The 144,179-nt window shown below is 32.2% G+C and overlaps 7 protein-coding genes and 1 long non-coding RNA gene across 23 annotated transcripts in view; 4 read left to right on the top strand and 4 right to left on the bottom strand.

Annotated features, from left to right (window-relative positions):
* LOC148604088 (prolactin-releasing peptide receptor-like) overlaps positions 1–2,146 on the bottom strand; it is a 2,494-nt gene extending 348 nt beyond the window's left edge. Inside the window, exon 1 of the mRNA XM_088548475.1 lies at positions 1–2,146. This exon is cut by the window's left edge and continues 348 nt beyond it. Within this exon, the coding sequence (XP_088404601.1) occupies positions 666–1,682 (1,017 nt within the window). The 5' untranslated portion in view covers positions 1,683–2,146 and the 3' untranslated portion in view covers positions 1–665.
* A 3,950-nt stretch (positions 2,147–6,096) lies between these two features.
* Positions 6,097–7,981, bottom strand: LOC148604087 (uncharacterized). The gene is made up of 2 exons (XR_015915866.1): positions 7,912–7,981; positions 6,097–6,697 (listed from the first exon to the last, which is right to left on the bottom strand). It is a non-coding gene; the product is annotated as an uncharacterized LOC148604087 (long non-coding RNA).
* Positions 7,980–11,025, top strand: LOC148604086 (RYamide receptor-like). The gene has a single exon (XM_088548474.1). The coding sequence runs from the start codon at positions 8,305–8,307 to the stop codon at positions 9,334–9,336; it is 1,032 nt and encodes a 343-aa protein (XP_088404600.1). The 5' UTR covers positions 7,980–8,304; the 3' UTR covers positions 9,337–11,025.
* Positions 11,026–26,540: 15,515 nt separating this feature from the next.
* On the top strand, positions 26,541–68,664 carry LOC148604085 (protocadherin-11 X-linked-like). Of its 12 annotated transcripts, XM_088547761.1 has the most exons (14): positions 26,541–26,853; positions 27,800–27,984; positions 30,859–30,948; positions 31,462–31,543; positions 31,932–32,013; positions 39,045–39,145; positions 45,900–46,784; positions 47,203–47,259; positions 49,007–49,064; positions 58,466–58,571; positions 63,267–65,993; positions 66,638–66,700; positions 67,549–67,657; positions 68,288–68,664. In XM_088547761.1, the coding sequence occupies exons 11-14, from the start codon at positions 63,300–63,302 to the stop codon at positions 68,482–68,484; spliced, it is 3,063 nt and encodes a 1,020-aa protein (XP_088403887.1). In that variant the 5' UTR covers positions 26,541–26,853; positions 27,800–27,984; positions 30,859–30,948; positions 31,462–31,543; positions 31,932–32,013; positions 39,045–39,145; positions 45,900–46,784; positions 47,203–47,259; positions 49,007–49,064; positions 58,466–58,571; positions 63,267–63,299; the 3' UTR covers positions 68,485–68,664. The 12 variants fall into 12 exon arrangements, with proteins under 12 accessions (XP_088403887.1, XP_088403895.1, XP_088403889.1 ...); XM_088547769.1 differs by lacking the exon at positions 27,800–27,984 and having other exon boundaries at positions 26,541–26,668; XM_088547763.1 differs by lacking the exon at positions 27,800–27,984.
* A 1,402-nt stretch (positions 68,665–70,066) lies between these two features.
* Positions 70,067–104,696, top strand: LOC148604084 (protocadherin-11 X-linked-like). Of its 5 annotated transcripts, XM_088547774.1 has the most exons (8): positions 70,067–70,220; positions 81,645–81,734; positions 97,257–97,333; positions 98,723–101,434; positions 102,461–102,523; positions 103,430–103,538; positions 103,812–104,198; positions 104,522–104,696. In XM_088547774.1, exons 4-7 carry the CDS (start codon positions 98,777–98,779, stop codon positions 104,003–104,005), a joined length of 3,024 nt encoding a protein of 1,007 aa, XP_088403900.1. In that variant the 5' UTR covers positions 70,067–70,220; positions 81,645–81,734; positions 97,257–97,333; positions 98,723–98,776; the 3' UTR covers positions 104,006–104,198; positions 104,522–104,696. The 5 variants fall into 5 exon arrangements, with proteins under 5 accessions (XP_088403900.1, XP_088403901.1, XP_088403899.1 ...); XM_088547775.1 differs by lacking the exon at positions 70,067–70,220 and having other exon boundaries at positions 81,383–81,734; XM_088547773.1 differs by lacking the exons at positions 70,067–70,220; positions 81,645–81,734 and adding an exon at positions 89,558–89,695.
* A 13,988-nt stretch (positions 104,697–118,684) lies between these two features.
* On the bottom strand, positions 118,685–122,337 carry LOC148604083 (protocadherin-9-like). The gene is made up of 3 exons (XM_088550048.1): positions 119,827–122,337; positions 119,329–119,515; positions 118,685–119,005 (listed from the first exon to the last, which is right to left on the bottom strand). Exons 1-3 carry the CDS (start codon positions 122,335–122,337, stop codon positions 118,746–118,748), a joined length of 2,958 nt encoding a protein of 985 aa, XP_088406174.1. The 3' UTR covers positions 118,685–118,745.
* Positions 122,338–135,723: 13,386 nt separating this feature from the next.
* Positions 135,724–139,818, bottom strand: LOC148604082 (galactosylceramide sulfotransferase-like). The gene is made up of 2 exons (XM_088548990.1): positions 139,761–139,818; positions 135,724–139,293 (listed from the first exon to the last, which is right to left on the bottom strand). The coding sequence occupies exons 1-2, from the start codon at positions 139,799–139,801 to the stop codon at positions 138,081–138,083; spliced, it is 1,254 nt and encodes a 417-aa protein (XP_088405116.1). The 5' UTR covers positions 139,802–139,818; the 3' UTR covers positions 135,724–138,080.
* Positions 139,819–142,821: 3,003 nt separating this feature from the next.
* Positions 142,822–144,179, top strand: part of LOC148604081 (uncharacterized) — a 1,500-nt gene continuing 142 nt past the window's right edge. Inside the window, exon 1 of the mRNA XM_088550046.1 lies at positions 142,822–144,179. This exon is cut by the window's right edge and continues 142 nt beyond it. Within this exon, the coding sequence (XP_088406172.1) occupies positions 142,822–144,179 (1,358 nt within the window).

Here is a 144,179-nt window from a genome sequence, read left to right as displayed (position 1 = left end):
AGTTTACAGTAAAAACAATAATTAAATAATTAAATAATTGATGGTAGTCTTAGGCTTCAGTTTTGGATATGTGGATTAACTTCCCTCGTTTGTCTACACCGGACTTGAATTTTTATGACCAACTCGGCGGATGTTTCTAGAAAAGCAGAGGACGCTTACCCTACCGGTGCACCTGGTCCATGTTCCCAGTTTTTAGTGGAGTCCGAGTTGTTTCTCGTTTACTTTTGTTACTTTGTATGTATTACTTTAGTTACTTTATGAACTTTGTTGTGTTTGTCTGTTTTCCATGACCCCATGACTGATCTTTATCCATGGATTACTTTATTTTGGTTCCCTTGATTACTCTTCACAACGTTTTGGAGTGCAAGACATGTTCTAATCACTGCTCATGATAAACATATATTGACAACAACAGCAACACACAGCATAATTAGCTATAGAAATAAACTCCCTCAAATTACTTACTAAATTACAGTAAATTCATGGTATACTTAGCCATGTGAGCATCTAGTTCATTTCTTCGCTAAATTTAGATATTAATTCTCCGTAAAACGCCCTGTGTGCAACTGGAATCACTATACTTCCGGATGCTATTTCATCGTAGGACATTTTATAAGCCCGGAAGATTACGTTTCAGACACAGTTAAATCTAAAAAGTACCTTTGCTAAATAGTGTTCAGTGAACTTTCAACTGTTCCTTCTCTACTAACGGAACGTTCATCACGGGTGGAGGAGTCTCCAATAGTCCTCAAACTCATTGGATGTGTTAATAGACTCCTTAGGTGATGCCTAAATCGTTGGTCAAAGAATGCGTAAATGAATGGATTGGCCACATGATTAATGGCATATGATCGCTCAAAAATTTTCAAGACTGAAAACGCTGCTGTGTCGAGACTTTCAGGATCAATATCATCAACAAAAAGCTTTAGCAAATACAGAGGAAGGTAGCTGAATGCAAACACAACACTGACTGTTATTGCTATTTTTGTTATTCTGCTTGAAAGTTCATCATCACTAGTTCTGTTGCTAAGCCTTGCTCTCCGTTGTATGTACATCTTTCGACCAATTATCAAATACAATACCAATAGAGTCAGAGCGTAGGCTCCAAACAAGAATATTGAGAATCCATTGTAAAGCTCAGCAGGAAGGGAGTTTGTAAACGAAACAGCACACACAGACCCTGTTATATTGTCACGTAAGGTCACTGTGTCCAAGGGTTGTAATATGAACTCTGGAATGTCAAAAAAAACGGCAAGTATAAATCCTCCAATAATCCAATATCTGATATTCGACGTATTGATTTGGGATTTTAGCGGCATACACACCTGTCGAAATCTATGGATGGAGAGAATAAGTAAAAGATGCGATGAAAAGAGAACGAAAAAAATTATAAGTGTTGTAAAACATTTACATACCCATAAATTAAAGAATGTATAGTACCTGATAATTCTGCCTATATTAAATGGTAATGTCAAGGTACAAAATAAAAAATCGGTCATAGCCAAAGTCCAAATTATTGTCCTATACACAGACTTGGTATATCTCCTCCAGTAAATTAGAAGCACTGTGAAATTGCCAGGAACTCCGACGATCATTAGAATGGATAGATACACTAATGGTGCTGTTAACTGCTGTACTTTTTCGTTGTTAATTTCTTCTAATGTTATGTTGTGTTGACCCATAATGAAGTCGTTGGAAATATTCAGTTACCAAAGAATCGAATGATGAGTTCTGAACAGTATAGACAAAGTACCAGTATTTAATTGTTAACTCATTGAATGATGATTGGTTGTTGAAAACGTCGTTACAAACAACTGTTTTTTAAAAAACAAAAATTCTCAGATGCTGATAATCCAATATCTTTTACAGAAGGTGACGACCTCTCTGGTGTTATCAATAGCGAGATAACATTGAATTATTAGGTCGAAAATTCTGCAGGAAGAATTTATCTGCAATGGGTTGATAGAGAAATATCAGTTAAAAAATTCAACTTGAAAGTTTAAAATAACACGCATATTTTGTAATTATATATAAATTATCACCGGAAAGTAAACTGAGACAGGGATCGGATACAAGTATCTCATTAACATCCTTATTGTCTGTCACCTCACCAATCATCTGCTCTCAAGTTTCATTACGTCAATCATTACGTGATTGAATTCACAAGTAGTCGTCAAAGGATGACGTCGACTGAAAACAGGAATAATACTAACAATTTTCAGAGGAATAAACATGCCATGCCTTCACATACAATTGTATTAAGAGCCAAGTGGAGTCTGATTGGTACATTTAAGCTACTAAAACGTGTTTCCTTCCTTTTCTTGAAAATGCTATAATCATTATTGGATATAGTTTGTGCTCTTTTCCTTTGTATTTGATGTTATTTGTTTTATGTTGATATCAACTATACAAATTGTGCCTTGATATTTATGTGAACCAAAGGCCTGTGTTATGACAGTCGTCATTGAGTATAACAGTTCATTATAGAAGTTATTTTCCATGTAAAGCCATAATCTATCTTGAAAATTCGTGACAGAGAGACACAAGTACACACTTAATAAATAAAAATGCTTTATCAATGCTATACTAGTGGTCCATATACTGAAGTATTTTTAATGTTACTTGTTACGAAATTACATGTATCATATACCGATTTGTTTATAGTTTTCCATTCCTCTTTCGTCTACCTGGACCTTGACTTTTTAAGAGCAGCTCGGTGGGTGTTTATAGAAAACCTAGCGGTGCACCTGGTCCATCTCTCAGTTTTTAGTGGAGTTCGAGTTGCTCATTTACTTTTGTTGTTTTGTTCGTATTACTTTGGTTATTTTATGTTCGTTGTTGCGTTTGACTGTTTCCCTGTCTGGTCTTTGTCTCTGGAGTACATTCTTTTGAATTCAGCTTGAATCTTGGTTCCCTTTATTTTTCTTAATATCTTACCGATGCACTTGCATCATGCTCCCAGTTTGTAGTAGATTTCGGGTTGCTTATGTACCTTTGTTTCTTTAAATCTGTTATTTTGTCCGTGTCCTTTTTGTGCGTGTCTAGTCCTTATCCTCGCAATATATTAATTTTTTAGTTACCATCGAAGCTTGGTTGCCATGATTACCCTTTTCTCATTGATGAAGAGTAATATGCCATTAAAGACTCAAATAAATATCATTTCATATTATTAGATAATTGTAAGTAAATATATATATATATATATATACATACATACATATAAATCAATTATAAATCACATTGCTTCTTGTGAGGGCGTTGCAAGTACATACAGACACATTTTAAAATCTTCGAGTAAATTTTGGCTAAATATTATTTCTTATCGCATTCATTATTGCTATGTAATATCAAGTTCAAGACCAAATCCAATTATACTCACTTGCAATATGACGAGTGCGCGGGAATGTCTACCCGTCCGGTGCACCAGATGTTACTCCCGGTTTATTTGTGGAAGTTCATATTCCTAGTGCTTTATTTTTTTGTGTGATGTCGTTATTCTTATCTTAAGTTTTTATGTGTAATTTATTTTCTCTGTTTCCTGTTTTTCGCGTTCAAGTCATGTTTTTTTTTATTTTGACGTATTTGAATTTTCCAACTAATAACCCTTCACTATTTTTTTCGATATTTCGATGTATATCATTATAGATGGTATTCGTCTTGTCTAAACGGAACTCCTTTTGGACATTGAAATTGGTTCGGTTGAGACATGTGTTTGGTTTACCAAGGTTCAAAATACATTGTAATTGTATTTGAAAAAATTAAAAAGTTTCTGGTTATAACAGATTGTTTTTGGATTATTCAGGGTTCGGTTAGACAGGTTTTGTCTACAATTTTTCAGTTTGCAGATTACTATTCGGTATCTGTTAGATCTATGGTGTTCCTTTATGACTTTGTAGTTTGAGACTTTAATACATGACATTTGTACGTCATCAGGAGGCATTGTTCTGAGTTTTCATTAAACGAACCATGGCTCTTCTTTTTACGAGTTCCTTATAAATCTTCAAAATATAACTAACTATGAGTCAATTTTAATTAAAAAGGAACTATATAGTAATTACAAAGTTCAAACACGGTAGCTTCTAGTCCTGTAAACTATTTTTAAATGTTTCTTCCCTTTTGCTAATAAGGATATTACTATGGATAAAATGTGTTTTATGTCTTCAGAAAATCTCAATCCATGATATTTAAATCAATGTTTTCTATCCCATAAGTAAACAGATAAGATCTTGGTCAAGGTTTCCAAAGATTGTTCTTCTGTCTAAAGATAAAATCCATCTTAATTTCCTTGTTTTCTGTCTTTGTGTCTTTCTGTTTCCACGCCTCATTTGCAAGGTTCCAACGATTTTCTTCTTCGATATACTCCTGTACTATAGTGTACAAAGATAGTTCGTTCATCTCTATATCCTTTAGTCTGTCTGTCTGTTTACACGTTTCACTTTAAGATTCATTAATCTGCTCTTGATATTAATGTGCTTTTATCTTGTTTGATGATCTCTCACCAATGGCTGCCTATTGAAGTAGTTTTGTGAATCTATAGATGTTGGGATGTTTGCGCTTGGCATACTTCACTGTGCCATCCTTCGAGGTGATTTGCTGTTCTTGATTCCTGCGTACTGAAGCGATTCTGTACACAGGAATAGAGCATTTGCTTTCATTTTAAATTTTATGTTTCGGGACTGCTATAGAAACATACTTTTGTACATATTTAATGTTGAAAAAAGTAAAACATTTCTAAAATATTGGTTTAATTATAAAATGTGGTTTTGCCCAAAAGTTAAAATTAAAACAGTAATTAATTGATCATTTATAGGTAACTTATCTGTGCCGATTAATAGGGTTCTTTCCGAATACTATGCACTTATGTTTGCTCAACAATTTGATTAGAAGTTATACGTCATTATTGTAATAACTATAAGTTCATTTTTATCATAATTTAAGTATGTTCTATCCTTTTCTTTTATAAGTAAAAATAACTCTCTATACTCAGTCGTAATTTTTAATAGTATTTTTTTTCATTGAATTGAAATCAAAAGTATGTCAGATAATTTCTTTATTGTAGCAAGTTATGATTTCTCAACTAATTTGATTTAACAGCGTGATCTATTTTGTCATTTAAGGATTTAAGTCAATCAGACAGGTGGTGATTAATGCATGTCAAAATCCACCGAATACAGTTTCATTTTTTGTTTAGAAACAGTTACTGGTCATTTAACCAGTCTTAGTTGTTCAATTGGTTGTTGCACTTTGAGATAAAAAATATTATAGATCGTACATGAAATAGGTTCTTTGCAAGAGTTATCGTTCCTGATTTATTTGATTTGGTTGATTTTAGTGGGAGATACATGTATGATTTTCTCAAAAGTGCAGATCCAGATCTGAATATAGAAATAATTATTGCTATGTAAAAATATAACATAAGTATGTAGACTTGAAAACCATCGTTTGTTTAGTGGGTTTCTCAATACCATGAATCACTTTACCAATGGCAGTGTCTGAATTTTATGAGTACAGAAACAATAAGTTTATTCAAAATTATTGGCAAACATTTATATCAGCTATACCAGCACTATAAAATATTTGATGCTTTAGACATGTTTTAACTAAAGTTGGGTCCCATTGTTGATTTATTTTACAATGTCATTAATGATTTACTGTTTACACGTTCTTCGGTATGATCCTTTATAAAAATAGTAACTGCATAGTTACAATGGAATTGGCATTCCAATATAACAGGTTGTCACTTTCTTGTTCTGACTAGGTGTAGGAAGTTAAATGACCGAATTAAAAGACAATTAATAATAGAGTATGTGTTTGCATTGGTCAAGTTTGAACAGTCAAAGATTTAATAAAACATTTAGACATGTCGCCAGCTATGATATTAATACTTAATGGGATTTAAAGGACTGCAGTAATGTCAATATAAATTGAAAACACTCAGAGTTTTTTGATGCATTTTTGCATAGCGGTACTTGTGTATCAATTATGTTTGGATAATTATTTACTTTAAAAGATTTTTTATCATTTTTCTCAACAACAAAAAAACTAAGAATGTAATCGTATTGGTTAATTCACAATGACACAATAATACAACCAACATTGATATTGTATATTTTTATTAATTCCTTTAATTTAAATGTCCCATGATTTAGAACTTCGTCTAGATAAGTGTAATAAATAAAGAACTTTTGTTCAATTACAACACAAGAATCAAAAGAAAGAAAGAATATAAAAAATACAATGAATCCACAAAACCAACAAATATTAATTATTTCATATTTTGCTGAGTCACTGTAACTTTATCATTCGGTAATTCTGGTCTTATATTGTTGGAGTCTGCTGTTTATCCGTGTACTTTCGGGGTTTGGCTGCTCTAACACCCCGGCATGGTAAGGTACTGGACCATGGTAATTTCATTGGAAGCTCGCTCTGAATTCTTTCAGGTTATCTAGTGTGGTGTAGAAGATACAGTTATTGTACTGTATTGTCTTCTTGAAGCCGTTGTGCCTGGTAGTTTCTGACCCTGCAGTTTGGTAGTAACACAACAGTTGTCGGTTTGTACCAACAGAGTGGGTGGATACGTTCTCATCAGCGAGTGGCTTTGAGTATTGGCTATTGACTCGGAGTCTTCAGGGTCGTCTGGAGCAAGAAACTTTACATTGACTGCTGATAATTGTGGGATTAATAGAACTGCTTCTCCCTTGAGAATGATAAGTGTATGTTAGATTCTTCTTTGTATAGTTGTTTACGATTCCTGTTCTTTGTACCTTACGATATAAATGTAGTGGAAAAATACAACACTTAACTATGATACCTGAAATGCTGTTCTGACAGTTTTTGTACGGCAGGTTCGAGGTCAATTGAATGACTTCTAATACATTTCAAAGTGTTTGAATCCTACTTTTAATGTTAAACTTGTTTAAAAAAATCAATTACTTTTATGTTTTTGTATTGTTCGTTCGTTTGATAAAAAATGAAACAATACAATAATTAATTCGCCTATCTAGCAGGTTTCTGCCCTGAACTTTTTCTGGGGGATAATCAGAACTATGATGACGATAATGCAGGAATAATGGAGTTACACGAACAGCGAAACGTCCAAAAAGAGTAATCAAGGGAACCAAGGTTATAGTGGTAATCAAAAGAATGTAATCCAGGGACAAAGACCAGACAAGGAAAACAGACATACACAACAAAGAACATAAAGTAACTATAATCATACATACAAAGTAACAAAAGGAAATGAGCAACTGTTACATTAGGCGTAAACGGATCCTCCAGGGGAAAGGATTTTATTGAGAGAAGTGATAACGATATTAAAATGCTGTAGAAAAAAAAAACATCATAACTTCAGGATTTTGATGATATTCATTTAATATCTGTTCTTTTTTAAACTGGTCCGTTTGTATTGTATTAAATCAAAAATTAACTGCAACAGTTTTTTTTTTTTTTTTGTAGTGAGATGGCCTTTCGTTCTAAAAGTCAAAATTTTATAACCTCTAATTTTTTCCTACTTATTATGATTGCTGAAACTTAAGGTTGTATTAAAAAACGGCTGTTTTCCTGCAATGCAATAGGTGTGTAATATGTGATCTCAAGTTTTAATGCTAAAACCGTTTTCAGATATTTCTTATGTACTAATTTATTTTTTGTTTGTGACGTCATAGACTCTCTAATTATGACGATCTAAGACGAGATTTTTGGAATCATTAAAGTTACTGTCTAACATTGATTCAGGCTTTTTGCATAATAGAATGCATATTTCCTATGTACAGAGGTATTAACGGTCTACCGATAGTGACATTTTGGGTTATGATAATAGTAAAATAGAATGTCGAATTAAACTTTGTAATGAAAAAAATCAACTTCACCTTCAAAGGTAGCCTGGTAGGAAGAAATAGTACAAAAACTTACCATTAGACTCTTACAAAATTATTTTGAAGATAAATGTGCAGTGTTTTATCTCTGGAATGGAATTTTAAAACTTCCTTATGAAAGGGTTTGATAACATGTTGGGTTTTATTACCTGTCTACCCTATAACATAAAACGCTAAATAATGATTCCGATATCATATCTTATGTGTGCATGCCGTCGATCAAATTGTTTTACAGTCAAAGGCCATACTTGATGTGATCATTACTGAATTCTACAAGGAAATATATGGACATATAAGCAGAGTTAAATTGTTAACCTCTGGAAACCTACGAATCGATTTTATTTTACTGTATCGAAGAAGTCTTCAAGAAGTAATATTGTAAAATACTAAGATTCTGAATGAAAGGAGAAAACGCCGTCGCCGAGTTACTATGGTTGATACAAGTAGAACGGTGACGTTAGAAGACTTTTATACTAGATCAATGGACAAACTTCTGGCACCAATTATTTATCTCACCATTCTCATGATCTTAGGAATTCCGGGTAATCTTTTTGCACTCATCATATACCGACATAAGTATTCTAGGACTGTTTACAGAACAATAATATGGAATCTGGCTTTAGTTGATTTTGCATTCTCTACTTTAACTTTTCCGTTTAACATTGGCCGACTTGTTCGCTATTACACGTTCTATGAAGTGTGGGTGTGTAAGACTTTCACTACAATCATCATCTTCTTTGTGCTTTATTCATCCCATCTTCTGATTGTACTGGCTATTCATAGGTACAGGCAGGTATGTCATCCTCATAAGACACAAATAAACAATACCAACGTCCGGTACTGGATTATTGGGGGCTTCTTTTTGGCGGTTGTCTTGGATATACCTGAAGCTATATTTCAACCTATCGATCATATTAATTTAGAGGATAATATAACTGGATATGTATGCCCAGTTACTTTTAATACTAACATATATGGAGAAATATATAATTGGTTCTTGACTGTACTCTACATAATTTATGCATTAATTCTTTTTGTTTTATATATTCTCATTGGACGGCGGATGTATACGCAACGACAAAGACAACAGCAATCAGTGTCATCCCCTGGACAAACAGACAATGATGACCTCGCCACCAAACTCACCAAGATAGCTATAACTGTTAGTTTTGTTTTTGCATTGAGTTACCTGCCCCTCTTTGTGCTTAAAGCAATAAGATCAAAGTTTAAAATTGATGAAGAATGCTTAAGTGATCCTATTTTTGCTGTATTGAAGATATTCGAACGTTCATATTCTTTTAACCATGTAGCAAACCCATTTATTTACGCTTACTTTGACAATCGGTTTCGGGAACAGATTAGAGTCTTAATAACTAAAATGCTCTGTAGTACGAGGTTTCGTTCCCCGGATGTAAACGATAGAACAGAAGCTATGATGAGAAACACTCGGGGTACTTTATAAATTTTATTAGTAAAATATACATTCTCTAGAAGAAGACAAATGCCTTGGTAACTGCATTATTCTAGAACAACACTAATGCCATGGTTACATTATGGCATGACTGACCTAAGTGCAATGATTGCTTATGTTGTAGTCAAGTAAAATAAACGGTCAAATCAATGACAAGGAAAACAAAAAGTCAATTAAACAAGGATAATCAAGGTCAGCTCTGTTAAAGACCAGAACAAACGAAGAAAATGAAATCAATATAAAAACAAATGAAAAAGTACACACAATAAAAAACAAATAAAATGAATGAGGAGACCAGACTTCATCCGTACATTATTAATTGGAAGTATGAAGTAGAAAATCAAATCATTGTTAGGGATTAGGAGAAAATTGGGTTAATCTTCAATGTTACAGTTTTGGTCTTATTTTGGAACTGAAGGAGCCATATAAAACGATTTCCCATATTTTATGCGTTTTTACAACTCCTTCCTTCCCGAGATTGATATTACTGGGAAGTATATTTTATTATATAAAAACAAGTTAATATTTGCTTGAAATTTTGAGAAAGATTATATCTATGCAAACAACGTTGTCGAAGTAAATTACAAGATAAACACAGATAAAAAGGAAGACTTTTTACTAAGGGTCATCATTTAGTAGAAGTTCTACATAGATAACCTCATCCTTCTTATATTGTATTACACATTAAAGATTTCTTAGTTGTGTAGCTCAATTAAGGAATGCACCGTTGCCGGAAAATAGCAGAGTTCAATGTCACTTATCCATCCCTCTTTTCACCGAATCATACTTTTACATACACAGAGAAAATTGCAACATATGTTTAGGACTAATATGGTAAAAATCATACCCTTTTCATATATGAAATCCTATTGAAGACATATTAATACCTATGATTTTTTTTTAAGTATTTCATGAATAAATTTGTTAGTGAAAAACATATGTTTTTTTTATGGTGGTCCTAAACATATGAAAATATATGATAAACATATGTTATTCAAGTGTTTTCAAAACTTATGAAACACATAGGATGCAACTTTTCCTATGAACTTGTCTTTATTTACGCCAAAGTATACCGCCCATAGTATCTATCTGCTATATTCATCGATCAGTATTCTTTACTAATATAACAAACATCGTGACAAGTTAGACAACAGGCACAAACTAAGTGAATCTAACGTTCAAAGAGGGTATCTGTATAGAGATATTTATAATGGACTATGAGAGGACTTCGTCGTAATTAGATATTAGAGAGAGAAAAGGACTTCATCATGATTAGATATTAGAAAGAGAAAATTCGAGCAAATCCAGCTTTCGTTAGTAATAAAAATTTCCTCCTTTGACTCAGTCTCTGGGGTGTTTCTGTTACATATTATTTTGAGTTTTGGAAGATAGTATAATTGTTATTTCATGGCTAACTGGCACAACCACACAGGTTCGACTAATTCTAAAAGATTTGTGTCATCTAACTGGGTGTAGTAACGTATTCTGTTGTTCATTGTGACTGTATGCTGTGTCTGTATGAATCTAATTATGATACAACTTTGATCATTAATAAAACGTCCGCAATAGTATTTATAAAGTAACCATCATTGTCTCTTCTCACATGACATGAGCTCATCGGCAAAGTGTTCACTTTGTCATGTGAACCTGTTCAGTCTTACCATTTGTTGTTTTGGTTTTATTTTTTTTTTTTTCATTATTATTATTGTTGTTGTTGATGATTCAGTCTTACCATTTGTTGTTTTGGTTTTATTTTTTTTTTTTTCATTATTATTATTGTTGTTGTTGATGATTCAGTCTTACCATTTGTTGTTTTGGTTTTATTTTTTTTTTTTTTCATTATTATTATTGTTGTTGTTGATGATGATGGTGATGTTGTGGTTCTGTTTTGTTTTGTTTTTTACCAAATTACTTTTTAGTCTTTCAGCTTCTGTATCTGTTTCCAATGCCCCATTGTCCAGATACATGTACTTTTATTTCTGACTAATGAGTAGTGAATAAAGTTCGTGTCGTTGTTTCCACTTTTTATCATAAAGCAAAATATGTTGAAACAAGAAAAAATTACTTGAAATCACGGTTAAAGTAAGTCGTTTTAAAAGATATACAAACATGCCAAATGTTCTACATGACGAACTGAATACTATGATTGCCAAGATTGTTGTACAGCGAGAGGGTTTCTCGGTACAAGAAAATGTCATAAAAATTAAAGAAAATTGATAGATGCGAGGCAGAGGATGAAGTTACTTGATAACGTTGATGTACAATTCTATGGTGTATTTATTTGTTCTTTGTACCAGTTTAACGTTTTGTACTGTTTTGAGTGTTATTTCATTCCAGAAATAAAAAAGAATGAATTGCAACTATTCCAAACAAGCTTAACATGAGGAAATTAACCCTGATTAAAATTAAATTGTCATGATTGATATACGGGAACCGGATGTATGAAATTAACCCTGATTAAAATTAAATTGTCATGATTGGTATACGGGAACCGGATGTATATCATCTGTCGGCAAACCAACTGCAACTACCAAATATAAATTCAAAGGAAAACAAAACATGCAAAAGAATTTAATATAAGCCACTCGAACTCAGTTGATAATGCATTGTTATTACATAAACGAATGACTGATCAAATACATTTTTGTAAATTAGGAATTTATATTAGATGCAACCCTTGTAAATGAAAAGCTGTTCAACTAAGGACCAAAATACTAATTTAAATTTCACCCAAGGCCATGCTATTGCCCAACAGCACGGGAATGTTTAAAAACCTCTTCAATAAATGAGTCCAAGATAAGTGCATCAGATATGTCATATTGTAAAGGTGCGAGCCCCTGTAATTGGGTCAGTAGGACATGTAGACAGGAACATACGGAGTAATATTCCGACTTTCAATGTTTCCAAATTCTTTGACTATTTACAGTTTTCCATACTGTTATTCAGACAAAAGATAGTCGACATGAAATATGTGTAGTGCCAACTCATTATGTTTGTTTAGAATGTCAATCAGTGAAGGCTTGTCAGTACGCAAGCCCACTGAGCTTATTTTCGTTTATATATATATATATGTATACGCAACGACAAAGACAACAGCAATCAGTGTCATCCCCTGGACAAACAGACAATGATGACCTCGCCACCAAACTCACCAAGATAGCTATAACTGTTAGTTTTGTTTTTGCATTGAGTTACCTGCCCCTCTTTGTGCTTAAAGCAATAAGATCAAAGTTTAAAATTGATGAAGAATGCTTAAGTGATCCTATTTTTGCTGTATTGAAGATATTCGAACGTTCATATTCTTTTAACCATGTAGCAAACCCATTTATTTACGCTTACTTTGACAATCGGTTTCGGGAACAGATTAGAGTCTTAATAACTAAAATGCTCTGTAGTACGAGGTTTCGTTCCCCGGATGTAAACGATAGAACAGAAGCTATGATGAGAAACACTCGGGGTACTTTATAAATTTTATTAGTAAAATATACATTCTCTAGAAGAAGACAAATGCCTTGGTAACTGCATTATTCTAGAACAACACTAATGCCATGGTTACATTATGGCATGACTGACCTAAGTGCAATGATTGCTTATGTTGTAGTCAAGTAAAATAAACGGTCAAATCAATGACAAGGAAAACAAAAAGTCAATTAAACAAGGATAATCAAGGTCAGCTCTGTTAAAGACCAGAACAAACGAAGAAAATGAAATCAATATAAAAACAAATGAAAAAGTACACACAATAAAAAACAAATAAAATGAATGAGGAGACCAGACTTCATCCGTACATTATTAATTGGAAGTATGAAGTAGAAAATCAAATCATTGTTAGGGATTAGGAGAAAATTGGGTTAATCTTCAATGTTACAGTTTTGGTCTTATTTTGGAACTGAAGGAGCCATATAAAACGATTTCCCATATTTTATGCGTTTTTACAACTCCTTCCTTCCCGAGATTGATATTACTGGGAAGTATATTTTATTATATAAAAACAAGTTAATATTTGCTTGAAATTTTGAGAAAGATTATATCTATGCAAACAACGTTGTCGAAGTAAATTACAAGATAAACACAGATAAAAAGGAAGACTTTTTACTAAGGGTCATCATTTAGTAGAAGTTCTACATAGATAACCTCATCCTTCTTATATTGTATTACACATTAAAGATTTCTTAGTTGTGTAGCTCAATTAAGGAATGCACCGTTGCCGGAAAATAGCAGAGTTCAATGTCACTTATCCATCCCTCTTTTCACCGAATCATACTTTTACATACACAGAGAAAATTGCAACATATGTTTAGGACTAATATGGTAAAAATCATACCCTTTTCATATATGAAATCCTATTGAAGACATATTAATACCTATGATTTTTTTTTAAGTATTTCATGAATAAATTTGTTAGTGAAAAACATATGTTTTTTTTATGGTGGTCCTAAACATATGAAAATATATGATAAACATATGTTATTCAAGTGTTTTCAAAACTTATGAAACACATAGGATGCAACTTTTCCTATGAACTTGTCTTTATTTACGCCAAAGTATACCGCCCATAGTATCTATCTGCTATATTCATCGATCAGTATTCTTTACTAATATAACAAACATCGTGACAAGTTAGACAACAGGCACAAACTAAGTGAATCTAACGTTCAAAGAGGGTATCTGTATAGAGATATTTATAATGGACTATGAGAGGACTTCGTCGTAATTAGATATTAGAGAGAGAAAAGGACTTCATCATGATTAGATATTAGAAAGAGAAAATTCGAGCAAATCCAGCTTTCGTTAGTAATAAAAATTTCCTCCTTTGACTCAGTCTCTGGGGTGTTTCTGTTACATATTATTTTGAGTTTTGGAAGATAGTATAATTGTTATTTCATGGCTAACTGGCACAACCACACAGGTTCGACTAATTCTAAAAGATTTGTGTCATCTAACTGGGTGTAGTAACGTATTCTGTTGTTCATTGTGACTGTATGCTGTGTCTGTATGAATCTAATTATGATACAACTTTGATCATTAATAAAACGTCCGCAATAGTATTTATAAAGTAACCATCATTGTCTCTTCTCACATGACATGAGCTCATCGGCAAAGTGTTCACTTTGTCATGTGAACCTGTTCAGTCTTACCATTTGTTGTTTTGGTTTTATTTTTTTTTTTTTTCATTATTATTATTGTTGTTGTTGATGATTCAGTCTTACCATTTGTTGTTTTGGTTTTATTTTTTTTTTTTTCATTATTATTATTGTTGTTGTTGATGATGATGGTGATGTTGTGGTTCTGTTTTGTTTTGTTTTTTACCAAATTACTTTTTAGTCTTTCAGCTTCTGTATCTGTTTCCAATGCCCCATTGTCCAGATACATGTACTTTTATTTCTGACTAATGAGTAGTGAATAAAGTTCGTGTCGTTGTTTCCACTTTTTATCATAAAGCAAAATATGTTGAAACAAGAAAAAATTACTTGAAATCACGGTTAAAGTAAGTCGTTTTAAAAGATATACAAACATGCCAAATGTTCTACATGACGAACTGAATACTATGATTGCCAAGATTGTTGTACAGCGAGAGGGTTTCTCGGTACAAGAAAATGTCATAAAAATTAAAGAAAATTGATAGATGCGAGGCAGAGGATGAAGTTACTTGATAACGTTGATGTACAATTCTATGGTGTATTTATTTGTTCTTTGTACCAGTTTAACGTTTTGTACTGTTTTGAGTGTTATTTCATTCCAGAAATAAAAAAGAATGAATTGCAACTATTCCAAACAAGCTTAACATGAGGAAATTAACCCTGATTAAAATTAAATTGTCATGATTGATATACGGGAACCGGATGTATGAAATTAACCCTGATTAAAATTAAATTGTCATGATTGGTATACGGGAACCGGATGTATATCATCTGTCGGCAAACCAACTGCAACTACCAAATATAAATTCAAAGGAAAACAAAACATGCAAAAGAATTTAATATAAGCCACTCGAACTCAGTTGATAATGCATTGTTATTACATAAACGAATGACTGATCAAATACATTTTTGTAAATTAGGAATTTATATTAGATGCAACCCTTGTAAATGAAAAGCTGTTCAACTAAGGACCAAAATACTAATTTAAATTTCACCCAAGGCCATGCTATTGCCCAACAGCACGGGAATGTTTAAAAACCTCTTCAATAAATGAGTCCAAGATAAGTGCATCAGATATGTCATATTGTAAAGGTGCGAGCCCCTGTAATTGGGTCAGTAGGACATGTAGACAGGAACATACGGAGTAATATTCCGACTTTCAATGTTTCCAAATTCTTTGACTATTTACAGTTTTCCATACTGTTATTCAGACAAAAGATAGTCGACATGAAATATGTGTAGTGCCAACTCATTATGTTTGTTTAGAATGTCAATCAGTGAAGGCTTGTCAGTACGCAAGCCCACTGAGCTTATTTTCGTTTATATATATATATATGTATACGCAACGACAAAGACAACAGCAATCAGTGTCATCCCCTGGACAAACAGACAATGATGACCTCGCCACCAAACTCACCAAGATAGCTATAACTGTTAGTTTTGTTTTTGCATTGAGTTACCTGCCCCTCTTTGTGCTTAAAGCAATAAGATCAAAGTTTAAAATTGATGAAGAATGCTTAAGTGATCCTATTTTTGCTGTATTGAAGATATTCGAACGTTCATATTCTTTTAACCATGTAGCAAACCCATTTATTTACGCTTACTTTGACAATCGGTTTCGGGAACAGATTAGAGTCTTAATAACTAAAATGCTCTGTAGTACGAGGTTTCGTTCCCCGGATGTAAACGATAGAACAGAAGCTATGATGAGAAACACTCGGGGTACTTTATAAATTTTATTAGTAAAATATACATTCTCTAGAAGAAGACAAATGCCTTGGTAACTGCATTATTCTAGAACAACACTAATGCCATGGTTACATTATGGCATGACTGACCTAAGTGCAATGATTGCTTATGTTGTAGTCAAGTAAAATAAACGGTCAAATCAATGACAAGGAAAACAAAAAGTCAATTAAACAAGGATAATCAAGGTCAGCTCTGTTAAAGACCAGAACAAACGAAGAAAATGAAATCAATATAAAAACAAATGAAAAAGTACACACAATAAAAAACAAATAAAATGAATGAGGAGACCAGACTTCATCCGTACATTATTAATTGGAAGTATGAAGTAGAAAATCAAATCATTGTTAGGGATTAGGAGAAAATTGGGTTAATCTTCAATGTTACAGTTTTGGTCTTATTTTGGAACTGAAGGAGCCATATAAAACGATTTCCCATATTTTATGCGTTTTTACAACTCCTTCCTTCCCGAGATTGATATTACTGGGAAGTATATTTTATTATATAAAAACAAGTTAATATTTGCTTGAAATTTTGAGAAAGATTATATCTATGCAAACAACGTTGTCGAAGTAAATTACAAGATAAACACAGATAAAAAGGAAGACTTTTTACTAAGGGTCATCATTTAGTAGAAGTTCTACATAGATAACCTCATCCTTCTTATATTGTATTACACATTAAAGATTTCTTAGTTGTGTAGCTCAATTAAGGAATGCACCGTTGCCGGAAAATAGCAGAGTTCAATGTCACTTATCCATCCCTCTTTTCACCGAATCATACTTTTACATACACAGAGAAAATTGCAACATATGTTTAGGACTAATATGGTAAAAATCATACCCTTTTCATATATGAAATCCTATTGAAGACATATTAATACCTATGATTTTTTTTTAAGTATTTCATGAATAAATTTGTTAGTGAAAAACATATGTTTTTTTTATGGTGGTCCTAAACATATGAAAATATATGATAAACATATGTTATTCAAGTGTTTTCAAAACTTATGAAACACATAGGATGCAACTTTTCCTATGAACTTGTCTTTATTTACGCCAAAGTATACCGCCCATAGTATCTATCTGCTATATTCATCGATCAGTATTCTTTACTAATATAACAAACATCGTGACAAGTTAGACAACAGGCACAAACTAAGTGAATCTAACGTTCAAAGAGGGTATCTGTATAGAGATATTTATAATGGACTATGAGAGGACTTCGTCGTAATTAGATATTAGAGAGAGAAAAGGACTTCATCATGATTAGATATTAGAAAGAGAAAATTCGAGCAAATCCAGCTTTCGTTAGTAATAAAAATTTCCTCCTTTGACTCAGTCTCTGGGGTGTTTCTGTTACATATTATTTTGAGTTTTGGAAGATAGTATAATTGTTATTTCATGGCTAACTGGCACAACCACACAGGTTCGACTAATTCTAAAAGATTTGTGTCATCTAACTGGGTGTAGTAACGTATTCTGTTGTTCATTGTGACTGTATGCTGTGTCTGTATGAATCTAATTATGATACAACTTTGATCATTAATAAAACGTCCGCAATAGTATTTATAAAGTAACCATCATTGTCTCTTCTCACATGACATGAGCTCATCGGCAAAGTGTTCACTTTGTCATGTGAACCTGTTCAGTCTTACCATTTGTTGTTTTGGTTTTATTTTTTTTTTTTTCATTATTATTATTGTTGTTGTTGATGATTCAGTCTTACCATTTGTTGTTTTGGTTTTATTTTTTTTTTTTTCATTATTATTATTGTTGTTGTTGATGATGATGGTGATGTTGTGGTTCTGTTTTGTTTTGTTTTTTACCAAATTACTTTTTAGTCTTTCAGCTTCTGTATCTGTTTCCAATGCCCCATTGTCCAGATACATGTACTTTTATTTCTGACTAATGAGTAGTGAATAAAGTTCGTGTCGTTGTTTCCACTTTTTATCATAAAGCAAAATATGTTGAAACAAGAAAAAATTACTTGAAATCACGGTTAAAGTAAGTCGTTTTAAAAGATATACAAACATGCCAAATGTTCTACATGACGAACTGAATACTATGATTGCCAAGATTGTTGTACAGCGAGAGGGTTTCTCGGTACAAGAAAATGTCATAAAAATTAAAGAAAATTGATAGATGCGAGGCAGAGGATGAAGTTACTTGATAACGTTGATGTACAATTCTATGGTGTATTTATTTGTTCTTTGTACCAGTTTAACGTTTTGTACTGTTTTGAGTGTTATTTCATTCCAGAAATAAAAAAGAATGAATTGCAACTATTCCAAACAAGCTTAACATGAGGAAATTAACCCTGATTAAAATTAAATTGTCATGATTGATATACGGGAACCGGATGTATGAAATTAACCCTGATTAAAATTAAATTGTCATGATTGGTATACGGGAACCGGATGTATATCATCTGTCGGCAAACCAACTGCAACTACCAAATATAAATTCAAAGGAAAACAAAACATGCAAAAGAATTTAATATAAGCCACTCGAACTCAGTTGATAATGCATTGTTATTACATAAACGAATGACTGATCAAATACATTTTTGTAAATTAGGAATTTATATTAGATGCAACCCTTGTAAATGAAAAGCTGTTCAACTAAGGACCAAAATACTAATTTAAATTTCACCCAAGGCCATGCTATTGCCCAACAGCACGGGAATGTTTAAAAACCTCTTCAATAAATGAGTCCAAGATAAGTGCATCAGATATGTCATATTGTAAAGGTGCGAGCCCCTGTAATTGGGTCAGTAGGACATGTAGACAGGAACATACGGAGTAATATTCCGACTTTCAATGTTTCCAAATTCTTTGACTATTTACAGTTTTCCATACTGTTATTCAGACAAAAGATAGTCGACATGAAATATGTGTAGTGCCAACTCATTATGTTTGTTTAGAATGTCAATCAGTGAAGGCTTGTCAGTACGCAAGCCCACTGAGCTTATTTTCGTTTATACATATATATATATATATATATATATATATATATATATATATATATATATATATATATATATATTAATGAAAACATGCCAAACTATTCATGATTAAAAGACTTGGGCAAAAATGGATGAAGAATCAGATCAAGATTTTTTTCTTTTTTTGTCATGTTTTTTTATTTTGCTACAAGATTGAAGTCATCACTACAGAAGTTTTATGGTCGTCATCATGAACTCGTGGGTCGTTATGGTGTATCCATCAGCACCATGAAAACTGATTTATTCAACGGGTCATAGTTTTCCTTTCCTCGTTTGTCTACCCCGGACTTGACTTTTTATGAGCAACTCGGCGGGTGTTTCTAGAAAAGCAGAGGACCGGTGCACCTGGTCCATGATCCCAGTTTTTAGTGGAGTCCGAGTTGCTCATTTACTTTTGTTACTTTGTATGTATGATTTTAGTTATTTTATGTTCTTTGTTGTGTATGTCTGTTTTCCATGTCTGGTCTTTGTCCCTGGATTACATTCTTTTGATTACCGCTGTAACTTTGGTTCCCTTGATTACTCTTTCACAAGTGTCTATTTTCAGTTGAACTATACAAGTAGCAGTGGGTTTTCTCGCTGTCAGGGTGGTCATACACAAACTTGTCCATGATAAATAAAAGCATTTTGAATCGATAACAAGCAAGAACCTGTCTAGCGACCGCCATTTACTTTCATCAAAGCTTCATGGTGATGGCTATATAATCATAAGGTTGCCGCAAGGTTTATTTTCGCGATAGTTTCACATGAATTCAAACGTACAGAATTTTTTTAGTCTTCGAAAATAAGCTCAATGGGCTTTTGTATACTTGATCTTTTATTTTGTTTTGTTTTTGTTGTTGTTGTTGTTTTTGTTTTTTGTTGGTTTTTTTTTGTTTTTTGTTTTTGTTTTTGTTTGTTTTTGTTTTTGTTTTTGTTTTTTTTTTTTTGGTTCAAGAACTGAAATGATATCGAAGCAACCAGGAAAAAATTAAGCAGAGTCTGTATCTATAACATTTCATGTGCTTATTAGATGCCAAGAGCATGTAACTATAGCCCGGATCGAGGAATTATTAGACCATACAATGTAGGTAATGGCGGGGGAAATGGGAATTAGGTTTATTGACAGGAGCGAGAAGCTATTGTAGATATTGGCGCGGGGTTGGGCAATTAGGTTTATTGTCAAGAGCAACGTATGGGAGCTATGGTCCCCATACACAACAGATATTGGGGATTGGCAATGAAGTTAGATGCCAGGAGCAAGGAGCTTTAATCTAATTTATTCTAGATATTCGCTCGGGGATAGACAATTAAGTTTGCTGCCAGAAACAAGGAGCTATAACCCCGTATAATATAGAAAATGGTGCAGGATAAGACAATTGTTGTTAAAATGAGCAAAAAGCTATAACCACCTTACACTATAGATATTGGCCAAGGGATACGCGATTACATTTGATACCAGGGGGAGGGCTATATATAGAGTATCCTTCAGTCTCGAGTGGATTACAAGATTTGTTCACTTTCGCGAGTGAGTTAAATCTAAAATCTAACTATCTCGAGTGTGTAGAAATCTTGTAACCTCCCATGAAATTTGTAGAAAAATCGGATATATATATATATATATGTGTGTGTGTGTGTGTGTGTGTGTGTGTGTGTGTAAAATGGCGGGAAAACTATCGCAGAAATTATAATATGGCGTGCTTTAAAGCTCTTTAGACCACAGCTATCCATGGTAAAAAGGCGATCAACACATGACCAACATTTCGTGCAACTCATAGACTGCGTCAATTAAAAAATATGAAGAAACTAGTCCTATTAGAATCGAAATAAATCACGAAAACTGCATTTTACCACTGTTTTGTGCCAGCCCGTGGTAAAACAATGATAAAATGAAGTTTCTGTGATTTATTTTTTAATCTAATTACCGCCCGTGATTAAAAATGTCACGTGCATTTTTAATCACCGGTTTAGAATGGGAAAAAATCCCATACTCCATAGATAATGGCGCAGGAAAAGGAAATTAAATTTATAGTCGGGAGCAAGGAGCTATAATTCTTTACTACAGACATTTGCTCGGGGATGGGTTATTAAGTTTATTGCCAGGAACAAGAAGCTATAGGCACACACACTACAGATATTGGCGACAATTACATGCATGTTTGTTTCTTTATTTTGTGATTCACGCATGTGCCACAACCTTCTGGTAATGCTATACTCCAGCAGTCTTTTTTAGTTTAAGTCTATTAAGGTCTAAATGATAGGGGGTTTGTTTTTTTTTCCAAAAGCACGTTTGTATCTAATATACAAAGTTTCAATATTCATTAGTTGTTAATATACTTAGCATTCGGCTTCTGTATACCCAGTTTAATATCCTCTAATTTTAAAGACTTAGTCTTAGTTATAAACTGATCCAAAAGATCGAATTTTACTTTATCTTATTTTGAATGTCTTTGTTTCCACAACAAACCAGTCTATAGCACAGTTTGGTGGTCCGATTTTCTTAATATTAAATTTAATTTAAAAACAGATTTTCTCTGATTCCTGCAGAGTAAACTGTCTATATCGATCAACCCAGTGACCGATTTTAAAAAAAATATTTTTTGAAGTGTTCCATATCTTTTGTTTATCTAGTGACTCTTACCGTTGACAAGGAAAATTTTGGAAAATATAAAAATAGGAATTTGGTCAAGGTTTTAACTGTGATTTTCCAGAAAATGTAATCCGTCCTGTTTTGACAAAGCACATGCATCAATTTTCGGTCTGGTAGTGAAGATATTCAGATCCAGGAATTCTTTAACAGCATGCGATATCTGGGATAACATAAGCCGCCTGTGTACAGTAATCACAAAAGTTAAATGATATTTTAGTACCCAAAATAAAACCAAATCATTTCAAATGGAAAGTTTGCCGAAGTCTACGTCTTCAACAGCCGGATCCAGGACAAAGGAGCTCTCTGACTGACATAAGGAGGTCGCTCCTGAATAATTACCAGTGGTTTTCTATATAAAAATCCAATTATCCTAACACGTACATATTTTCGATTCGTTCACAAGTGGTTTTGTCGTTCCACGCCATAGAATTTGAGTAATGAGAATTGGGTTTTTAGCAGAAAAAAATTTCTTTTTTTTTTAAGGTATAACAGTGAAAATTAAAGTTTCTAGCACTAGTATATGGAACAATTAAGTACTATCGAAGTCTATAGTTCGTGACTAGATATGATAAGCGAAGCTAAGGGGTTCTTTCTCAGGGGTTGTCAGTGAATTCAAGTAAGTTAAAACAGAACTAGAAAACGGCAGGAATTTCGTGTGTTTTTACTCTCTTTTCCCCAAAATATATGTCATAACCTGCAACTGCGGTGGTGGTCTCGGTTAAAATAATAAACCTTCACTTTTTGTTATGATAGTTTGTTTTGCGTGAAATTTTTGTTTCATTTTGGTTGTTCTCTAACTCTTTGTTTCCGAACTTCCGTTGGTAAAAGAATTAAAAAAAAACCGTATTTAAAAACAATATTTTGAAACCACTTTGGACAATTATTAATTTTCGTGACTGGTTTTAATATAGCATATGACGTTTATCTAATATCCCGATTATACAAACCTTGTAAACTTTCTCTATCGCTTCCTCGTTTGTTCGGGGACTATTTTGAGTGGACAGATAAGGTAATAAATATTTTTGACGCCTACCCTTGAACTAATAAAAACAAAAACAACAAAGTCCAAAAAAAAAACGTTTGTTTTGTATATTTTTCTTTCCGGTTGTATATGTTTGTTTTTCCATGTCGCAGATTTCCTCTTCCCGTACTATATTTGAAATGATGCACAGAAAGGAACACAGAATGTAATAATGGTCTTGCTTTACTCAACGTTATGTATAAACAAAAAAAAACTACTTTCAAAATTGTCCAACTAAAATCCACTTGGTACTGAGAAAATTCTACTATAAAAGTTCTTGTTCAGATGATATTCAGAAAAGTCTAAAAAAAAAAAAAGCGTATATCGACAATGGGCTATAGAGAAAGTGGGCAATCAACAAGGAGTTACTGTGATGGCAAATTACGATCCTATCTTAGGTTTAAAACTAACGTAGGTATTCTTTGTCACCTCGGAGTTAGTCATTTGACAAGATTGAAGATGTTCACTTTGTCTTTAACTGTTCCATAAGACAACGTAGAGACTATTGTTCTAACAGGACAGGATCATGTTCTATTTGGAAAATTCACGAGGTTTTAAACCGCGTCAAAGACATTAATGATGAACTAATTACTGGGTTATTCGTCGCAACACCTTCACATGTGTAGGCTTCAGCGGCGAATCCAGAAATCTAAAAGAGAGATCGAAACCTATCAAAGGCTTAAAAATCTTGTTCTGATCAAGAAATGTGTGGAAAGGATTTCAAGGCTGTCAATCTATGTATGTATAGAAAAGGAACAGATATGGTAAAACGCAACAAATGCACCATCGTATAACCTTTAAAAATGTTAGATACTTGCGGAAATCACCAAAAGGTCTTAAGCTAAAGGACTTAACTAGGCAGTCTGTAGGGGAGGGGGGGAGTCCAAAATATATCGTGAGTCCCAAGCTTCTCTTCAAGCTTCTATACCGTCATCGTGTGGGATAGTATTATAGAGTGAAGTGAATCAAGGGAGACCAGTAGGGTTTCAGGAGGTAGATGATTCACATATCCTATTTCTCTCAAATAATCTGTGGTATTTTCTAAATATGACGGGAGGTTTTGAACAAGGGTTCTAAGATAGTAATCAACAAATTCAGATTTTTTTCGGTCGGATCACTATTAGCAGAAACTATAGGCTGTCCAGGAATATATTTTTCTGTGAATTTTAAATCAAATCAAATCAAATCAAATAGTTTTATTTCCTAATCAAAGGGCCCGCCGAGGTCTTGCAAAATTAGCATTAAATCCTATTACAAAGTACATATGCATGTACTCACTCTCTCACAGTCTCACTAGCATACTGATTGGTACATAATTGTTAATAATTGTGTTTAAAAAAGAAGGGTATAATTATCATCTATATATAGTAAAGAACAGAGCAGGTTATCTATAAAAGATATACAACTCATACATCATTTGAGGGTTTTACATCTGATTATAAGGCATTCAGGTATATATCCTGCAAGTGATTTTTATAAAAATAGGGTCTCATTTGTCATAATCCAAATAAATAGCTGTAATAAACATAAATTTGATAGATAAGAATACTATTTGACCTGTTCTGGAAATATCTTCCTTTGAGTCATATAAAGGGGACATTCTAGGAAAAAATGAACTTCATTCTCTATCTTGTTTGTAGAACAGTTTTGACAGAGTCTCTCACATCTGGACAATATAACATTTTTTCCAGAGCTATCAGTTTTACATTCATATCTCCCTGATTCTATTTAGAGACTATGATTACTTAACCAGAATTTAGAGAGAATTCTGACTTTTCATAGTCTGATGTTTCTAAATATATTTCGAATTTTTTAGTTTGAAATAGGTGTATAATTTGCCTATTTCTTCAGAGTATTTTCTTCGAATATCATTCCAGTGTTCTAAAAAGTTATTCTGTAGATTTAAAGGCTTTTGAATCTATTAACACCTAATTTTATGCAGATAGGGAGGTCAATATTTAGTTTTTCACAAAACAAAAGAAGATTTAAATATCAAGAGTTCTTCATCTGATTTATCTCATTTTCTCTTGATTTATAATCATTATATGCTCTGCTAAGTAAATCAGATGGTAAATTCTCTAGTCTGTGCCAATACATAAATATTTGTTTCGATAAATCTGTATGAAAGGGATATCTTCTAAATTCAGTTATAACGACCCCTACACTGTATGTTCTATTTTAAGTAACGGATGCAATGTTTTTTGACGGATAAAAAAATCCCCACATCAGTTATATGCAGGATACCCCAAGGGGCATTCATACCAAGTTTGGTTTCAATTGGTCAAGTAGTGTCAGAGGAGAAGATTTTTGAAAGAAATAACATTAAAAATAGCAAAAATCGTTGAAAAAGGGCAATAACTCCAATATGGGTTAACGGATTAAAACCGAAATTTGACCAGAGATAGATCTTATCATGCTGAACACTTTTTACCCTATGTAAGAATTTAGTTAAACCTAACGGTTTTGGAGATATATGTGAAAAACTACTGTCTGACCCCTATGTTCTATTTTTAGTAACGGTGGCCATGTTTTTCGATGAATCAAAAATCCCCACATCAGTTCTATACAGGATATCCCAAGGAACATTTATACCAAGTTTGGTTCTGATCAGTGAAGTAGTTTCAGTGGAGAAGACTTTTGTATAATTGTTAACGACGACGATGGACGACGGCGACGGACGACGACGACGGATGACGACGACGGACTCCAAGTGATGGCAATAGCTCACGTGGCTTTTGGCCAGGTGAGCTAAGAAGGTTTCTTTCCCCTGTATTTTGCTTCCCTATATTACTTGGTTTTGAGGGCAGGTCTTTTGGGCTTTATCTGAATTAAACACGACCACAAAGTAATAATAGCAGTTATATTAGGATGATTTTTTGTAAGGATTGGAATAAAACTAAGGGGAAAATAGAACAATTGGACTGGACATTGGGAGTTGTAGTCCGAGCTAGGTTGCTCTGACGTCCAGCGGTAATCCCTTTTGGCACCGTCAAAACAAAAAATATCTCCAGCGCCGAATCCCAAAAGGGATTAGTCCAGCGGGTATCACCAGGGCTAATTCAGATGTCAGAGCGCACTATAGTATAGCTATCTGTTGTTGCGTGTGCATGAACAAAACGTTTTTTTCCACACTATATAAGTAAGTTTTATTGAAATAAAGACCAGACATTGATCTACCATCAATTAACAAAGAAACAAATATACATACATACATACATGCATACATACATACATACATACGTACGTACATGAACAAGTATAGGTACAATCAATATCAATGCAAATATAAAATATGTGTTGTAATATCAATGTAATATAAAATATGTGTTGTAATATCCCAGCTGATTGATTGAGTTATCTATCATGGACCATTTTTAGCACTATTATAATAAACTCTAAACAAAAAAATCATGCAATATAGAATGGTTAAATGTTTTGTTTATATTCTTGATTGACATACACTATATGAAATTTGCAGAGTGCTTAGTTTTACAAAATTTCACAATATTTGACTCTGTGATCTTGAAACTTCATAAACTTCAAGATCACATTATTTTGTTGATTTTTTTTTAATTTCCATTCTAAAAAACACCAACAAACCCTTTGTTTTTGGTAAGTTGATGAGCATGCTCAATATAGACTTCCGCGAAGAAGGGCTTGGTTAGAACAAAAGAAGTTTCCTCGCGGAAATGAAAATTGAGCATGCTTTGCGTATGCTTATTGGTTATTCCACAGCACAAAAGGGTCAATTACTGCAAAAAAAAGCATATACATAATTTGGTTAATAGTATAAACTTTAGTTTCATACCCAGTTTTAACTTTTCTAGACCCATTGAAGTAAAAAAACTTTAGTTTTTCAGCCGCGCTCCAAAATTGGCACCATTTTTGTTTTAATTGAATTTCAATAGCAAAGGCCGGGAATAATGATAGTCTTGTTTCCTGTCAACAGCAAGAAATAAAAATGGGTAGGCAGGTGGTAAAATTATTTTATGTTTCAAAAACATTTTACATTGAGTTATTGGGAAACCAATCTAGACTTAAACAGTGCTTTAGCCAAAATGGCCATAAAATCTTTAGGGTAAGGGTAAAAAAAATTGGGTAGGTAGGGTAGCAGGTAAGAGACATTATCATTTTTGGGGGCATAAGTAGCTATTTTACATCATGTTTAATTTACATGTTGGTCAAGAAAAAAATATATCTGTTAAAGATTAGTTACATTGGAAGTAGTGTAGGTAAGTACTAATTTTTCTTTAGAAACTTTTATATAGATACAAATGGAGGATTTCTTGACTTTAATAGTGTTTAAGTAAACATGATACTTCAGCAGCATTTCATAAAAAAAATTCAATAAAATGTGCTAGGGTAGGCAGAAAAACATAGAGTAACCCTAAACAGACATATTTTTTTTCTTGGCCTTATCTGATTTTAGTTCACCTTGTCCTTGTGAGCTATTGTCATAATTTAGGGTTGTTATCATCTGTTTTCCTGCTTTAGAAATGTTTTTTTTTTTTAAAGTCGTATCTTCTGAAACCACTAAAGCCTAACATAAAATTACCTTCTGCTAAACCCTACTGACCCTAATTGTTTTTGCTTTCCCTTAATATTTTTTGCCATTTTTTGACAAGCATTATAAAGAACTAAAAGTGTTTCCAAAACAAACCAGTCAAAAATCTGAAAAACTATGAGTGATAGACAAAAGTAAAGTCAACTCTACTGCACAAATGTTAACTTAAAATGCTATAAAAGTCTCCATTGAGTTGAAGTTGTAAGATAACTCCCTACTAGAGATATGCCTTTCAAAGGTGAAAATGAGACACCGGTATTAGTGTTTTTCAGTTTTTGTGGAATATCTTGAGTACCATAAGTTAATTAATGAAATTAAAGCCTATACAATTCTGCTTTTGTTTGAAGTTGGACAACTCCTCATTAGATTAATTGCCCTTGGAAGGAGGAAGTGATGTTTGTAGTTAAAGTCTGGGATTTCTTGGAAACTATAATGGATAGTTCTGAAGTTGTTCTGCAAGAGAGAAATCATAACAAAATAAACCTGAAAAAGAACAGTTTCCTTTTAATTTCATTATACAACAGCATAAAAGGTATTTAGAGTTGAAGGCAATGTACATTACCATATGGTATTTAGCATGTAAAGTCTTGAATAATTATAGTATGAATAAAAAGTAATATTTCACTGGACAGTTGCTATTCATGAATATTAACTGTTAAAATTTCAAGTCTGCAATTCGTGTAACATTCTATTTTGAAATCTTCAAACTATATGTCACGGGAAGGTCCATTTAGCTTTCCATATTTTTGGTTTTATTTAATTAAAACTATTGATTTTGATAAAATATGATATACATTTTATCCAAGTCATTTCATTTATTAATCATTCATTACATCATCAGTTCATATTAAATGACGGACCAAATTTAAAAGTCAAACGCACCTTAATTTGAATGCACTCTTGCAATAAGAAATTAATGGCAATTTGTTTTTGAGAATGATTTTATCACAGTTTGCATGTCAGACATGTAAGACTGCCAGGACGAACCTGATGTTTACAATGAAGTCTCAGTAAAAAACAAAATGCCATTTATTCCTATCATTGGTAACTTATCAATGATATATCTGGTTATCCATTTTGTTTCAAAGTGTAAATACCTTATAAACCTTACAAAGGAAATAATGTGAGTCATTAACTAATTGTTGTAGCCTACAACTTGTAGGGCAGTTTATTTAGGACCCAGTCCCACAAGCTAATTGTGAATTTAATTATTATGCAAGTAAATTTCTAGTGTTAATGTCATGTGGCTTCTGCGTGGGGGGGGGGAGGGAGGGAGGGAGTGTACTGATTTTGTCGTGTGGCTTCTCTGTTGGAGAATGGAGTGGGCTGATTTTGTTGTGTGGCTACTCTGTGGGCTCATTAACCACGTGTAACACTTCCATTACAATTAAAACAGTAAAATTTCAAAGTTTCACTGTGAATTCCGAGGACAAATGACATCATAAAGTTACATACCATTGTAAAGCCTGAAAAATAATTATGCTAATGGTACAATGATCGTAGAAACCCTTCACAAAATTGAATTGATAATACCGAAAATCCACATTCTTACCTTTTTTGCTAACTGACAGCATGGAGGTAAAGTACTCACGCATGTAAACAATACTTATACACTTCTGTAGTAAATCACAAATATGATTCAGAAGTTCACATTCTCAGCTTTATTTTGACGTAACTTTTGATCAGAATACACACAAATTATGCACTTACAATGCATAGATCTCAGGTAAGTGTGCTTTTGGTACTACATAGGAGGTGGCCATTTGACCCTGAAGTGGTGAGACCTGTAGGAGAAGGGAGTGTACTGATTTTGTCATGTCATGTGTGTCTCCTTCATGGGAGAAGGGAGTCTACTGATTTTGGCGTGTGTCTCCATCGTGGGAGAAGGGATTGTACTGATTTTGGCGTGTGTCTCCTTCGTGGGAGAAGTGAGTTTTCTGATATTGCTGTGTGGCTCCTCTGTGGGAACAGGGTGTACTGATTTTGCTGTGTGGTTCCGCTGTGGGAGCAGGGCGTACTGATTTTGTTGTGTGGCTCCTCTGTGGGAGCAGGGTGTATACTGATTTTGACGTGTCATGTGTGTCTCCTCTTTGGGATGATAGAATGTACTGATTTTGTATTGTGGTTTTCCATTTGTCAGTTCCTTCTTTGTTGTGTTTGTACCATAAGGGGGTTATAAAAAAATTGCCTGGTTGTTTAGTGATCAGTAGTTAAAAATATGGGAGGATTTATTTCAGTGGCACTTATAAAAACAGTTTTGACTAATTTCATTACTTTCCTAACCTAATGTACAACTATGATTGGTATTTTTATCATAATTGTCATTTTCTGAAAGATTTTAGAAAAATGTTTAAATGTGTTTCTTGTTTAGAAATGGATTATTTCTCTTACCCCATAGACAAAAACAATTTATACTGCCCAATGAATTACGGTAGTTTATTTAATGATATTCTGGACTTCCTGAAAAAAATGCAGGTTGTCAGCTTAACTTCTGGTTATTGTACATGTAGATAAAATATCTGAAAAACTGAAAAACTGAATATCTGAAGTACATGTAAACAGGACCATCATTTATGATCATTTTTCAATTAAGATGGATACTTGTGACAACAAAGGTGATAAAAATAGCTTCAGGTAATGTTTCAATGGAAAAAAAACAAGGTTTTATGTTAAAGTGATAAAATTATGTTTTACAGTGCAAGGAAGAACATGTTTATCCCCTAGAGATATGTTGTGACTATAATGTTAACTTATAAAGAAAGGGGTGATGATACTGATAGGTATCAGAAAATCAGTAATACACCTCCCTGCTAAAAATATTTCAGTCTTGTTCAAAGATATCTGTTGTAAAGGTACAATCATATATACTGAGTTCTAATCATACTGTCTTTTGGTTTTTACAGACTCTTATTAACATCTGCTCTATCAAGACATTTTATACTCTTCCTTAATTTTTTGGTGCTACTTTTTTCCAAAAGGAAGTTCCTTCCATGAAGATCCATATTGTATCCGAAATTCATTTAAATCCTTAAAAAGCTATTTCAAATTATAGTACAAAATACACACAGACAGACAGACAGACAGATTGAAGCTATATGATTTCAGTTTTATATACTACTCAAGATTGACATTTGTCCAATAAGCCTTTAAGATAATAATTATCTAAGGTTCTGTTAATTTCACTATATATCTGTAGATATTTTACAGATGTGCATTCATTTTGAATGACACTTAAACAGACAATGTTAAATTTTAACTCAGTTTTTTGTAAAATGCTTCCTGATATAACATAAAAATTATTACTTCAAAAAAAAATATTTCAGCAATACTGAAATATACGATACTGTCTGATCTGCTGCCTTCAAAAACTTCTTTTTTTTTTTTTTTTTTTTTTAAATATTTCCAGATTGTTAGTGATTGACATAAACACAGCGCTATCAAGTGTCTTGGCAAAAATGAAAGAGAATGAATGGAAGAAAAAGGAATATGAAGAATGGTATGAGATACAGGCAGACTGATGGGGATGATTGAATATGACTGGTCAATAAATGAACAGAATGCATTTTGTACATTTTTTCCAAGATAAAAGTTAAAATGAAGGAAACTATCGTGTCAGTGAAATAAATAAATTGAAAGTTCATGGATAAAACAAAGAAAGAAACAATAAAAATAACATACAAATTAGGAGTAGAAACAATGAAGGTAGAAACAAGGGGAAAGACAAAGCTGGGATGATAAATAGGGCTTTAGATTCAAAAGAAGTTGTACAATACAAATGAACTAAAAAGTATTCACAGAGAGAACAAAACAGTTGTCATGGTAAAGTTCTTTACTTTTACAATGTTTTGAAATATTTTGTAATGCTTTATGAAAGACAGTAGAAGCATCAATGTCTCGACAGATATTGGCTAGATAAATTACAATGTATACATTATGTAATTATATGTAGTAAACTTCTGTAACAGTTATTTGTTAGTTCTTGAATTAGAATTTGATTGTTTTCAAACAGGGGCCATAACTGCAAATTGACAATTAAGTGATAATGCTGATTACAAAGATCAAAGAGAAGTGGACACAGGTAAACACACCAGGTAAGTATAAAACTTTATATGATACTGACCAGCCACCCAGGGGCACTTGTCTGGATTTCTATTGGTAAATGACTGTAATTTGTACCAATATAGATAATACTAAACAGGGGGCATAACTCACACAGGTAAGACTGCCTCAGGTGTTTAAGGTCTTTATCTATTTGACTTTTGATCTTTACCTCTGTCCATTGTTGTGATCTGTTTAAAGTACCCATAAAATCAAATTACTTTATGCAACATTAGTAAATTTAATGATACCTTAGTAAATTTATTGTATTACATGTTGTCAAAATATTTATTGTGGATGGTATGGCCCACAAGTTGAGGGACTCCTATCAGCTTCAATTTTCTTTAATATCAGTCTCTAGAAAAAAGGTCTGTTTTTTAGATTTCTGATGAGTTTTGGACAGGAAAAGTGAACTGTTTTTTACTGAGGATGTTGCAGGCCAAAGAAATGGTTGATCAGTATAGTAAGTAGATTTTATACCTCAAATGATACAGAAACAGAGTTTTATACATATCATCTACATTTACATCTTGGTCTCAATTATCTACTTTGTTCTTCTTTCTGTTTTTTTTAAGTTCTAATAAGTTATTTGGGTTTTTTGGGTAGTGTTTTTGTTTTGGTTATTTTCTCTTCATTTTTGAATAATTTGATATCAGAAGTAGCACACTTTCTGATGAAAATTTGTGTCTGTCATTTCCTAGACCAAATTTTGTAATGTGACTTTTTTTTTAGATAATCTACTTATGAAATTTTGACACTGAAAATGTTGTTTCTGTCAATTTAAAATAATTAAATACCTGTAGTGCACACTGTAGTGAAACAGAAATTATAATAATGTCATTTGATTTCAGTACTAACCCATAAACACACCCAGTTAGGGTCAAGATTGGTTAATAATGAGATTTACAGTGTAGTCCACAATACAGTATAGACCACTATTGCTACTGAAATGTAACTCACTTGTTCGAATCCTTCAATGAATTAGTTAAATTCTTTTTTGAAGTGACTTTTATTTGATTCTGTGTTTGTGAATGTGATTTTTTATTGTTATATTGTGAATCTTCGACATTTAGTTAAAGATTTACAATAAATGGAGTTCTGTATCTTTTCTGGTGGTAACAATAGATGACTAAAGACATTAATGTTATTCTATATTCATACTGTTAGTAGTAACAGTATATTAACTATAAAACAGTTGGAATCTGCCAGTTAAATTCTTAATCTATTTATGCAGATAGGACATCCATAATATAACTGGTATATTATGTAATTATAGTAACATTGTGGTTATCTAACCTTTTAGAAAAAACATTTGAAAGTTTTATCACAACTTTATGTTCAGTAGTCAGGGTTGGACCCAGGATTTCAGGTTGAGGATGGCATTAATAGAATTCAGGCTTAGTGAATCGAGTGAAGAAAAATTTTCAAGGAAAAGGATTTCTGAAAAAAATTAAGATTTCATGCAATAAACCTCCCTTCCCCTTCCAATTTTAGGGGGCATACACCCAGCATGTCTTTGCTTGAATCTGCACATGAAAACTCACACTATAAAGCATTCTGTAAAAGACCACAAAATAAATGACGTGAAACTATTCATGAATGACGAAAATTGACCAAATCTATAGAAGAAACATAAAACGAATAACAATGTTAACTTCATGACAAAAAACATTGGTTAGAACAAATGATTATTGAGGAAGGTTTATATTCATCTGAGGCTCCTTATCTTCCATAGAATAAGAACAAAATATGGATGTCTTATAAATCTTTAAATGAAAATGACTATCTTCATGCTTCTACATAGCTTTAAATAGATAATTGAAACGTGATTAAAAAACTTAATTCTTAACGTGTTTTGCAGATTCAACCATTTTTATTATATTTTTGTTTGGAGTGAGAATTTTGAAAAAAGTTAAACACAAAAAGATCACATACTTTTAATTTTTCAATTTGCCTTTGAATTTTACTTTTGTCATCAAAAACATAGAATCTATAAAATTCAGGTTGAATATTATTTTATGAAATCACTTAGTTGTCACATGAAGCATCATGGGAAGTAATATAAAATGTATCATTGTTTCCATTGTCTTGTCTCTTCACATGAGAAGTTTGAAGCCTCATTTGTTCAGAAAAATGAAGTGACAAAGAATATTGCTAATGATTACATTGAAACATATTTCTGATTAATTCAAACTCATGTTTCCTTTGTAAAAATCTCTCTATAATATTATTGAACTAACCCTCACCAACTCCAGCATAAAATGTAACATGTTGTTCTATAAACAAATCTATGTAGAAAAGATCTATATGTGTTCAGTTGTAAAACATGCCATTATTTTACACTACATTTAAGATTGAAAGACATTTTAAAATCTCATTTATCCAGAAAATGATTAGAAAAACAAGTTCAAGGGTCAAATGGGTTCTCTTTTGAAATTGAAATTTTTATGATCAAAATGTTTTTAAGTGTTGAATTACATTTCCATTGAAATGTTTTGATGATGATAGAAATGGTGGTTTGTAAAATAAGGGTCAAATTATATCAGATAAAAAGGGAACTCTTGTGGTCTTTTTACAACAGTTAAAATATGAAGGACTCATTGTTATTTTTATTTTTTTATTCTTTTTTAATATCAAATTTTTGGTCTTAAATGTAGTATTATTTTATCTGGAATTGGTTACATGTATTCAGTAAGATGATATTTACTGCTTCAGTATGCAGCTGGCAACACATATTTTTATTTTTTTCTTATTCAGTTCTTTGATGAAATTCTTTGCTGTTTATCATTTATTATTATTAGATCATTATAGTTTTGTATATAAAACAGCTGGTTGCATAAAAATTTCTTAAGTCATTAAAATACCACATTTCATTTATCTGACATGGTATCCAGAGACTGTAATACTACACTAAGACTGAATCATGACATTGAAATAATTTTGGAATATTCTTTATTCCTTAAATATATTTTTAAAGCATTATTTTAAAGCTACAGCTTTCCCTTCTCTCCCCCCCCAAAAAAAAAATAGGTTTGGAAAGAGGAAAGTTATATGAAAATAAAAGGCTTTGTAAGGAAATTTCATGAGATTTGGTTTGCACATTTTAAAAATAGAATTTGACTTTTTCAAAACTTGATACATGTAGTCTAGAAAAGTTAGAGATACTTGTAGTCTTTTAGAAAAGCTCAGATACATGTAGTCTTTTAGGAAGTACCTTACTAAAAGGACCGATCAATTCCATATAGCAGGTGGTTTTATATTAATTTTATTCATTGATACTCATTTCTTGCTGTGCAGAAAATAATTAATACATTTTATTTTATTTTATCCCATTTTTAGAAACTTTCAATTTATAAATTTTTGGTCTCTTAAATGATATTCTGTTTTTTCTGCAAATAAAGTTAAATTGATATAATTTGTTGAGCCAGGATTGCATACAAACAGCCAGAGGCTGGATATTATTTGTCATATTTACCCAACAAATATGGTTTGTTTACCCTCATTGGTCAAATACAGGTCACCATTTTGTCTGATTATTCTACTTTTAGTCTTTGGTATTGTTCACTTCCATTGATGTGTCCAAAACTATTCAATCTATTGAGGAAGATGAATTTACAAAAATGTCATGTCTGTACCGACAAGGCTGATGGTCACTGTGACAACAAGTCTTATTTCATTAATGTTAACAAACATCTTCTCAGTTTGACTCTATGTTTTAGTGATATATGTATAAATGCACAATTTAAAATTCAGAAAACAGCAGTTTGCTAACAAATTATATTTGGAAGCATTTTTTTGTCCAATCCAAGTAATGAAAGATAGGGGTCTTCTAAGACAGTTGAGTTACACTGGCAATAACACCATACAATAAAATTTTCTTAAATAAAACTGTTTTATAGTTCTGTCGAAAGAGTCCACTTGTAAGCTGAAAGAGTCTGCTAGTAAGCTTAAGGAGTCAGCTAGTACACTGAAAGAGTCAGCTAGTACACTGAAACGGAAAAAAAAGCAGAAACAATATTGCTTCATTGGTAATAATTCAATATCTTGATCAGCATGACACTGGTGCCCCATCCCATACTTTATGGTTTTCTCGAAATATTTGAAAATGGTGTCATATAAAGCCAACATATAGTACTTAAACAATTGAAGGTATTTATCTCTAATGTATATGTCTTGTTCAGTGTTATAGTTCTACATCTAGTTCCATTAACAAATTTCCAGAGATATCAGAGAGTCCCCTACTGGTGTCCATTGTTGGCCTCACTTTAGATACAAACACTCAAGTACTCTTGACTAAGACTGAGTAGTAAGGATGTATAACATACCAGAGTGAACTCTGTTGAATCATTATAAGGTGTCAAGGATTATATTAATTAGGCAGGTGATTATAAAGTGTTAAAAGTGCCTGTCCTTTTGTCTGTAGACAGATATTTTCTCCATTACGTTATTAGGAGACTAGACACAATAAAACAAATCAATGTATTTATTATGTAACTTTAATCTAGAGCCAAATATTAATAGTATAGACAGTTTGAGACTTTAGATTGAATAATATTCATTATTCTGAAATTTCCTCTCTAGATAAGACAGACTGTAGAATGCCATGATATTAAATTCCTAGTGTCAAACTGAGCTTCACTTTTATACTGCAAGTGAAGTTAATTGTTGATATGATTTTGGACTATGCCTATGATGGGCGGAGCTCAGTGTCATATTGAAAAGACAAATCAGCCCTCTGCACTTGTGCAATCATCTACTTCCTTGTCGACAAATTTTGTCTCTTCTGTCAGAATATTTTTTAGTCATTCATAGTTCTAGTCTTACATTCTACATATATAGGATATTTACAGAAGAACCCAGAGGGGCCCTTTATTTTTTCCTCAAGGAAAAGACAATTAAATTCACTTGTCTCACTACATGTTTGCATACTAAATAACAAATATCGTTGATTACTTATAGCATTGAATTATATTCCTTTTTAGCATTTTTCATGATGTATGTTTTTTTTCTTTAATTTGCAATTTCATAAGGTGGGATAAACCAGTAATGCATCTGCTTTGTATATAAATCTGATTATAACCAGAATATTCTTTTAATGCTTGTACTAGCTGTCATATTATTCAGGGTTTTTTTTGACAAAATATCATTTAGAAGTAACTCTTCAGTTCCTTGATAGTTGATTTTTTTCTGCTTTTTTAAAACAGGCAGCTTTTCATTTTTATTTAGAATATTGCATATCATAAATGGCCATCCTCAGATTAGAGATCGTTCTATTTATTATGTCATCACTATGTCATCACAATTGTTTTGCAACATTCAAATTTGTTAAAATAGGATTCTAATTATCCTTGTTTGTACTTCACATGTTTATTTATGGTTTTACTGTTTTTTTTTGTTGTTTTTTTTTAACAAATGAATTGGTACATTAAAGTACAAAAACAAATTCTAGATGATGTTAAAACTAGTTTTATTCCTTGAAGATACATCCCAGCTGCGATTCATAACACTCAAGCTGTCAGCTGTGAATGATAGTTGGTCAAACTACAGACTGAGGGTCCAAGTTTTGTCATTGTAAAACTCCTGAATAATAGCCAAGTATCTAGCAAGCCTCATTTGTTAGCTGACATAAAGGCCTTATGGCTAAGGAAGTCTTGCCATTCTAATTACTTTTTTTCCACTAAATTTCTCAGCTTGTATTGTGTTGAACTAGATGTTACCTTAGCCATTGGGGAGGTTTGTTTGTTTTAACATGTAGCAGGATTCTTCTGAAATTTGATGATATGCTGTTACAAAATGACAAAATTTTAATGCAAAAATTTAGATAAGTAAAGCATTTTATTTCTGGTGCTTATGAATGGTTGTACAAGGCAGGTTGAAAATTTATGTATGATTAGCAAATGCATCCTAAACACTATAATGATATTAAGGAGGTCAAAATTGTATTCAGACCCCCTAAAATTACTGTATTACAGATATGTTTGGTGTCTGTCAAATCTTGTAAGTACTCTCATTCTTTCAATTTTTTAGGAGATATGTCAGACAATTTGTAAGCTAGCCCTGTAGTATTATTCTAATTGTTGAAAGTTAGATCAATATTTCTGCTAGTCTTATGCAAAAATTGTCAACTCAAAAATTATGGTTCATTCATTGGCAAAGAAAAACCTCCTTCAGTTATGTTAGAGATATTTTTGTTAACATTGTCATTCATACCGGTACATGTATATGATTTATTACAATAATTGTTTAAATTGAAATTGTAAATGTTTTCTAACATAAGCAGTATAGTTTCGTTTTTTACCTTTTGTCTGTAAAGACACTCTTCCATGGAAACGAAAGTCATCTGATCAAAATTTGGTTTCCCTGTTGGCCAAATACTGATAACTTAGTGGTGTTCGAAAAAACTGTATCGAAATTTGATATTGTGTGCCATGAGTTATTTCCTGAGGAAATGTAGAAAAGTATAAGCAAAAAGAAAAAATTTTACTGCGTCGGCTATCTTTTTTAAAAGATAATGCTTGTAAAGTCTGAATTGGAGGTTTGATTCGAAGATTTTGTGTTTTTTCCTAAATTCATGTAATGTTTTTTAGGACAATTAACAAGAACAATTAAGACTAATATGTCATCATTTGTAGGAAATCTTAAAATTTATATGTGTTTCTTTGAGATTAATTATCCTAAAGTATTTATATATGAATCATAAAAAGTATGTGTCATAAAAAAAGAAGGAAATTTTACAAACAATGGAATACTTCTGTCAAACTCTTACAATTTGAATTTTATTTGTTTTGTTTGCTGTTCACTTGATGAGCATTTTTCTAAACACTTACTAGGACATGGAGTTCAAATCAATCAGAACTTTTATGCCATTTTTGTTACATGAAAGTATTTTTTTTCTCTGTGCATTAGACCTTACTGAGTACTAGCTTAGGATATTAAATAAAATGCAATGAATGTTACCCTCTGCTGGAAGTAAAGTTAAAACTGAATTATTCTTAAATTACTTTGAAACTCATTAATTTGGGATGGAATCAGTAAATTATATAACACCAATCTTATCTTTCTCTTTCAAATTTAAATTAAATTGAACTTTTTCTAGAATTACTTTCCTCAAAAACTGGAAGCAAGGGTTGGTACTCTCCACAGTCTTGTGAAAACTCTGCCTAAAGATTACCTTTCCAAAAATTTACCTTGGCCAAACAACAGAAGGATAAAATTCAGTTATTTCACTGATGTATGATGCATGAAAAAAAAAGATGGTGAAAAAGAATTAAAATTGAATTCAACAAAAGATGGTGAAAAATAATAAAAAATGAATGAAACATAAGATATGGTGAAAAATAATAAAAACTAAATTAAAGAGACAAAAGAGGAAAACAATAATAAAGAATGTGAATTCTGTACAATAATTACAGATAGAGAGATGATGATGAATAACAAATTATACTTGTCACAAGATTTCTTTTCTCTATAATTGACATCTTAGTTTTTTGACAGGTTAAGCCAGGAACAGAATTTCACCTGGATTACCTTAGTTTTACCTGCACGGTCCTGGTAATTGTTAAAGGGACTTGAAGATAAAGTGGGGTGTTATTACAGTAAGTACTTAAAATATTGTGTTTAGTAAACCACATGTTAATTCATTTTAAAGGTAAAATTGTAGATATTCAATGTTATATTACATGTTTATTTACAGAACATTTAGTTTTTTGAATAAAAATACCATCTCATAAATTTGTGATTGATAGATATTTTATAAAAGATATATTGATATATGGTTTTATACAACTAACTGTAAACCAGTGTATTTTTGCCGGCATTTTTATTTCTGACAAAAAATCACAAAAATAAATCCTTTCATTATGGAATACATGATGAACAGATTGTTAGTCATTAAAAGGAAGAAAAGAAATCAGATAGATGTCTTGAAACTCATAAATAATTAAATATATTATAAATACATAAATAATAAGGGGTGACATTTTGCCACAGTGTATACAAACTACTGTAGAAGAACAATTTATTGTAGAATACCAATTTTTGTGTTTATGGTTGTTAAAACCATGAATGCAAATTTCCAATTGATTAAAGAAAAATTATATTGACAAAGTAGACAATGTAGGAAATCTTGTAATTCAATTTTCTAAAACATAAGTATTAATAGTATTGGAGCAATCTTTAGTATATATCAACATTTATATTTTAATTGAAAATATAAATTATTACTTTCTATAAATGTATTTGTCAAAATTGTCTTTCCTTTAAAAGTTTCAACAAGTCTTTTGTTATTTGTTCCCATTTGGTGCAAAATGCTTTGCTTGTCTTGAAAGTATTTCAATTTAAGTTTGTGCATATTAGCGATAAATTGAAATTGAAAAAGGTGGTCACTCTGCACCTTTGAAATATGAGTTTTAAGTAGGTTTTAAATTGCATTTAAATAGCCAATGTGCATCAAAGACCTAAATATTAAAGTAAGGTTTCAGTTTTTTTACAGCTAATGACATTTCAATGACTATTTAATGGCTGTGAAAGTTCAGTATGGCTTAGGCGTAAGGTCAGAGTTATATCCATGGTGAAACAATTATCTGCTTACTGTAAAGTTGGACCTTTATTGGATATCTAACCTTGTCGCCATGTTATGAAAGTGCATGTCCTTTGTGGAGAGGGGTAAGACCTATGAAAAATGAAGTTATACATGTATTGTTCAGTTTCTATGATACTAATTTTCTACAGTTTGTTCATAAATACTTGTACTGCTGTAAGTCATCCACGTTAAATAATTGGGAAAGGATTATTTAGGATTAAGTTAATTCTTTAAAACCCATTAAAAAAAAGGAAGTGAAGTATTATATTTAAGCAGTTTTCTCTGATGATAATATCTTGCCCTTTTTTGTTGCAATGTGCAAATTATCCATAAAAGTGATTATTGTACAGACCTTTTAATCTTACTATCTTGTTAAGTGTAGGTCAGGTTATAATAAGGTTGTATTTAGTAAAGGGTCAGAAGGGTTCTAAATATCTGTTCCAAGGTCTCAGTTATTATGACCTTTCTCAAGAAAAGTCGTAGAATTTGAGTATTTTTTACATGCAATGTTTATTCATTCATAAATTTTAACTTAACATTGGTTTTGTGTTTCTTCACTTGTAATACACTTGTTACAACTTTATGATATTTAACCACAAAAACATTATTTAAACCATGTGAAATAGTTTTAATTTTTCGGTTGATGAGAAGTAATCTTTATTTGGGAGACATGAATTTGTATTGATCATGTTTGTATGAATTTTAAATTTACTTTTGGTAGAAAATAGATTGATTTTAGAATAATATTCTTTAGGTTTTCTTGTTGCTTCAGGATTTTATTGGAAAAAAAAAATTCAGAGCAAATTGTTTTGTACAGTGTACATGGTGTAGTTAAACATGTTAACTGAAATCTGTGTTGTTCATGCAGTTTAGCAGACATTCCTCTGTTATTGTATGGGTGCAAATTGAGTTTAACTTGCAACGTGTAGTTTACCTTGCAACAGGTAGGGCCACAGCCAAGTAATTGCATATTTGCAACTGTGAACTACAGATAGATGTCAGCAAAACCATATGGTTATCTCCATAATTCTAATATATGATTTTCTTAATTCAGGCTTGAAATGTAAATTTTACTGTTTAATTTATTCATTCAATTTGGACCCACATAGACCATTACTGACTGTTCCACACAATCCCATATTTTAACTGCAAAATTTCTAGGTGCAATTTGTGAAGCAGTTCTGAGGTTCTGAAGCTACATAGAGTTTTAAGTTAGAGTAGAGCCAATCATGAGCCTTGTAATATAGATATTAAAATTGAATAATGCATAGACTTTTATGTATATGTTGCACATTTTGTAGTTAGAATCTGATTTAGGAATAATTTAGATAGCCACAAATTAACATTCATCAAAGATAACCTTCTAGTAAACATCTGAAATAACTAGAGCTACCATGCTTGCAGTGAAAGGAAATCTAAAATCTGATATGACAAATATAGAGGTTAAAGGTCATAGTATGTATGGATCTTCCCTTTGATAACTTGTGTCATGCAAGATGTAATTGTTTTATAGTTAACATTTTTATTCAGTACAGTAATCAATGGAGAAAGATGAACATGACACAATCTATTAAAAATAAATAGCTATACAAACACTGATTCATACAGGCAGAATGTGAAATTGATCATGAAACTCTAGTTCTTGATTCTTAAATCGTTGGTGACCCTAATGGCTTCTAACACACAAAGTTTCTACCAAATGTGCATCTGTATAATTTTGCTATATATCTGTAATCTAGATCAGGTATGAAATGAACAACAATTTGGACATAAATGTAGATCAAAAAGACATTGGAGAAAATTCTATCAATGAAACTACAATCATAAGATTGTATCATGAAGGATATGATTGTATTAATAGATTTTATACTTAAATAAGGGAAATACATGTGCCAAAGAGAGTACTGGCATAGCTTGTTAAATGTCTGACCAATATAAGGATGCAGTAAATGTGTTAACAATGTAAATTCAAATATTGAAAATAACTAAAAAATAATGTTTTTTCCCTTGAGAAAGTTTATTGATTTTACAAACAAATGAGTACTGTAAATATTTTTACCTTATCATTTTATTCTTTTATATCAATGCGATGTAAGTTTTTTTGCCAAAAAAAAAATAGACTTTATTCTAAAACAGAATGAAGATATATGTATACATGTGTTTGAAATGTGTGAAATATTATACATTGTCTTAATTTGTTATCTTAGACAGAATTGTAGTAGGAATTTTTTTACCCTCAAAGCCATAAGAAAATACCTTTTAGTTGTCATAATGGTTAATAAGGATATGAATTTTAAGTCATAATTTTTTGAATGTCATAATTATCATAAATGTGGCAATCATTAAAAGGTTGTACCATACTGATTGGTTTGTAATTTCACATGTGTTACTTTCAGTTTAATGGGACAAGGATGAGTGCTCAATGGAAAATAGACATAATATTGTAAAATAGGCCTTGTTAAAACATTAATGATTTGCAATTAAACTTTCAGTGTTCGATGTTTATTATTGAATATCGTGAATGATAATTTATGCTGTGTGAAGGGCTGATTGCTTGGTTCCTGAAAGAAAATTTTATTGCATTATTTTACTTTTCTGTCTCGTAATAGTGTGTCTGTTTGGCTGGAGTTGAACTGGAGAAAGCCATTTACAGAATTTGTGAAAAGAATTAATAACAGCTTTCAGAAAAAGTTTCAATGTTATTTTAATAACTTTTTCTGATTTTTTTTTCTTAAAATACAAACACAACATTCCCTCTTGGACAATACTTATTAGGTATATTTGTAACATTAATTTTTTTTTTTCAAATTAATTTAATTTTGTATGTTATTGGTATATATCCATTGAATGCAATGCCTTTGTGAAAGGATCATGAAAACCAATAATGAGTTAAAAAAATTAGATTCTATCTTGAACAAGGTGCATGGGGACTATGATGATCTGGAATAAGGTTTACTGTCCTGTCAAACCCACTATTTCTTTTCTGTCACATCCATGTTACATTTCTATCCATATTATTGTATTTACTGCAGCAAATTCAAATCATATTGAATCACTACAGCTCATCACCTTTTCAGTATATTTAAATTGACTGTGGACATTTTTAGTTTGTAATAACGGTATGGCTGTGTTGGCTTTACACATTTCTAAATGTTTTATTCATGAGTGTGAATACTTTAAATTCCCCTTTAATTAAAACAACATCATTATACAGTGCCCTGTGCAATTGCAAGATGGCTCCGTCCAAGCTAGGAGCTGTATCAATTCAATGGATTGATGGTTGCTTCTTTCAAGTGTTCATTTAAGATGATCTAAAGCTCAAATAGCCATAGAAAGATATTTTTTTAAAATCCCAGTATTTATATAGAATTCAAGATACATGTACTTTTTCAAACACTATTTAATTTGTAATTCTCCTGATGATTTTTTGATTATGTGATTACTTGGCTGTATTTAGTGATAATTTGATTATGTGATTACTTGGCTGTATTTAGTGATAATTTGATTATGTGATTACTTGGCTGTATTTAGTGATCATTTGCTTATGTGATTACTTGGCTGTATTTAGTGATAATTTGATTATATAGAACAGAATTGCTAGGGAAATATTTTCTTATTATCAAAGTGAATTGTAAATAATTGTGAAATAATTTTATTTAAAGAAATCAGGAAAATCATTATAAAATTTCAGATGAACTAAAATATATACTTGTTATCTACTTATGTATAGAATGTCAAGAGGACAGAAAGAATATATACCCATTTTCAAACACTAGTGGGACATCCCCCTCTTTTTGTTGCATTTGGATAAGCTCCCATTTTGATTGTCCTGGTATCCACCAGATAATGGACAAACTGAAGTTGATTTATTTACCACTTAATACAAGTTTTTGATGTCTCTGGACTCTGCCTGTTTTTCTACCTGATTAAACATGTATTTGAAAATGTTAAAAACCCACCACTTGGGATGTCTAGTTCAAGATCATAAAGAATAAAAGAAGTTCTGAGGCTAAGGGTGTTCAGATGTTCACAACACCCTGTTCTATTGTGAATCATGAAATTTGTCACAATGCCCCTCTCTAAGCTATGAATTAAGGGTGCTAGTTTGTGAATGAGAGTCAGTGCGGATTGAAAAGGAAAGTTATGAATTAACCAAAGAAGACAACTTGTATGGTTTAACTTGGTTATTGTGGAAGGTGATGTTTTATATAAATACCATGGTTTGATGCGGGGTTGTAATGAGAGTTTGGTGTAGTAACTAGACATTATATTATTATAATAGGAAGTGTTTTGTATCATTCCAGTGCTGTTTTCAGTTTAGAATATTTTTTGCTAATTTATGAAAATATTTATCACTCTTTATACTGCTCTATCCTATTCTTTACCATTTTATATAATGATATCATGTTTTCTGTGGAGGTTATTTAGTAGAAAATTGAAAAAATATGGAAGTTCGGTTGTTCGTTTTTAACAGTAGTCTTATAATACAATGCATGAAAACTTTGACCGAGCACTAAATGTTAACATCTTCAACATATCAAGAATTAAATCTTCACCATATCACTTTCATTTATCTCTGGGAACTTCAGTCCCCACCCAGACCTGCACTGGAGGACTGATATCTCTGGTGGTATTATTGTAAGATAATCCAATCTTTCCTTTCCTTGTATATTGTAAGATACCATCTCCGTAATATAACACTGATTTACTGATTATACCTACAAGTGTATCAGATTTTATTTGGTGGTAATTTACATTTGTATTGCCAACTATTTGATACATAATTTCTTTGTGGTAAAAAGATTTTGTTTAGTGTGCAGACTGTTTCCTTGTTTTTTCTTAAACTCTTTTGAAATGTCTTCATAACATGAAAGTTTTGCACTGTGATTTTGTTGTTAAATTGGTTTTTTTTTCTTTTTTATTTACTTCAAGGATGAAATTGTTATGGCCGACCCACCATTTAAAAGTGGTACCTATCTGTCTTAGGGCTTCTCCTACAACATTAAATGTTGGAATTCCATTCCTTTATTTTATAGCACCAAGTCTGAAAATAGTTTGTCAGCCAACCTCTAGCATTGCTAAGTACTCTAGCACAAACTAATTGTTTTTCAATGGTGGAAAATGAATGCTGTTTTGTTAAAAATCCAGTCATAAACATTTCATGCATAACCGGGGCAAGAACAAATAATGCATACGAAGTTTCAAAAATAATTGAGCAACTCGGACTCCCCCCACCCAAAAAAAAAAAAAAAAAAAAAAATACTGGGATCATGGACCAGGTGTAGCGGTAGGGTAAGCATCCTCTGCTTTTCTAGGAACACCCGACGAGTTTCGCATGAAAAGTCAGGTCTGGAGTAGAAGAAAGAGGAAAGTAACGATTTTAACATGACCATTCTCATAATTTGTTTTGAATAGCAAGAACAAATTCAAAAATTAATTTAAACCAGATATAAACCCTTGAAGCAGGGACTACCCCATTCAAACATATGAGGTACACAGCTTTAAATTTTTGTGGGCTGATCATCCAATACCTGGCCAGGTTTCTCCTAGTCACCTTCTTCAACATGCTTCAGGGCAATTCTACAAACTCCAGGTCCCAAACAATGCATATGGGTTGTAAACTCACATTTCAGAGTTGAGAGAATCAAGAATATTTAAAAACTAAACCTGTACTTTGTAAAAAAAAAAAACTACAAAATGACTAAAATTGCTTCATTTGATAATTTCCTAATAAACAATTTACCTCTTTCTTTTATACTTATTTTCAGGTCAGGATGAATGCATTAATATTTGAACAGTGTCAAAGTTATGTATATATATAATAACATGGAACAATTATCTATTGAGTGTTTTCAGACTAATTTCAGTTTTATCTGTTAAATCTCATTTATGAGAAAGTTGACACCAATTATGAATCAAGTCCTGCCTTTATTTAAACCCCTAAAAGATTTTATCATATGTGATTGAAAACAAAGTAACATACATGTACAACTAAATCTGGTGCCTACTGACTGATTACAATTTAAATTCTTGTTTTTTTAAATTATAATTTATAGTGATAATTTGATTCTTAACTGATTTTTGGACAGTTCATAATTACTCTACTTTATTTACAACTTCATTTTGATTTGTAATTGTCCTCTCCCCTATAGCATTATGAAAGGGTGTGTGTTACTCCTTTTTTTCATCATTTTGTCTGTCTGCCTACAGCACTCTTTTATTAAACATATTTTGTTAGACTTTAACAAAAGTCATCCTCAGAAAAATTGGAACTTAGAATACTTTAGAGGTCATAGGTCAAATGTTAAGATGGCAAGAACTTTTTCAATTTTTTTTTCTATTTTCAGCATAATTTGAAAACCCTAGATTCAACATCCTTCAATGTTTTAGCCCTCTAAACTTAGAAAAAGGAAGAACCATATTACTATTTCAAGGATATTCTAAGGTCTTCCATGGCGGCATTTTTTCATCATGTTGCCCTGATAAAATTGATTTTATAGAAAAGAAAACATGGACTGTTTAGTTGGTGACCCTGATACACATAATTATGTAGAAGACCAGCCACTAGTAGAACACTCTGACAGAGTCGGTTCTGAGGTCATGTACCCCGAAATCTTTACTCCACCACAAACAGTAGCTGGTTCTGGAGTCAGGTCTGGTAGCAAGTTTTACTAACAACTATAAGGCCCTTTTAGAATTGGGTAATCAAGGTCATAAATAGACACATCATGGACACATTATATACATAATATAAATTTTGAATTAAATATTGTAACCGTGGTTATTTTTGTTTTTACTGCATGTGCTAATAAGTGTTGATATCTGTTAGAATCAGGCTAATTATAAAAAAAAACATGGGTACATAGTTAGTGGTCTATTGAAGAAGAATTTACAGTTTATCATAGAATTGTCAAAATAAACAGAACAGCAAGTTCAATAGAATTATAGGGAAAAAGTGTGTGATTATTTCCCTTTGTTGATGAAACTGCAATATACATGTATTTCATATAATTAATATCTCTTTAATTACTAACACTTAAAAAAGAAATGAATGCCATTTCTGTATTTCAGATTACATTTTGAAAGAAAGACTTGTGTGTTTTTTTCGAACGTGATACACTACTTCAGGTATGGGTTGTACTGTAATTATCAGAGCCATTAAAATGACAAAATGACACATAACATTAAAACCATCTCTGTTTTCTATGATCATCATTAAGATGAATTATAATTGGAAAACAAATAAAGTTCTTAATTTATGCTAGTCTACTTTGTTTTATTAAAAGATAAACATAAAAAAAAACATCTTTCCTTTAAATTCCAAAATGTTAATTGTTTTGTTTTTATACAAAAATAGAAAGTGTTAATATATATTTTCCAGTGCTTGTATTTGTAAAACATGTTGATAAACTATGATGTGGTCTTTACATGTAAAAAAACACTTTACTGTTTATGGATAGTTATTACAACGACATGTATTACACATGGGTGTTCTGTGGTTCTTATAACTACATGTATTACACACAGATATTCTGTGGTTCCTGTAACTACATCTGTTGCATGTGTTACAAATGGGTTTTTTGTGGTTCTTATGACTACATGTGTTACACATGGGTGTTCTGTGGTTCTTTTGACTACATGTGTTGCATGTGTTACACATGGGTGTCTTGTGGTTCTTATGACTACATGTGTCACACATGTGTGTTCTTTGGTTCTTATAACTACATGTGTTACATGTATTACACATCAGTGTTCTGTGGTTCTTATGACTACATGTGTTGCATGTCCTACACATGGGTGTTCTGTGGTTCTTATGACTACATGTGTGCATGTACTACACATGGGTGTTCTTTGGTTCTTATAACTATATGTATTACACATTGATGTTTTGTAATGGGACTTGGGTACTGTGCATAACTACACTCATAATGAAAATCCTTTTGCTGGGAGATAGAGAGAAAATGGCATAAATTATTAGTTTAAAATGCAGGGTTTTATACTAAAAAGCTGTAGTGATAGTTGTCTACAGCTGATGTATAGAAGATTATGGAACTCCCTGCTTCACTTTACAATTGCTTGAAGCATTCCTCATAAATTGCAATACCTGATTAGTAAACAATGTCTGATGTTTAGAGATTTGTAGAAGTTTTCTTATGATTACCACTCTTCAATTCAGAATTAAATTTCTGTTTCAATCACTGTTACATATCTGGTCAGAAGAATCCTAATCTCACAGCAGTGCTCTAAAAACTTTGTTTGATAACAAAACATTTAATGGTATAATGTGTTTTATTACTTTGTTTGTGTCAGACTAAGTGAAAGACTATTTCAAACTTTATGGATGTATAAATTGTAATATATCCCACTAATCTTGTAAGAAGTCCATTGGTGAGGTTTAAATCTGACTGTGTCTTATTAAACCACCAGTATTGTACAAAGATGATTTTTTTAATCCTTCAAGGCAATATTAGGCATAATGTTCATCTTAAAGAATTTGTTAATGACTGAAGATCATACCTTATAACATTATGATTTCATGAGTTATTGTGTTTATGAAGTCTGTAAAATAAATATATATTGACTTTTGAGCTGATGTGTACAAAAATGATGATGCTTTATGTAAGAGCTTAATGTTACTGAAAAACTGATGCTTGTATTAAATAAGTTTTCAAAGGAACTTTGTGAATCCTGTTGTTCTAGACCTGTTCAGCTAGTCTCAAAAGAGCCACAAACAGGTCAAAAATGTATTGGCTTATTCAACCATGGCTGCTGGTGAATTCTGATTGGACAAAGAATTTCATACCTAATAATAGTTTTTGATGACAAACAAAATGCAGTCAATTTACATTAATACAGTCCATTTTTAAACTTTTAGATTGTAATGTTCTACAACTTGTGATATATTGTTGATTGTCAATTACCAGGATTTAAAGGTATGTTTATTGTTTATTGTTTTTTTTTATTTTTTAAAAGGTATGGATACCCCCTTTCAGTGGTATACTTGTGGTTCTAAATCCAGAAATCTTAGTTGTTTTCTATTGACATGTTGGGCTATATTTTTTTGATAATTATCCTCATTTTTTTTTGCATTTGATACTTGCTGTGTGCACAACTTTTCTGTTCATGTCAATTAAGTCTCATAGCCAGAATTATTCTGATTTAAAATGAATTTCAACTATTATGATGTAGTCATGTCTTAATTATGATCTCTGTAAATGAGTGATTTTTTTACTATTTTTGCCACTATATATTTTTAACTGCACTAAGTTCTAAATTTAACTGTGAATCACATGACCAGCTTTTAATTTTTTTCTTTTTTTTTCTTCATTTTTACATGTATACTCCAACACAATATTGTCTGATCATTGTGTCATATTTTTAATTTGTGAGGAAGTCTTGATCCATTAATTAATTTTTTTGTATAATTGGATGACCTACTCTGGTTTACTATTTCTTTCATGATGGGATATTCATTGTTCAATATAAAAAATAAATAAAACTTTGATATGACTCAATGTAAGGTTTTTGGCTTCTTTTATCAAAAGTATGGTTCAAACTCCTTGAAAATCTAAAGTTTAATTATTTTCTAATAATTGAAATTGACACATAAAAGGCTGAACAAATTGTTTGTCATCAAAATGAGCCATAGTGGTAGAGACCTTTAAATTTTACAGAGGATGATTAGACAATATATTTTCAAATTAAATCTTTTTTGTCTGATTTTTTGGTGACCCTGAATTTTAAGTTTGAATAAATCAAAAATGATTATTATTCTACGGAAATTGAATTGGGACGCCTTCCTTGGATTGTTTGATTGATAGGTGGTATAGACCTAGAAGGAGATAACGTCATCAATTTGATCATATCACACATTTAAATGACTAGTTACTTTCTCCACGGCTTCCTTCATTAAACTGAAGCATGAATATCAAAAGTTGTATTGTAAGCAGTCACTGGAAATTTGGACTTCCATTATATTTCTGTGAGTATGTGTGTCTGAATTTTTTTTCTTCAAAAAATGCCATTTAAATTAAGAGAACATGGCTTAAGTTTTTAAGTTTTATTTGTTATCAAACTTTGTGCAGTTTTAAATAATGGAGAAACTATCAAATCTTTAGTAAAATACCATTTAGCTTGTAGTCATGTTATGTATTGCATCTGTTAAGGATGTTCACTGGTCATGTTCAGCAATTCTGTCAGATTTTTGGACTCCTCTGGTTTTTTCCATTTCATAGCATTAATATTTTTTGCTCAGTGACCATCACTTTTCTTTTCATAATTTCATTAAACACAACTTAAAATGTTATGTTAGCCAGGAACCTGTAGTCCAGTGGTTGTTTGTTTTTCATTTTTTTTTTAATATAGATTATGTCAAGTTTGCCTTATATGAGTAGTTTCACTTAAGTTATTTTGGGGCTTTTTGCAGCTTGTTTTATGGTATGTGTTTTGCCCATCTAGAAGACCATGTGGTGACCTTTAGTTTAAAAAAGTCATTGCTTTGCTTTTTATGAATGACAGTTTATTGTCAATGATACCACATCTCCTTTTTTTTTGGGGGGGGGGGGAGGGAGGTGGGTGGGGGAATTATTTATGAAATCCTTATTTCTTCAGTGATTTTAATAGATAAACCCCACTCAGACAAAACCTGTAAAAAATCTAGACAAATCCTTTTCCCACCAAAATTTCAGATGCTTATATCTCAAAAACAAGCACACTGACCCATCTGTTGTTTCTTATTTTATTGTTCTAACATGAAAGATCTAAAGATTTCACAACCATTTGGAATCCTTGTTATTCTTACATAAAGCACTGAATATCCTTAAGAGACACATGCAAATTAAGGCATGTTTTGACATAAACATGCTTACTGTTGGAGTTCACCATCTTTTTGGTAAATTGAAAAAAGTTTCAGCCATGGGCCTTTTTCATTTTCTTCTTCAGCTAATTAATTGTTTCTTCTGTTTGTTCATCAAATTTTGTTTAATTAATATGACAGCATTGAATTTATGGATATTGATTGACAATGCTGTTCTCAGTCTGTATGTAACCTATGGTGATTTTTAGTTGTAATGGAGCTCTTGCCCCGTCATGTGTAGTATAAATTGTTCAGTGATTCAGATTTTAGTGACAAACCAAATTTTATGATAAGGAATGTACGGAAAATGTAACCAATAAGTAATGAAGTGATGTCAATCTTTTATTATGATGTATATTATAATTTTAGAATAAATTTGAATTTATTATTTTATATATAAATCAAATTTGTCATTTAAAGTTTACAAGTCATACTGTTGAAAATGTAATTTTTCCTGATTTTAACATAAATCTCTCAAGTTCATATAATGCTGGGTGAAGAAACCTTAAAACCTATAACTTAATGACCCGACAAGTTAATATTGTAACCTTAATGAATGTAAGGGATGAATTCTAGTATTTTTGTCAAAGTTCATATACATATCTTTATTACAATCTAAACCAGAAAATAGACCCCTGCATTTTAAATTTTATTATTAAGATGACAAGCTTGATATACTTTGAAATTGAATCAGAAATTACAATTTGAAATATTTCAGTATACTATAGACTGTATTAACACGTAGTTTAATTCTGAATATAATAAAAAATCTACAGTATGGGGCAAATATTAAATAAAAAATCTACAGTATGGGGCAAATATTGAAAAAAAATCTACAGTATGGGGCAAATATTAAATAAAAAATCTACAGTATGGGGCAAATATTAATAAAAAAATCTACAGTATGGGGCAAATATTAAATAAAAAATCTACAGTATGGGGCAAATATTGATTAAAAAATCTACAGTATGGGGCAAATATTGATAAAAAATCTACTGTATGGGGCAAATATTGATAAAAAATCTACAGTATGGGGCAAATATTAAATAAAAAATCTACAGTATGGGGCAAATATTGATAAAAAATCTACAGTATGGGGCAAATATTAATAAAAAAATATACAGTATGGGGCAAATATTAATAAAAAAAATCTACAGTATGGGGCAAATATTAATAAAAAAATCTACAGTATGGGCCAAATATTAATAAAAAAATCTACAGTATGGGGCAAATATTGATAAAAAAAATCTATAGTATGGGGCAAATATTAAAAAAAAATCTACAGTATGGGGCAAATATTAATAAAAAATTAATACTTAATACTGGACTTTGTTTGCAGAGTTTTCTTTCCTTTGCTATTTGGTTAAAAGAGAAATTTGTTTCAAAAAAGAAATACCTTTGAAATCAGGAATGAACAACATAAAGCTTACTTCAGTGTAAGATAATTAGGACTGTGTTAGAATAAATAAATAATTGGTTTGATTTTTTTTTTCAAATTTCTCTCCCAGAAATGGTAACTCTGGAAGAGGTGATCTTCTTCCATGAACAAACTTTTTAGAAACACAATAAAAGTTTTATTTTAATTACTTTGCAATGGTTATGTCTCCTTTGAGAGCTGTTGGATGCTATGTTGTCTGTCTGTCTGTTGAAGATAATGCTGATTCTATAGCTCCTCTGTGTAACATTTCCCTCAGATAGAATTATTTGAAAGTTTGCAATGATAGAGGCCACAGTTTAGAATGTTTTGGTTACATGTTAGGATCTTAAACCTTCATTCCTCACAGTATTCTGTTAGTGGTGGAGCCCACCATATATATCTGACTTAAGAACATAGTGACTGGGCACTGGTTCTGAGTTACCTTATGATTACTCAGTCATGTCCAGACAAACTGTCCTTTTTAATATTGGCTCCAATAAACTAAAGTGACCAATCATTACATTTTATATTGAACATTTATATATCCATTAAACGAATATTTTTATGATGGCTAACTAATAATCTATAATTTGATAGAAAATTTAGTATGGCCATTCAGATTTAATGTGCAGATGACCTCAGTTGGTGGTCCAAATTATACAAATCTGAATTTAGCTTCTAAGGAGTGTATTGGTTCTGTTTACCCAACAGGCTGAGGGTAGTGTGGGTATAAGTCAACTAGCTTTAACTATACAGTCTCTACATATCATACATGTTTTTGAACATCTAATTGAATATTTTTAGCTTTATCATTATAGTCTGGTTCTTAGAAGGCTCTGTGATTAAACTAGCTCAGAAAGAGGCTGTTTCTTCTCTGGTTGACATTTTTGACATACTCCCAGTATTTACATTCTACTCTATGCTTTACTCTCCATGTTTTCATCACTAACCTTCGTAGTAAAGATATTTTACCCCTAGTTTCCACATCATTATAACTGTAGATCCTAAAGCACCACTACCACATCATTATAGCTATAGATGATATTCTAAGACCCCACTATCTACCATGTGTGTTGTATCAGATGAAGATGATGAATTGTTAGTATCATTTATAATTAAATGGAGACTTTAATTTGGTCATTAAGTGTTATATTATACAGTTAACAATGATTAATCTGATACTATGTGTATTGTTAGGTGGGCAATTTTATATTCTTCATGTCTTTGTAAAAAGATGCAAGTGTTCAACTTTGACTCTCAATTTTCTTCTGGTCAAAGTAGTTAAAATGAGAGCAGGATTCGAGTTCAGTCACGCTCATCTTACATTTTGTAAAAAAACTGTTTAAAAGTTCAGACATTTTTTACTTACATTGTAAGTCAAATGGTTAGTAGATGTGCTTCTGAGGAGTGGCCCTTCCAGTTTTTTTTTTCTGCCTGATGATAAGTTTTAATGTTATCAGGGTACTGAAAGTTTTTTTTTTTTTTAATCTGATCAAATATTCAGTTACTTTCCAGAAACCCTAAAAATTACAATTAAGGCGACCCAAGTACTTCAGTATTGGCACAGACAAATGTTGTTTTTCAATCTCAAAATCTTAAGGTGAAAATTTACATAACTTCCTAATGTTTAGCTATTATATGACTGAGAGTTTAATTCATCATGGTATTTCTGTATTGTTATGGTTATTGTAGTTAATTACATTTTAAAGAATCATCAGATTTAAGATCATCAATTATATTTTAAGTATGATGGATGAAGCCCATGGGAATTTGTTGGTGGACAAAAAGTTCTGCCAATAATAATAGTGTCAAACAGTTCAAATAGGAAATAGATACTTATGTGTTACTGTTGTTGTATTGCTCATGGCTGATTCAAAAGGAACTAATGCTTTCATAATAGTAAGAGAAAGATGTTTCTATGCTACAAAAAAAATCATTTTACCTGTACAATATGTATTTGAAACAGTTAGTGAACTCATACAATATTCATTAAATGGGTACTATATATTGGAGATGATGAAACGTGACAATCTCCTGTGTAGAGGTATTTAAGTCTACAATAAAGTACTCAGGACTGAACCTCATCTATTAATGTCAATTATTACATTAATATGCAAATTCTAGATGTGTTGTGCTCATGCCATGTGACAATTTTCTTATCCTGGCTCGCAAAGCTTGTTTGTGAAGTACTAAGCAGTTTAAAACAAAAAACTGCAGGAATATCATAATAAATGGAAAAATGTTAAGTTTTTAAAACAAAGAGAGAATTTGTTACTTACCATCGAAGAAGCTAGGAAGCACAAGGTTTTTTTATAACATTTTTTTATGTAATCAGAAGCATGAATTGCCTGAAGAGGTTTTGTGTAAGATCAGTTTTTGAAATAAAAATTATATGTTTGACTCATGACAAAGATTTTACAGAATGACTAAAAGATATATGAACCCCGTTCCTAGCCTATGGTTATAACAGCATGCATCAGATGTAATATTATCTTGTTTAACACACTTTTTATTACCTTGCCTTTTTTGGCAAATGGCCCTTGTAACTCACATATTGTCAAACTATATAGAATTTTACATGATGTAGAAACAAATTCCCTGTGACATGTGACATAAATTTGTCAATATGGACAAATATGATGTTACGATATCCTTTCTGTAATAAAACATTTGTTTATTATCAATTAAAGCTGGAAATATAATTTAACAAATTGATGGATGAGACTTTTAATTCTATTTTGTCATGTTTAGCTCATGGCTGTGTCTACATCACTTTAGCTTTAACATGTTGCATACAACTGAAGCAAAACTCAGCAGTTTTTCAGATGTCATTATAATCTTTTGCAGTCTCATTTACGGGTTGGTGTGTTATAGCGACATAGTGTGTTTTAATTAAGATATTCTGAACATATTCTGTGTATTATTAATTGGATTATACTATGTAACTGGTGAGTAGTTCTGGGCCAAAATTAAAAATAGAATATTGTTTAATTGAAGGTAATATGATCTTTTATATATCCATTTTAATTCAGAATATTTTGCTATTTTTATATAATAAATGATAACTGGAGCCAATTCTTTAAGCCTTTGGCTAAATGTTTAGACTTATTGCTTGTGTGAACATGCAGGTCAGTTTTCAAAATTAAACTTGCCATTTTTTTTTAAAGTCCAAGACAGTTTTAAATGACTGAATGGTTTTAGGTGTTACTTCTCTGATACATGTACATGTATTTTATTTGTTGATCAGTCATTATTGATCTTTATCACAAAAAGATTGTGAAGACTGATCATAAATTATTTAAATTGTTTGTTTGTTGTTCCCCTCCCCAGGGATCCACCTGGTCCAGACATGCTAATCCAATTAACAAGGGGAGAATAATTACTCCTGGCTAATTTAAACACAATAGTGTTCATATCAATTCTATATTAAAGTGTATATTTTGATTACATTTTAATTGTCTCCACTATATATTTGGCTATAACGAGGGATAGTTCCTCTTTTCATTGGTGGGTGTTTGACAATGGTAGTGTTCATTTGATGTATTTAGTGGGACATCTTGAATTTCAGTAGCAATTTAATTCTTGACTGATGTGTGAACAGACAATATTTAAGAATGTTGAAAAAAATATTAAGATTTTCAGTTTAATTTCTTTCTGCCTGTCTGGAATAGTTGATGTTTTTATATAGTTTTTTTAAAGGATTTTGGAAAAGCTTTGAAAGGTATGTCCTACTTATACATAAAGGCAGGAAAACCTGGATTCAGATATTTTAAAAGGTGGGGAGGGGGTTGTAGGGTATTGTTTGTAATTTGTCGGAAAATGTGCATGATATTAACAAAAACTTTCCAAAAATGGAGGTACAGCATGGAGTTGCCTCTCATAGGAACAAGGTCCTATTTATATATTGAATACTTTCCTGGTTTGACCTTATGACAGAGAGATTGAGATATCAGTTTGGTCATTGATCAACTGGAGACTCTGATTTGATTTGTCATAAACGGCCATTACCGTCCACTATGATTTATCTGAACAAATTTTTGTAATTTAGACAATTGTTACACACTGGTGAAATTTGGTCTAAATTCTCATTACAGAGCATTAACAAAGCTCAAGATGGACCTCTGTAATTTAGCTATAGAGAACTTTTAACTTTACAAGACATTAGTGGATAATTATTGCTACAGATCTGAAGGGGATGAAATTATTTAACATTAAGAGTTATTTCAATGCATTGGTGCACATGGCAATTAAGAAAATAGGTCAGGAAAATGATTAAATGTGATTAAGAAGTGTCTTGCTAAGCCTGTGTTGTGCTGATTTCTGGTGATATTTGAGAATCTATAATAGATTGGAAGTTAATTCCTTTCATTGAGGTAATTTTTTTTATTAATAATTAATTATCATAAAAGTACTTTAATTGTTAAAAAATAAATGAGCTGAAAAAGAAATTCAGTTTTCATTTTTGTTTTTCTCTTTGAAATTTTGCCACAAGATGTTCAGAGCTGAGTTAGTTGAATTTTCATTTTTACCATTTAATTTTAGATGATCTTTAAAACAATTCCATTTATAGACCTCCTACAGCTGATCTTTGTATTAATGAAATGTTTGATTAGGTATTTGAACTTACTGAAATTACAAAAATAATTATTTTCAGTATTAAATTTCAAGTATGCCTTATTGACAGAAGATGTATAACTAGGCCTTTCTTCAAAAAGTAAATGCTTCCAAATCCGTAGCTTGACTTTCTTCAGAAGAAGGGTCGATATACTCAGCAAATATTTAAACTAGTAGTGAAATAATGTTAACGTGAGATTTCTTCAAGTGATACTTTACTTTATATGTGTGTTTTAAGTTTTAATTGAATTATTGACCTATTGAATCATAATCTTTACTTTGTAGAAATTGAAGAACAAATTGTTTCTTTTTATTGAGAAAAAGGGAGGTTAAATGTATTTTAACTGAAGTGAGCAAATAATCCAGAACTTGTACCGCTGGTCATGAACCAGTTTCTTGACATTTTTGTTGGAATTTTTATTTGAAACTTTTTTTTATACAAAGCTTTTAATTGGAAATTGTAGTAACAATATGGCCATGCAATCTTATAGAGATCAATATAAAATTACTGTTTGTTCTTTTGTCCAAAGGTTTCTTTCATGCACCCTGAATTCTTCATCAAAAACAGGACTACTGGGGTGGAAATTTTGAAATTTGAAAGGGTGTATGTGTGTGTAGAGAGAGAGGGTGTCCAGTGGCTGGTATTTGCTCATTTAAGCCCACATAAGGCAAGGAAATAATTAAATTTGCCAACAACAAAAAAGGGGGGATTCCAACGCAGGGAGAACCTAGCCCCCATCCCAGATCTGCCACTGGACCATTTGTCATAACCATATTGATGCATTTTATAATTTTTATGTACTTGTATGAAAATCAAAGTCTTCTGATGATGTTTGCTGTGTTATAATTTGTGATGACATGAAAAGAAATACTGTCTACAAAAGATCAATACTTGACACTTTCACAAAACGTACAACAAAATACATTTACTCATTGAATTCTTTCAGGTGTCTCCCAATACAAGGGATATCCTGTAACAGATGATATTTGTATTTCTAAGTCAACATTTTCCTTAAAACAAACATCCCCCTTCAAAATACTAACAGGAGCTGGTATTTGCACACTTGAAGGGGGGATAATCCTATTTGAACAAAGTTGTAAATAAATTAATTGACATTATGTAGCTTTCACACCTCTCCACAATACCAGTTTATATAGAGCTATTATTTGGGTAACAGAATAAAAGTCTGGTTTGAACCATCTATATGCTGTCTTTGTTGTCAAAGTTTGTTCTCAATCAGGGGTAGAAATATCAGCTTATCAAAATGTTTACTCTGCTAATGTGTCCAAGTTGATTTAAATGGCCGCCTCTATATTTCATTGGTTGGTTGATGTAATGGGTGGCCTCATGACTGTATTGATACAAAATGATACAGTAGCATTATTACAACACTTTCCTTTTAAACTTTAAATGACAACGTTAATTTTTCATGACTTCTATTTTCCAGTGTCATTTGTATAAAGTAGTGACTGTTAGTTCAGGAAGATTAACGATTACCGATCATAAAGATGATATTTTCAGTGGAATATAAACTGATTACAGAATTCTATTAGGTATGTTATATAAGCATAGAGAAGTCTGTTATTATTTGTACAGTAATTTAGAATTTTTTTATTTTCTGCCTTGGGAATAAATATGACTTTTTCAAATAACATATTTTTTTTTACTAAATACATTGTATCACTAGCCCTGGGATAACAGGAAATGGAAATTTTAGAGTCCTATTTTTCTGGTATTTGTTGGCTTATTGAAATCGTGACCTTCTTGTATGATTTATTTTATATATTTATTTTTTTTTCTTAGTATAAGTTGAATAGTTTGTATCATACCTATTTAGAGAATTCAAAAACAAACCTTGGCTTACCTGCTTAATTTTATTATTATTTTATGAATTTTTTGGTAATTGAAGGGATTTTACTCTGGGTGTTTATTAGCAGTTAATTGTCATCATTTCGATATATTTTTGTCTTATAGTGCAAAATGTTTATATTAGCATAGTGAAGCATTTTGCAATATTTGATAAAAGGCATCTGAAGGTTATAAGAACACTTTTTTTTACACATCCTTTCATAATTAGAAATTTCAATTTTCATTCTTTTTATTTTATTGAAATTTTCTAAGTAGTGAATAGAAGTTATTTTGATTTTCTGAGAATTTTAGGTAATATTATTGGAAGTTAACTTACAAATTATCATTCTGCCCCTAAAACAAATTGAATGCATTTTTCAAATAAAAAAAATGTCATTCTTACAAGATGTTGGTATATTTGTATGTTAATAAATAGCAAACAAAAAGGGGCTAGATATGCTTTGGTCAGTTTATTCAAGGATTGTTTTTAATTTTTGACCAAGTAATGTGAAATAACCACATTTTGGGCTGTTTACACTTCAAGAACAGCAAAGCGATTTATGAACAAGTGCATTAACTGCCCCAAAGTTGGTTATGTGAACATAACTTTGTCAAATATTAAAAGTAGTCCTTAGAATTTAATGTCTAATCAATTAAAGTGAAAAAACAAAAGGATTCATCTCTTCATCAGAGCCTTATTTAGTTTGGAATTAATTGAATTTTGGACTGTGGACTGATCCATGTTTATGATATCACAGTATCAAGTTAGTTTATGGAAAATAACCTATTTTGCCCAGATGTCAAATAAACAATCGAATTAGATTATATTAATTTGTTGGGGTTTTTTTTTAATTTATTTTAACCTTTACTTTAGAATGTTTAACTGATGAAAAATAAAATACAAAATTATGAAACAATGTAATTTTTTGTTTCACAAGTTGGTATCACTTTCTAGAAATTCAAAATACATTCTGGTTTCCCAGCAGTGTCTTGATATTCTTTTTGGGTGGTAAAATTGATAAAACAATGTAATTTTCTGATTGTTTAACTTCCATATTCATTTTATAAATGTTAAATTTTAAACTGGAAGGTATGAATAATTAGATTAGCAGTATTTTATCACAAGTTAAGATTAAATGAGGTGATATTATCTCACTCCATAGAATAACATGTTTGTACAGAGTTATCTCCCATTGATAAATCACAAACTTAGATAATTTAAGGATTACTTTAATGACAAACTTAAATAAAAACTTGTAATAAAATGCCAGCTTCTGTTTGATAAATTGATATATGAGGATCAAAGGGATCTGATATGTTGATGTTGGGTTTATGGAGGGGGAAGGAATTCTGGAGATTTTTTAAAACCCACTTTATTGGGTAAATTTCAGTTGCAGCCCAATTTGAAGCTGTATCTTTTACAAAATTGCCAACACCAAATATAATGTTTTTCTCTTTCTTTTTTTATGTGTTGCATGAAAACTGATGACAAAGTTTAAATAATTAGTCAAGTTTGAAAAATAACTTTTTTTATGAGACATACATATATATGTGGAGAAATGCATGTACAAAAATATTTTGTTGCTCAAATATTGGGCTTCATATTTTAAATTTAAAAAAAAAAACTGCCATTAAGTAACTAATTTTTTTACACAAATTCCTTGAAAACTATATGGAAAATTATTTTGTGGCATCACTATGACACAGTCATGATAGAAGGACTTATCATTTCTATAAACTAGGGTCCAGATGTAGTCATGCCAAATGTAGATGTTTTGTAAGTTACAATATCACAATATGCCCTAAATTATTGTTGGTTTATCTACCCCTTTAATTTGCAGGAAAATATACAAAAGTCATGATTTGACTTTGGAAATTTTTTGGATTTAAAAAAACAGGGAAAAAAATTGTACAACTAACCCCTACTAAGGGTGTTAACTAACCATATCCCTTAACCATGCTAGCATGACTAACCCCTTAGTAAGGATTTGATTTACAAATCATGTTTATTACATATTACAAATCATGTTTATTACATATTACAAATCATGTTTATTACATATTACAAATCTTCTTTATTACTCATTTTCTGTATTCCAAAATAAATTCCAAATCCAAATGATAACCTATTAATTTTTTGGTCTTGCCAAAATGATGATAATCACTTTTTCAACTTAAATAGGATTGTTGTTACTTATTGTTTCTCTATGCTGTATGACACTACTAGAAATGGAAACTATTTGAAACAGTTGTTGGAGTAATCATTTGGATACATCATCAAAATTATTGGAAAAAATCAAGATAATAATTTTGACCATTAACCCCTCCTCACTTTAATGTCATGTCATTTGCATTTTATGAATGACAGTGCATTAAACAGATTGCTGTAGTAATACTATCACATATTTCCGTGCTGATTGCTGTAGTAATACTATCACATATTTCCGTGATGATTGCTGTAGTAATACTATCACATATTTCCGTGATGATTGCTGTAGTAATACTATCACATATTTCTTCGATGATTGCTGTAGTAATACTATCACATATTTCTTTGATGATTGCTGTAGTAATACTATCTCATATTTCCGTGATGATAGATATATTTGTATTGGTTTATTTCAATAAATTCTGTATGATTTATCTCTGATAAAACTGATGACAAGACAATTTCTTGACTTTTTAATTAAATATTTCTTTCTTTATGTCATGTTTATTGATAAAACAATGGGTAATATAGCCATGCATTCCAGGACCTTCCCAGTCAAAGGGGGTCAAACAGTAATCTGTGAGGACTACTTCACGCTATTTCATATGTCTATAATAATGCTCTCATCAATATACAGATAAACTTGTTTAAATAAGAATCAACCTTATAAGATTCATCTAATTAATACTGTGACACAAAGTAAGGAACCTGCTGTTCAATTACCTCAGGACAGTATTCAATAACCTCAGTTCTGATCTACAGAGGATTTTAATAGCGATAAATCAAAATTGAATACGACAGTTGTTATGAATAATATTTGTGATGGTACATTGTATCAATATTCTAACTGACAGTTAGGTCAAGGAAAAAAAAACATGTTTTGAAAAAGCCTCTGAACAAATTTAGGAAAAATAAATTTTATGTAAATGACAGTATTTTTATATTAGAGAAGGATAATCTCAACTGATTGACACAAATCAGCTTGATTTAAAAATTTTGTGTGGTGTTCAAGTTCCCATAATCTAGAAGAGCAAATGGTTAAGGCCATACAATGTACCCCTGCTGAACACCTATAGGCTATCTATAACAGACCAAATACTTCATTATAAGGCCTGGTACTCTGGGTGATGATCTTTGTTGAGAAGTATGGCATCATAGATATTTTATCAATATGACAATAACATTAGGGTTATATTGACAAATAAGACAGATGACCTGTTGAGATAGAGATCTGTACTGGAGACAGGATAGTCTCCCCTTATCTGTGATGGGAAAGTGTTGTGTTGATTATAACAGATAGATTTAATGAGATCAAACACTGCAGTATCTAGAATTTGGAGTACATGTACTTCAAGTTGATAAACTTGCACTTGTTTGAATATAGTGATAGTGAATTAAGTACATTTAGGTTATAAAAAGAAAGGAAATGTTCATTGTTTAAAAGAACTTTGAAGCAAAAAAGCAAAAAAAAACATTTCAACAAGTATCAGATTGGTTAAACACCATGGAAGTTGGAATCTTGTCCTAATTACCAGTAGCTCTAAGTCAGTTACAAATGTATTTGCATTAGCATTTTGGTGTCAAAAATAACAGCCAGTTCCAGAAAATATTTTGATTTTATAAAGCCTGACTAAGAACTGGGATGACCTGTGGTTTAATTCCTTTAGTTCTCAGTAATCATTTCCCTTTAAATATAAATTGTATTTTAACATCTATGTGTTAAATGATTAAGTGGTTACTATTTGTGTTTCCTCAGTAATCATAATTTTATTTATAAAGATTTTGTCAATAGGAAAAATATTTAAAGCGTATTAAAAAGTATATAAAATATTACTATAATGATCTATCATTAGGTTCATTTTAGTATAGTGTGATTGTTACTGTCCATTTGGGTAATTGACTCCTCTGAAAACCTCTCCCTCTTTGAAAAGATGGAATGTAAACCAAAATTTTTCTGAAATCAGCTTTTATTTTATGTAATATTTGTACTTACCATGTTATTATCAATAAAAAAAATGTATGATATTTTTTTCTTTGATTTTTTAAAAAATTTGATCAGAATTTCATAAGGAATGCTCTTCATAGTTGACAATTTTATCTTTCAATAACAAAAAGAAAAGGATCCATTGATGCAAGATTTCAGTAGTGTGAATTTTTTACCCATATTATTTGACATATTTATCTGTTTCAGATAAAATAAATACTTCAGTGTTGAACTGAAATAATGAAGAAACCCACAGACAATATGATACTGTACATTATCATTGGACTACTTTACCTTACAAACATTTGTCATGGAGAAAACATTAACTTCCAGATAATGGAAGAAATGCCACTGGATACATTAGTGGGCAATCTAGCTACAAGTAGTGGATTTGGTGCAAATATGTCGACTCAGGAATTTGATAATCTTAGATATACCTTTCTTGATAAAACAGATATTGAGAATTTGTTCATAATCAATGACAAAACAGGAGATTTACGGACTAAGATCCAGATAGATAGGGAGAGTGTCTGTGACTTTGGAGATACTTGTGTTCTGACATTTGACATAGTCATTAGATCTATAACTGTGCCATCCATATTTAGAATCTATTCTGTTCATGTCACAGTAGAAGACAAAAATGACCATACACCAGTTTTCCCTTCGAATATCATAGATCTACAGATACAAGAGTCGGCCACTGCAGGAACTACTTTAACACTTGATGATGCAAATGATGGTGATTCTAGTTCACAATACTCAGTTCAAAGTTATGAAATTGTTCCACACAATGGTCCTTTCTATCTTGATGCTCAGCCAAAGGTGGATGGTGGTTTTTGGTTGAATCTTGTGCTACAGCAGACTTTAGATCGTGAACAGACAGATAGTTACCACCTAAAAATCATAGCTAAAGATGGTGGCACTCCATCAAATGCTGGCACAGCTACTGTAACTATTGAAGTTCTGGATGATAATGATAACTCTCCTGTCTTTGTTCAAAGCATATATAACATAAGCATTGCAGAAGGGACAAGTCAAGGGGCAGATATCCTCGCTGTTTCTGCAACAGATAAGGATATTGGCAAAAACGGGAAAGTTATTTATAGCTTTAGTTCTCGTCAGTCTGGACTTGATTCTATAAACAGTCTCTTTGCAATCAATAAAACTACTGGATTCGTATCTGTGATTGGAAATATTGTTTATGAAGCTGGAAAAAAATTCAAAATTTACATAGATGCAAGTGATCAGGGGAGATCACCCAAAAGTTCTCAAGCCACTGTATACATTAACATTTTGGATACTGGTAACAACAAACCAGAACTTAGAATCAATTTCCTGTTACCTGGTGGAAATGGTGTGGTTAACATTTCTGAATCCACAAATATTGCATCTGTGGTAGCATCATTGAGTGTTGAGGACTCTGACACAGGACCAAATGGGAATGTTACATGTAGTATATCTGGAGAATTTCTTTCTCTTCAGCCAATTACAAATAAGAAAGGATATCTTGTGGTTATTAGGAAGAAGTTTGACCGTGAAACTCAGGATTATCATAATATACTGGTTACCTGTGAAGACCAGGGGTCACCAGTCAAAAGCTCCACCAAGACTTTCAATGTCAGAGTTCTAGATGATAATGACTGTGCTCCTGAATTCTTGTCTACAAATTATTTTGCCTCAGTTGATGAAAATAATTCACCAGGAACTCTTATCACAAAAGTTTCTGCCAGAGATGATGACCTCAGTCCAAATAACATGGTACAATATTTCTTGGATAATGACTCTGAAGACAGATTTTCTATAAACTCAATTTCTGGAGTTGTGACGGCAAACAAACCCTTAGACCGTGAAACTGCAGAAGTATACAAGTTTACTGTCCTTGCTGTTGACAGTGGAAATCCACCACTGACTGGCACTGGGTCTGTAATTCTAACTGTCAAAGACATGAATGACAATGCTCCATACTTTGATGTTCAGTTTTATCAGTTTTTTGTTGAAGAGAATAGTGACACCAAAAACTCCATTGGGACTGTCAGTGCTTTTGATAAAGATCAGAAAGGAACAGATAATTCTGACATTTTATTTTCTCTTGCTCCTGGTTCTAGTGTGCCCTTTATCGTCTATCCACAAGGAAATATTTTTACCACCATGAAACTTGACAGAGAACAGCAAAGTAGTTACCAGTTCAAGGTTGTTGCTAAGGATCAGGGGTCACCACAGAGGTCAGCTTCTATTGTTGTTAGGGTTTATGTTATTGATGACAATGACAACAGACCCAATATAACATACCCAACTAATACCAACAATACCGTTAGAATACCATATTCTGTTGATATCGGTACCTTTATAACACAAGTAAAAGCACATGATGTGGATGAGGTTGGCCGTAATAGTCAGCTGACTTACAATATTACAACGGGTAATGAAGGCAATGTGTTCATAATGGAGTCCACAAACGGGAAGTTATACCTGCGGAAAACTGTTCCACTGATCTCTGACAAAACATACCCACTCAATATTGAGGTCAGTGACAATGGCAGTAATAGGAGGTTAAAAAGTTCTGCTGTTTTAAAAATAACTCTGGTTTTTACTAATTCTTCTACCAGTCCTTTTAAATCAGAAAGTGGAAATGGGAGCAGAAACATGATGATATCTATAGTAGTTGTGGCTCTGACAATTGTCATATCAGCTGCAATGATCGCCATTATATTGGTTCTACGATATAAAGACAGGCGAGATAAGGCACTGAATCAAAAACCTATGACATTCTCTCAGATCACACCTCAGTCAAAAGTAGCAATGAATGGATTGGCAGGAAATAAAGACTTAGAGATAAAGAAGAAGAAAGAAGTCAGCTTCTCCATCGATGATGATTCAGAAAACATGGAGTTGTGTAATACCAGTTCTACAAACTCTGTCTTCAATGATTTTGAGGTAAGCTTTTCACCAATTTACACAAAAAAAATAAAACAAATGCTGGAATAATGAGTGATATATATAAATCAAGTCCAATTTTGTTCCTTATACAATTTTCACTTCTTGAGTTATTGTCGTTGATGGATAAACAAAATAATATAGATTACGCCCCCACTCAACAGACTTTTTTTAGAATCACCTTGTTTGTCCATCTGAATTTCATCATGAACTGATTTCAAATTTGGAATGTTGCTTCATATAGATGGAGTATACATTGTAAGTGTTTTGGTTTTGGGCATGTATCAACTTACTGTACAAGTGAGGTTATACTTAGCATAAAATGTGCAGCTTCATATTTGTGTTCTGTCACTGTCGATTACTTGAGAATGGTAGATTAAGAAAAAGGACAATGTTATTCAGTACAAGACTGTAAAGCTTTTTAAGAAAGTTTGCCATCACCTTTCCTCAGATCTTCTTCAGATATTTCACTGTATATACTTTGTTTGCTTTTGTTTATTTATAAAGATCAGACACTTTGTATGAAGAGGTGTTTGGTTGAAAATGACTATGTTTGTGTAAATGTGTGTAAATAAAGTGACATCAAACATAAGTAAAATGAAGTTGTATGGTATATACTGATGGCTAACAGTGTTTTGTTTCAGAAACCACATGATAAGTATAGAATAAAGAGAGATAGATACCATGTAGAACTCCCAGATCATAAGGTTGGTATGTATATCAATGAAGGATGCACTATTCATGGATTCTAACTTTTATGGTTTTTGCAAACTTTTCCTGTGATCTTTGAATTTTGCGACTTGTTTTGCCTACTATGTTTTCAAAATTAAATGTATTTTTGAAGTTGAATTTGGATACCCATTTTTTATATATTTATTTTTTGCAGAACTGCAGAAACTGTAGTTTGTTTTCACAAAATGTTTGATAACAACAAATTGATTGCTGCAAAACTTATTCACAAAAATGTAATGAGAACATATTATTTAAAAAGTGCTGGTCTGCAAATTATCCAGCATGTAATTTGGGAGCAATCTATCAACCTGTTAATCCTAGAGCTGCTTGGGAGTTCTGAGAATTAAATGACATTATTTGCATGAATATAATAAGACAGCAATGGATCAAACTGTTTTATTTACATTAGTATCTTTCTGGCTGAAAGTGCCTTTCTTTGGTAATTATAGATTTTTAATGAATAATGTATAAGTTTACACCAATCCTGTAAGTCGTAATAAGTGGGTTCTGGGGATACCTTTATACATGGGGAGTTTATTTCTTCTTCAGGTAAAATAAAGGTGATGAACTGTTTATTTTCTAAATAAATAATTGTTACTTGCATGCATGAAAAATCAGTATATTTCAAAGGTAGTTTTAGTAGAGGTTAAATTTGCGTGTTTTATAGTTGGTAAAAAGTGAGTTATCTAGTTGTCTCTATTAAGGAAACTGATTCTGAGACAAAATCCACTTACAAACAAAATTCTGCTTAGCTTTGAACCTAATTTTAAACAAATATTATTAGTTCTAAATAAATACATTATTATATTATTTTTGTTTCTAGGGTCACCATAGTTTTGACAACATCAGTGAGTTATCAGATGAAGCGACAAATTCTGACAGCGGACATGGTAGTAGTGATGTAGATACAACACAGACTAATGGGTCACATGGTATGTATGATATTATTAGTTTATTTTTCCCACTTATTAGACTCCAATGTACCAATAGATATTTTTCTGATAATTTCCTCACATATTTTTGTTAAAAGACATATTTCATTTGAACTTTGATTATACCAGAAACCTGCCTAAACCAGACACCTTCTTAAAAATTAATCAGCACCTAATTTTTCACAGTGGAGAGACGTATACTAGTATTTCTTATTCCTCTATCAGTCACACAGTGGACAAAACAAATATTTCCATAAATTTTTTCTCAGGAACTACAAATTACTACAGCTAGATACTTAGTATGCAATTTCAGAAAGCGATGTTGTATAGATCCTAAAGAATTCAGAACTGTTACATGACTATTTCCAAGTTAACATTGCAAACATATACTGTATATAATGTTATTTTTGTCACACTTTTCTCAGCATCAATATTTTAAATCCAGTTTACATTTGCTCTTATTTCCATTTCTCAATCATCACAATGGAAAAGATGATTAATGGAGAAAATGTGTCCAACAGGTAATTAAGATAAAAAGAAATTCCAGTTTTTGTCCTTGTTTTGTTTTAATACCTAAAGAAAACATTGTACTTCTGTTTTTTTTGTAATTTTTTTTTGGTAATTTTCCAGGAGATATGAAAAACAAGGCAAAATTCTTAAAACAGCCATCACTGCTACCCTCTAAGAGAACTGATGACGTTCTTACCGTTGTCAGCAACAGTAATACAAGGAACCAGTATGACAGTCCCCGTCGTCATGTACCAGATGGTCGACAAAAGTCACATGATCAGAAGAGAAAAGATGGGTGGGTTCCATCCTATGTATAGTGCATAATAGTGAAATAAACTGAAACATTTAATGGGATAGACCTTGTCTTCTGAATTAACAATGTGAATCACCACACTATATATAGAAGGAAGCTGGACATGTGACTCTCATGTGACTAAGTTATGGAGCACCACAAGGCACATTAGAAGCTGTTGAGTTTTCATCACATGAAACTAAAGGTAAGCATTCTTCTGAAACCCATAACTAATCCAATTAAAATTGCAAGCAGAAAAATTGTTTTAGAAAAAGCAGCAAATATTCTGAAATTGAAAAAAAGACAGAATACATGTCTTTTTCTGTCATACATGTGTCACTTGTAGAAAAAAAATCATTGTGAGAAATCTATTCAAAGGACAGCAGAGCTAATCTATAAAGAACGCTATAGTGACTTTTGATTCCACAAACTGTATAGATAATTCTACCAGATGCCATATTTCCTCATTTGTCCTATGGATAGAGTTATCTTATTTCTGCTGTCTTTATTTTTTGTTTTTTACATCTCCAAATTTAATGTGTGAAAATTATAAGTAAAATATCTAGACTTAAATTCAGCAAGCTTTTATTTTTGCAATTCCCCAATCCTCATAGAAATAGCGACAATTCAAACCTTGCAAGAAAAACTCCCGCTTTCTGGTGCATGGAAATTAATATGTGCTAAGTAAACTATTCAGATTTCCTTGGAATATATGAGTAATATTTGTGATTCAAGACACTACTTAATTCTTTTCTTCTTTATTATACAGAAAAAAGAACTAGTAGCTGGAGAACCTGCAAAAGATTGCTTCAGAGTCCAAATTACTTCATGGAGATTGTTCTTCCTAACTGGAATTGAACTTTTGCAAGTGGCTGTTCTAATGATTGTTATTTGTCGGATTTTTACACTTGTTACATATTGTTTTTGTTATTGTTTTACAATTGTTATATTTACCTGAAATAAATATGAAGATAAAATTACTTTTCTATATTACTGTTTATGTATACAGAGAGTAAAATTCGTTTCAACACAGTTACAATGGGTAATAGTTGAAGAAAAAAAATGAATCTGAAAACATTTGTATTATACAAAGATTTATATTAAGATGATAACAAAATTACTGAACTCATAATCACAACTTACATGAACTGGCAAAGTCAAGGATAAAATAGAAAAATGAAAATGGATTCAATGGGGTTTACACCTGTATAAAATGAGGTATGAAGATTGATGGATTCACAGGGACACAATATTCTGACTTAAAGCAAAACAGTTTCCATGATATAAATATAGAAGCTCCCTTCATTACAGCTAAGAGTAGTGAAAAATCCTTTTTCTGTACTTACAAAGATCCTTTTAAGTGTAAGTTTTTTTGGTAAGAATCAGGCAAAATGGAAAAAATCAGAAACATGCATGTTAACAAACCACCGACCTGACAATACAATCTTACTCAATAATGCTTTTTTGTATTTGAAATGACCATTACATGATCATTGGATTTGCTCAGAAATATATTTTTGAACTTGCATCAAAATATTTGATGAAAAGGGACGATATAGAAGAGTGCCGATTTAGCATTTAATTAACAATACTTTTAACGTTACACTTCCCTAAATGTCTTCACCCTTGGCTAGCAGTAGGGGGTGAAACTGAAAAGGGCGTGGAAAATGTTTTCAGTATTGGAAAAAAAAGAGGAAGGAAGGGACCTGGCTTTAAATTATCAAATACTGGGAACGCTCTATAGCTGCGAGAAAGAACAAGGTAGCTGGACACATTTTTGTGTTCAAGACAATTGAAAAAAAGTCGGGGAAGAATTTAAAAGTTGTTCTGTTCACAATTTTAAGCTAAGTTACAATTATACTTCGTTCTCATGAAAATTGACTTGTTTGCAATTATATTATCCACAAGCGAAACCCTAACATTTTTGGCAAGCCAAAGTGGACAAAAATAAGCATTTTCTAATATTAAAAAATGATTCACTTTCTAATATTACAAATTAGATTTCTTATAGGAGAGTGCTTCGTGATTGGTTGGCTAAAAATCCATGGAGTGGCATGGGGCATCAACTTTAAATCATAACTTTTTCATTTTTCAAGATAATTCTTTTGGTTCCCAAAATTACAAATAAAGTTCTTTTTATCCATGGAATTTTTGAATAAATATTCAGTAATTAGACTTCATGTGCACGAGATATTAATTATAAATTTATATGAAAATAGAGGTTTATAAATAAATATCATTACAAATTTATTTTTCAGGTAAAAGATTTATAAATTTACAAACAAAATATGAATTATTTATCTAAATGAAACATTTCTCCGAACCAAAATTGGATATAAAATAAAGAAGTTAAAGTGTTTTGAAAATTGGATTCTAATCATGAACTTTTCAATTGTTTATTTATTTGTTTATTTGCCAACCAATTTGACACTTAATGTTATGCAAATTAGTGAATACAAACTCTCCTATATCACAAAACACTTTTTTAATATTAAAAAGTCATTTTTTAGTATTAAAAATTCAATTGAATTTCTAATATTAAAAAACTATTTTTGAATATTAGAAATTGATTTTCTAATATTAGAAAATGGATTTGTTGTATTCAATGACGATTTTTTAAAATTAGAAAATCATTTTGTAATATTAAAAAATGTGACTGATTTTCTAATATTACAAAATATTGATTTTTGTCCACTTTAGCTTGCCATACTAACATGCACCAATTTCAAAGCTTAGAAATACTTAAGTCTTACAAATGTAGAATTGTCAATACATTTACAATGCAACAGTACAACATAGAAATAGAAATATCATTTCTGTTGATATAAAACACTTCAATTCCTATCTTTTTTATTCTGACAGCATGTTTAAACGTAAGAATTTCTTTGGGAGATTAAATTTCAATTTTCACGAATGTACCAATGATACAATTTCTTCTATCACTTATGACAAATATGATTAAATGTGGACTTCAAACCAATGGTTTGTACATGTATATTCTTCTGGATAGCTAAGCTACTTTAGTTCCTTATATTTTTCATGGAGTTTTATCAAACATGTACATTAATCCTTTAAGTTAGAGTGGTAGAAGAGTAATCAAGGGAAAGAGTAAAATATAGGAATAAAGCATTTTCTTTACATTAAATTTTTTATGTACCCTTTAGGTTACGGACCACCAATTCAACCAATGAGCATTTGGAACATATGCAAAAATAGTCCTACGCAGAAATTACCTCTTCCTCATAGTGCTGTGAAAAAAGTTCTCATCTTATTTAAAAAAATTAAACAGTTTCTGAAAGGAAGAACATTTCTGTACATTTTATAGGTGCATTTTGCTTCTTGTGATGTGAAGCGTAATCTCCATAATGATTTCTAAATATACCCCTATCTTGTGAAAACACTGGGATTTCCCATGCTATTTATAGACCCTTTACTTCCGGTGACCAGTACTGCACTGCAAGTCTGCTAACCCCACATGCCACTCTGAGAATTGTGAGCTGACATATGTAGAATCATGCTGATATATAGTCCTCTGTTAAAGTTAAGGTAAAGTCCAGAGAAGCCATTGAATATTGTGAAATTAGCATAGAAGCCTATGGGAAGTGGAATTAGTGGTTTCTAGCCTTAAGCTGAAGCCATGGCAAAATGAAAAGTTTCTTGGAATAGCTTTAAACTACTTGAAGATCTTACAAACTTTGCCATGATAGGAATACACTACAGAAATCCTTCAAAATATGCATTTTTTTAAGCTATAGGTCCAAATTATGGAAAATTGGTCTTTTGGGCTGAGTTTTATGTCCTATATAGTAAAAAGTGTAGAAAATTTAGTAAAAATGTCAAATATTAAACTTTGAGGGCTATATTTACCTAAATATGGTGGTAATCAGCACTTGAAATCAAGTTTTGTATAGATTTGAGCAAAAATTTGGTTAGAAATGAGGAAAAACTCACTTTCATTACTGCGGTTAAGGACATATAAGCATTTCCCTATGGCAACATGGAAAATCCGTTTTTGAGTACTTTTTTTTGCTTTAGGTGCCCTTTACTGGTCATGTTTTAATGTGAAAACACTGTATTTACAAATTTGAAGCCAAAGATATCACCTTTTGTGAAAATTGAAAGATTTAGGGTTTTTGACATGTGATCAAGAAAAAGGGGGAGGCATGTCAGAAATGAATTTTTAAAAATAGACCAATTTTTCAGGAAATGATTACTTTTAAAGGCTATCTCTTTATTAATATTGTTAAAAAACAAGTCGTGATTGATTTTTTTTATTTGAAAAGTCAGAAAAAGTTCTTTGCAAATATTTAATGCATTTAAGTATGGTAGAATATTGTTACTTTTTTGCTTGTGCAAATTGGTTACCCTATATTTAAAAATCAAATATTTAAAAAAGTGCTTGTCACATTTCAGTGAAACTTTGCAGATGCATTCAGTATGTGTATAGGAAGATACTTGTATAGTTGTTTATTTTTTCCAAGACAGAAAGTGACTCTTTAGGTTACAGACCACCAATTCAACCAATGAGCATTTGGAATGTACGCAAAAATAGTCCTACGCAGAAATTACCCCTGTTCCTCATAGTGCTGTGAAAAAAGGTCTCATCTCATTTAAAAAATTTAAACAGTTTCTGAAAGGAAAAACATTTCTGTACATTTTATAGGTGCATTTTGCTTCTTGTGATGTGAAGCCTAATCTCCATAATGATTTCTAAATATACCCCTATCTTGTGAAAACACTGGGATTTCCCATGCTATTTATAGACACTTCACTTCCGGTGACCAGTACTGCACTGCAAGTCCGCTAACCCCACATGCCACTCTGAGAATTGTGAGATGACATATGTAGAATCATGCTGATATATAGTCATCTGCAGGTTAAAGTTAAGGTAAAGTCCAGAGAAGCCATTGAATATTGTGAAATTAGCATAGAAGCCTATGGGAAGTGGAATTAATGGTTTCTAGCCTATATAATGATATGTACATGTTGTACTTGTATGATGTAATTATCTGTTCATCCCCACCAAAACTGGATAAAAATTTTTATCCAAAACAATTCAAAATTTTTTTTTGATACTAGTCTCAAGATCTGTGAACTCCATTTTCCATTCATTCCTGGTGAAACTCCATTTTTGTTCACAAGTTCTTGTAGACAACCTTTCATGACATAGGCACTAGTGCTGCGGACAGGTATCAAAAAGTGCTTTAGTTTTCGAGTTTAATGGGCCTATAGGGTATACAGTTATATCATATATATCATATGTCAATGGAAAGATAAATCAATGTTGTTTTTGAATACTTTACTTATCAAAGTGAAAGACGGTTAAGTTTTCTGCTATCGACCCCAATACAGTTTGATAAGTGATTTAAGTGAAATAATTTATTGTAGGTATTAGGAAACAAGTAACATGTAAAGGTCACATGTATAGAATTTCAAAAATGTAAAAAAGAACTTTTCCCGACAAAAGTTGACTGTTTAATCACAGAACAAAATTGCCCCTAAAAATGGTTGCATTTTAGTGCATTTTCAAAGATTAAGAGATGATAAGACCCTGTAGAATATGACAATGTTTATCTAAATATTTTTTACTGAATAACAAACAAAATTAATACAACGTTTTCGAATCGGTCTGCAACATGGACTTTACAAAATGCATATTTTAACAACTAATTATACTGAAATTGTAAAATACGAAATCATTTTCCGGGCAACCTTTTCCGTTTCCGAACTGTTGGTACAACAGAAAAGCATGAATAATATCCAAAGTAACTTATTTTTTGACATGATCAATATTTAAGTGCTTTTTAAGCAGATAGATTAAAATTTGACAATTTTTTTTCTGTTATTCAATAATCAAGAGCTCAACAATGTTCGTATTGAGGAAATTGGAGTGAAGAACAAGATATTCATAGTTTGGACAAAGCACCAAAAATACAAAAATAGTCATAAGGATAACATATATAAATTCAAAGAATTCATTAGCAAGCCAGGCTTGATAAAAAAAAAACTAGGGGTATGGACCAGGTTCATCGGCAGGATATCAATTTTAACTCCTTTTCTCTGTTTTTCCTTAAGCGTCCGTCAATCTGTTCTTATATATAAGATGCAATACCGGTTTAAATGAAGGAGGGAAACTCTGGCATTGCTTAGAAGTCATTTAGTATGTGACGGTGAAAAAGAGAACATTACAAAAATTTTTGGAAATGGATTATTTCAAATAAAATTGGCCTTTAACATCATATAGACCAATGAGTGGCTTATTTCCAATTCCTAGATTTTACAACATCTTCGTTACGCAAGGGTTATGGTCATGCCCCTCCCATTGCACGAAGGAAGGGGGCAAGATCGTTATCCTAGGGTAGCGAAGATGCTTTTACAGATGTGATCCCATATTCAGTTTAATTCTAATTGGTATTAAGATTATAACAAATCAGAATTAGAGTAAACCATAAAGTGGCTCACTTATTCATTCTTTGCATGAAGCAGCCAGACATGATTAGCTGCCGGAAAATGAAAACTGTGATATTGTAAATGTTTAAAACAACTTTTCTACCTTGTCAAAATATGACAACAGAAGTAACGCACAATTCAATGCACAAACCACTTACGAGAACTGCTCGGTACATGTATGTTTAGGCCGAAAAAAAATTAGGTTTATAACAACTTACAGATAGTAAATATAGCAAATGATATATTGTATCTCTGTTTATAAACATCTTGATCAGAGTCCCTCTCTTTTTTTAATATTCTTGATCCACCCCTGACCTGGACAATGATGTTTCCTTTGAACTAATATTCTATAACAACTATGTTATTCATACAGCTACTAAAGCTGGAGTCTTTTTGAGAGGTAAAAAAATCATAGAAGTTTTTATTGCGTCTGAACATCTTTCTTCTTTTTGCGTTAAAATTTTTACAAGGAAAATGTTTTGTTTTTATCAAGTCGTTTAGTATAAAATGTTCAGAGCAACAGCGGATCCAGAGGGGGTGCATGGGATTGGCACTCCCTTTTTTATTGGAAATTTGTCATTTTCCTGTGTGAAATTGACAAAAAATGGTAAATAATGTCCTAGCACACACACCCATTTCTGAGGAACCCCAGCTGGCACCCTCCTTTTCACAGTGTGGATCTGCCACTGCTGAGGATATTTCATTACAAGAATGAGCCTGGTGCACAGTTAAACATCACAAGACATAAATATTGTGACAACATGCATGTGCATGTTTGCACATGCTTCCATGCAAAGTTCAAAGTTCACAGTTTATGAGAATCCTTGATTCATGGTTAAATCTTTAACATTTTATTTGAAGTCCAAGCATACAAAGACAAATGCAACCAAAAATATATGTATGATTTTTGTATGTATAAAAATAAATCTCAAAACCTGAAGTGTTTTCATCAAAACATAAGGTAGACTCGATACTTTACATGTGTCTCTACTCATAAAACAGTCCGGAAACAATTCTGTGTTTAGTACAATTAATAGTTTATATATGTGAAAATTTGCAACTTCAAACTCATTTTGCAAAGCCCATGTTGCAGATCGATTTGAGAACTGTGTTTATTTCATTTGTTATTCAGTAAAGAATACTTAGATATACATTGTAATATTATACAGTGTCTTATTATCTCTTATATTTTACTTGTTTTCAGATACCTACCATGAACGATTTCACTTAAATCACTTATCAAAGTGTATTGGGGTCGATTGATCTTTGACCTCTCCTCTAATTAATGCAAAATAGCAGAAAACTTTACCACTTTTCAGTTAGAAAAGAATGATATTCAAAAACTACATTGATTTATCTTTCCATTGACATATGATATAATCGTATACCCTCTAGACCCATTAAAGTTCCAAAAATCCTTAGCCTTCAGCAGCACTACACAGTCATTTCAAGTGCTTACAGCACAGCTTTTATTAAGAAATGAATGAAAGGAATTTGAATTTGATTTTTTGTACCTGTCCATAAAACACACCCAGTCTTGTCTAGATGGCAATATAATGATTTTAACTACAAATTGTTCTATATAGAACTGGTCACAGTTGTTATCAGAAAGAGCTTTATTTCTTATTGAAACAGGATGTAAATCAATTAAATTGTTTTTTGAAGTGACTTTATTGGATTTCTTATTAGTAATCTCTGAAAAGAACTTTAGGTCTGTTTATTGCTGCTTTGTATAGTTTGTTGCTTGTTGAATGTTTACAGACAGGCTCTATGTTCCCTTTATGTTTTCTACAATGGTTATTTGTTGGTGTTAAGGTTATCATTTGTAGATTAAAGTTAGCAATAATGGTTTATACACCATAAAACAGTAGGAACTAAACCTCAATTTGACAGCACCAACTAAATTATGTTTTTGAACTTATAATGTCCACTTAATATGAGATGCAGTCCAATTCTTATGTAATGTCTGTTATATCATGACTATTTATTACTTCAATGGTTTAAGAAATGTTAATGTAAACCTCACTCAGTAACTGTAACTAATCCTATTAATTTTCACCTGTTTGATTGGAAACAGATGAAATGAAAAGTGAAGTTATAGTTGCATCATTTTGACCTATGGATATTTTATTGGTAAATGATGACTTCATGTTGTTGGCTTATTCACTCTCATTATTGGGTTAATTTACATATTTTGAATTAAAAATAAATGTGAAGATATAACTAACTTTAACTTAAGCAATCTCTAATTAAAATCAAGTAGATTACGATAAGAATGAGGAACAGGATATTGACGATCTTGTGACAAAATCTAGAAACAAAAACATAAGTACACAATGAATTAGACAAATAGAATAGAACACACACAGAAACAAAAATTGAGCAACCTTGATCCCACTGAAAACTGGGAGTATGGACAAAGTGCACTGGTAGGGTAGGCATCCTGTACTTAATTTTAGCATATATTGCACCCAGACAACTTGATCATTTTGTGTAATGTTTTAACCTTAACTTAATGACCCCTTCAGCCCTCACAATGACTGGTGAGGTTATTGACCCCTGCAGCCCTCTCAGTGACTGGTGAGGTAGATTGTTTTAGACTTAATTGACCTTTTGAGTAGATTATACCTTACATGGTTTTAATCAATTGTCTCTGAAAAACTTGTTGTTTGGTCCAATGTCAGCATAAGACAAACAACTCATAGCCCAGCTTGTATTTTATTTTAGGATTTTCATTTGTCTTAGCTTTCCCCCATATTTGAATTTTGATCAATGTTTTCATTTTATTCGTTATACATGTAGTTGAAGTACTTTACAATCATGATCTAATTTAATACTTAAAGGTGGTAATTTTTAGAGTAGCAAAAATTTCTTTTAAACGCCTTCTTATAATAAAATAGTAAAGTAGTTAATTTCATATGATTATGACCCTTTAAAGGAAATAATTGTCCATAAAGTTTGTGAATTTAGTTTTTTATGTAAGGGCCATTTAACAAGATCCACCAAACTTTAAAGATTTTATCAAATTGTATAGACACATCAGAAACTGTGAATGTTTAATGAGTAATGGATAAGAAATGATATTTTAATGTTAAAGTATCCTCTTTGATATGTAACCATTACCTTTAAGTAGATGCTGATGGCTGATAACATATTGACTACATTTTATGTATTGTTATTTTTTACATTGTACAATATGGTCATGATAAAAAATATTTAGCAAGTAGTAGAAAAACTTAGCTATAGAAAGGAGGTTGGTTTATTAGAAATATGTATATAATTAGGATCAGATAAGGCTAAAAACCACTAATTCCACTTCCCATAGGCTTCTATGCTAATTTCACAATATTCAATGGCTTCTCTGGACTTTACCTTAACTTTAACCTGCAGAGGACTATATATCAGCATGATTCTACATATGTCAGCTCACCTATAAAATGTACAGAAATGTTTTTCCTTTCAGAAACTGTTTAAATTTTTTAAATGAGATGAGAACTTTTTTCACAGCACTATGAGGAACAGGGGTAATTTCTGTGTAGGACTATTTTTGCGTACGTTCCAAATGCTCATTGGTTGAATTGGTGGTCTGTAACCATAAGTTACAAATAAAATTGTAAAACTTTTTTAAAAATATGAGGTTGTCTAACTACAGAAAATACATTTGTATATGGTTGTAAAAAAATGTAGTTTTTGATAAGAAATCAGATTGTTATTTTGACAATAGGAAACCCCATAATATGTATTTCTTCTAATGAAAAGGTCTCTAGTACAGAGTTGTAATGCAAAAATATCTTATTCTCTAGTGTATAATTATCAAACAAATACAAAAATACCAGTCATATATATTGTAAATGTCGATATGCTGTACACATATTTCAAGGAATAGGGTATGTAAGTCTCATCATGTGACTCCGTGATTTTACGAGAATGGGTCCTAGTCTACCATTCAAAAGCATGGAGATAAGTTATTTAGAGAGCATTGAGTTCAGGGTTAAAGGCAAAACATCTTTTTGTGTAAAAAATATCAATAAAAAATGACAAATATCTGTTTCTACATAATAAAAGTGTTAGAAAAAACATAAAATAGAAGATTTTGCATTGTTATACAGTGTTTTGAGGACCTGGAAGTAAACAATAAAATGCAGATCGGTCTGCAGTTTTCAATACATTCTGTATCAAAAATTCCGGTAAAGAAAATGAAACTACAACAAGACTTACATACCATATAACATCTCGTCAGCAGTGTTTGAAAGAAATAACCACAACCAAATTATTGAAATAGGAAGTCAAGGTTTTACCATGTACAATACAAAGAATGAAGCCTCAGTGTTTTAGGCATTTTGGATTTGTAATACTGCAAATTTTGATAAATATGATACCACATATGAAGTTCAGAGTTGTTGCCTATGTGTTTTTCCATCCAACAAATTATTATGATGACAGAAGTTACGTTCTTTGTAGCAGGTGGCTACATATTACACATAATTTTCATCTTGCTGTGAAGAAAATTGTTGATTTATTGAATTATTTAATGCCAGTCAGTGCCAACTGAAATTAATTCACTAAAACTCTTCACATTCATCCATTTCTGCTACAATTTATGGATAATTTTTGTATCATTTGTAAAGAAGTGGGTAAGAACAAACAGCCTAAGGCAATCTACTTTTGGATATATTTACTAAACAAGCACTATTTGTTATCTTAGGCTGGTGAGGGGCAGGTCATCTGGGTTGTCTAGTCCGGGTAACTACTCTGGTATTGTTCAACACTAAATTAGTGTTTAGAAGAATTGATCAACATTTCTGTACATAGAAGTTAATATGACCTTATGTCAAGTTCTTAGTGTTATTGACTTGTCTTATTTGGATATTTGAATATACTTTTGTATGTTGGTAATCTTTCTGTAATGCCATCAGGACTTTAGAGATGTCTGCTCTAACCTATAAATTATTGTTAATCAAGTACATGAAGAACTGTGAGTCGCATACATGTACATACCTAACTGCTACCATTTTGATTTAAAAAAAAAATTATTTTGCTTCTATATAATAATGGAAGATTTCTTATGTTTCATCAGCGTGTAAAAGCCTTGACCATAGCACATTTTCAATGAAGCGCTTCACGTCAAAAATGTACAACCAGTCACTACTTTTACAGGCATAAATAATTGGTGTTATTAAAGATAGACAGTAAAGTATAAGATGTTATAAATAGAACATACATGTTTGAATTCTTACTTATTACCATGGAGTATGTTAGACTATTATGAATTACCAGATAATCATCATATTTACTATTGACTGGCCATCTTCTTGTATTATAGATGTCTAGTTTTAGTTGGTGTAATTCCTCCTACGTGTAGTGGCAGCATTGTTTGTCACTGTGTGGACTCAAACACTTAAGTGCTCTTGACAAAGTATGAGTCTAGATACTCTTGTCTCTATTACACATGTTAGGTGATTTCATGGTGTGAACAATATTTTGTTAAAGGATTATATTAATTAGACAGGTGATTACAGAGTGTCAAAAATCAGAGTTCTTACATAGAACTGTACTGTGTTATTTCTTGCATAATGAAGAGACATCCAATTATTTTGAAAGCATGTCAGATTAGTATTGTCTCAAGCTTTTGGATACAGGTCAATAGTTAAAATATCTTAATTGTATGATGGTTTCAGGGAAGGATCCATATATTTATAAAAGGGGGAGGGGTTGTCCCAGGCCGTCATTTGCTCAATTTCGCCTATATTTGGCCAAAAATTAACAAACAATAAAAGAAGGTTATAATCCCTAGAACCCCCTCTATTCTACATTTGGGCTACCATGATACTTTTCAATATATGAGCCACGGAGATCTTATTGTTTACTTAATACCACACTAACTTTGGCTGCTGTTGTGAGGTGTCAATTTTCATGAAAGATACTTCTACCAAAGACACATAAGAATTTTGTATATATTCTTACAGATGGTTTTAGTAGAGTATGTATCCTATCCTTTCATAAGCCCCATGAACTTTCTGTGTATTTTACCTAATTAGATGTTAATGCACGATGTGCCTTCATATTTGCCTCAAACAGGCTAGGTGCCTTTTTACCGGTCCTGAATTACCCTGTCCTTTTCAAAAGCTGCAAAGAAGTCTACTATTTAGGATACTAAGAGTCTGTTAAAATTGCACAAGTTTAAAATGCTTTTGACATTAACTTAAACACCTACAAAGGTTTAAGATATTAGATTTTACATCTCCCATTGCTATCATGGACTAGTCTTCATAAACATATTTGTCTTTGTATATTTCTACTGTACTTTGTCATTTTATAGAAGTTGTATTCTTTTATGAAACAAATAGTTTGTCTTGTTATGGTACAAAAAACAAATATGAAATAATGATATAGTTAATATATTTCCTTAAAGATACATCACATCTGTGATTTGTAACACTATTGTCGACAGACATGAATAATGGGTGGTCAAAAGGAAATTCTAGGGTCAATCATGTGTCATTGTAAAACTTCTGAATAATAGCTTCATAGTGGTCCAGACTCATTTGTTACTGACATAAGGGGCCTTACGTTATGTCAGCCCTATATTTTTTTTTTCCATATCTGTTTTTTTTTTTTTTTTGCCAACAGAAAAGGATTCATCTTTGGCCACAGGGAGGTTGTTTTATGTCAAAATATTTAGTGAAGTTAGAAATTTGATTACATGCTTTTATCAGTTTTCCTATTAAATTACAGGCTCCTTAAATGTTCATACAAGGAGACAAGAAAAGCAGAAGAATTTAATGACCTGTCTGTGTGATAGAAGGCCGGATAGTGGTTATAAAGGTTAGAATTTTAGTCCAATAGGTGTCAGGTTTATCATGTCAAGTATTTATTGTTACAGTGGTGTGCTGTAAGGAGCTGTATTACACATCATAAATGGTAAAATAGCTACATAATCTTAGCATTTAAATGAGACTACCATACAGTGAGGTTTTTTTTGCAAGTTGTTTTTTTATTTTGCTTGATTTGTATGACTTGTCTAAGCACAAAAAGGAAAGTTTACTCAATTTTCACTGCATATTAAGAGCATACATTTTGCAAAATATCAATTTGAATAGTAAAAACTATTAAATTTTAATTCTCCTTATGATTGACAAAATTGTGAAATAATTACCCTTTTTATGGTATGTTCTGTTTTTATACTAATGTTTAAATGTTTTAATCTGAGAGAACACATAGAAATTGTAAGTGATGATGATACACTTCGTCTATTATAAGTGCTAATCAACTGCATGTTTCTGTGAAAAAATAGAAGGGGAAGTTCCCATTCATATTCTAAGTAAATAGCCCATAACCATATTCATTTTTGACAACAATATTCAATTTTATGACTCAATCAATTATAAAAAGTGTATTCATATGTCTGTATCATTTAAAAATGCTTTTAAATCATTATCTTTGAAACATTTTATTTACTGTATCTATCGAATCTGGCTTAGAGTTATGACTTATGACAAATAGTTAAAATATTTTTAATAAAGTTTAAAGTAATGATGTTTCTCCTTCTGTTCAGAAGTTTATACAGTTCTCCACCAACTGATTTGATAAACTGATTTATTTGTAAACCATATTATGCAACCTTCCCTTAAGATAGTTGACATCTATAATTTTGCTTTGTTGTTAAAGGGACTGAAGATAAAGTTATAAAAATGCAGTTATTTTTATGCCTATAGTTTGTAGATCTTTTGCAAATGTTTGGGTTGCCAAGGGATTTTGTGTAACATTTATTGCCATATGACCAGTACATTTCCAGTAATTTTGAAAGGTGGTGTTTTGATTCAGCATTTTATAATACAACAGATTGTAGGCTATCATTTGCTCTTGTTTGCCCTGCATGTGATTTTGCACAATCAAAATTTGATTAAAGTGATTTCCAACCCTTGGATTCTCAACTGGTCTGACCTCAGGATCAACATCCTTCCAAGGATTCTGTTCAGATATATTACACATGTGAAAGTACTAATATTTGTGGGGTACCAATTTTCATGGATTTCATGATTGTTTCAAACAAAGAAACTTAATTCCCAACAAAATACATATATTCTGTTAATTTGTACTGAGGGAAATATCAAACCACAAATTTAAGAATCCACGAACCAACGATTTGTCTGCAATCCATGAATATTGATAGCCACAAATAAAAGTACCATCACAGTAGTCCTTTAAAATGATCTAGAAGTGACTTGATTGTTGAATTTTTTATCTCATATATTTAGATTAAAATATAACTTTTTTGTATATGCATTATAAGTGTTTGTTTAAACCCTATATCGTCTACCCTATATTGCATACCCTATATCATACCAGTAGACAGTTGGGTTGAGGGGGAATATTATGACTTCCACTGTCCCCTCCTATGGAAACAAAAAAAACATGGCAAAAACTGTTGAGAAACAAGATTTTGAAACTAGTAAAGCCAGGAATAAAAAATTTCAACCCCCCCCAGATTTCTAGTTATGGGCCTGATCATTCAACCTTTGTAATCTGTGTTTTCATACACCAGCTGTACATTGTCTTTATACACAATTTACTGTACTTTTCATACTTTTTATAGGATTGACACGTATGTGCATCAGATGTTTGACAATTGAAGTTTGTATCAATCTGAATTACCTTAATGACATTTCAATGACTATTTGATGATATTAGTAGTTCACCTAGTCTTTGGTGTCAACAGATATTTTATCCATGGGGAAACAATTTATTAACAAACCATAAATATTCAAATTTAATATGATCAGAGTTAGTCATAGTGTCTCGGATGTGTTTTAATTTGGTATGCATGTTTACTGGGTGCAAAAAGTGATGTTATGAAAGACTCAATTGAGCTTATACATTGATTTATTATTTTTTAAATAAGTAAATTTATAGGATATTTTGAGTTGTCTACCCTTTTCCCTTTGGTTTTGAGTTTTGTCCTCAGTTTGGCTTTCTTAAAATGATACTGCTTAAACATACACAGATGGAATTTAAACAGAAAAAATATAAATTTAAACTCTGTTTAATTTTCAGGTCGTTTGCTTAAATGCTATTTACACTTGGAATAAATTAATCTGTCAGATTTCTATATACATGTATTTAATTCCAAAACAGTTAATAATTGACTGTAAATCATATTAACTTTATAGAATATGTTTCAGTGAGATGTCATTACTTGACATAGTGGAGCATTGTTGTAATTGACAAAATAAGAGATTAGTGATACCCTCTGTTACCAGAATCTGTTTCTTTGTGGAAATGTTTTTAGTTTAACAATGTTATTATTATTGTCTCAAATCTTAGTCCTGTTATATTCTTGTTTAATCTGTTATCTAGTTACATGTATGAGTTAATTGAAAAAGGCTAGTATTCATTTAGATTAAAGTGAATGTAAAATTATTTTCTTTTTATTTGTGCTTTAATTTGACCTTTTTTGCAAAAGTTACAAAATGTCAATCTGTTCTGTCACGTAATATAAATGTTATCTTACATGTTCATATCAGTTTCTTTCCATTTTTGTATTTTGAGTAAAATATATAGTTTTGATTTCATCAGTGACTTTCTTTGTATGGACACATTTTGTTTGTATATTTTAGGCTGAAAAATTATATTTCCATCCATTTTTCGCTCACCTGGCCAGGCACATGTGAGCTATTGCTATCACTTTGCATCTGTCATTGTCATAAACTTTTTCAAACATCTTCTCCTCTGAAACCACTGTGGCAATTGCAATTAAACTTGGCTTGAATGTTTCTTAGGGTGATCTCTTTAGAACTGATAGGGGGATATTTGATTTGCAAAAAAAATATGGCCATCATTACTACAAATAGACCATAGAGGTAAGAGTAATCAAGGGAAACAAGATTCTGGCTGAAATGAAAAAAAAAAATGTAATTAAGGGACTAAGGGACACACTCAACAAAGAATATATATAATAACAAAAGTTAAAACAAGAAAAAGACAAAAAGTACTGATGACCCATAATTGTTCTTTATATCTTAAGATTTTTCATTGTGTTTAGTTTTGAAGAAACAACACAAAAAATGTTATTTTGAGGGAATTTTTTTTTTACTGAGTCATAAGTGAAAACTAAATTTTGATCTCTTTTTACAACCTTAATATGTAACTTTAATTTAAAGTGGATAGCTTTATCATTGCTTCATTTTTAGTCAAGTTATTGTCTAGACATTAGAAAAATGCTTGTTAATGGCCCCAGAGATAAGATGACATTTATTTGTTACCTGCCTTGACAAGGGCAGAACTCTAGAAGTTGGGTCACTATGTCCCTCTGTCTGTACATCTGTATGTCTGTTCGTTCATAACACTTCAGCTTGTCATCGCAACTTCTCTGAAACTACATTACAGAAACTCCTGAAATTTGAAGAGTAGCAAGAACACCATATATAGTTGTGCATATAGTCAGGAAACTTTGATTCTCTAATTTTTATTGGAGTAATGCCCCTTTGAAGTTAGAAATTTACCATTTATCATTTATCAGCTTGTCATTGCCTCTACTCTTAAACCGCTAAAATGAATTTCATGAAACTTGATGTGTAGCAAGAACACTATATGTTGATGTGCATATAATCAGTAAATTTTGATTCTATAATTTTTACTGAAGTTTTGCCCCTTTGAATTATTTACTGAAAACTATCATATATCAGCTTGTAATTGCAACTCATCTAAAATTTCTCAACAGAATTTCATAAAACTTGGTTTGCAGCAAATACACTATATTTTGTTGTGCATATTATCAGGAAATTTTTATTCTTTATTTTTATGGGAATTATGTTCTGTATATCCATCTCCAACATTTTTTTCGTCACATTTTCCTCAGGAACTTTAAATTCACCTGCAGTATGACACTGCACATGGATATGGAGTTCTTTCCTTTGTTTTGTCTTATAACATTTTTCACTACAGAATAAAGAAAAAGTTACTGGGTAAGCTTAATTTTGTTTATATTAATATCTACCGGTAGCTTTTTCTATGAAATGCTTGTATGTAAATTGTGTCTGCAATGATAGATTCAGTAGCTGAAGAACCTGCTGCTATCTGAGACAAATTAAACATGATTTACTTGTCATTAAATACAAGTGGGTTAATGCCACTGAATTATGCGATATTTCCACCTGATTAAATCTTTATTTTGGATTCTTAAAACCCACCTTAAAGAATGTAGAGTTCAATATCTTGGAGAACAATAATAATTGTTGAACTATGGGTGTCCTGATGTCCACAGCCTCCCTTATTTCATTGTTGTATAGAATTCTATAACAAAGCTGAGCTTGTTGAGATGTATGAAGGGTGCTAGTTTGAAGTCCGATCAGCCGACAGCTGAAAGAAAAAGTCAAAAATGAAGGAAAGATGTCATCTTGTGTAGAATTAACTTTTGAAGAGATTAGTTTTTCTCTGGCCATTGACAAATCTGATCTGTTATTTAGATCTGTTTTAAATGTAAATCATTCTCAAATCTGCACTTTTTTAAAATGTGATAGAGACCTATTTGAAGGCTTATTTATTTTTAAGATATGATATTAGAGAAATGTTTTACGTTTATAAGGAATTGGTCTTTTGGTGAGTTACTAACTATACATTTTACTTGATCACATTATGAACTATCAGTTAAACATGTGTATATGGTTACTAGTACGTAAATAGACTGGAACAAGAAATGTTTTATTACAGAGGAGATTGCAGATGAAAATCTTGAATTGGCAGCAGGATGGCCCATTTGTATACCTAGTCTGAATACTCATATGCTTTTTAATGGACACAATATATTTTTTCTTTCCTTTTATTTTTATGAACAAAGCCTTTAATACACAAATTTGATGGAAATGCTCATAGAACATTACTGATTGTCCTACCTGACCATACAGATAATACAGGTCTGGACAGTACTCATAGAGCCCAGATATCAGTATAGTCTTGTATTATTTCATGCCTGGAATGGTCTTTTTTTCAGCTTGTGGTTTATAACATAGTCAATGTCTATGAAATATACAGCACCCAATTAAAACATTATCAGTTTTATCAGTCTGCTGGAGAGAACAATATTAAAACCCCTACCATACATATACCAGGGAAAGTTAGATATGTAATCAGGTATCAATGTAAATTTTCAAGGTTTTGATTAACTCTTTCCATTGTATGATATGTTTTCCCTCAATAAGTGTATTCTCCTGTGTGGAGATAAAATCTTCCCTGACCAGATTCAGTAATTTATATGTTACCATACATAAAAGAATATTAGATCTGATACCAACAGAGTAATTTTTATTAATAGTGTTTTATTCAGTTGTTACAGGATTTTAGGGTTGTGTTGCAAACTTGCAGTGATCACATGTAGAGAATGTATTGTATATGTTGAAAGTCTACAGTCTGCTGTCTTTCTGTTTAGATTTGTTTTTTGTTCTTTTTTAATAAATACTTTATTTATAAAGTTCTTTTATGAATAGTTAAAGCATAAACACCCATATATCATCAAACTTGATTTTGTAATGGAGAAAGTTGACACCAATTATGAATTATATTCCAGGTTATTAGAGGAGTTTAATTATATAAAGATATTATCTGTTGGAATTGAAATCAAGGTAGAACTAAAGCTGATAAAATCTACAGTTAACTTGGATGGCAGTGACAGGAATGTATTGAAATTTTAATTGTTGTTTATGGTGATAATTTTATTCTAAACTGATCTGCAATGAATATATAATTGACTTTAATTCTTCATATATTGACAAATTGTTTTCAACAAGTTTTCTTCATGAGTTATGAAGTCTTATTGAAGAAAATGTTCTAATCTCAGTACTTTTTTGTTCTAAAAAAAGATGAGAATTCAAAGATACCTAAGAACAATTCCAGAGAATAGGTATCTCTGTCTTATAGCAACACTTTGTTACAACAAGTCTGATGTTGTAATGTGTTTTTTACAATGTACGAAACAGTATGTAATATCCTATTGTAGTGAAAAGTACATACATGAAAATTGTGACTGTCCCAATTGAACTTTTTAACCATTTATCTTAGGATGGGTTGATACCAATAGGACTTCAAAATATGGACTTAAAACTATAACCATCCCTTGTCTGCTAGTGACACTGTCTTTATAGTCTAATGGCAGTATGCCCCCCTCCCCTCTAATTATTTGGAAGGGGATCATGGTTTAAACCAAAGCCATCATGACAAACAATAAGTGGGAAAGTGTTTACTTTTATCAAGTACAGTGACATCCAATACATTGTGTAACTCTTCTTTTCTCAATTGCAAAAAAAGTGAATGATTTAAGTCTTTTTTTCAATATCTTAAAACTTTAATTTTGTATCATTTGACTGACTGGTTCCTGATTGGTCAGACTAATTCTACCTTTATCAGGATGAGTCTTATTTTGTCTTACATGGACTTGTTCTTTGGTCTCTAAATGGCAAAGATTAAGATTTATATTCTAATATTTATTTACAAAGTTTTGCTCTCTTTATTCAGACCTGTTTGTGTTACATACGGCACTTGTTTTAAGGCTGACACTAGGTTATACCATTTATATACTAAAAATGAATCTAGAAGAGGTTTTATGAGTGATAGGCATCTTTCATTCAGGGTCAACACTTCAGTCCATACTTCTGTGATATTTTTTACTGGAGGTTATAGGAGGGTTTCTATTAAGTTTTCTTTTAAATTATATTGTGTAAATTAGTGCTGTGTATTGCAGGATTAGAGGCATTTAATGTACTTTTGATTTCACAAGTACAATAAATGTTTATACTTCAGAGCCTTGTAAACTTTAATCTTTATCATGTCTTCAAGATATATTATATTTAAAGGTTTTATTTGTGAAAGGTCTGAGATTAAGTAAAATACTATTTAAAATATAAAATACTTATATTTTCCCATGAGCAATAACTCATTGAATAAATAGTATTAATCATTCATTAGTATAACTCTGAGTTTGTATATAATGGTAAAAATAAATATAAAAATAAGTCAGCTTATGAAGGATAAAGATCTGACGAATGGACTTCTTAGTAGATTAACTTGGATTAGATAAGTAATTACTATATAGTAGTAGTAGAACTGCATTAAGGGGTCTAAATGGAAAAAAAGGTCCTACATCAGTTACCCTTTAAGACAGAAAATGCTTTGAAATTTTTATGATTCAGGTACCCTTTGATAATATGTAATTCATTTGAAAATTTTTGAAATTTGAAATTTAAACTTTTTCCTAAATAATTTGAAGATGTTTTAAATCTGACATAGAAAATTTCATTTTGTACATCTATAGAAATATATATTTTGGGAATGTATAGAGAAAATTTGGTATTATCATTTTTTGCAATGAAATGCAACATTATCTTGCTATTGTAAATAATAATCCAACCATGTTTTGTCTATAGCATACTGGATTATTATTTGTAAAATGAAAGAAAATTAATTCAAAGAAAAAAATTTAGTTTCCCTTTCCTTTACACCGACAAACTTTAACAAAATACAAATGTAGTGTTACATTCTGTGTTTGGAGGCAGTAAATACTTTAAAGGGTACTTTATATTCATGAATTGATTGTGAATTCTGATTGGTTGAAGATTTTATACTAATTATAATATCTAATATCACTTATTGACAAGGATAGTTGAAAAAGATTCTGGTCGATTTAAATTTAGAGAAGTTTAAATTTTATGTTGATGTCTGGTGTAAACATATAATTTGTGGATTTATAATATAAAGGAGTTAATAACCTGACCGTAGTAGTTGTATAAGGCATATAGGTATGTTTTTATTTACTGCATAGTTATTAATACTGTTTACCGAGGTATTTAGTTGTTTTGTCTGTCATTTTTTAAGCCTGCTTCTTTTGAAGCTTTTAATCATTTTAATATTACTTTGTAGCGTTAGCTGTATAAGTAATCCCCAATTTAAAGTCATATATTTATAATTCAAAAATACCCATCATTTGAATACTGAAAAATTTCTATCTCCTGTACAAATAAGCCTCTCATTAGCAGTGTTAGATAAGTTCAACTGGTCAAGTGGGCAAGTTTTGCCAATGCTGAACTGGCCCAGTGTGAAGTTTACATGCCCTTATGAAATGTTATACAGAAAAGCATCCAAAAGTAGATGGTTCAGTAGGCAAGCCTTATTTCACTGTGACTTGCCCATCATGATTTTGGTTTTTTTTGCCATGCGCCAGTGGCAAAGTTTGCTTATCGTGATTCTCCTGTTACCAAATAGGTACTGTGTAATCCAAGTAAAACCATCCTGGGTGGCCACATATCTGTATGTCTTCTAAAAAGTTATTGGGATTAGATAAATAATTGAGTTCAATTTACATAAATAATTACATATCCAGCTCCAATTTCTAAATTTTATTCACTGACCACAGATTATTTTTTAATTCTACATGAATATCAGGGCTGTCAACATACATTTGTTAAGGACAGATGTAAGAATAATTTATCATTGTGTCAGATTTTTCAGTTTTTTTAATTAAAAATATGGGTTGTACCATTTTATTAAATCCTCAGATTAATTGAAAGATGTACTCCCAAGTTTTTACAGGCCTACTTCATATAATGTTTAATTGTAGTCTTCATTCAATTTGGGGATCATTGAGATATTGTTGGTTATTGTTACTCTTCATGTAAAAATATGGTGCAAACGGTTTTTAATTGATGTTTGATATTTTGTATAAATGATTTTGACAGATTAAAGAATGATTTATTGAAACATTAATCATCAAATGAGCCAAAAAAAGATCTTTAAATTCTGGGGGGTTCATTTTGATGTTATTGTGTGTAGTGATCTGACAATTTTGTCATTTTTGTTGAACCAGGTTTTAGAATTCATAATTTTGATGATAAGTTTTCTTGGGAAATTGGAATGGGCTCCTTCCTTCCACCATTTGATTCAGAAATATTATATAGATTTATATGGTTGTTCAATAGATATCAAATCCTGCTGCCACTCTCGTTTCCTGAAATAATTCAGTCTACATCTAAAATTTTTCTAAATATGATTTATACCTTGTTGTTTGACACATCATAATCTACATGTGTTTTAATATAGTGTTTTCGGTCTTAGAATCTCTGTCATTTCAGTAATTGACTTTTTACAGTTCTATTTATCTTTAAGTCTTTCAATGTTTACTGATTAATATATTTTTTATTTGAATTAAGATATAAGAAAGTCTTTCTACTTCTTACCCTCCTGAATGCAGTAACTAAAGTGATAAATATGTTTTACCATAAAATGTCAGTTTTGTACTGTATATTTATACCTTTTCAATAATTCATACACTATAAGATTTTTTATGGGATTCAAACACTTTAAATTTCATACCCTATTCATTTACTTTTATTCAGGAAGTTATTGTCCAATTTTAGTCGGAGTAAAGTTATAACATATTGTGACATAAATTGTGACACTTCCAGCAAACTTCAAAATTTAATGTATCGGTTTTCCAATCTTTACTTCATGTCTCTAAATTCTAATTTTTAATAATAAGTGATGACAATCTTTATATTTGTTAAGATAAAATCTATATTTGAATTTTAATAAGATATTGTGATATATTCAGGTTAAGGAAATATAAGATTATGACCTTTCTGTGTGTTCTTTATCTGGCCATAGAAATACCAGAAGGAATGAGCAAAAACATTAATAAAAAAACAATGTTGTTAGTTTAATATCACTTGTAAGGTATATCCTTGGGTTTTGTTGTATATGTCATTTGTAGCTGTGGAGAGGAAATTAAAATAGAGTATTTTAATCTTTTTGACAGAAGACTTTTGAAGATGATATGGAAAGTGGATACATAAAAATTTTATTTGATCAATACAAAATTTTACTGAAAATAAGAAATTATTAGTATTATTTCCATATATATGTCAAGATTGGTTAAAAATTTTCTGAAAAATATTTTTTCAACATTGATTTTCTAATGGTATTTTAAAACTTAAAGATGTTTTTCCATAGATTTTTAGATAGTACACTGGTAGCTCCACTGGTAGCTCAAACATTACCCATAGTAGATAGTACAGTGGTAGCTCGAACTCATCGGCTTTTCCCAAAAACTACTGGCCTCTGCTGAAAAGGTTTAATTTTGTTTGTTGTAAAATATTTGTCTCCTTTACACCAATAGAAATAAACGTCAAACTTAAGTTGAAACTGAGTATAAAAACTGCATCCCTGCCATAACAACATTGTTCTACATTAACCATAATGGTTATAATATCATGTAATAATGACAGAAGTGTTGAGTTATGTCCCTTTAATTGTCCCATACATCATAGCATTAACAAGCCCTTGTAGTGTGTGTTTTATGGTCCAAATGGGAATAACTTCACACATTAAGACCACATGTCATAGTCAAAGTTTTGTAAGTCTTTAAATTGGAACTTTTTTTGTTTTCAGAAATAGTTTGCTTTTTTAAAAAAGTTAAAAGATAAATCTTTTAGTTTACTGTTTTGTGATAATGTTCCATCAGCGTTAAATTAGTGTTAAGGTAATGTTAAGTTAACATTAAATTTTAATGTTCATTAACAATCAAGGGCTCAGTTAACGTTAACTTAACATTCATTTAAAGGTTAATCTAATACTAATTTAACCGTAACATTAAGTTAATGTGACTCATTTTTGCCTGTGATGACATTGAATCTCTTTAGTAACAAGAGCCCTAAGTTTTGAGTGAAAAATTTCTTTCTTCTAAACATTTTTAATTACAATAAATTTTTCCAGTATGACTGTATAAAATTAGTGACCCCTTTACTTTGCCCAGGAGAAAAAGCAACATGCATCAAATGTAACATCACTTAATTTCTCCTTTACAACTTTTTTCCTTTGGCAATATGAGTCTTGTAAAAAACATTTTTTCATGTTTAAATAAATTTTACACCTTGTAGAAACAAAGTGAATGTGACATGTGACATTAATTTGTCAATATGGACAAATGGAATATGAGTATGTCTTTTTTTTGTAATAAAATATTTATTTATCACCAATTAAAGATGAAAAATTATTGAACAAATTGATGCATTGGACCATTTTGTTTAGTTTTTTTCATGTTTTAGCTTATGGCTTTGAAATGGAACATGTTTCACACAACTGAAACAAAACTTCATGTAATTTTTCAATATATATTGTATAAATGACTTTCTGTGTCCTGAGACATATTTTTGGCTAAAGGCTCTTCAATAACATCAGGTGTTAGTGAAACTATGCTGAAGAGGAAGTTGTAGGATTGCATTTGGATTTCTGGTTATTTCTTTTCTTGTGAGTACTTATGGGTTTTTTGAAAGCGTTGTTGTGTGGAATTCATATTTAAATGCATTTATTTTTAAGGCATTCATTTAGACATCCTCTTAGCAAGGCGAAGAAACTAATTAAAGAATGTTCTCATTTATATTCAATTTTTACTACATGTACCATGGGAATAGAAGCTAGTGTATTTTTATTATTTGAAAACTCATTCCTTAACTATATAATCATTCACTTCTTCATTCCTCCTTTCAAACATGGTCTCCTTGCTGTTTTTCACTAAGATATTTTATCAGTATATTAATTACCAAATGTTGATATCTTTCTCAAAGAGATTGTGTGGAATGATCATAAAACAACAGTTGTCTTACTCCTGGGGATATACCTGGTCCAGACATGCTAATCCAATTAACATGGAGAGAATTATTACTCCTGGCTAATTAACAGGACAATACCCTTCAATACCAGCAATATGCATGTCTGGTTAAAATTTTATCACATTAGTTGTGTCCCTTTTATTCTGTAATTAAATGGTCACTTCACTTCATATGAAGGTGATAATTTAATTGTCTGGCCTATCTGAGTATAGAGCTGTATGTCTGGACCAGTTTACAGTGGTCCACTAACCTGTTCAGGTACCTGTATTAAAAGGACTTCAATGTTAGACTATGTTAGTAAACATTTTCAGGATTTATTATTTTATTAAGTGGTGATTTATCAAGTAGCATTTAAATAAGGTAGGATTTTTAGATCTAATTTATTTGTGTTTTGAGAAAAAAGAAAAAATTGTGTCTATTTTGATTATCTAGCATTTTGATTTGCTTACCATATTTAAGGAAACTTTTTTTGCTTTTGAAATCTTTAAATATGAACATCTGGCTACATTTTAAATGCATCATAATGAGATAGTTGCTAACATCAGAGGAGATTATTTTTTTTCTGATCTGCCGACATGACCAGTGGTCAGTCTGTATACCTGTACAGGTAGCATCCATTAGACTGGTTTCTTCCTTGACAGAGAGATATCAGTTTGGTCATTGATCAGTGGGAGGCTCTGATTGGTTTTGTCATAAACGGCCATTACCGTCCACTATGATTTATCTGAACAAAACTTTTGTAATTTAGACAATTGTTACACACTGGTCAAATTTGGTCTAAATTCACATTACAGAGCATTAACAAGACTGGAGATGGACCTCTGTAATTTAGCTTTAACTAAACAAGACATTAGGGAAGAATAATAACTGGAGATATTAAGTCAATGGATATTGCCGACATTTAAATGTATTTCAATTAGTGCACATGAATTACAGTTTGGTGAAATTGACTGGAATCATGCTAGGCTGTGTGTTGTGTTGATGTTGGTTTCATTTTTCTTGAGAGTTTCCTGTCATATAAGATATTCCATTCAAATTTTAAGGTACTGTTGTTAGAAAAGTTAGAGACACATGATATTGATATATTGAATATAAATTATTGTAACTGATTTCACAAAAAGATATCAAATGTTAAATATTTGTCCTGTTTAAATCCAAATTCTTGGTAAATTTGACAATTAAGTTGTATCAGAAATGCTGATAATTTATTTTACTTAATTTATCCCATTACTGCAACACTGCTGTATATTTCTATTAAATTTGTTCTTTCCTTTTATTTTCTTACTTTTGTTTGGTTGCAACCAGTTGAAAATCGATGTGTACATAAATGCGCGTAAGACATCTTTATTGAATTAATTAATATTTTTGCAGAACTAAATGTTATTGAGATATAAATGTACCATGCAAAATAATACAGTTTTAAATGTAGGAGGTAAAGATAAGTAAAGATAATGGAAGTATTATGAAGGTTTTATGTTTATATCTCTGGTGAATGACTGAGAACAATAGTGATAGAAGTTATTTTAGGTCAAGAATTGATTGTTGATAATTCTATTATTAACATAGACTGCTTAAAATGTCTAAATCTGAAACATCATCATATTAGTGTTCTATTATAAACATGTACATAGGAAGTGTTTTTGTTCTCCATTGAACATTTAAATAATGTATCATTTGGTGATAGGAATAGGAAAAATAATTTATACACATACATTTTTTGAATGATGTTAAATTTATGTAAATAGTCCTCATCGTTACAGGTTACTTATAATTTCCTTGAAAGTATATGATATATAGGAAAGTTTCTAGGTTTAGTTTGAGGAGGGACACATTTTGCAGGGTTTTTTTCAATTTTGAAGAAGTTTTAAAAATAAAATATTTTTTATATAAACCATTACTTGGTTGCTTTCTTCATTTATTACTTTGGGGTGATAATGCATTGCAAATATGATAAGGATGTGCTGACAATATCTGAATTCAGTTATGAAAAATCAGGACAGATAAAAAATAGAGTCCCAAAATAGCAATTCAAACCATATCTTATGTCTCTCCAGATTTCAAGGGAATGAAACAAGAATATATCTGAACCAATAACTATAAAAAAAAATGTTATAATGAAGATATTTAATGGTAACTAACTAATAACCTAGTAATGACTAGCCCTTTTCATAACCAGTGGCCCACTGTTTAATCCCTAGCTTAACTTTCTTCAGAAGTAGGGTCTATATCCTCAACAAATATTTAAACTAGTAGAGGAATCATGTTGAAGTGAGATTTTCTGTAAGGACTGTACACAAAGGTTTTAATAGAATTATTGAAGTATTGAAAAGTTTGATCTTCATTGTAAAAAATGGAGTAAAAGAACAAATTGTTTACTTTTATTGAGAAGAAGAGTGTAAGACAGGTTCTAATTGACGTGAGTATAATACCTACATTTGTTAATGTTTGATGGCTAGGGTACTTGTCCAAGGTCTAGTATAAAAGTTAGTGACATTAAGTTCTGTTTGATGGCTAAGGTACTTGTCCAAGGTCTAGTATAAAAGTTAGTGACATTAAGCTCTGTTTGGTGGCTAGGGTACTTGTCCAAGGTCTAGTATAAAAGTTTTAAGTTCTGTTTGATGGCTAGGGTACTTGTCCAAGGTCTAGTATAAAAGTTAGTGACATTAAGCTCTGTTTGGTGGCTAGGGTACTTGTCCAAGGTCTAGTATAAAAGTTAGTGACATTAAGTTCAGTTTGGTGTTAGTTTTGACTATAAAATTACCACTATAAGATATCTAATGAGGAAGCTATCAGAAGAGGTCAGTAGTATGGGAAGTATTGTCATATTTTTATTTATTCTTTGGCCAAAAATTCTGTGTTAATTGCAATATAATTTCTCTGCTGAGTTATTTTTCAATGACTTCTTTGCTTTCATTTCAGTATTCTTTTGCACATATTTGATAGAAAATTTGAGAGATAAAATATTCAGTTTCTGTTATAAAAAATTAGCATATTTTTCAAAAAATTGAAACTCTGAGAAACATTATAATTATTTTGTTGATTTTAGAATATCCGTATTGTCTCAGTGGATTTTTTCTTTAATACATTGTCCATCACACAGAGACAAATTATGAATAACATGACTAAAATATCAGGAAATTGTTCAAATAATTATTTTCAAAAATCTGAAATATGACTGTCAGCAATCTGAATTCTTTCAGGTGTCTCCATACAATCGGCATCCTGTAACAGATGATATTTTTATTTCTGAGTCAACGTTTTCCTTAAAACAAACATCTCCCTTCAAAATACTAACAGGAGTTGGTATTTACTTTGTTAAAGGGAGATAATCTTATTGGAACATAGATGTAAATAAATTAATTGAAAATATGTAGCTTTCACACCTCTCAATAATACCAACTGAGGTATAGCCATTATTTGGTACACAAACACAGAGGTGGGAATAAAAGAAGATCTCTATGTCCATGTGATGTCTTTGTTGTATAAGTTTGTTCTCAATCAGGGGTAAAATTTTTATTTATCCAAATGTTTACTCAGCTAATGTGTATTAAGTTGATTTAATTGCTACATCACCTCTATATATGTAACTTCCATAAGATAGGGTTTCCATTAGATATATTTAAAAGTGAAACAGAGGTTGTCAAATTATCGATATGAGATAGGATTTTTCCTTTACATATATATTCTTATTTTGTAGGAATAAGAAGTGACTGTCTATTCTGATTTTTTAAAATGATTGTTTTATGAAGAATCTTAGAGGATCATAAAATTTGGGTATGTTACTTAGACATCATTGAAATTTGTATTATACACACTAAGTTATATTTTATCAAGTATGGCTTTAGACATTTTCTTTAAAATAATTTATGAAATTATGTCATTTGACAACAGAAGAAAATCATTCACTTGCTAGGCTACCACATTTATAAAAAGTTGTCTCCCTGTTAGAGTAATATATTTGTAAAGAGTTATCTTCCATCGGTAAGTCATAAACTTAGATAATTTAAGGATTTATTTGATGACAAACTTAAATCACAATCTTTTTTAAAATGAGAATTGAAGTTTGATAAATTGATAAAAGAGGTCCCACTGTAATCTGATCTAGATATTTTATTATGAGATTTGAGCTAGGAGGAAAAATGCCAGTACATTTGTTGTTTAAATGCAGTGTTGAATTGATTTTAATAAACTTATGTTTTTGATGTAGCATATTGACTACTGTTGTGTTGGAGATTTCTATGACTTAAATTATGTCTGTAACTTAATAGAGCTGTTAAAACACATAAATTAAGGACAATTTAAATGTCTGTAATGTAAAACATTTTTTTTTATTGAAAATGAAGTCATGTTTAATTTATGACACCAAATATCTGCAGGCTTTCTGAGACCATAGAAATCTACTTCACACCATTTCTCATGTCCACATTGAAATCTCTGTCAATATCAAGATAAACTTGTTTATTTAAGAATGAACTTTATTAGGCCCATCAATCTAATTAATGATATCACACAAAGTATCAGTTCAAGTAAAGGATGGTCATTGTGCTTTTCTACCCAGGATTTTAAGACAAGGGAAAATTAAATTTTCTAGTTGTTATGACCAGTATTGGTAGTTTTTCTTATTTATTGGATTTTTATTGTGTGTTATCTAGAAAACTGCTGGACATTAAACCAACACACCGATGAAACATTACAATCATAAATCCTGCCATTCTAGGAGATGGGTTTTGTTTTAAAGTATGAAACCCAGCACATTTTTATAAGATGATAGGGTTATTTGGGTAGATGATGACTAATGCTTCGGCCATGATTGGCTGTTGAGATTTTTATCATAGTGAAAACTTTATAATCTTTGAGTTATCTTCAACATAAAAGTGTCCATTTGATAAATCTGGATAGGGATGTGCATGTCAAACCCTTGCTACCTTTTATTTTGGAGTACATGTACTTGTTCATTGATAATCCTCTCAAAAATAGTAAGGCTTTTGACTACAGTAACCATTGCCACAGAGAATTTTTTTAGAACAGATATAAAAAGAAAACTCAGTTGCCCAGAACAGCTACAGGTATTTTTATTTGTTAAGAGACAACTTTTCTTTTAATTTTTTTTAAATATTTCTGAATTTTTTAAGATTTTTTCACAATATTGATTCTTTTTTGCAGGTATGAAGTATCAACCTGAAATCTGACCAGCTGGAGTAATAAATACAAGATAAAATGGTGCTGTACATTATCATTGGACTGCTATACCTTACAATCATTTGTCATGGAGAAAACATTAACTTCCAGATAATGGAAGAAATGCCACTGGATACTTTAGTGGGCAATCTAGCTACAAGTAGTGGATTTGGTGCCAATATGTCGACTCAGGAATTTGATAATCTTAGATATACTTTTCTTGATAAAACAGATATTGAGAATTTGTTCATAATCAATGACAAAACAGGAGATTTACAGACTAAGATTCAGATAGACAGGGAGAGTGTCTGTGACTTTGGAGATACTTGTGTTCTGACATTTGACATAGTCATTAGATCTATAACTGTGCCATCTATATTTAGAATTTACACTGTTCATGTCACAGTAGAAGACAAAAATGACCATTTTCCATCCTTCCCCACCAACACAATAAACTTACAGATCTTAGAATCTGCAACTATTAGTACTTCCCTATCTATCACAGATGCAACTGACCATGACTCTAGTCCTCAATACTCTGTTCAAAGTTATGAAATTGTTCCAGACAATGGTCCTTTCTATCTTGATTCTCAGCCAAAGGTGGATGGTGGTTTTTGGTTGAATCTTGTGCTACAGCAGACTTTAGATCGTGAACAGACAGACAATTACCACCTAAAAATCATAGCTAAAGATGGTGGTACTCCATCAAATGCTGGCACAGCTACTATAACTATTCAAGTTCTGGATGATAATGATAACTCTCCTGTCTTTGTTCAAAGCATTTATAACATAAGCATTGCAGAAGGGACAAGTCAAGGGGCAGATATCCTCGCTGTTTCTGCAACAGATAAGGATATTGGTGAAAACGGGAAAGTTATTTATAGCTTTAGTTCTCGTCAGTCTGGACTTGATTCTATAAACAGTCTCTTTGCAATTAATAAAACTACTGGATTCATATCTGTGATTGGAAATATTGTTTATGAAGCTGGAAAAAATTTCAAAATTTACATTGATGCAAGTGATCAGGGGAGATCACCCAAAAGTTCTCAAGCCACTGTATACATTAACATTTTGGATACTGGTAACAACAAACCAGAACTTAGAGTCAATTTCCTGTTACCTGGTGGAAATGGTGTGGTTAACATTTCTGAATCCACAAATATTGCATCTGTGCTAGCATCATTGAGTGTTGAGGACTCTGACACAGGACCAAATGGGAATGTTACGTGTAGTATATCTGGAGAATTTCTGTCTCTTCAGCCAATAACAAATAAGAAAGGATATCTTGTGGTTATTAGGAAAATGTTTGACCGTGAAACTCAGGATTATCATAATATACTGGTTGTCTGTAAAGATCAGGGGTCACCAGTCAAAAGCTCCACCAAGACTTTCGATGTCAGAGTTCTAGATGGTAATGACTGTGCTCCTGAATTCTTTTCTACAAATTATTTTGCCTCAGTTGATGAAAATAATTCACCAGGAACTCTTATCACAAAAGTTTCTGCCAGAGATGATGACCTCAGTCCAAATAACATGGTACAATATTTCTTGGATAATGACTCTGAAGACAGGTTTTCTATAAACTCAATTTCTGGAGTTGTGACAGCAGACAAACCCTTAGACCGTGAAACTGCAGAAGTATACAAATTTACTGTCCTTGCAGTTGACAGTGGAAACCCACCACTGACTGGCACTGGGTCTGTAATTCTAACTGTCAAAGACATGAATGACAATGCTCCATACTTTGATGTTCAATTTTATCAGTTTTTTGTTGAAGAGAATAGTGACACCAAAAACACTGTTGGGACTGTCAGTGCTTTTGATAAAGATCAGAAAGGAACAGATAATTCTGACATTTTATTTTCTCTTGCTCCTGGTTCTAGTGTGCCCTTTATCGTCTATCCACAAGGGGATATCTTTGCCACTATGAAACTTGACAGAGAACAGCAAAGTAGTTACCAGTTCAAGGTTGTTGCTAAGGATCAGGGGTCACCACAGAGGTCAGCTTCTATTGTTGTTAGGGTTTATGTTATTGATGACAATGACAACAGACCCAATATAACATACCCAACTAATACCAACAATACCGTTAGAATACCGTATTCTGTTGATATCGGTACTTTTATAACACAAGTAAAAGCACATGATGTGGATGAGGTTGGACGTAATAGTCAGCTGACTTACAATATTACAACGGGTAATGAAGAAAATGTGTTCATAATGGAGTCCACAAATGGGAAGTTATACCTGAGGAAAACTGTTCCACTGATCTCTGACAAAACATACCCACTCAATATTGAGGTCAGTGACAATGGCAGTAATAGGAGGTTAAAAAGTTCCACTGTGTTAAAAATAACACTGCTTTTTACTAATTCTTCTACCAATCCCCTAAAATCTGAGAATGGGAGCAGAAACATGATGATATCTATAGTAGTTGTGGCTCTGACAATTGTCATATCAGCTGCAATGATCGCCATTATATTGGTTCTACGATATAAAGATAAGGCACTGAATCAAAAACCTAGGACATTCTCTCAGATCACGCCTCAGTCAAAAGTAGCAATGAATGGAGTGGCAGGAAATAAAGACTTGGAGATAAAGAAGAAGAAAGAAGTCAGCTTCTCCATCGATGATGATTCAGAAAACATGGAGTTGTGTAATACCAGTTCTACAAAGTCAGTATTCAATGATTTTGAGGTAAGATTATCCCAGCTATATCAAAGCCGTATAGATATACTTTACATATGCATGAATGTGTTAATAGATAATTATTCAAACTTGACGAGAATCAGGGGTATAAAGAAGTCCTGGTGTTCATTTGTTGGTCTGTCTATGTTGTCTGTCAGACTTATGATTTCCAGATGATACTTCGAAAAAAAAACATTCACTTTATTTTAATTGGTTTACAAAACTTGGTCAAGTTATATTTATTTGTTTATATATATGGCCATTTTCAAATTCAAAAAGGGGACTTGCAAGTGTAGTAGGTTTTTGGATAAAATTTAGTCATTATAAACTGTAAGAGTCAGAAGTATTTGATATAATAATGTTCAGGTTTATTTCTTTGTCAAATATTATTATTTATTTCACGCCATTGGATGTGTTAGTCATTGTGAAGAGTAATAAATATATCTGTGGTTAGAAGTTACAAATATTCTGTATATGTAACAACAATCTCCAGCTTACATAGTAATCCTTGTTTTTAGTAATGATGTATGTACTATCTGCTAAATAGTCTCATGGTATTGTCAAGTACCTGACAGGGGATTAGGGTATTTATCAGGCCTACCTTAGAGTTAGAATAACTGTTTTAATACAACTTATGACAAGGTGAAAGTATTATTACAAAGTTGTCAATTTATGTTAATAAATAAAACTGAGTGACAAGTTCTGTGTGTACATGTGTGCTTTCCACATGTACATTTTAAAGAGACCATTATACAGTTCACCATATAAAAATTTTGAAGGACAAAAGACAGAGCACAAAAAGTCTTAATATGTTTTTTTAAAGCTTATTTTATTTCATGTTACAAAAGATTTATACAATAAATGTTTGCTTTAAGTGAAATGGAGGATCAAAGCAATGGTTTGTAAGAAATGATCATGTTTACTCAATTAGGTAGAAATAAAGTGACAGTTAAGATATGTAGTAAACTCCTAATAGTTTAATTTGGATGATAAAAAGGACATTTTATCAACAGCATAACTTGTTTTTTTCTTCAGAAGCTGCCTGACAAGTACAGAATAAGCAAGAAAGATCTACATGTTGACCTACCAAAACAAACGGTTGGTAATAAAATGTTAAATCATAAGGTATCTCCCTTTTTTTCAAAACAATTTGTATCTACCACTCTGGAAAGGCAGTACAGATCAAGAAATTCAAAAGATGGGGTGGGGCCATTGACTGACCTAAGGATGGAGCTCGAGTGATTTTTTATACAATCAACCAAAATGCTGATCCCCATTTTCTCTCGAATCTGTCAGTGAAAGGGGACTTGAGATTATGGGTATGATAAAAAAAAAAAAACTTTCAAATCTTTTGACCTTGGATTAAACTGTATTTTGAAAAAAAGTGGTTCATATGAAAAGTTGGTAAAAATTGTGGAAGTGACTATATGGTTGACCCCAGCATATGTTTATCTGGCAATTATTCTGATCTTCAGGATTACAAAGATTAATGAGGCAGGTGTAAAAACTTCTTGTTTGGCTTAAAATAGTCAAGTACTTCTTTAACTTTTTAAATGGTTTGTTATGATGGATATCAATATTGATACCCCTATACCCCCTGTATATCTTAACTTGACCTTAAACAATTGACCTAATTTACATAATATTTTATAATTGGTAGTTTTAGGAAGTAATATAATCACCCAGTGATACATCAAACTGAAGCTATTGCTATGTTAATTAGGTCTCACAATTTCCCCTATTCACATCTTAGCCACTCTATCTTAGGCTGAAAGTGTCTTCTGTAAGTTAATTATTATGTATTACAAACTTTATGTATGGAGTTACACCAGGTTTATGGAACATAATTATCAGTTGCCAAAACTGTCGCAGGGAGGAGGACTTCTATTTTATAACAGGAATTCTAATGAGAAAACGATGATGAAGTGCCTTATGTGGGCTTTTTATACTATTAAAATAATTGGTAATATTGTGACAACTCAATTTAATATTTTCTATTTTCAGGGTCACCATAGTTTTGACAACATCAGTGAATTTTCAGATGAAGCGACAAATTCCGACAGTGGACATGGTAGTAGCGATATAGATACAACACAGACTACTGGGTCACATGGTATGGACTTTTGCAAAATATTTTATAAGTTGCCTTCATTTTGATGATTCATGAAAAATCTTAAAACAGGAGCAGAATTATGTGGTTTTTTTAAATTTTCATTATGTGTATGACAACCTTCTTGAACACTTGCAAAGTAGCAACTTATGATTCATGAAGAAAAGAAAACTTCCTTTCATTATTATTTATATGAATAAAATAGCAGCATTCCACATCAAAGATTTCAATACAAATTCTAAATGTTGATTGAAAACTTACTTGATTTATTTTTAGATGAAAGGAATTACTCACATAAGTCAGTAAAGTTACCACACATGTTACCAGCTAACTATCAGTCTCCCGTCAGAGCTGATGATGTACTGACAATCATTACAAACATAAATACAGGGAACCAGTATGACAATCGGCCACGGCATAAGTCACATGGCCAGAAATCTAAAGATAAATGGGTGCCATCCTATGTATAGGATTGGCATTATAGGGATACAGTATAGTGCAATATAATACCACATGATCAGGATGTTGTGGTCTGCAAAGTGAAAGTAGACCATGTGAAACTAAATAGACATAAGTGACAGTTCAATATGGATAACTATACAAAGGTTTTAGCTCCAGAAATATCAGAGATGACTGTTAATGGGATTCTACACTTACATTTAGGTATTTACCAATACATTTTTTCTATCTTTTTTTTTCTCATTATTACAATCATTGACCATTGATACTTCTTTTTCCTCGTAATGAAAAGAAAAAAAAACAATTTGAAAACACTTTTTGTGACTTAACTTTAGGTTACTTATACTACAGATGATTAAATTCTGACAGTTCAAGTTTATTTTTTAGGGAAAATATTCATCATAATGATTAAAAAGGGTCTTTGAAATATGTTTTTTTTTAAGCTTGAAAAACTGACAGAATATAAACAAAACTAACCTATTTATTTTTATTTGTACTTCATGTCTACTTTATTTTTTCCATTACAGGTTGAAGATAAATCTTGATGGTTAACAGTGCTTTCTGATGGAGTTAATTACCTCCAAAACCAAATATTTTTATACTGATTCATTGTCATGTGATAATCCATATACAGGGTCTATTCTTTGTTATGTATTTTATAGTTGTTAAATTTTGTTTGTTTAAATAAAATAATGAAACGTTTGTTTATATTTTAATTTCAAACCTGAAAAGGAAAATGGAAGTGGAAACTCATTAAAGGGAAACATTGTATTAAAATGATATCAAGAAACATTTAAAAAAAAAAAGGGAACATTTCACGGGCCTAAAGAGACAGGGTATCTTTGATTGAAATACAGCTTGACACAGCTAATCTACTTATGTAGAAACATTGATTTAACTGGAGTAAATCATGTATGATGAGGCACCATTCAGAACAAGAAAATTGTTTGATAAGACAGGTGTTGGAATACACCAATTAATAACAAAAATCGCAATAAGGGGCAAACTCACAAGATTATGAAACAAACAGAACCAAATGAACACCTATACTCCTGAACACATACCACCACAATACTCCTGAACAACATACCACCACAATACTCCTGAACAACATGCCACCAAAATACTCCTGAACACATACCACAACACTCCTGAACAACATACCACCACAATACTCCTGAACACATACCACAATACTCCTGAACAACATACCACCACAAAACTCCTGAACACATACCACCACAGTACTCCTGAACAACATACCACCAAAATACTTCTGAACAACATACCACCACAAGACTCCTGAACAACATACCACCAAAATACTCCTGAACACATACCACAATACTCCTGAACAACATACCACCACAATACTCCTGAACAACATACTACCACAATACTCCTGAACACATACCACCACAATACTCCTGCACACATATCACAATACTCCTGAACAACATACCACCAAAATACTCCTGAACACATACCACCACAATACTCCTGAACAACATACCACCACAATACTCCTGAAGACGTACCACCACAATACTCCTGAACAACATACCACCACAATACACATGCACACAAACCACCACAATACTCCTTAACAATATACCACCACAACACAATGCTCCTGAACACATACAAACCACAATACTCCTGAACAACGTACAACCACAATACTCCTGCACACACACCACCACAATACTCCTGAACAACATACCACCACAATACTCCTGAACACATACCACAATACTCCTGAACAACATACCACCACAATACTCCTGAACACATACCACCACAATACTCCTGAACAACATACCACCACAATACTCCTGAACACATACCACCACAATATTCCTGAACAACATACCACCACAATACTCCTGAACAACATAGCACCAAAATACTCCTGAACACATACCACCACAATACTCCTGAACAACATACCACAACAATACTCCTGCACACATGCCACAATACTCCAGAACAACATACCACCACAATACTCCTGAACACATACCACCACAATGCTCCTGAACAACATACCACCACAACACTCCTGAACACATACCACCACAATACACATGCACACATACCACCATAATACTCCTTAACAATATACCACAACACAATGCTCCTGAACACATGCCACCACAATAATCCTGCACACATACAAACCACAATACTCCTGCACACATGCCACAATACTCCAGAACAACATACCACCACAATACTCCTGAACACATACCACCACAATACTCCTGAACACATACCACCACAATGCTCCTGAATAACATGCCACCACAACACTCCTGAACACGTACCATCACAATACTCCTTAACAATATACCACCACAACACAATGCTCCTGTACACATACCACCACAACACAATGCTCCTGCACACATACAAGCCACAATACTCCTGAACAACGTACCACCACAATACTCCTGCACACATACCAACACAATACTCCTGAACACATACCACCACAAATGTCCTTATTACAATTGCCGATCATTGATACATGTACGACCTTGAATACTTGTACATGTATTTGTAGCAAAGGTGAGCCATGTTAGACGGTGATAGCAAGTCGATGCATGTAAAGTCATATTACCTGATAAATGGCGGACCCAGCGAGTGCTCCATGGGTTGGAAGACTCGCAACTGTTGTTGGAAATTATGATATTTGAGGATAAGAATTGACCAATGATACCGTAAAAAAAGGACTCAATTGATTCGTCACTACTAATTATCTGTAAGGTCAAATTTCTCAATAATTATGGAAAGAAAATTCTAAATTTGGGTTTTTATGGATGATGCTAATACTGTGAAGCACAACTACGATACAACATACCAAAAAAACTGGGGTCGTTGATTAAACCATTGAAATTAGAGTAAGTCATGTCCGATAGCTTTTTGTGGCTATTCTGAAGTGTATTGTGTATCCAACGCACTTCTCTCTAACTAAAAAATATAGCGACATTATTAAATTTTCATATAACACTACTATGAAAACAATCCTATAAAAATCTACCACCTGATACCAATTCATTGTAACACTGATAACAAATCAGAATGACTACACAGAGGAAGAAGAATAAGAAGACGAACAGAAGAAATTAATTGATTAACGATATACATGTACGGTATCTCATCTTTTATAGTTGACAGTGAGAATATGGTCAAAGTAGGAACCATGAGTTAGTGGTTTTTACATCGTAGTTGTGGTTTTTACATAGTAGTTCCGTGTTATTTTGGTCAAGTACTTCGTTGTGTGACTGGTGTTGTCTTGTCGTTTTTCCTGTCTTTTATGCTCTTTCTGATTATCGTTTGAATCCTGGTTCCCTTGATTTTCCTTCCAGACTGATAAAACATTACTTCAAAATTTAAATAACACTGTAGCAATAAAACCAAAAAGCTGCCCTTTCCGTGACTTTTTTCCTCATTGACTCATTTTGCCTGTTTCAATAGCAACTTTTTATGGTACAAATAAACATCTTTCATTAAGTTTTTTTCCTGTAACCACCTTTTAAAAAGGAAATGGCATGTTCACGAATTTCCTGTGGAATGGATAATTGATAGTGTGAAAGAGCAATCAAGAGAACAAGACTCTAGCAGAAATCAAAAGAGTGTACATTGTAATCTAGGGGCAAAGACCAGACAAAGAAAATAGACACACACAACAAAGAACGAATGATAACCAAAATAATACATACAAAGTAACAAAATTAAATGAGCAACTCGGACTCCCCTAGAAAAGGGAGTAAGGACCAGGTGCACCGGAAGGATAAGCCTCCTTTGCTTTTCTAGAAATACTCGCCGAGTTGCTCATAAAAAAGTCAAGTCCAGGGTAGTCGAAGGAGGAAAGGAAAACTCTGACACGTTGAACAAATAAGTTTTCATGGTGTAAATAGATACACCTTAACGATCCACGAGTTCATGATGACGACCATAAAACTTATGTAGTGATGGCTTCAATCTTGTAGCAAAATAACCCTGTTCCAGAAGCCTAATTGTAAGAAGTCTAGCGCATACAAAAAGTCTGAGTAGTTACGGCAAGCTCTGGCATAACGTATTAGTTGTAATAAGAAAACTCCATACGCAGGTGCTGAAGGGATGTTGCTGCAGAAGAAAGGAAAGTTGACAATACTGAATGAAAAGTCATCGATTTTGTCGTATAGTTTGGTCAATAGTTTTCCTTTACATCGATCTCTAAGTGTAGGTCAAGATATGAGACTGCCTTCACAGTGTCTGTAGTATTCTATATCTCAAGTTCTTTGGGGTAGATACGATGTATCATAACCACGAAACTAGGATTGTTTAACGATAATACGTCATCTATCTAGCGTAAACTGCGATTAAAGGATCAAGCTAAACGATTTTCTTCTTTCGGATCAGATCCTATAAAGTCAGCCTCATGAGAGTGAAGGAATAGGTCAGTAAGTAGAGAAGCGCAATTTGTTCTATTGGAATGCCGACCGTTTGTTGAAAATGCTGTCCATAAAAATTTCCAGCATTTTGAAAACATTTCCTTGTGTATACTTGGAAGATGATTTGGAATTGTTTTTTACAAAAGAAGAGGAATCTCTACCAAGAGCTACATATTTGTATCTAGGTGTACCGTCTTTTTTGGTAACGATGTATTATGATTTTGAGTCAGGATTTTCAATGAGTCTGGGGAATAGAAGTATAAAGAGTTGGTAAATATATATTTTACTGCTATTCTACTGGGATAATAATCTTGAATAGAGAATCTTCAGAAGGTCTTTCTATTTTTTAAGGATCCACATTGTGAAAGAGTAATCAAGGGAACCAAGGTTATAGCTGTAATCAAAAGAATGTAATCCAGGGACAAAGACCAGACATGGAAAACAGACATACACAACAAAGAACATAAAGTAACTAAAATCATACATACAAAGTAAAAAAAGCAAATGAGCAACTCGAACTCCACTAAAAACTGGGAGCATGGACCAGGTGCACCGGTAGGGTAAGCGTCCTCTACTTTTCTAGAAACACCCGCCGAGTTGCTTATAAAATGTCAAGTCTGGAGTAGACAAACGAGGAACGGAAAACTATGACTCGTTGGAAATATGAATCGGTAGTAAAAAGGATCTGTTATTTCATGACATAAAATTCCAAGTATTAGATGAGAGTTGTTACCAACCGTGAATAGATAAAATATTACTCATTCTGAAAAATGTACATGTAATCAGATTCTACAACTTTTTTTGTTTTTTTGTTGTTTTTGTTGTTTTTGTTGTTTTGTTTTGTTTTGTTTTGTTTTTTTTTTGTACACCTACTGTATTAAAGGATAACGAGGATTTAATGTAAACAGAAGCCCAAGGGTCGCAGTCCAAACAAATATATGTACTACCAACTGGATTTTGGGGAGTCTTAATAGGTCGTTATACAGAGAGTTTAAGAATAATTAATAACACCTCAGATTAATTACGAGTTATGTTTGATGAGGAGTGTAATGTAAACTCAAATGTTAGTCCCATCGTGTTACCACTATAACAGCACTCAAGTAACCTGAGGGTAAGATTTTGTTTGACGTGTCAGATCGACAGAACTTTTGATTCGACATTTTATTCGTACCAACCACTTGCATGTGACTTCTCGAATTCCAAGTTTTTAACGCTCCATTTTGATGTGTTGTGTGTATTAAAATGATAAAAGCATGACAAAATAGAAAAAAAAAACACATATGTGTTATCACGTTAAAAGTGACCCTTTTAAAAATATTTTTTTTCAATGCTTGATTTATACCCCGAAGATTTTGAGCACAGAAATATTAAACAAACATATTATAATTAAATATTCATAGCCACACAGCATTTTTCATGTCGCCTGTATTATTTTTTTGAAACAGGATCTGACTTTTGAGCGATCTGGGTTGACATTCGGCCTGGGATGTAACAAGAATTCACAGCTAGAGTCACATCTTTTTGTTCTATTCTCAGGCACTTCAGAATTCTCGATATTTGATACAAATTGTTACTGAAATCTTTTAGAATGTCACAAATCCTACTATACAATAGATACAAATTTGTTCACGACATGTTCATTTCAATTTGATTGACAAAGCTAAAATCTACGTCTTGAACTTTATTTACTCAACAAACATTGCCTGTTTACATAAACAATTTATTTCGGATTTGTCACTTCGTCACCAAACGCCTTTGCCATAACACGGAAGCCGATCTTGTCTTAGACGGTTTTTGATTCCCTTTCTCAGATGCGACTTTTTAATTCATTATCATGTTTCATTCCACTGTCAAGTTTGTTTATTCATTAATTTCTTTCTTTGCTACTACAACGGATTTGCATTATGTCTTGACGAAAGAAAAACACAGGATCAATCCGCAGATCGACTTTCCACGCCATTGTCCTGGTTCAAGTGCTTTCTTGACTTTATACTCGCGACAATACCAGATAGTCAGCGAGATTAATGACAACATCACCTGCATCTTAGAGAAAGAAACAAATTAAAAATACTTCTCCCGATTAAATCAGATTGATAATTGTTTAGATTTGTCCAGTGGTTTTGGATTTTGACAAGTTTGCGACTTTAAATCAATTTCTGCCAAGATGGAGAAGATAGGCACCCTTATGATTGTTGATTCAGTCCTTTTGGGCTAATTGCTGCAAATCAAAATATGACGGTTCATTTGTCTTTCGATGAAAATCTAATTAATTCGTCCATTGCTTACTACATACAATGGTAATAATTACAGAAATGATGGAGAGAAGGGCATGACTGCCCAGAATGGTCCCTCGCGGTTTTATACTTGTTACAAGTTACAAATACCTGCATAAAAAAGAACGCTGATCTTGAGGTCACAGCGTCTTTTGTCTTTAGTATATAAATGGAATGTTGTCGTTCTTTATTTCATTTGTTTGTCTATTTTTTGTTTTGAGTGTAAGGGCTTTTTGTGTCACGACACGTCGGACCGTTGGAACGTTTTTGCTGTTATGGCTTTAGGTGGGAATAGTATTATTTTGTAAACTAGGCCTGAATCTAACAGTAGGGTTCATGTTTAATGCCAATATCAATTTCCATTTCTGGCCCTAAGAGGAAATATTCAGATAATTAAGTTATGTTGTTATTGAAGATTTAGACCAATAATATAATTGATTTTACAATATTTCAGTACTTGACCTGAGAAATATTGCTGTCAATAGGTCTAATCTGATTAGGTCTAGGTCCATGAACTGCACCAAACAACAGCAAACGAATGTTGGAGAAAGTTTACTGTCAATGGGACTCTTTGTCAGTCAAAATGATCATGACGACTCGAGTCGTTATATAGGAACCAACAATTCAATCAAATAGTTCCTTGGTTTCCCACATACACATACTCAACTTTGCCAGTCTGTTGTGTGTTCCTTGGTTTCCCACATACACATACTCAACTTTGCCAGTCTGTTGTGTTTTCCTTGGTTTCCCACATACACATACTCAACTTTGCCAGTCTGTTGTGTGTTCCTTGGTTTCCCACATACACATACTCAACTTTACCAGTCTGTTGTGTGTTCCTTGGTTTCCCACATACACATACTCAACTTTGCCAGTCTGTTGTGTGTTCCTTGGTTTCCCACATACACATACTCAACTTTGCCAGTCTGTTGTGTTTTCCATCAAACTTCTGGATTCTGGAGACAATATGAGGTCATTTCTGTGAAGAAACAGTTCCGCCAATACACTGTCTACTTCCGATTGCAATATAAATGTTTGTAGTAAATCATTCGAAGACAGAAACAATAAGACATACATACGCGATGGAAAACAAGCTCCTATGATTTATAGATCTACAGAAACAATTTTATCATCCATTACATATGAAAGTATAGAGGCATGAGGAAAGGTTATTGTCTATAACTTTACATAGTCTAGTTTTCAGCAGCTGAAACAAAGTTACAAAGTTTGTCGCCCCAGAACCAAAAATGAAACTTAATTACCCAACAAACATTTTTCCGAAGGACATCAATAATTGTTTATTTATGATGACCATCTATGAACATTAACACCTTTATGACAGTCAAGTACATGTATGTCTTCTGTGATGGACAGGGTACATGTATGATATAATATTCGTCATTTGTTATGTGAAATCTGACACGAGAATTGCTTTGATGGTCATGCAATACACATTATAAGTTTTGTCCATCTTCTCCTATCCCCAACTCAAATATTTAAAACTTGGAGGAATTCCTCAATATTGGCTTCCTTGCGTAATGAACGGTCAAACTGACATAGCAAGGACGAATAACAATAGTACCCTTTTTGTGACTCCAGAATTAATCTGGGTGACTAATGTGAACTGAACGACTGGTTAATCTCTTGACTTATAAGCCAAGCTTAAGTGTAAATCTCTTTATCCTATAATCTGTCATGAGAACTGATACTTAGAGACGGATTTAAAGTTAAGTCTCCTTTCATTGACAATTAACTTATTACACAGCATAAGTTCGGTGTTGTTCAGTAAATAATGGGCTTTGTTCTTCTCTAATCTCTGATTTGTTTGCATTATAAGGGAACGAATTGAATGTAGCTTCGTTTGTTGTACTATATAAGTACTTTAATCAAATTAATACAAAGTTCTAGTAAGTATAGCAAGGAGGTCGTGTAAAGTCGTTCATACAAGTACGATCGAAAGTTGCCGAAGTCATAGGACCTATTATTGTCAAAGTCGTTGCCGCATTAGGCAATTGTTAATACTCATTTTTGCGTTGTATACAATAATTCATTTTTTCAAAAACTTGTGCCATAACTCTTACAAAAAACGGATTTTTTTTCCAGTTTCGTAAATTATATTTTTGTTGATTCCGTCCCTCTAAAAGCAGTTTTCAAATCTAAATCACACGTTTTCAAAAGCTTGTAAAAATTGCCTTCGTTGTCGAATTACTACACTATACTCGGCTCCTTTGACTTCCAAGAATAAAAAAATCCATGAGTAGTGTCCCCTGATTTCTCCTTGCGCTTTTTAGCACAAACGTTTTGCATTGCATTCGTTCCACAACGTGCGTGTTGTCCATTACTCAGGATATTTTAATGCGATTTTCGTACAACATAGAAAACAATTTCTTGACAATTATGGACTCCGGACTGAGAATGCATTGGACCACCAAGGACTTGGGATGATGATAATTCATTTTCATATTTTAATGAATTTATTAAAAACTATATGAGTATTTTGAAACCACGTAGAAATTTAATATCTCTGTCACTTTCAATTCGCACCTTTTCACCGTGTTTTACCAAGTTGGGTCACAAAAGACAAACTTTATTGAAGAAATTTATATTGACAGTTTAGCGTTAAACCTATCGCAATACATCACAAAATGGTCGTTAAATTAACTGTTGAAAATGCATAAATAAAACATTTAAGATTTTGTTTAGAAAATTAACACATTCTCTTTGTCACCTTTTTATAATGAAGGTGACCCCTTCTTTCAAATTAAGTTTTGAAATTAGAGTTGAGGATCATAAATTGACCAGGGTTCTTTTGGTACAGAAATGAGTAAAGACAAGAATGAACATCCGTGTATTTTTTTTCTTAAACTTTAGTGCCATATGGTTGAATGACAAGATGGCTTACTTTGAACAAAGGGGCAAATCTATTCTTAGCTTCTAGTACTAATAATAAAATGCTATATAGTCAAATATGCAGGTACAAACGTGGACCGTTTTATCTCGCCGGGTGTTTTAACATGAATACGTATTGCCATCATTTAAGAGTATTTTCAAGTTTTAAAAAATTATAATAACATCTCTGTTAACCATACTTGTATATAGCTTCTTTAACGCTATCTTTTTTCGTGATGTCCCCAGGGACTGTCTCTGGGGTCAGAGGCGGATCAAGACACTTTGAAAAAGGGGGATGCTAGCTGGAGTTCCTCAGGAAAAAAATGAGTGATAGGACATAATTTACCATTTTTGGTCAATTTCAACAATCTCTGTGTCGTATAAGCTCTGAACAAGGGAGATGTGCCAATCGCTAACTATCTCTGTGTCGTATAACATTTGAGCAGAGCGGATGCTGTGCCAGTCGCTAACTATCTCTGTGTCGTATAACCTCTGAGCAGGAGATATATTGTGCCAGTCGCTAACTACATTTATCTCTGTGTCATATAACCTCTGAGCTGGGGAGATGTGCCAGTCGCTAACTATCTCTATGTTGTATAACCTCTGAGCAGAGCGGATGCTGTGCCAGTCGCAAACTTTCTGTGTCGTATAACTTCTTAGCAGGGGAGATGTGCCAATTGCTAACTTTCTGTGTCGTAAAACCTTTGAGCAGGGGAGATATTGTGCCAGTCGCTAACTATCTCTATGTCGTATAATCTCTGAGCAGGGGAGATGTTGTGCCAATTGCTAACTTTCTGTGTCGTATAACCTCTGAGCAGGGGAAATATTGTGCCAGTTGCTATCTCTATGTCGTAAAACCTCTGAACAGGGGAGATGTTATGTCAGTCTCTGAACAGGGGAGATGTTATGTCAGTCTCTGAGCAGGGGAGATGTTATGTCAGTCTCTGAGCAGGGGAGATGTTGTGCCAGTCGCTAACTTTCTATGATAAGTCAATTAAATTTGAGGTTAGAAAGCCAAACTCATAGATTTTTCTAATATTTCTATTATCTTATTTATAACGACAGTTTAAAGAGACAAAATGTTCTTCCGTTATAGTTTAACAATAGACAGAGATAATGTAGTACCCCAAAAAAATGTTAAATCACTCATAAATTTCAGCGTTCTACCCTTACATATTTGAGAAAATCAATCAAAATATCGCTACTATATGTAAAGGGAAAAGGCTAGTTTAAATAGATGCAATTACTTGTAATAGTTGAAATTGTTAGATACAACAGTCTACGTTCTTTTCATTTGTAAAGTCTATATATGTATGGCGATGCCATCCCCAAGTCAGGTACGAAATTCTTACAAAAAATATATCAGGACTTCACACAGCATATGGGTGGTACAGCTATATTGGGCCAAGGTCATCGTGACTTTTTAAAATAAAACAGACCAAAAAAAGCGGTAAAAATAAAATAAGATTTAGATTTTGAAGTGGGTTCGTATGGATTTCGGGATAAGAAGATTGTATAGCTCGGAACAGATATCAAAGAACTACTTCACTCCATAATCCACTGAAGTGGGCTTAAAAAATTGAAAGGCCTCCAAATTTCACAAAGTCGAGATATATCCACTTTACAAAGTTAATGGTCTTACGTACAGAGTACGGGTAATCTGTGTCTGTGGAAACTAAGACAAAGTTTGTCGCCATATTTATGAAGAGACGTTGCATAAGTTAAGGGTTGTTAACTCATTCTGACCATTTGAAGTGGGGTTTTGTTTTTGAAAGTACAAGTACATGTACTTGAATGTTGCGTCATGTTTTGACTGAGTGATTGTTAAATAATGTTTATAAATATTATACTACAACAAAATTATGCCACCGAAAGTTGCTTCAAATAAGAAGGTTTGCACTAGATAAGGATATTGTGTAATTTTTATTTCATTTTATAAATCACCGTCTCTTAAAGTTGGGCCAATTTCTAATAATATGTTCTTTTTTCTTTATATCATTACTTGTTAGATTTGATAAAAGAAGTACTCTGTTGGTAATTGTTTTATCATAAAAGAAAAACATTTTTTAAATAATTAAATGACAAATTCAACCCTTTTCAATTCAATTAAGAGCTATTTAACATGTTCTTGTACACCATTTTCTCAAAAGAATATAAATAAAATGTTCGGTAAACAAAATCCACATTTTTAATGAAGCTGACACTTAATCATAGGTATATGAACACGGATCGAAGACTAATTGATGAATCATACAGCATCACAAAATATATATTGACAAGTTGTTAATTGAATATCAAATAACAAGTAGATTGTACTGAGGGCGAAGTATTGTTCCAGAGTTCAATTCCATCCTCATATACAAATAATACACAATAAGTGACAAGCTTTGATCCCTTATCAGGATGAATTATTCATAGATCACCGGAATTTATGTTCATTAAGCTGTCTGGATGTCACCATATTGCTGCCTTAGAAATTGCATGGTACTGCCCAGTTATTTAAACGATAACAAAAGCACCTCACAAATCTATATACACAGGCTTCCAGATCTGTTGAAAGAACTTTTTTAATAGTTCGATTGATCTTACGTCCGATTAGAATCAAACAAAAGAATCTCAATTAACGTCCTGATGACCTGTATGTTTTGTCTCCACCTTTCTTTTTTTATGTAGGGTTTGCTATTGTTTAACCTGTCAAGATAATCCCCATGGAAAACGTTGATGAATATTGTATGAAAAATGCTGATATTTTTTGTTTCTATTATTTACTGTGTAAGAAGGCACATATGGTACTAAAGTTACCTAGCACAACACGTTTAACAAATTTTGTCAATAAGAAGTAAAATAAAGTACCAATCATATATATTTTGCCAATCTTGATATATTGTACACGTGTTTCAAGATGTAACGTCTCATCAGCATCACTATATTCAAATATATAGGAAAATTAATTTATCGATGTGATTAGTAATGCAAGCAAAGAGAGATAACTCAATTCAAATCTGGTCTTACAAAGAGTAATCAAGGGAACCAATATTCTAGCGGAAATCAAAAGAATGTAATCCAGGGAGAAAGACCAGACATGGAAAACAGACAAATACAAGTTTTGGTTCCCTTGATTACTCTTTCAAATACACGACTTTGGAACCAGCTTTCTACATCATCAAAAATAGCCCCTCTGTTGACGTTTTCAAAGAGAGGCTCAGTTCAGTCAGCTCTAAAGCATCTGAATGCGTCAACATCGGCAACACAATCTGTCCTCGCTGTGGAGACACGGCCGAAGATAATTATCACTATTTCATGGTTTGTCCATACTATCAACTTCAGAGGTGGTCACTACAGGATGTCTGTATGGAACTACAGATTGACAAAACATACTATATGGTGATGAACTCCTGACATACGATAATAATATTAAGATGACGTTGGCTATTCAAACCTATATCAAGAATACTAAACGATTTAAGTAATACACAATTATATGGTCCCAATGGTAGTTTTGTTGACACACTAATGTTTATATACTTATTTTCTACTTTGTTGAATTAAAAAAAAACGAGAAGAAATCTGTATACACTTTTCAAGAATTGTGGTTTAGTTTGATGATTGAACATCATAATTTTCAAATTCTTCCTTTTTAATTTTTGATACATGATTACGTGTAAAAATAAAATTTTTGATGATACATTATTTTGGCTAAGATATTTTTACCAATTTTCACACATTTCATTTCCCAATTTTACTTTATTTTTCAAAGAAAAGTATTGAATCAATGATACAATGAATATTTTTTTTGTTCGTCTTCCATCGAAAATAGAGTTATCTTTCTTTGAACATATTCTTTTACATAATATTTTGTACTGTACATATCCCCATGTATTGTATGTTTCCTTGTATGGAGAGGATGTATATAGGCCAAACCTGTTATCCAATCCTATTCATCATAATTTATGAATAAAATTTGTTTATACTAAACTAGATAGATACACCGTAACGAACCACGAGTTCACGATGACGACCATAAAACTTCTGTAGTGATTCCTTCAATCTTGTAGCAACATAACCTTGTTCCAGGAGCCTAATTGTACATGTATAAGTAATCAAGGGAGATACAAAAAGTGTGCGTAGTAACGGCAAGCTCTGTCATAACATATGGGTTGTGATATGAAAACTCCATATGCATGTGCCACAGATGAAAGAAAAGTTGACAATACGGAATGAAAAGTCATCGCGTTTGTCATATAGTTTGGTCAATAGTTTTCCTGTAAAATCGATCCCAATGTCCAGGTGTCAGGCTGACAAATATATTAGTTTTATATCTTGCGACTAAATAAAGATAACTCAATTCAGATTGAATGCATTACGATCAGATGATGAATGTCTTTTAATAACACTTTGTAAATAATACTTGTGTGACGCTGCACCTCTTTATTTAATCTAACTACATGGCAAGAAAATCATAATTTTGAGTTTTATGCGGAATAAGAGATATATGTGATATTCAGGTCATGATAATATGATAAGGAAATTTTGTGTTTTACTATTTAAGGGAGTTCCTTTTCTTTTCTGTCTTTTTCAAGTTGGGTTCGAGGCTTTCATTAATCATTTGTAATTGATCTCACTTTTTTTCTGTGTGATTTGTTTTAGTTTCTATGTATTATCTGCGGTTTATTTTTCTTTATGTATCACAATATCCGTCTTCGTTCCCTGGTTTTCAGTACGTATCTACACATGCATCGGTTCCAATTGACTCCGTATAAAAAACTGTCTATCCGAGATTTCGCTTTGTTTCCCTTATAAATTATTGACAATCCTATATTTGTGACAATTTATTCGGTTATTTCAACAAGAAATCAACATGTTAGGCAAGATAACAAAATAAATACATAAAAATAACAAACGTGACACTCTGTACAAACAAACAAAAACAAAGTGCATCTAAAATAAGGTTATCAACAAAACAACAATCGTGCGTTTGTTAATTTATAAAGCACCATTTATAGAGAAAACTTGAAACGTTTTCTCAGACTAAAACACACACAAAAGATTTTCAACTTAGTTTCATGTTAATAGAATGTTGTTTGTTTATGTCAAATTAAATTTTGACGATTTGAATAACTCAAGAAAAAATTAATACACAAAAATATTCCTCATACAAATGACGAAGTTTCTACACAGAACTGTCCCTGTTCATTAAATCTCACTACTTTGAGGTCTTGTCGTTGAAATGTGTTATAACTGTGAGTATAATCATCAGGTTGATCCACAAAACCATAGAATTTTTGTTGTATATGATTTGAGTCTGATATATTTTTTCTTTGTGTCTGTACGTCTGTAAATTGTTGTTTACTTGTCTGCCTGGTTTTATTTTTCCACATCGATTTTGGCTTGTGTAGAAACTTTTCTGAATCTAAAATACAAATAAAAAATGTAATAACATAACGATATGATTCAGAAGGTGGACACCTCAGTGTTCCATCATTTCTAACCTACAGCAGAAACAATAGTAATTTTGGGGGAGAAATCGCTCCTTGAAACATGTTGTAAAATTTGTATTATTGGTACTTTTACATTTATATATAGATGTCGCTTAACTGCAGTGATAGTGTTTATTATCGTAACAACTTCGTTACGGTTACCACAAAAGATGATGATACAAAATGCTATTATCTATGATAAAACAAGCTTTAAACGGGATTTTTTCGGCTTACGAAGACGGACACAAATACTTACTATATGAAATTGACTGTCTTGTTAAATCTGGGTCGCTACTGCCACGCCCACTATCAGAGTTTTCTTCTCCTGATATTTCGCTTATATCGCCCAGACTATGTATTCCTGAAATTCTTTCGTCTGAAAGAATGTGTTTCAGTGACGATCGTTTCATTGTCCTTTGGTCGTCCATTGTTTGGCCTGGCTTCTGCATAAAAGGAACAAATATAGAGATGATAAGAACGCTCTGAAGATAAATGGCTTATGTTTCATTGTCTACAGAAACTTTGTCAACACAATTTTAGAGCTCGACCCGAAAGGAGTTGCCAATACATACTGTTTTGGTACTCCTACAACGTATAGTTGTGAATTCCGTTCCTCCAGGGTAGAATAACATTTTTTTGTTTTTTGTTTTTGTTTTTTGTTTTGTTTTTTTTTCATAGCTAGGAAGTCTTTTTTCAAATATTTTCTTTTAAACTCAATTGAAACTTTGTTAAATTTCTTATCAACTGTACCAACCTCCATTCCTGGTAACGTATCTGTGAACACTGATGTACCGAACGACGTGTACAGCTCCATGTTATCAAGATCTTCATCGTAACTTGACATTATTTCTTTCCCTTTCGCAGGAAGGACTTCTTGATATGATAAATTCTCTTGGACATTTACTTCCGGTATATGTTTAAGATTTTGTTCTTTAAAGAGCTGAGGAACGATATTTGTCTTCTTTTCACGCTCATTTGTGTGTTTCTTTCTGATTTGCTCGCTATGGCGCAAGACGCAGATAATAGCAATCAAAGCACCGGATATTATAATTGTCATGGAAACCACTGCAATCACTATTATAACATGTTTGTTGTCAGTTTCAGCTGATTGGAAAGGTGAAACAACTGAAGGATCTACGTAAGTCAAAGCCAATGTAAAGGTCACATTAGTTTCTAAAGAAACATCACCGCTATCCGTGACCTTGACCGTCAGAGTCTTCATGACTGCTGACTTTCCACTTAGTTGCCTCTTCAGGTAGATTTTACCAGAGTTTCTGCCCAGAAAGAACTCGTCATCTTCATTTCCTGCCAAAAATTCGTAATTTAACAGATTATTAGGTCCATCTTCGTCAATATCGATTGCTTCGATGGTTGTGAGATAGGTCCCTGAAGTAGCAGAGTATGTTTTCTGAATGGTGTTATTTATGCTGTTAGGATACTTTACTATTGGCTCATTGTCATTTTCGTCAGTTATGAACATTCGTACAAATATTTTTGAAGACAACGAAGGCACACCTCGGTCTGTAGCGACTATTTCAAACGTATAGCGACTTTCTTCCTCGCGGTCAAATGATTCCGTTGTTTTTATTTCACCATTTTCATTGACGGTAAATGGTAAGCTGGTTCCCTCCGCCTGGACCATCGAAATCACAATGTTTTTGTTTATGCCAACATCTGAATCATATGCCTTTACTGTTCCCACTATTGTATCAGAGGGCCCGTTTTCCTTTACAAAGAATTGAAAGTATGGTACATCAAACCGTGGAGGGTTATCATTGAGGTCACCGACAAATATGACAACAATGCTAGTACCGGTTAATGCAGGGTTCCCGCCATCAATAGCCAGTACTGTGAACCTGTACTCGTCCATTTTCTCCCTGTCTAGCTTTTGTGTGGCAGATATAATTCCACTTACTGGATTGATAGAGAAGAAATCACTGGAGGCACCAGACATAACATAGCGAATGTTATCATTTGGCCACACATCGGCATCACTAGCAGAGACTCGCAGACAATACTGTCCATTTGAGTTATTTTCATCAATAGTTCCGGAGTATGTCGATTCAAGAAAGATGGGAGCATTGTCGTTGTCATCCAAAATCCTTAACATGAAGCTTTTTGACGTACTGAGTTTCGGAGAACCATTATCAGAACACGTGACAGAAATGTAATGTTCCTCTTTCAATTCACGATCAAATTGTCTTTTCAACACTATTAAGTATCCTGGTTTCCCTGAAATATTTTGTAGTGTAACAAACTCGTTAGTTATCATGCAAATCACTTGACCATTGGCGCCAGAATCACTGTCGTCTGCTGTTACATGTGCTATCACTGTGCCGACTTGAGCCGATTCTATAAGACTCACAAAACTTTCGTTTTCAGGGATTAGAAAATTTAAATGTACATTCGGTCTATTGTTTGTAGTATCCAATACGGTTATTTCCACTGTTGTATGAGTTTCACGAGACTGTGACCCTTTATCACTAGCCACTACGTCGATAGTGTAGACATTTTGTTTACCATATATAACATTGCCAGCTGCATATATTACTCCTGTTTTTTCATTTATTTTGAAAATTTTTAAAATTCGTTCTATGTCCGATTGTCTTGGATTAAAACTATACACTATGTCACCGTTCGGGCCACTGTCTTGGTCATAAGCTTTCACTGCGAGTAACGGCGTTTGTTTTGCCGTGTTCTCATTGATACTTATGATGTAGGTGTCTTGCTCGAAAACAGGAGCATTATCATTCTCGTCGGTGACTTGGACGACTATGTTTAACGTTCCGGTGTTTGATGGGTTTCCGCCATCCTTGGCGAGGAGTTGCAACTCGTATCGTTCTTTATTCTCTCGGTCCAACTCCACAAGTTGGACAAGTCGTAAATTAAATCGTCCATCTGATGACTTGTTTGCACTCAGAGCAAAAGTGTCTTTATTGTGTACAAGTTGGTAAGAATAAATAGAATTCTTCGTTGTTGAGTCCATATCGGTTGCTTCAATCAAACCTAATGATGTTCCAATTACTGCGGATTCTAGTATATGCATTGTAATTGAGTCAACAGGATATTTAGGTGAATTATCGTTCTTGTCTTCTACAGTAATCTCAACTGAATAAATTTCAAAAAGCTGTGGATTCGATGAATGAACAGCAACATCAAATCTCAGGATGCACAAGTCCAAATATATACATTCGGTCTCTCTGTCTACAACAGTGTCAATGAGAATATTTCCGGTGTTTTCGTGAATTGTGAACAGTTTTCGCATTTCCGTTCGGTCTAGAAAGCTGAAATTAATCCTCGAAAGTTCGTCGACAGTAAATTTTTTTAGTAATCCACTTTCAAGTGCAATATTACCCACCATTGATCCGACAGCAAGTTCCTCCATGATTTGGAATTTTATGACATTGTTTGCAGAGCAAACGGCAACTAGTACGAACAGACAGAACAACCGATTCATCATTTCAGATGGCGGTAAGATTTTCAAAGATCTGCAAAGAAAAAATGAAGTTGTATTAAAAATATTCTGAAACAAACATACAAGTTCTGAAGCGATACCTCTTGGGCTGATATTTATGTTTTAGCGACAAAATAATGTTTGTACATGAACTTATTATTTTTTATATAAAGATATTGAAAAAATTACTGAACTCATAATCATATTTCGAGAAGGGGCATATTTAATAATACATGGACTGGCAAAATCAGGGATACACTGTAGAAAAGGGAAATTAACCACTGCGTTTTTGACTTTGTACAAGCATTTTATAGTGAAATGTTGTGATCGACGTTCGTGTTGTACAAGTATGTTGTTGTTCATCATAAAAGCTGTATAGTGAAATGTTCAATTCATATTCGTTTAGGCACCTATTATATTATTCAAACATAATTTACAAGTAAACATATCGTTCTTAATAATGTTAAAAATCAACTAGTGCTTACCATGTAGTGTTATTTAAGATTGGTCCAATATAATGGTGATCTCTCTGTGTGTGAACTAGACACTGAGTTTCTAATGTTGATAAATCTGTAAAATATATATTTTCACTTTTATAATGTTGTTATAAAGCGTGTCATGCTTTGACACTTTCGGAATCTCATAGAAAAACAAGAAACAAAAATAAATAATCTCTCCAAAAACACTACCATTTCAAAGTATTAACCTTGTCAACATTAGTTGTACAAACATTTTGATTAGGGATAGAAGCTCCTAATGCAGTTACGGGCCTTGTTTAAACAACGGCTTAGAGACTACCGTGGTATGCTACCGTCTATAATAATGCTATTTGTTCCATGGGGATTAGTGATGCTTTTTTAATACTTTGGTTTGTATGAAAACATTTATCAATATGTAATTTCTAAAGCTTTGCCAATGGATGTCATATATCATCTTGTTAGTAGTTTTTAACAATATGGGCCGAGCGATATAGCTATTTTACAATTCGCCGCTTATTCTTGGGAGTTAATATGATTTGCATGAAACATATACTGAAATCACAGAAGTTCATATTTAGTTGGAAGTCAAGCTAATAAAAAGGTTGACAGTCTGATACCAAATATTGTTATATTCACGTAGAAGATTCTTTTAGTTCATTAATATCTTACCTTTTTCAGAATTTCATTCCTTGAGTTTGCAGTTAAAAGGCTTAAATAAATATTTTCTATTTAATATATGGATTTTCTAGATTCTTAACAGTAGACTGTGTTTTCTGAATACTCAATCAACACGTTTTAATACTCTGGTACAAGTTTGTATGTATTTATATACAACTTTATCAATTAAATATCAATAGGAGTAATTTTGTATGAAAACCTGTCTTAGTGAAATTAATATCTACTCTAACAGATTACTCAGTCAGAAATTATCACCTTTAATAATTAATGAAGGGGAACTATATGACCAAACAATATATAACAACAAAGAAAACCGGTGATTACCTGAGGAAGGTGTAATATCTTATCAATCCATATGTTAATTACACAATATGCATGTTAATCCCATGTAGATGCAGGAAGATAATTGGATTAGAACGACTAGGGCTGTTTAATCCAGTGGATTAACGGAAACTGTCGATCAAAGGTGCGAACATCTTTGATGCTTGTTTGTTTCAGGCTATATGTCACATTTAAGTACTTGTAGCGACACAATTATTTTTACTTTTATAATTGATCTAGTTCGAAATAATCCAATATTACACTGTTTTAAATCAAAATTCAAATATACAGTATAATTGAATTACGTTTCGAAAATAATCTCTGGGAAGACAATAAAAGAGATGACAGATATTTAGATCTAATAAGCACATAACAAAATTTTTGAGGATTATTACAAAGAGTGTTAACAAAATCATTTAACTTCAATTTGACTAACTTTTGATTTTATTGAATAAATAACGGTGATTTATGGAATGTTCCCTGTCAAGGAGTATATATATAATATAAAATTCCTGTCCCTGTGGACTCTTCATGTTGAAGTACTCCCAAACAGGTAGTGGGGAAACGCTCTCGGACCCACTAGGCCAGATCATCAGCAGTCCATCCGCTAGTAGGACATACTTTGGTTGAGTTCTTCGGTCAGATATCCCGAAGGCTGGGCTTCGCTACTTCCAACTACTAACAGAAATCTACTAACACAATCCCCGCAAGGAGCGGTCGTGTGAGATCCGTACGGATAGTCAAGACCGTATAAACCACCAAGCGGACTGTCCCGGTGTAATATAAACGATAATTCACGCTGTGTAATAAATTCAATAATTTCACTCTCGAACTTTCCTCCGCCAAAACGTCACAACACGAAAATGTTCAGAAAATTTTGATGTTTTGTTGAAAATAGCAATACATAATGGAGAAATCTATTTAATAAATAGGATAATTGATTGGTTATCGAGAAAATCAAATTACTGCTCGTGCCAAGAACGTTTGAAGATCATATTTTGGATATTCACTCTTTTCAATTAATCATCCTATCATTTTTAATTTCTGAATTTAATTATATTTTTATTGAGAATCTTTTTAAATTCCAAGCCTTTATATCTTTTATTACTGAAACACCGTAATATCATTACACAGAGAACAAATTCAATACAATTTACATAGATACATGTAACGTTTATAAGTTGATTATTGTACATGTATTGGAAGGAGTAATATTGAGTCACATTCTTGATGAGTTTTATATACATAAATTTAGAGAACTACCCTGGAGACAATATCTTTGTAATCTGTCGCATAAGTTTACATAAATTGTTGAGAACAGAAGATGACGAGCTATAATAATTCATCAAAACTTTACATATTTGGTCTTTTAATATTTTTTCTGCTAGATGGATTTTTTTTTGTCACCTCATCCCGCAATATCTCCCGAATCACATAAATGACATTTTCTTTTTTCTCTACTTATATTTTGCCAACGCCCACTTTCAGTGGGAAGGTTATTATTCAAGGTTCTAAATCTACAAAGAGCTGTAATAATATCTTTGTCATCTAAAATTCAGGAATAGATTTCCATTCCAAAACCTTCTGTATACAATCTATAACTCAGAGATTTAGGTGAATTTTTTACTTCTGATTTTCACGACTGTTAAAATTGGTCTAAAATGCATTGTTAATTGTCAAGCCTGCTTCTGATTCATGTCATTGGGAGTTGAGTAACAATACTTTAATTCAAAACTATACATATATAAATAAAATAGTACGAATAAACTTTTGTTTCTGACTCGCTGACTTATTGCACAGAGAAACAAACATATTCTGATATAATGTATATTCGTGGGAAGAATAATAATTAACTACAAAGTTATAAGAATGACTGCTATGGTGTGTCCAGATTGAATGTACTTAACCAAATTAGAAAAAGAAATAGTGAAAAAAAAACGATGATTAAAATAACGGCTGCTATGGTACCCATAGGGTATCCCCAAAATATATAAATATATATACACAATAAAAAACTCGAGACCCGACAGTCAAGGACATTTAAAAAAAACCCAGTCCATGAAAATACAACGTTAAACGAACCGTAGTGTATATCAATTATAGAAATAGAGCATTTTTATACAATGTCGGCCGTAATACGTTTTTATACAATGTTCTCCATAAATCGTTTTTGTAAAATGTTCGCCGTATTTCATTTTTATACAATGTCCGCTATCATTTGTTTTAATGATATTAAGGTCATTATAACTTTGCAAATAAAGAAAATAGATACAAGGATGAAAAACAACAGTAGGACCGACAACAGGGATAAAAAAAAAACTACGGTTGTACCGACAACAGGGATAAAAACAACGGTTGTTCCGACAACAGGGATAAAAACAATGGTTGTACCGACAACAAGGATAAGAATAACGGATGGACCGACAACAAAGATAAAAAACAACTGTTGTACCGACAACAAAGAGACAAGGATAAAAAAACAACGTTTGTACCGACAACAGGGATAAAAACAATGGTTGTACCGACAACAATGATAAAAAACAACATTTGGACTGACAACAAGGATAAAAAACAACTGTTGTACCGACAACAAAGAGACAAGGGTAAAAACAACGTTTGTACCGACAACATGTGAAGTAATGAGATAGTCAAAACAGTATATCAAACTTTTATCGAAAATATTTTCTGCCATTTTATTATGACAAATCCTTCCTCCTCTCCTTCATTACTTTTATTTGTTCTCCTCAGGGACTACATGTTCTTATCACGTATCGAACGTACGGGATGCTGTAGCTTTTTTTGTATAAACTTGTATGAAAATTTGATATAAACTACTTCCGATCAGTTTTGTTCGTCTTCAGTGTCTTCATTTCGTGGTTTACTTTCCATTCCTTGTCATTCGCTGCATGTCATCAACTTGTTTTTTAGCGTTAGAAACGGTGATATTTTTTTGTACAATTTCTCGACTTTATTTAGGGAGCTAGTATAAGTATGACTGAGAAGTGTTTTTTTTTTTCAGAGCAACAAATATAATTATATGAGGTTATGGAAAGTCATTAATATAGAAATGGCGTCTACAAGTACTAACTGTTTTCACTGAGTTATCTTTAAACTGTGCCCCTGCTTTAGAACTAAAAGTTTTTGAACCCTTGCTACTGGATATTGACATCTTTTTGAACACTCTCACACACACAAAAAACGACATCAACAACAACAACAAAGACAAACAAATCGTTATATCATATCCATTTAATCGTTAGGACATACGCGCAGTATTAAGCCATAGAAACACAAAACATATCACCAGAAAAAACGAAAACGAATACCAGTATATGTATTTCACTAAGAATTAAAATGAACATACCTTAGCACTGCCTAGGGACCTGTCCGTCTAGTGGCAGTTTTCATTATGCACCCCACTGCAGATGTTAATTCTAGTAACACGACTAATTTTACACAGAATTTGTTTAATGTTAAATATTTTAAGTAGCACTCAATAGAAAACTAATAAAAACCGATGTAGCAGAAATTTCTATTGTTATGGAATTAATGGGTCAAACAGGTGATACCAATCAACTAACCGACTGGACCACACGAGGGAACACTGTAAAAACGAAATGCTAAAACGAGGGGGGGGAGGGTAGCGAAATATCGAATTTAATAGAATTGACGCTAGCAGGACACAATCCCTGAAATGGCTGGTCATGCGTGATGCGCAAAGGATAGTCAAGGCCGAAAAAACACAATCGTCATCATTAACGAGGTCGTATCAAAAAGTAAAGACTAGTGAATACCAAAAAGTGATACAAGATATAAAAGGTTATCTGTTAATAAAAAAGTTCATTATGACAGGGGGAATGTTGCTCTCTCGATTTTAATGTGATTATTGCGCACACAAATGACACCAAGCAAACGTTTGACTAAAAAAAAAATAATAGCAATTTTCCTCGTTGAACCGTCCGGTCCACTTTCATATTTCTTAGAGATCATATACTGTGAAAGTACTTTAATTCGTGGATACGAATTTTCGTGGATTGGGGAAGAAACACAAGTTCGTGGATTCTCGAATTCGTGGTTTCGAGATTTTCAGTTAACACATCTATGAAAATGTCCTTTTCATTAGGAAGCAACTTTCGTGGTTTGGCCTTCCCACGAAAACCACGAAAATTGGTACCCCACGAACAATAGTACTTCCACAGTAGTTCTTTTATAAATACATTTACATACCTTGAAAAATGTGTTATCTATCCAAGTTTCACATATATATATATAGAGGTGCTCGGTGAACGAGTGGACTATGATAGTTTACCTAAGCCCATGACACCAATATATGCTTGGTCTGTTGAATAAAGGCAATGAGTACCAATGCTTGGTCTGCTAGATAGAGGCAGCAAGTACCAATCACAGTCGGTATTTTAATTTTCTGCTTATGGAAAGCACATTATCACCCGTATACAAACTCAGTACAAAATTTTTACAGCGTCCATAACACGATACTTCTTCAACATGAATTAAGGTACGCAACATGTATGGGTCAGAAACCCGCTGAGGAGTTAATCGAAATAACGGCCGATTGGAAATGAACGTTCTAAACTCAATGTCACCTGATACTTCTTAAAATTAAGTTTACCAATAAAATAATAATGATTCATTCATATGTACTGAATCGTTGTTTGTATCTAAATTTGAGCTGATAGTTTGATATCATTGAATAGACAGGTTTATACCACACGAAATGAAAGCCGGAATAGCATGTGGATTCTCAATGGAGGTCACGACTTTAGGTTTGGTCACTTTTTGGAAACATTCGAAACAACTACGGGCGACAAGATAGAAAATCTTTCTTTAGAGTTACTTGTTTTTATTTGTGACAGTTTCCTATGTCAAACTTCAGTAAAAAAGCACAGATGACTAATTTTCTGATGTTTATTGACAATTCAAGAAATTGTTTAAATTCCCAAAGAACTATGTTTTGTGTTACGATAATCTCGCACCCTTTTAAAAGCTCTTATAATTGCCTTCTACAAACACTCTTCAAAACGTTTACAAATTAATGGCACTTTGTGAAGGCTAGTAGCTACAAGTATAGCCCCGTAATCGCAATAAAAATGTTAATTTATTCCCCGATTCCAACAAAAATTATACCTAACAAGACCATTGTCAATAAATATAGAATGCTCCCCATTAAATAACAGCTATCGGCGTATCACATGAAAGAGCCGGTTGGTCATTGTCAAGTGGATAGAGATTAGAAGTCGTTCTTCCAGGTGTACATTATTATTTCGCTGTTGTCCGAGGAAAGAAATTTGGGGAAGTTTACCATTGGATTTTCTTACTGCAGAAATTCGTGATTAACAAGTCGATTATAGGGCATGATGCATTGACTCGAAAATAACGAAGCATGCTTGTGGGAGCAGGGTTGCAAAAGTACGTTAGCATTACCTTTTTAGTTCTGTTACTATTTACAGTGCATTTGTACTAAGATCTAAACTGACAACGTTATTTTGCACATCTCATAAACTTCACGCCCATTTCGTATGGAAATACTTTCATTTTATTATGTTATAATGTTTAGTATGTTATAATGTTTATTATGTTATAATGTTTAGTATGTTATAATGTTTATTATGTTATTTTACAAATAGCTGCATTTAAGTCTTTATTGTTTCTCTAAAAATAATTAATTTACGAAGGAAGACTACTTTATAAAAAAATCGTTCATTTTTTTGTTCGATACTTATATTCTTTATTAGGTACAAAAATGAGTAATCAAGAAAACCAAGATTCTAGCGGAATATAATCCAGGGACATAGTGCTAACATGGAAGACTAATTAAGGGAACCAATATTCTAGCGGAAAAACTGCAATCCAGGGACAAAGACCAGACATGAAAAACAGACACACACACAACAAAGTTCATAAAATATCCAAAATAATTCATACAGAGTAATTAAAGTAAATGAGTAAGTCGGACTTTACTAAACACTGGGAGCATGGACCATGTGCACCGGTATGGTAAGCGTCCTCTGCTTTTCAAGAAACATTCGCCTAGTTGCTCGTAAAAAGTCAAGTCCAGGGTAGACGAAAGACGAAAGGAAAACTATAACACGTTCAAAAAATCAATTTTCATGGTGCAGATGGATACACTGTAACCATCCATGAGTTCACGATGACGACCATAAAACTTCTGTAGTGGTGACTTCAATCTTGAAGCAAAATAATCCTTTTCCACAAGCCTAATTGTAAGAAATATAGCACGGTACAAAAAGCCTGCGTAGTAACTTTTCAGTTCCAAAAACAGAAGTAAATACATTAAATTTTTTTGTGGTTTAATAAACTACCAAAACTACGCAATATATATAGAAGAGGTATTCAACCAAACACTGGTGCCCCTGAGTGATATACCATATGATTTTTATTTATTTTTTTTTTTTCATGAATTAATTCGTTAGCCTGAAACATGTTTTTCATGGTGTTCCTAAAATAGGATAAACATAACTATGATAAACATAATTATGCTTTTTATGTGTTTTCAAAACACGTTGCAATTTTTTTTATGTATACGGCGCCGATCGTACAATTCATGATATATACTCAAGTAACATAGAAATAAACTAAAGGTGAATACAAAACAAGACATAGAGAGGCCTGAAATTCTTGAGATTGAATAGGCGCAAAAATTCGGCGGGGTTAATATACTTTGGCGTGATCACAACCCCCTTTCAAATCTGGCCACTGTGGAAAAAATATTACGCAATAAAACACACCTAAACATCTGTTCAAAAAGGTCTGTCCCTTGTTACAACGAAAATGAAGAAACTGAATGTAAATTAAACAAAGGAACAAACTAAGGACTACTTCTAGCAGTTAACTGACATGCCAGCTCTAGACCAGTTTAAACCTACAGAGTTATGCCCGCATCGTATGCAAAATCAATCCTAATTTTGTACATGGTGCGGGGTTGAGAATCACGATACTTCACAAGTCATACAATAAGGACACAACCCATGCTATACAAAAGCGATATCTCATTTGATGAATTATTTAAGGTGCATTCACTTCTCTTTTTAGCAGATGCTTTATTTAATAGCCAAGACCGGACTTAATGAGAAGTGAATCTTTTGATTGAAGTGTTTATTCGTTTTATTTTTATGTAGGTTATCATGGCAGTTATTTGTCAGACCAGATTATTATTCTCTCTAGGAGCCTATTTGATTGTCTTTAGAAAGAGATTGTTATACAGAATACATGTGTTAAATCAAATTAAGAATTCAAACATTGTATCATTCTTTAATATAACACATACATATACTTTTTAAAAATGATTTATCTGATAGGACAGTGTTGTTTCAGTTTCATTTTGAACTTTTTATAAGGTATTTGATGCTCCTCTTCGAACTTAAACAATAACTCTAAACAAAATAGTACATATTTTGTATAGAGATAAAAAAAAATCATTAGTTGTTTGTCCGTCCTCCTACGTCGATTCAGTTATTCGGTAAGGTAACTAAGATGTCGTATTCTTATAATTAATAGTTAAGTATTAACCAATACGGTTGTTCCCATAAGACAGAGAAAGTATGCACACGAAAGTGATTCCTCTTTTGACGACTTATTTACTGTTCATACACATCACTTTTTAGCGGAAGCTTTGTTTTTATAAACGTTGTTCGGTTCGTTCGTTTTTTTTCTTTGTTTACTTTTCAGTTATAAGGTACGGTTTGTTCTTCGCCTACTATCTTTTCGGTCGGTTTCCTGGCATTATTTTATTCGTCTGCTGTCTTTTTGGTTTCCTGATATTGTTTTGTTCGTCTGTTGTATTTTTTTCGGTTTCCTGACAATTGTTTTGTTTGTCTGCTGTCTTTTTGGTTTCCTGGCATTGTTTTATCCTCGGTTTTGCCTTCTGCATTGCTACAAAGTGCGATATGATTTTAAAGGAATAAATTGTTATTTTCCAAATCATGATTTCTGTGAATCAAGGAAGTTCCGCGTATATGTAACAGTAGAACGAACCATTCCAGATAGTGACATGTAAGATCAAAGTTCGTAATACCATGTATTGGACCTTACGCAAAAGTACAATCTATATTGGTATCCCACTGAAATACTAAACCGCCGCATGTCCATCTGCATGATGGATATAGATATTGTGCTCGTCAGTAAAGCCATTGTACGAGTCAACTGACGAATATCTTTTCAAATGATCTGCTGTAGAATCAATAGAAGATTAAAAGCTGATTTATTTCATTTTATTGCAATCTTGTTAAGCATGTATATATCATAAGGATGAAAAAGAAGGCATATCAAAATGAAAAGTGATATTTGCATACTTGGGGAGAGAAGATTTAGATTGTATCACAATTGTTTAATATCAAAGAAAAATTACCTGAGTAAAGGTTGGATATAAAGGGAACTAATCACTGTTTTTTCGATGTAATATTTGACAAACAGAACTTGCACACTTTTGAGAGAACATGCCTTTCTTAATACCTTCCTAATACTAAGACGTCAGTCAAAACCTGAAGCAGATATAAACTGACGACGTTCAGTATGAATTAGAATTTACAAGGAAAATACCAAATTAAACGAAATACGGTTTTTGGAATAAGATGATGACGGTTCTGAATTTTTTATTTTTGTTTTTATTATGTTCAGGTGGATGTGTGTTGAGCCACAGGGATCCTGAAATAAATTGTGGAAGTCATCTGATGACAGTTTTTCCTGGAGACTCTCTGTGTCTACCATGTGTTGTTGATGGTGATCCGTTCCCCAAGGCAAGTTGGAAACACCAGAAAAGTGGTATCATCGTGAATTTTACAAATACTAATTTTGTGTTGCATAACAATGGTTCTCTGTGCATTTCTCAAGTACAACAAAAATACTTTGGAGGTTGGATTATAGCGGCATATGCTGAAGGTACTCGTAAAACATCTGGAGTGATGGTGTCGCTGAAAAAGACAACTCTACCACCTCAAACGACAGTTAAATTTAAAATGCCCTCGCAAGGATTTTTAAAACCAGTAACACACGCTATGATAACAACACTATCAATAAAAACAAATGTCAAGTCTATGCTCCAAACTCCGAGTCAGAATAATCTTCAAGGACCAAGTCCTGATAAAAACCAACATCAGCAAAACCTTAATCAGAATCAAAATGGTTTTCAACATGTCACCGGTTCCATGGGTTCTTCGACAATTGCATCTGATAACTTGAATTTCGCGAACGAGGACGAAAAATCAAATAACAATTCTGCGGCTATAGGGGGAGCCGTTGCCGGGGTAACGGTTATTGGTGTGTCAAGTACGATTGCATTTTTGTTCAGAAAGAAATTAATGAGCTTTTTGTTTAATAGAAAAGTAACACCAGGACCTCCAAGTGCTCGTGTTGTGTAAAAGCGATGAACTTGAACCTATCATTATAATACATCGTCAAGTTAACCTAGTGTTTTCGTTTGACTGTATACACACGAAAATTGCCAACTATAGCACACATGATAAAAACTTTGTCTACCATTTAACCAATATTTTTACGGTCGTCTATTGTATTAATCTTTTTTATCTTCACGTTTACTAGAGTTTACTCACTTACAATATGGCTGATGCCACTTTCGGAGCAGACCATGTCTATCCTCCGGAACACCTGATGTTACTTGTTACTCCTTTTTTTTTTTTTTTTTTGGTAGTAGTTCCTGTTGTAAGTGTCTCAGGTTTGTGTGTGTTTTGTTTTTCTTTTTTTCTAATTTACTTCTTACATTTAAGCTTCTAGAACAGGGTTATGTTGCTACAAGATTGATGTCACCACTACAGAAGTTTAATGGTCGTCGTCATGATCTCGTGGATCGTTATGGTGTATCCATTTGCACCATGCAAACTGATTTGTTCAACGTGTCGTAGTTTTCCTTTCATCTTTCGTCTACCCTGGACTTGACTTTTTATGAGCAACTCGGCGGGTGTTTCTAGAAAAGCAGAGGACGCTTACCCTGGTCTATGCTCCCAGTTTTTAGTGGAGTCCGAGTTGCTCATATACTTTTGTTACTTTGTGTCCATTAGTTTGATTATTTTGTGTTCCTTGTTGTGTGTCAGTTTTCAGTGTCTGGTCTTTGTCCGTAGGTTGCATTCTTTTGGTTTCCGTTGGAGTCTTGGTTACCTTGGTTACTCTTTTGTATGTCATTGTATCATACTCAGTATGTGATGGATCGTCTCTATTTCCTTTTTTCATGTTTTGGTCATGTCCTTGGGTTCTGGTGTCTTGAATAATATCCTGAATTGTCTTTCCGAAATGATGCTTCGGTATTTTTGCCGATTTTATGTATATGTTTCAACGAATAACGAACTTGCAAAAGTAACCAAAAATCGATGAAATGTATATGTTATCGTTGATTAGGTGGTTTATAGTGGATAAGCTGTATGTCAACACTCCACAGTTTAGTTTAGTTTAACACTTTTAGCTAGGATGAAAAATGACAGTAATGGAAACCGGTGGTTGCTATAGTGATTAAAAATGAAGAATCTATTATTGATAAAACATTTTCTGAAAAATGGGACTTTTCAAAGTATTTTGCAATGTTTTATATATTTTCAATGTTGAAGGGGCTGTTTTCAATGACAATTTGACTCAATCATTTCATACAAAAACAAAGAAAAGGTTAAACAAAATTACAGGTCTATACATCGATCTCAAGCAAAAGTAAGTAGTAAATCAATTAAAAACAAAACAAAACAATGAACAGTTTAAAAGAACACACACACATAGATAAAAAACTTCGTGAAAATCAGTGCCTCTTTCATCAAAACAAAATCAACGTAAAGAGAAAAAAAGTTTCATGCCTGATCATTTATTGGTATGCCACATTATGTTTTAACCGATTTGTTTTTATTGTTTCATTTCTAAAACATTGATATGGTGTTAGGTGTAGGGACAATAGAACCTTAAAAGTCATGCCATTTTTATAATCACTTTTAAATGTAAGAGGATATTAACCAAACTATCAAAATAACGTTCATGCATTTACAATTCAGGTTTTAACAGTTAAATTTAAATGTTTCTCCACTAGAAAATTGTGTTCGGCTTATGCCTGTCTACCTGCCTGGCAGTTGGAGAATTGTATCGTATTCACAGTTATATTTACAACTTCCAAACAAACTACTAAGTAATTGGTGAAAAAAATCAGATTTAAAACTTATCTCTTTTATCTCTTATTGTAATCCTGCATCGAATATATCCACAACAACGAATACGAAAACAGATTTATATTACTTCTTTCGCATGAAAAGAAAATTGATCTTATATCACATTTAATAATTGATGGAAATATTGGTGTTTGATTACTGGTATAACTCTCAATGGTATCATGACTACAAACTTTTATAGTAACTAAAAGACATGCTTCAGGATAAAACCATGTTACACTGAAAATTAATGGTTGATTAAAATTAATTCATATTCAAAACATGTACATGTAAGATATAATTTGGAGTAGAACGTCTGAAAAAGGGTTTTAGTTCAGTAGTTGAATATTAGTCGGCCATGTTTTTATACATGTCATGGATATGTATTGAAATATTTTAAAAACTTCCGCACTGTGCTACAACTGACTGTATCAACCGGCTTGATAATATATCTTACTGGAGTCAAAGGAGATAAAAAAAACAGGTCAAAATCAGATCGTTTATTCATCAATAAAACTTTGATTTAAAAAAAAATCCTATTCGCCATGCAATCACTACCTACAAATATAGGTATTCAATTTCATTGTTAATTTCGTACTTTCGTACACTCCGCAAAAAGTCAGCTACAATATTATTTATGTCGTAAAAATGTAGAGAAAAAGTCCATTTTTTTAATTACTTTATTTTTACATTTGGTATTTTGTGCACATCTAATAACCTTAAATAAAGAAAAACTCAACAATTTAGAGAATAAGCGATTTTTCAAATACTACACACCAGGCCGTTAAATTCAACTACACACACTAATACATTGCTATTTTACAATATTTCAAATATGATGGCCAAAATTATAAAACTTTTTTTTCCTGATATTTAAACATAGAAATTAACAGAATGGGTACTGAACGATTGATTTTTATAATGAAATTCTATTGGAGAAGTCTTCCTTAGTTGTATAATATTATTTCTTTGGTTTTAACTAGTTTCCTCACTGGTTATATCGATAGTATAGTATTATTGCGTAAGGTTTTCCATATTGGCTTAGTTATTTGTCCGAGCGTAACCATATTGGACTGAGCCGAGGACCAATAACTCAGCCAATATGGAAAACCTTACGCAATTATACCTTTATTGACTATCTAGTCCAATACGTCATATTGGCCCAGGCCAATATGATGTACTGACTAAATCTCGTATTGGACTGGTAAAATTCGTATTGGACGGCTAAATCCCGTATTGGCGCACTTTCGTATTTTGTCATATTTGGGCTATTATTCAAACGTTAGTAATACTTTATTTGCAAATTACACCCATTTGGGTCAAGCAAATACAATACAAAGATCAAACATAAAATACAGATTGGATATCAAAAATCAATATATATACAGGTATTTGCAATTGTGCAAATTTTGACCGGCACTATTTTGCACTATTCATAAATTTCAATTTGCAAGTCACTTGATTTACTACAATAATAAATTGTGTGCGAAAGGCTAACAAGCGCCGACAGCGCAGTTTTTCTAAGACAAATCTTTTAATTAAATTACTTACTAGCAGCCGATTCATTTTATGTATAAGAATGAGCTTTCTCCACAAAAATATTTGCAATTCATTTGAAAAAAAAGACGTGATTAGGCTAAAATTTTCCGTAGGTAAAATAATATTTCAAGCAAGTAGGCCTAAGAATTTTGGCCAAGTTATTTAATTTTTAAAAACGAATTTTGTTGTTTCGTCTACAATTATTGAGTAGTGGCATATCAATAACGAAGACATTTTTGTAATCTTAAATTCCCACCATGAGAAACCTATTCCAAAACAAATACACATATCAAAAAGCTCCAAACATGCACTTCATACAGAATCATAAATTATTGTTTACCAGTGAGAAAAACACATGACACCGTCGATGTCACTATACTATAATACAACTGTAAGATGTTCGGAGAAATCTACATAGAATCGCCATTGCATTTTCCATTGACATATTACAGTACACGATCGTTCAGTACCTACATAATTTTATCCAAAGAAGAAAATAAATGACATTTCTTGCCTTTATATGCCCTAAAGTTTACTGAAATGGTCCCAGTTTTATTCTTAATATCCATAAAAACGTCAGGAAGAAAGTATGATCGAATCAGCAACGTTACAGCATCTTAAATTACAAAAAGTCGTTTAAGTATTAATTTAATTTACGAGTTTGTGAAATCGACAACTGGAAAATTAAGTCAGAAATGCCGAACTAAGATTCAAAACAGCCATCATATGTCGCTTAACAAATCTTACATAATATCATGCATTCACAATGTGAGTAATGTATTGTAGTATCACGTCTGCACAGCCAATTAAGAGTCATTACCACATTTTATTTTTTATCATTTTTCATTAAATCACAAAGCAGAAAGTGTAAAGTATTAAACACATAAATTTATGATAAACAATCAAATATCAATGAAATAATACAATCTACTTAGTAGATGAAAGAATCAATTTACACCAGATTGATGTCTTTATAAGGAAAAAGAAATACTAGCAATGATAGTTTATAATAATTATACTAATGGAGAAAACAATATAAAACTGAGTAGATTAGTCTATTTGCTTACTTCATTTCTAACTTAATAAAGTATTCCAAAAGTTTTGAGATGGTTTGCAAATAAAACAAAATATACCTGTACTATATAGACAAAGTGCTCGGGTATAAAGACTAGCTTCCTAAATACTTATGTTATATTAAAACCTCTCAATATGTCAAATTATGAGAAAAAATGTAGAAGAATGACAATAGAATAGATTCCATAGAAATCAAATACTTAATATTAGAATTCAACAGTAATGTCGTCGAATTACTTAGGTTAATACAAGGAAACAATGAGTATCAAATACGCTGCCCAGCATTGCATTGTTATTTCACCATCTTAGTGGTCTGTGCTCTTTGTGACAGCTTTTTCTTACTTTCCCTGATCAGCTGCCTGACTAGTTCTATTTCTGATGTAATCAGCCTATTACAAAGTCCACGGTCGAAATGTAAAGCTTTGTTCCATGTTGTTGACGGTATGGTCATTGAATTGATAGATTCTGTGGTGACACAATACTGACGTAGCTGTTGCGTCACTTTTTTGAAATGTCGTACTTCATGCTCAAAACTTGGACCTTCTCTTTGAATTTGGCCAATCAATCTAACTTTGAAGAAGTTGTAAAGTACACTGTCAGCTTTTGATAGAGTAGTTATCCTGTTAATGTCGTCAGAAGTCATGTTGGGTCGATTGTATGTCCTCCATGTGCCTTTATTTTGTGTTAAGTATAAAATGTCTTGAAAATCCCAACATAAATATCTCTTCATCAGAACTAAAGATTCATCAAAATATTCAGCAATGATTACAAGTTTGAAATCTCTGTCTAGTATATTGATATAGTTTAAAACAAATGACGTATTCGAAAGTTGTGTTGTTGGTATGCCAAAGTCATACGCCATACCATTAAACAGAGGCCGATGCAAGTCGTAGAGCTGATATATTTTGTGCTCCAGAAATTTGTGAAATATCATGTGACTGTCAGTCGATGGAAGACGGTTTTTGACCACGTTGTACAATCCGAAATAGAAGAAAGCAGATTTGACAACGGACACCGGGTCGCGTACAATTCCTATCCTGACTGTATCCGGGGGCATCAATTTATCAAACTGTTCCTTATTGTATAGTGCATGATTGCAAAGAATATTGTAGGTCTCTCCTCTTGGTGGGGGCAAGATTGTCTCTGACAATTTGATATTCCTTGACGACAAATAGTTGAACTGAATACCACTCTCTCGTTTAGGAAGTACCATGTTTAAACCATTGTTATGAGCAAATCTAGCAAATATTCCCCAGGCAGTTGTACTTCCGGTTTTGTGGACTTTAACAAATACTACATTGCGTTGTTTTTTACACCGAGGAAAGAAGGTAGGGATATGTGTATGACTCAAGGAGTTTTCTCTTTGAATCCATGTATCATTTGGAGTTTTAACAGATTGTAGATTGTCATTGAAGCTGAAGACTTCATTTGAATGTTTGAGTATTGCTTCGTTAAAGCTCTTATAAACGACAAAAATACCAATCACTAGCTGTAGAAACACCAATCTAAAAATTAAAATTTCAAAGCGGTCAGGTTAGCTCAATTGTCAACAAGTCTGTTCTATTTGTTATAAATATTTCTTTTCAAGAGTTCATTATTGATCAATGTCTATTTGTTTTGTTTTTGTTTTTTGTTATATTAATTACATTAAGTAAAAAGGCTAGAACGAGTGGTTCGAGTTTTACATGTTAATTTGAACATTGTATCTCTCAGGCAGTCTATGTTTACCAATTAGTGGTTTTAGGAAAACAATGTCCACTTTTTTCCAAAATGTTTATGAATATCACTATTTATTGTTGCATTTTAACTGTTTTTTTTTTACGCTTGAAATTATTTCGAACTTTTTTTCAATAGATACACACATGTACACAGGAATATATGAATACATACTACTCCTCGATGTTATTTACAACCAACTCTGCCATATAAATCTACTAAGTTACATTTACCCGTATAAGTTATACCTCCTTACCTCCATATGTATTTGGATTTCCTGCAGGAACTGATTGTCATTCTGTCTTTTCGGTACCTCATCTGTTACCTATTATTATTTACTGTTTTATTGAGATTATAGAACTTTTATAAATCATGGTTTTATTATAATATTTGACAGATCAAGACATTACTGAGAATTAACGAATTGATTTGTCAGATTGTGATAGTCAGTAAAATGCATTGGCCTGCGCATGTGCTTTCACAAATACCATTGTCGAATGTCATCATTACGACTTGTTGTCTTAGAGGCCATGTAACATATATTATTGTCTGGTCGATACGCTCAGCTCACCTGAGTCAACTCATGAAAACATACCCCCATTTTCGAAATCATATATTTAAATTGGTTAAAGATTAAGCCCTGTCTGAACACCTCAGGTAGATAGTTCAAGAGGACTGCAGCAGCCCACAGAAATGATTGTCTCCCAAACATTGTTGTTTTTATATGAGGTGTATGTTTTAAATTTCTGTATCAGAAAATATAGGTTTGATTTAGTTTACAGATTAAACAAGACAGTACGGGATTCTTAATGTTTCTAACGCCATTAATCTAATACATATTATATGTAAGGTTGACATTTGTACCTTAGCTGAAAGGTCTTCATAACAGGAGCTTTAATCGAAGTTAACATACCACAAGGCTCCTTCTTGAAGAGGACAAAATTTAAAATTTGACCATATGAATGTATGAAAAAAAGTTAATCTACTTAATTTACACTTACAAATTTGACTGTCTTCACAAGTTATATTTAAAAGAAAGAGACTCACAACTTTGTCATTACAAGTATTCGGACATGCAATTGTAGATGGTTTGTGTAAATGTGTTAGCATACCAACTATTTTAAAATTTCATAGACTTCGATAACTCTTTAATGTCTTGTAAACTCGGAGAACATATTTAAGTGCAGGTGTTACGTAAAATCGAATATGAACATTTCTAATATATATACTTACAATAGTATCTCGGATAAGAGGAATTAATCGGTAAAAAGATTAAAGAGCACACGAATGGCATTGATTGATACATGAAGCTACTTCTAAAACCGTTGTATTGATAACTTTAAAGCGTAGGTTACGGCAACAGACCAACTCCATGTGGTTAATTGAATGGCCTTTCAACTCCTACCATTAGGCTCGTAATAATTCACCAATTAGCATAATTTATTAGTATTACATCTAATGGAGGGCTAAAGGGTATATTTTCTCTCAATTGGCTTCACAAATGTACATCACAACACGTGCTTTTACTACGGTGATTATCGTGAAAACATTTTCAAGTGAATAAAGTTAAAATCGAAATTTTCCCTCTTTTAAGCATAGTCTAATTATATTTCAACGTTGGTCCCATATCACCTTGTAAGTTGTTTAAAGTTGTTTAATTTATTTTCTATAAAATACGTTGAGTGTGTCTGCTTTTGTCTGGTATCGACGACACACAAGTTAATAGTACGATATTTAGTGGTTAATAAAGGTATTGATATAAGCAGTAAAAATTACAAAATAATCAAGGGAACCAAGGTTATAGCGGTAATCAAAAGAATGTAACCCAAGGACAAAGACCAGACATGGAAAACAGACGTACACAACAAAGAACATAAAGTAACTAAAATCATACATACAAAGTAACAAAAGCAAATGAGCAACTAAGACTCCACTAAAAAGTGGAGTATGGACCAGGTGTACTGGTAGGATAAGCGTCTGATTTTCTAGAAACACCCACCGAGTTGTGCAAAAAAATCAAGTCCGGGGTAGACAAACGAGGAAAGGAAAACTATGACACGTTGAATAAATCAGTTTTCATGGTGCAAATTGATACACCATAACGATCCACGAGTTCATGATGACGACCATACTAACGTAACTTTTCAAAACTGCATACTCCATACTGCAATCGACTTCTGTAGTGATGACTTTAATCTTGTAGCAACATAACCCTGTTCCAGAAGCCGATTTGTTAGAGTTCTACAAAAAGTCTGCGTAGTTTCGGTAAGCTCTGGCATAACGTACGAGTTGTGATATGAACACTCCATACGCAGGTGCTGAAGGGATGTTGCCACAGATGAAACGAAAGTTGACAATTCTGAATGAAAAGTCATCACGTTTGTCGTAAAGTTTGGTCAATAGTTTTCCTTTACCATCGATTTCTAAGTGTAGGTCAAGATATGAGGCTAACTTCACAGAGTCTGTAGTATCCTTTATCTCAAGTTCTTTTGGGTAGATGCGATGGAAGATTTGTTAGGATCAAAATATTTATTTTCACCATATTAACAGTAAAAATGTTTTTTTCCTGTGCGTTATGTATTTTCATAGAGTAAAAGCATGCCATTCAAAGTAGAGTAATTTGAAAGTGTTAGAATATTTTTTCAATATCATTATATTTAATTGTTAAAAAAAAAGGTCTATATCAAAATAATTATAAAACTTCCAAGCTCCCCCTTGAAATCAAGTGATGTCTTCAAATTGTCAAAAGATATTGGACATTTCTTTCAATTTATCAAATTTGTTAAATTTTGTGTCGATGCTTTTTAAAAATTAGCCCCTCACTCTTCACAATTACACTGAGAATTCATGTGGACAGCTTTAACTGGAATATGTTACTCCAAAACAGAAAGACAGTTCAAATGAAGGTATTCTTTGTATTGGAACTATAAACTCTTATATGTAAACAAGGAAATAAATTCTTGTTAAATATAATTTGAAAAGTAAGAAGTACATATATTAACTTGATAAATTATACGATAATATCCCAACCACTCAGTGAAATAATTGCAAACTTTAAAATTTACATTCAACTTTCTTCTGATGATGTGGGTTCCTATTTTGTCCAATCTAATACCCGGTTTATCCGTTAATGGGTGATCAATGGCTACTTAAATGTTTCTTATCTATGCATTAGCATTCAAATGATTTTGACCATCTTTTTCTCGATTAGTATATGCGTAAGATCTAAATAGAATGTTCGAAGGATATATAATAACGACCGCGGAACTAAAGACGAATTATGATATCTTGTACCAAGGAACTGTGCATGTATCAAAATGTTGAAGACAATTTTCATCATTAGTTGTGTTTTAATTGTTAGGAGCCAGACTTGTATACCCGGATGCCACTGTGGAGCCGTATTAAGTACGTGTCTTTTATCGTCTTTTCATAGCAGTCTTCCCAATAATATTCCAAAAAATGTAAAAATTTTGACAATAGCTGGTAAGGACACCAACCCGAACTCTTTGAGAAAAATTTCAATGATGAGTTTTCCAGGGCTTCAACATCTAACTTTAAGATATTGTGGAATCACTGAAATAGACAAAGGAGCTTTCAGTGGCCTTCCTGTCGTAAGGACTTTAAGTCTGGCGTATAACAATATCTCTAAGATCGATCAACTTATTTTTCAAGGACTTTCTGGATTAAAAACACTGGATCTTACTGGAAACGAAAATTGCAAAATCCAAAACGGTGCATTTGACGGACTAAGTAGTTTATGTGAGTTGCTTTTGGCAGAACTGAATTTGAATTCTTTTGATGAAAGTTTGATTAAGCCACTTATGTCTCTGCGTAAACTTGATCTTCACGGAAACAAGCTGAAATCGTTAAAGTGGCGTATTATTACTTCACTTAAATCGTTGACTTATTTGGATATATCAAGAAACAAACTGACCTCTATACCATCAACAATGGCACCACTATTCAGCCATCTTAAGAGTATTTTCCTGGCGGATAATCCTTGGGTTTGTGATAGCGATATCAAATGGCTTAAGAACCATAATGCATCTTTTTCAATTAAAGCAAGTTGGGCAAGTTTAATCTGTGATTTACCAAATGATTTGAAATATATTTCTTTAGTCAATGTTCCTGATTCAAAACTTGATCGTATTGCGCCGAAAATTGTCTACTGTGACAGAAGTAAGGTAACCGTTGATGAAGGATCGTCTGTGTTAATAAATTGTAGTTTTGAAGGGAAACCTAAACCTACAGTTACATGGATAAACCCGACAGGCACTATCTATGGAACATCAAGTACTAAGAACGACCATGTAGTATTTCAGAACAGTAGTCTCCTTATACTAAAAGTATCGATCCGTGACCAGGGGAACTGGACACTCTCGGCTAGTTCAACTTTGGGAGAAGATCAACGTGCTGTTGAATTACGTGTGATTTTATCGACAACAACAACCACTATCACAACAACTATTACGACAAAACCGACGAAAACAACATCAACAAGTTTATCGACAACTACAACGAATAAAGTGATGAAATCAACTACTGCTGCAACTCCTACTCACGTGACCTCTGTGGTAAAAATGACAAACTCTAGCAAACCGGAAGAACCACCAAACATGTTAATGTACTACGCCGCTGGTGGAGGTGGGGGTCTATTGTTACTCATAATTCTAAT

Source organism: Perna viridis, chromosome 10 (assembly GCF_037379345.1).
Source record: "Perna viridis isolate PV_CMFRI_1.1 ecotype Kerala chromosome 10, ASM3737934v1, whole genome shotgun sequence".
NCBI classification, from domain to species: domain Eukaryota; kingdom Metazoa; phylum Mollusca; class Bivalvia; order Mytilida; family Mytilidae; genus Perna; species Perna viridis.
This window is presented reverse-complemented; position numbering and strand designations above follow the sequence as displayed.

Bases quoted from the DNA above. Each gene is read 5' to 3' on its own strand.
- LOC148604086 (XM_088548474.1), top strand. From the start codon at position 8,305: ATGGTTGATACAAGTAGAACGGTGACGTTAGAAGACTTTTATACTAGA.
- LOC148604085 (XM_088547769.1), top strand. From the start codon at position 63,300: ATGAAGAAACCCACAGACAATATGATACTGTACATTATCATTGGACTA. The intron at 65,994-66,637 runs GTAAGCTTTTCA...GTTTTGTTTCAG, and splicing joins CTGTCTTCAATGATTTTGAG to AAACCACATGATAAGTATAG. The intron at 67,658-68,287 runs GTATGTATGATA...GTAATTTTCCAG, and splicing joins ACAGACTAATGGGTCACATG to GAGATATGAAAAACAAGGCA.
- LOC148604084 (XM_088547774.1), top strand. From the start codon at position 98,777: ATGGTGCTGTACATTATCATTGGACTGCTATACCTTACAATCATTTGT. The intron at 101,435-102,460 runs GTAAGATTATCC...TTTTTTCTTCAG, and splicing joins CAGTATTCAATGATTTTGAG to AAGCTGCCTGACAAGTACAG. The intron at 102,524-103,429 runs GTTGGTAATAAA...TTCTATTTTCAG, and splicing joins TTGACCTACCAAAACAAACG to GGTCACCATAGTTTTGACAA.
- LOC148604083 (XM_088550048.1), bottom strand. From the start codon at position 122,337: ATGCGAAAACTGTTCACAATTCACGAAAACACCGGAAATATTCTCATT. The intron at 119,516-119,826 runs GTTGGTACAGTT...CCTTTTATGCAG, and splicing joins ATACGTTACCAGGAATGGAG to AAGCCAGGCCAAACAATGGA. The intron at 119,006-119,328 runs GTAAGTATTTGT...TTTGTATTTTAG, and splicing joins AAGACAGTCAATTTCATATA to ATTCAGAAAAGTTTCTACAC.
- LOC148604082 (XM_088548990.1), bottom strand. From the start codon at position 139,801: ATGACAATCAGTTCCTGCAGGAAATCCAAATACATATGGAG. The intron at 139,294-139,760 runs GTAAGGAGGTAT...TTTAATTTTTAG, and splicing joins AAATCCAAATACATATGGAG to ATTGGTGTTTCTACAGCTAG.